This window comes from Argopecten irradians, chromosome 14 (assembly GCF_041381155.1).
Source record: "Argopecten irradians isolate NY chromosome 14, Ai_NY, whole genome shotgun sequence".
Classification (NCBI taxonomy): domain Eukaryota; kingdom Metazoa; phylum Mollusca; class Bivalvia; order Pectinida; family Pectinidae; genus Argopecten; species Argopecten irradians.
In genome coordinates this window covers 16,735,146-16,870,853 of record NC_091147.1, presented here as the reverse complement: position 1 = coordinate 16,870,853, position 135,708 = coordinate 16,735,146, and the positions used below count along the sequence as shown (strand labels likewise).

At 34.7% G+C, this 135,708-nt stretch overlaps 8 protein-coding genes and 1 pseudogene across 11 annotated transcripts; 2 read left to right on the top strand and 7 right to left on the bottom strand.

The window, feature by feature from the left end:
* Window positions 1-701: 701 nt before the first annotated feature.
* On the bottom strand, window positions 702-5,271 carry LOC138307629 (zinc finger protein 112-like). Its single transcript, XM_069248437.1, has 2 exons — window positions 4,366-5,271; window positions 702-3,118 (listed from the first exon to the last, which is right to left on the bottom strand). Exons 1-2 carry the CDS (start codon window positions 5,069-5,071, stop codon window positions 1,785-1,787), a joined length of 2,040 nt encoding a protein of 679 aa, XP_069104538.1. The 5' UTR covers window positions 5,072-5,271; the 3' UTR covers window positions 702-1,784.
* Window positions 5,272-11,617: 6,346 nt separating this feature from the next.
* Window positions 11,618-12,652, top strand: LOC138307062 (somatostatin receptor type 2-like). Its single transcript, XM_069247689.1, has one exon. It carries the CDS (start codon window positions 11,618-11,620, stop codon window positions 12,650-12,652), a length of 1,035 nt encoding a protein of 344 aa, XP_069103790.1.
* A 1,439-nt stretch (window positions 12,653-14,091) lies between these two features.
* On the bottom strand, window positions 14,092-26,192 carry LOC138307590 (glutamate receptor 1-like). 2 transcript variants are annotated; one of them, XM_069248392.1, is made up of 7 exons: window positions 25,911-26,192; window positions 21,322-21,354; window positions 19,396-19,593; window positions 18,491-18,723; window positions 18,023-18,093; window positions 15,367-16,115; window positions 14,092-14,772 (listed from the first exon to the last, which is right to left on the bottom strand). In XM_069248392.1, exons 1-7 carry the CDS (start codon window positions 25,992-25,994, stop codon window positions 14,689-14,691), a joined length of 1,452 nt encoding a protein of 483 aa, XP_069104493.1. In that variant the 5' UTR covers window positions 25,995-26,192; the 3' UTR covers window positions 14,092-14,688. The 2 variants fall into 2 exon arrangements, with proteins under 2 accessions (XP_069104493.1, XP_069104494.1); XM_069248393.1 differs by having other exon boundaries at window positions 15,367-16,112.
* A 2,636-nt stretch (window positions 26,193-28,828) lies between these two features.
* On the bottom strand, window positions 28,829-47,841 carry LOC138307673 (D-beta-hydroxybutyrate dehydrogenase-like). Of its 2 annotated transcripts, none has more exons than XM_069248493.1 (9): window positions 47,818-47,841; window positions 36,186-36,346; window positions 35,864-35,988; window positions 34,407-34,529; window positions 32,373-32,476; window positions 31,545-31,617; window positions 31,000-31,061; window positions 30,766-30,819; window positions 28,829-30,215 (listed from the first exon to the last, which is right to left on the bottom strand). In XM_069248493.1, exons 1-9 carry the CDS (start codon window positions 47,824-47,826, stop codon window positions 30,123-30,125), a joined length of 804 nt encoding a protein of 267 aa, XP_069104594.1. In that variant the 5' UTR covers window positions 47,827-47,841; the 3' UTR covers window positions 28,829-30,122. The 2 variants fall into 2 exon arrangements, with proteins under 2 accessions (XP_069104594.1, XP_069104595.1); XM_069248494.1 differs by lacking the exon at window positions 47,818-47,841 and adding an exon at window positions 36,869-36,887.
* Window positions 47,842-47,965: 124 nt separating this feature from the next.
* Window positions 47,966-83,511, top strand: LOC138307672 (protein FAM43A-like). Its single transcript, XM_069248492.1, has 2 exons — window positions 47,966-49,547; window positions 80,871-83,511. Exon 1 carries the CDS (start codon window positions 48,478-48,480, stop codon window positions 49,528-49,530), a length of 1,053 nt encoding a protein of 350 aa, XP_069104593.1. The 5' UTR covers window positions 47,966-48,477; the 3' UTR covers window positions 49,531-49,547; window positions 80,871-83,511.
* A 6,759-nt stretch (window positions 83,512-90,270) lies between these two features.
* LOC138308095 (S-adenosylmethionine-dependent methyltransferase Rv2258c-like) lies at window positions 90,271-99,211 on the bottom strand (annotated as a pseudogene).
* Window positions 99,212-102,505: 3,294 nt separating this feature from the next.
* LOC138307061 (uncharacterized) lies at window positions 102,506-102,916 on the bottom strand. The gene has a single exon (XM_069247688.1). It carries the CDS (start codon window positions 102,914-102,916, stop codon window positions 102,506-102,508), a length of 411 nt encoding a protein of 136 aa, XP_069103789.1.
* Window positions 102,917-104,039: 1,123 nt separating this feature from the next.
* Window positions 104,040-112,766, bottom strand: LOC138306819 (S-adenosylmethionine-dependent methyltransferase Rv2258c-like). The gene is made up of 4 exons (XM_069247296.1): window positions 112,531-112,766; window positions 110,506-110,693; window positions 109,404-109,520; window positions 104,040-108,346 (listed from the first exon to the last, which is right to left on the bottom strand). The coding sequence occupies exons 1-4, from the start codon at window positions 112,695-112,697 to the stop codon at window positions 107,784-107,786; spliced, it is 1,035 nt and encodes a 344-aa protein (XP_069103397.1). The 5' UTR covers window positions 112,698-112,766; the 3' UTR covers window positions 104,040-107,783.
* Window positions 112,767-124,748: 11,982 nt separating this feature from the next.
* Window positions 124,749-131,210, bottom strand: LOC138307201 (uncharacterized). 2 transcript variants are annotated; one of them, XM_069247836.1, is made up of 5 exons: window positions 131,056-131,210; window positions 128,834-128,946; window positions 126,875-126,998; window positions 125,963-126,036; window positions 124,749-125,137 (listed from the first exon to the last, which is right to left on the bottom strand). In XM_069247836.1, the coding sequence occupies exons 2-5, from the start codon at window positions 128,889-128,891 to the stop codon at window positions 125,043-125,045; spliced, it is 351 nt and encodes a 116-aa protein (XP_069103937.1). In that variant the 5' UTR covers window positions 128,892-128,946; window positions 131,056-131,210; the 3' UTR covers window positions 124,749-125,042. The 2 variants fall into 2 exon arrangements, with proteins under 2 accessions (XP_069103937.1, XP_069103936.1); XM_069247835.1 differs by lacking the exon at window positions 131,056-131,210 and adding an exon at window positions 129,281-129,509.
* Between the last annotated feature and the right edge of the window lie 4,498 nt (window positions 131,211-135,708).

Sequence of the window (135,708 nt, the reverse complement as noted above, 5' to 3'; positions counted from 1 at the left end):
AATTTTGCAAGAAGATATAAGTAAATGATATATACATGTAGTTTCACACGGACCTTCTCATGTTTTCATGTATGAAGAGTTCAAATGAACCACGACTTTGGGACGTTTAGGAGACTACTATAATGGTCCCACATTATAATTAGAACCTGTTTTTATTATTTCCCCAGAATATTGTCCCACATATTTCTCAAAAAATCTTTGCTCAGATCTGTATGACATTTTGCTCAGATATTCATCATTGTCCAGAAAGGTGCATGCATCCCTTATTTTTTTCAGCTCCGTCAATCCTTAGAATGTTAAATACGGTAGTACATGTATCACTTTTGAAAACCTTCATTAACATGGTAACGAATTAGAGGCTTTTCATTGTCGAAATTTAAATATCCTGCGATTGCAATAGAAATTGCAATTGGTGTGTAGGGATTTTGAGTCATGGGAAACACAATGACTTTTCTAAAACCTCTGTTGCCACGGTAACAAAACAATGTCAAGATCATTCATTTGAACACTCTAGCCCTTCATCCCAGAATTCCAAACAATTAAATACTTATAGGCCTCTAAGTTATTGACAAGAAGCTGTTTACAGATTTTAACCTATTTGACCCCAGTGACCTTGAATGAAGGTGAAGGCCATTCATTTCAACAAACATGCTATTCCTTCAAGTTCATACCACAGACCCAATATTAGGTATCTAGATCTCCAATTTATTGACAAGAATCGTTTAAAGATTATAAACTTTTTAACCCCTGTGACCTTGAATGACAGTCAAAGTCATTCATTTTAACTCAAGAATTATGTGTAATTATAAGTATCGCCCGTACCACATTGTTGATTTATTACATAACTATGGAATATTTAAAAACATCTGAAAGTAAAAACAAAATGAAGGAAAAATGAAATGCAGCATAATTATGTTCTACAGCATCTGAATCCCACACCCTGAAATGAATCCTGCAACAATTAGGTGTGTTGAAGTGATAATGATGACCTTTAGAAATAATCCAAGATTATTTAGGATTACACTTATCCTTTTTGAGAAAAAGAGTTAAGTATAGTTTAGCATCATCAAGTTTCACAGCCTCTGAATCCCACATCCTGAAATGAATCCCACAACAATTAGGTGTGTTGAGGTGATAAGATATCCTTTAGCTTTGTTGAAAGTTTGGTTAGAATTGGATTTATCGTTTTTGAGAAACAGAGCTAAAGGCAAAGTTTCACAGCCTCTGCATTCCGCTGCTGCCGCCGGCGCCGAAAAAGTAACACCATAGTATTGCCTTCATGAACTATCGTCGCGGGACTATATAAGTAATCCTGATATTACCGGTCAGAAGACCTTAAGAAGTAAATATTGACCTTAATAATTGCTTATCTCCATGACAACAGGACAGGCATAAATAACACTTTAACCCCCACCACCCCGTATTACAAGTGCATAAACTAATAAATATACACTTGTCAATTGTTTTTTTCAGTATTCTTTATTGTATGTAACTACACATATATTATCTCTTATACAGCTTTAATATGGAACATTATTTTTTAGGTATAATAAGTTTATACAAATGTGCTAAAATTAAAATTAAATAAAACAATACGTATAAACATAAGAAATCATAAAAAGCAAAAAGCAGCCACATGCTCAAATTAATGTTTTTAAAAATTAGTTTGAACTTTGTGGGTCAATGGTCTTTCAAGTAAATTGTTGTACCAAAAGTAACCAAATTGATTAATTTATCACACTTGATAATAACAATTAACACAGTTGTTTCCCTTGTTTCAGTTTCTAGTTACATATACTTTCACCTCCCTCTGGAGAACTTTTACATTCACTTTCTTCTGAAATGTTACTGTTACATTCACCTCCCTCTGGAGAACTTTTACATTCACTTTCTTCTGAAATGTTACTGTTACATTCACCTCCCTCCAAAAGGCTGTTACAGTCACTTTCCTCAGACAAGTCATTACCATCACCTCCCTCAGATAAACTGCTTCCCTCAGATAAGCTCTTATATTCACCTCCCTCAGACAACTCAGTACATTCATCTTCCATATGCTGTTTTAAACAATCTTCGTCTGGTAATCCTTTCTTCCTAATTTTACATTTATAATACTTCTCCTCACTCTGCATTTGATTATGTTTCTCTGAATTCTCACAGAAACTAAAAGCTTCCTGGCTGATGTCACATGTTTTGTCTTCTTTGTGTGTGCGCAGGTGCCTGACGAGATGTGTAGATTCCACGAAACCTTTCCCACATACCTTACAATGGTGAGGGCGATGGCCGGTGTGTGTGTACATATGCTTCCCCAGAGTACTTGACTGTCCGAATGCTTTGTTACATATCTTACAAGTGTATGGCTTTTCTCCTGTATGGACACGACTGTGCTTCTTCAGATCGTTTGACACTGTGAAGCATTTTCCACATACTTTACATTTGTGAGGTTTGATACCTGTGTGTATTGAAGTATGTGCTTTCAGGACACCTGGAGTAGAGAATGTCTTAGGGCATAGAGTACAATGGTATGGTCGGTCCCCGGTGTGGATCCGAGTATGAATCTTCAGCTTCTCTGCTATTCGGAAAGCTTTCTCACAAAATTCACACTTGAACGGTTTGTCACCAGTGTGTGAACGCATGTGAGTCTTGAGGTTATAAGATTGGGAGAAGGATTTCCCACAGACTCCACACTCAAATGGCTTTTCTGTGGTATGTGTGAGCATATGGCGGGATAAACTAGCCGATCGTGTGAACTCCAGTTGGCATTGATCACATTTGAAAGTCGGTTTGAGTTTTTCTTCGTGAGTCTTGATGTGGATCTGTAGACTGTTGGAGTGACTGAAGTCCCGGTCACACAGATGACACTTGAACGGCCTCTCTCCTGTGTGTACACGGTAGTGCACTTTCAGACTACTGTTGTGACCGTAAGACTTATGACAAATGTCACACTGGAATTTCCGCTTGCCCTTCTCTTGTCCTCCTATGATCTTGGTAAATATATCATCGCCACCTGAAACTTTGACACCTGATGTATTGTCAGCATTGGTTTTGGCAGGACCCCCATTCAACAAAATAGCTTGGCAAAAAGCATTGAAGTCTTCCCTTGTCATTTGTGGATTAGAAGCTGCAAAGAAAAAAGAAGCACTTTTAAATCTCATATCTAAAACATTTTGTAAGTCTAATCGCATAAACCACAAATATTACTATTCATGTTTTCATATTCACAGAAATTTGATCATGACCTGTGATAGCACAGGGACCTAAGAATTGGTAACAGTTTTATTACAAATACAGTAAACAAACTCATTTCAGCTGTGATTTCATTTCATATTTTTGTGCCTTACAATTTTTCTAAAAGGTCTTCACAAAACTGGTTTAGACTGGTGTGGATTGCTGTGATTGATGTTTTTTACTCTAGGTTCAAGCCCCAGCCTGACCGCTATATTTTCTCCACTTACAATGTTCTAGATTGATTGCTACAGGAGTCATACAAAAAAAAAAATGCTACCACTATTAATGTGGGCTGCAGGGTAGGGTTGGATACGGTACGTACTTGATACCGATATGGTATCATTACTTAAAAATACCTATTTTAACAAGTACCGTTACTCTTATTGGTATTTGAAAAAAAATACACATGATTTTCAAAGGAAATCCACATGTAAAAAGTGACTAAATGAAGGAGACAGGCAGTGATGTAAGAATATGATTTTCAAAAGTCTTGCAGTGAAAAATACATTGTTTGCACAACAACTTGTATGTTTTCTTATATAATTACAATGTTAAAGTAAATAAAATCTATATGTAGTATGTTAGACAAAACGTATAATTCTTCAAAAAGAATCAGTATCGGTATCATTAAAATACCGGGATTGTACCGTTTCGTTCTAAATGCCATCCAACCCTACTGCATGGCTGTTTTCATTTTTACAGGTTGACTTAGTGGTTCGTATTTTGAGATACCTGATTATTTTATACTGTTTTCAGGTGAGTTTTGACAAAGCTCTCAATGGCCTCTATCAAAATCTGCAGGTCTGTTAGGATTTATACCTGAAGTACACTGGTAATAACTTTTACAAACGGTCCAACCAGTCTAGCAGTATAAACGGAAAACGACATAAAAGGCATACTAGGCAGTTAATTTGATACAGCTATTCTGTCTTTGCATATTACAGAGTAATCTGCCCTTGCAGGTAAGTATTTATTTTAACATCATTGATTTATGAGTGAAATTCACATTGTTTTACATGTATTAAGAAAAATATAATGTTTAATATGTTCCAAAACACATGGCGTCATGATCAATACCTACTCACAAGGGCAGATAACACTGTAATAAGGAAATACAGAATAGCAATGTGTCATACACACCCTTAGGAGGCAGTAGTGGGAGGGACTCGGGGGAAGGGATCACTTCATCAGGAGGAAAACCAGAGTAATTCTCTGCTAAGCCTGTCTGGGTAGTATAAACTGTAGGTGGATATTCCAATCCTTCAGATATGCGTGCATTGTTTTTGTCTGTAATAGGGGAACAATAGATTGGCGGCGCGGTCAACATTGCTTTCATCACACTGCCTTTGTATTGACTGCGTGAATGGTCAGTGTTAGTGTCCAGACTGCTAGTCAATTGGTCATCCATTTGTTCAACTTTCACACTTGTCGATGGTTCGGCCAAAGGTGATGAGAGAAGGGAGGTAATTTGTGTCCTTTGTCGAGTTAATAAGTGTCTTAGATAACCATCATTAGTCGTATCGTTATTGGTATCAGATTTGTGTGTGGCCGATGTCAACAAAGGATTCGCATTACTCGTCTTCTTCCGTTGATATTCATTAGCAAGATTTGTCAACAAGTTAGCTGCAGGTTTTGTTACCATATTTTCCGAACGAGAAAACAGATTCCGTAACAAGCTGTTAGAACTGGGAGTAGAGCTAATAGTACATGTACTTTCTCTGTCGTAATCAACGGGATGCGAAATGACTGTGCCAGTGTTTGTCTGAGCGACCGGATCCAACGCTGAATTGAAAGCACCTCTATCAGCTGGCTCCTTCTTAATGGCAGTCTTGATAGACAGATCCATGCTTGGAATACACAAGGATGTTACCAACACATTAATTTCTAAATCAGTTGAGATACGAAGCGTTTCTTTAGATTTTGTGTCTGTTGATCTTCACCACATACAGTGCCGACGCCATATTGGATGAGATTGATTCCTGGTCACTAAAACGCTTAAGATAGGAAATACTAAAAACAGACCCGGCAGGATTCCGGATAGCGAAAAGAAAGCTTATCATGAAATTAACAATTTAAAGGCCCACTACCTTTCCGAAACGGCTTTTAATTTTTAAAATGGGAATGTAAAACAAGATCGATAATTTTGTAGAGTCCTAAAAATTATTAACTTACCGTTATACTACTACATTAATCATCACCTTCTGAACGATTTGATTAAAATAAATAAAATGTTTATTTTCATAACGCGGGTCGTATTATGTTTCCCGCCGTCGTCCTAAATACGCGCGCGGTAGTTGACTATTACTGGGCCAGACGGTAAAACAGCGAATTGACTCTCCACTGTTTTCATATATTACACAGGAAATCTTGCATATGTTTGGTGTCGTAACCTTATTTTAGATCATCGGTATGCATTTTCTGATGTTATTAATGTTTTTTAAGAAACCTTTATATTTTGCTCCGGAAAGGTAATGGGCCTTTAAAAACTGAAATATTACACATCATCTTTGATAATTTTGACAAAAGTTGAAAAAGAACAAGAATAAAACAAACTTAAAAGACTACTGTAAATTTGATCTTTTTAATCTTCAAATTTAGAGTCTTTTATCATGAAACAGTTTCTTTTTGCTTTTATTTTTTTGTAGAACCCCCCCCCCCCAAAAAAAAAAACATAATGAAAATTGAGTGAAAATATAATTTCCCAACATCTTTTTTATCGATACAGAATGGGCTATTGTCAGATGTTAAAGGCAATTTTATATAGGACTACGGGGCAACAGGCAATATGCCTATCCATACTGGGCTATGTCACAGTAAAAAGGCTCTATGTGCTACAACAGATGATAAGGTAGTTTGGTCTTTGATGTATACCAAAAACATCGAATAACGGTACACTATATAGCTGTGATATGGATGTTGGGTATTGATCTTTGTTACCTTTCTCTATATATTCCGTCTTTGCATATTACAAAGTTACCTCCCTTGCGGGTAGGTATCGATTGTTGTGTCGTTTTCTCCGAAAAGTATGACGTTACGTTCGCAAACACATGGCGTCACAATCGGTACATACCCGCAAGTGCAGATAACTCTGTTATATGCAAATACAGAATAAATGTAAATGAAATATTTTCGACTGTTTTCACGTTTTCAAGTTGCTTGAAAATTGTTATACATATATAAATCATTAGAAAACAGCTGTATACTGTGTCAAATGAAGACAATGTACTCCTGTGATTTGTCGGGTTTTTTTTCTCTCCAAATGCTCTTAGTTTTACAATGACTTTTTCCAGATGTAGCAGTGAAAGTTACCCCTGGATTATCAAGGGTGGCCCTTCCGTAAAGTAGGATTTATGACTGATGTCGGTATAATGTAACCTGGTTGGTTTTAATTGCTGTTCGTTTGCTACTTAAGGATGTATTCTTCTGAGGTTTTGGTCCCGTTGAAGTCTCGTTTCAACATAGACCAAAGAAGTTATGAGATTTTCAAATATAATTTATCAGTATCTGTAGCAAGTTGCCAGATGCAAATTTTGTCAAAAAATTACATTTCTATTTTTAGTAGATTTTTTTATACGGGGATTTTAAGAAATGGCCCATTTGGCGGCCATTTTGAAATTGTGTCTTTTTTTGCTTCAAGTAGAGCCACAGTTTTACCATTTTTTACTGAAATTGATTTTACTTAAATCATTACTGCGCCGGCATTTTTAGCTGTATTTAGCTAATTTTTGCTGCAAATCGTTACTAGGTTCGTAGTAATTAAAATATTGAGCATTAATATGTGAAACGATACACTTTTGTGACTTTATTTTTACATTTAATGGTAATTTGGGCACTTTTATTTTTTACTCTAAAATAATGAAAAAGAACAAAAATTCAAATGGGGCAAAAAAGTAAGCACACGGACCCCCAATTTTTCTTCCTGATTTATAAAGATCAACCGTTTCCCTATTGATATGCAAAATAATAACAAAAGTTTAATACCAGAACTTTTTTATAAAGGGTTAAATTTGGCAAAAATGGCTGAAAATGGTGCATTTGGTAGCACAAAATTAAGGGGTAGGGGTAGCATAAGTTGTTATTCTGAGAAAATATATTAGTCTAATTGATCAAAACTGGTATATTTTTAAAGAAGACTACTAGAAAATGAATTCTACAAACATTCATACATGTCAAACACCTCATTAGGAAATTATGGCTTTAATCTCTATCTTATATGGTCAAAACGGCAAAATTCCCATAAAATCCAATATTTTGTCAACTAGGTGTCTTTGAGTGACAAAAGCTCAAAAACGAGCACACGGACATATGTTTTTTCTTTCATTTTCTTTTATGGTATGAACTCCTTTTTCCAAAAATCTATATGAGAAAAAAAGTTTAATACAAGAAAATTTTGACTTCTCAGAGGTGTACATCCTTAAGCTTAATAAGTTTTACATATTGTCCGAAAAACAGCATTCTCACTATACCCATCGTCGGAGACCCACGGATGATTCCACTACACTACGCTGTGCTTCTCACCCGGGTCTCCGACAAGGACTATACATAGATGACACTATAACATGCAATGTTATAATGTCATCGGAGTAAAGTGAGAATACTGTTAATCAGACAAAATGTGTAAAATTAACGATTTTAAGTGCATTTCCACAAATCTGCATGTTTTGCTCCTCAAAACAACAGTTGAACAATTTTCATCAATGCTGGTCTAAACTTATGTAATAGGAACATTTTGTTGATTGAAATGCCTTCTTATATACAAGTATGCCATATTCTCATGATATAAGTTACAACCGCCATTTGCATGGCAAGGTAAAAACGACTCCATGTGCAGGCTTGTAAAATGGACTTTGGTGAAATAAGCGATTCTTGTACACGCTATAGACACTAGATAAGATAATGACATGGCTATTTTGTGACAGAATGTGCGGACTTGTTATACTGAAATGTATACATTTCCCACGCATTTTTGCCGAAATTTACAAGAAACACAACAATTTATGAGTTAACAGTTATACCTCCTATTGGTTTAGTTTGTCATATGTATGCTGAAAACATTAAAATTCTGGTATAATCACAATTTACGTCAAATAGCTATCTTTAATTCATAATAGCTCAAGCACACCACCATATAATTTTTATTACATTTTTAAGTTTGGTACTAATTCCTGTTTTCCCAATAGAAAACAATTTAGTCATGTCATCAGACAATTTTGGCTTTTCGCCAGTTTAACTTATACAGTAAAACACGTTTGTGATTTTTCTTATTTTCTAATGTTTAATTAGGATGTTTAACAAAAAATGATTATTGCAACTATATCTCGCGTTAAGTACAAAAGACTTCTAAAATGAAAAAAAAAAAAAAAAATGAAATAAAATAAATATATATATATATAAAACAAAAAAAAAACAACTTCGAGATGAGGCAAATACTCGACTATAACAAATTCTGGTTCAATTTGCATTTTTTTCTTGATGAGATTAATATGAAGTGCTAATCAAAATTTCAACATTCATATCATATTATTAAATGCAATTATAAAAGCGAGGTAACTCCAGCCAAAGTGGTTTTGCAATAAACATTTGTGTATTTTATTTCACTCCAATTTAACACCATAGAAATTTTCTTATTTTTTTTTCGTTTTTCTTGCATAATCATATTTACTTACATTATGTTATTATTTTTGTGGTATGGCCGCCAATTAGAATAATATAAAAACGTCATATTTCCAAGTTTGTAATTCTCAGAAAACATTCCTATATTCATTTTGAGTATCAAAGCGGTAATCACCAAAACCAGTGACCTTTAATTTTATTTCATACAATTATACAAGAAACAAGTAAAAAGTCAATCGAACTTTTGTTTTGTGTCCTGCTAGTCAAACCTTTGCCAGCGATTCAAACCCCAAGCAGCATCATTCATCAAAGTATTTTGTTCTTATTTTATTAAAACATTGCTGTTAAGTCATTCATTGTCAGCGAACGACCCAAGTGTTCTTTCTACCAACATATTGGACTTGTATCGGCTTATAACTTATACTTAATGTCAAATTATGATTCTTTCACACTGTTGTAGCATTCTCTTTTGGATGGATCCATTTTCATATGATGCATAGTCTATGGAAAGTAATGCGATTTTTAATATGGAAAATATGCATTGTCTCGTCCATGTTATAACTATTTTTTAAAAACCTTGAATATATAGAAAATGTGTCAAAAATTAGACTTCTATTGTTTGTAGATTTTTTTATATACAAATTTGAAGAAATGACCAATATGGCGACCATTTTGAAAACGTATATTTCTTACACTCTGCAAAGAGGTGAAATTTCACTCTTTTTTACTTCAATATTTTTTTTTACTTAAGTCACCTGTGCGACGACATTTTTAGCTATATCGAGTTCACTTTTTTCTCTAAATCATTTAGGTTCACAGGGCTATTAAGCATTTAAATGTTACATTAACCCTTTTTTTATTTTAAACCTTTACATTATAATAAATTGATAGTGATTTGATTTTTAGTAAGAAATGCTGAAAAATAAAAAGTTTTGTAACGGGACAAAAATCAAGCACACTGATCCCCCATTTTTATGCTGTTTGTGAAAAGAACAACCGTTTTTCTTTTAAACTGCAAAACTTTGTAAAAAGTTAGTCAGCAGAACTTTTTCTGTGAAGCGTTGAAGCGGTCAGAATTGTAAAAACCAAGGTATATTTAGCGCGTAAGGGTAACACAAATGTATATGTAACTCCTCGGTAGTTATGTATTGCATTTGTTTAACGCATGTGACATTGACTCGGGTATGAATACAGCGTACGCACTGCACCTACTGTATGATATTGCTATACGATTTGGAATTTCAACGGTTTCAAGTAAAATACAGTACTTCACAATTTTTCAATATCTTATGTTGATGTGTTTCACAAGAAATGTAGAACATTTACATTTATGCCGTATTTTTCTTGGTGGTTATGTAACAGATGAAGCCTCACTTAATAGTTCCTTTAAAGAAGTGGAGAAAAATACTTACATACCTCTGTGAATGCTATGTGTCCTTTGATCCCTTGCTGTGTATGTGATGTGTAGCTTAACTCTGTTTTAGGTTTGTGTGTGGTGTAATTTGCGGCTAATCTTAAAACATAAGACTGATTATACAGACAGCCATCTAAATTACATCACCCATGGGTTGATATCGTTTGACATTTAATGTAGTTAGCTTTATTCCAATACTATTGTATAGGTGTATCTACTTTAAAATAGTTAATAAGGGCATAACTGTTACAATTTTTAGATTTTTTTTTTATTTGAACTAAATTCCTTTTATCCAATCATGGTACACGTACGCCATGGTAAACAAAAACAACGACCTCAGAAGTTGCTCATTATTCACACAAGTAAATAACACCACAAACCATTCAGTAACAACCAACATAGATCGTACAGCGGTTATTGCCCCTTGTACGTGTCGGTGTAATGACTTGGTGATAAGCGTTGATTGGAAAGATAAAGGTACGTGCAAAACACAAATTAAAAAAGAGTTTGTAAATAACGGTGAATTGGGTTGGTAGGAAATCATATGCTTGGATGCAACGGAAGTAATCTCAACTTAGCAAATGAGCATGTCAAACTCACTTATACTGATGGCCCACAGAGGTTTACGTAGGATTATTGTACCTCAGAGAGTCTATAAAGGTGATTGATATTACAAATTGATGAATTAGGCACATAGTTAATATGCCAGACCTGTTGACGGGAAGAACCTACATGCATTTCTACAGATCAAAGGAGGTTGTTGTGTAACATTGATATATCAAACAAAATTGCTTATCGAATGAGGAAACTTTTTTGTTTAACTTTGGATTGTAAGCAAGGATACTAAATGTTATTATAACGGAAAGCAGTTGTTAGATAATTTTGAAGCAAAATAGACATGTTCAATTAACATGTAAACAGAAAGGAAAATGTTCTCAGAAGAGGAGAGAACTTTAATGGAGTACTGGTGTGTACTATAAAATGGATATGCTGATTCCTCATGACAACAAGAAGGAATAGATTCTTTTAACAGAGGAGAAACCTTTGTGAAATACGATAGTGTGAGGTAAAGCCTAGATGTACATTTCTCCTGAAAAGAGAAGGAATGGATTATTACAATAAAAAGGAAACCTTTGTGGAATTCGATAGTGTGATGTTTAGCTTAGAGATGTAAATGTCTTCAGAAAACAATGGATTATTTCAAAAGGGAAGGAAACCTTCGTGGAATATGTTGATATGATGGAAAGTTTACATCTTACTTTCTCCTGATAATTACATTAATAAAATTTGATAACATGAAGGAGAGGATTATTTTTTATTTTATAAAGTTAGATGTAAATGTCTATTGATGACAGAAAGAGCAATATGTCGTCTAATGAGGAAGAGAAGGAGACATTTTCAGCTGAAGACATGACTCAGGTGATGACAGCTGTGTACTGTGTTATATTACCATCAATATGTATCGTGGGGATATTCGGCAACGCCCTGACATTTTCTGTGTTCTATAGAGAAAAGAAGAAAACTTCGACAACAGTCTTATTGCTTGGACTAGCATTAGCAGACGAACTGTGTATGGTGGGACAGGCACTTTTCATTTTCTTACAGATACGTAACTTACATTTCAAGGAAGATCTGTCATTTTTAAACATCAATACATTTTTCCTATTACGGCTTGTTTTCTCTCTGGAATCCATTTCTAAAGCTTTGACTGTTGTTATAGTTATCGAGAGGTGCCTGGCCGTTTTTCGTCCATTTTACGTCCACAGAACATGTTCGAAACACATAGGTATTCTTCTTACAACATCTGTGTATTTCATAACATTATCTTCTTGTTCTGTGGAACTGTTCCAAATTAATCCGCGGGGAAATAGTTCTAATTCCACCTACGAAATGGCGATACTAACGACAGGAGAGGACGGGACATTCCGTGCTTGGTACGGTGTAGTCCTACATCTGGTATACGGGATCACAACAGTCCTACTGATAATGGGATTCAATACAGCTATTATAGTCGGCTTACGACAAATGGTGTCAGCTACAAGGCGGTTTAAGCATTGGAAGCGTGGTTATCGGTGGAATAAACAACAGAAAATAACCCGGATGTTGTTGACGATGAGTGTAACATATGTTGTTTGTTGTTTACCCAGTGACGTGTGCTATGTTCTGTTAATCCGTGACAAAGAGAGACTTATCGCTCATGAGGGAAATTTTAACTTCAGGGTTGCATTGTTGTTTACCTATTGTCTAGCGGTGTTGAACAATGCCGTCAATTTTCTAGTGTATGCTTTAACAGTTAACTCCATGAGACGCAAATATAGAGAAACACTGTCGTGTTGTCGTTTTGAAAATAATAATCATAGTTCTTCTGAACTATTTGCTGTTATTACAACACGTTTATAATGTTTTGTAGTTGTAAGTATGAATTTAAGACCAATCTCGAATTTTATTACTGTCCATAAGCTTACTTTGGGACCATCATAAATGCGCCAATAAAATGCGTTGACATTGATAACGATGTCGTATACGAGGTAGAGACATGTATGTGAGAGGTATCATTTATTTGCTGTTTCCTAGTATATATTTTTTTCATCTTTTATTTAATTTTTAACCTAGCATCCTGTAAAGATAGTTACTTGTTTTCGCATTTTCATTACGTTGTAATGGCCTCCCGCTATAATGCTTTTATGAGTTAAGGTTATCACAATATTGAATACTTTTTTTTTATTTTTTGTATTCGTCCATTGTTTTTCTTGTTTAAAATGCTTATACCTTATTTTTCATTTTATCCCAAAAATTCTACTGCCACAAATGAACAAAAATATCACATATAAACAGCAATAAAACAAAATGGATGGACTATTTTTGACTTTGATTTTATAAAATAGTGTTCCTTAAACTTTAACTATGTTCAATTGCGTTGTTATCGTTATTTAAACTTAAAATACATTGTTTTTTTTGCTTTAAATCTTTTGTTAAAGATATCCTTCCGTTTTATTTCTGTGGTTGTAAATTAATGATATCATCTCTAAAATATTATCAGATACGATTCAAAAATAAAAATCATATTGATATTTGATATAATATGAAAATGGTAATCTGTTTTGTTTTGTTAATAAACATCCTAAAGATGATGTCTTGTAACCAACCCATTTGAACATTTGAATTGTGTATGAAAGTCATATTTTCTACTCCTGCTTAGGCCCAGCTTTAATGGAGAGTGACGACTGGCTCGCCTGTTGTCGGTGTAATGTGACCGGGTGGGGTGTGTTGCTTGATGTCTTCGGTTGCATGCTTCAGTGATATAACACTATAAAAAGGACAAGAGTTTCACTATACAAGGAGAACCGTAGTCTCCCAAAGCACTCACCATGCTCACACCGCATACATGGAGGTCGTCCTTACATGACCCTGCCTGTTAATAGGACGTTAATTAACAAACTAACAAATATATATTGGCATCTACAGAGAGATATTTCGTTACAAAACACAAAAGACTATACTGTTACTGTGACGAAATGACTCAACCTCGATCATGTAGGTTATATTGAACATTCAACACCCACCTTTAAGTCTCTAAATATTGGAATTTGATTGGCTGATTTATACATGTATATTCCCCACAACATGGCTATCTATATGATAAAACTAGACCTTCTATGTCAAGAATCGTTGCTTTACATTGTTGTTATAAGATATGGGAAAATATATTTCTCGAACAAAATCGCAAAGTCTTGTCACAACTCTGGTGACCTTCTATGTCAAGAATCGTTGCTTTACATTGTTATTAGATATGGGAAAATATATTTCTCGAACAAAATCGCAAAGTCTTGTCACAACGCTGGTTTTCAATGGTTTAATTTCATATCAATTGTAATTGATGAGGTCTGGCTCCATGGTCATCAAATAGTCTTAGAATAGTTTTAGCTTATCCAATCAACTATGACGTAACGTTTTGTAACGTCATTTGTGATTGGTTAAGTATATAATTAAGACTGTTTTAGACTTATGTCTGTGTCATGATCTGGGCGCCTGGTTATTCTGTTCTATTAAACTGGTCTTGTAACAATCTAAATAAAACGTGTGTTATAAACACAAAAAATATGTTATTGAAAAAGTACTTCATTCATTGTCCCTTGTTTAATAAAATTCCGACTAGAGCAACCTCTTTGTCCTCATATCAAATCCGTCCAATCACATATTAGTAGCTATACTCATGAATATTCAAGCCGTATTAAGTCCCGTCGCCATGTGGATCCAAGTCAGTGCCACATGAACCACTAGGGGACGCTTGTGAATTGACGGTTGGGTTACTGCACCATTGCCATATTTGCCATTCATTTACACGTTATCAAAACTCCACAGAAGGGATGCAATCGTTTGTGGAAATATCATTTCTCTCGTAGTAAGATTTAAATAGCTGCCTTATAACCCCATGTTCATTTGATGACGTCATTTCCTGATCCGGATTCGATTTCGATACCATCAGATCTGTCATGATATTCAATCCGAAACATTCTTACCTGCAAACATAAAGATAATGTTTTAATCACAACATTTATTTTAATAAACAAAATAGAGTTTTGTGTTCATTTATTGACTAAACCTCCTATACATTAGCATTCCTAAAGCTCATATACATTAGGATCCCATAATGCCTAAACGCCTGAGTTTGGCATTATCTATTGTGATTAGTCTCGCATGATTTTATGACCGACGTATAATTAAAATGATATTAATCACGGCTCAGGTTCACCAAGATCAATTAATAATTAAATTGAATAATAATCAACTTTCAAATTAATGAGTTAATTTAATTTTTTTCATAGGAAAGCATTAATGAAGTTAAGTAAAAAAACTACTGTTATGTTTTCCTATTGCGGAAAATATTATTTCATAAATTTCCTTAAGTTAAGAAAAACATTTTTAAAAACCTAACAAAAAGTCTGTTTTAGAAGTTGATGTTTTTAAATTCAATTAACGTTTCCTCATGTTACTCTCATCGGATTCAGGAATTATGCACTTTATGTTTGATATGAATGCAATCATTGTAATATTATGGGTATACTAAGGTTACTCTAACGACTAAAATTGATACCTTTTTTCACAATACATACCTCCTTTGATTTAGGTCGATATATTTCCCATAACATTATTAATATGCTAATAACGACCCCACTATACACCAAGACCAAGGGTATGGCAAAGCTCTTCACTGTTCTCTCGTTATTTACATTTTTTATTCTGTCAGTTGTGTATTTATACGCATGTGCATAAGGAGATGACATCTCGGAATATTTCCCACAGACACCACTCAACCATTTCTCTCTTAGACGTCCTAACTCTCCCGTGGATTTCAACGTCAGCATAGCAACGTCAAGGTCACGGCATATGCTTAATCCCGGCCTACAAGCAAATGAATGAGACAGATCACCAAGCTCCTCTCCGACCACGATCAAGTCACATGGTTCTCTACTGGCTAAATAGTACGCAAAGTCAGATTCTATAATTAACGCATGTTGTTTTGTTGTACTTCCACCACGTAAATCACGAGTTGCAGTATCTATATTATTATATCTAGTATTATTACCAAGTTTCAAATTGAATTCTATTATTTTTTCCATAGGTTGCACAGAATTTTCAAAATAAGCACAAGCGAAACTTTTATTGATACAGCTGTAGTTTATATCCGGATGACTAATAAGTCCGGCGAAGGTGACGACTGGAAGGTATTGTTTGTCTGAAGTGGAGGACTGAACCAGAATACTGGTCAACTGTGCTGTGTAGACTGTCAATGACGTCACAGCGAACACCTTGGATGTTGTGGATAGAAACCATCCCGCGTTGGAAGTGCACATCTTCTTTTCTGAAAATGGAAAAATAGTGCGCAAATTAAAGTAAAACTAGATTGACTAAGAACCAACACATCTTTACGACAAAAATGCGTGTTCAATTCGCAAAAGTTAATCTCAATGAACGTGGTTTGATATTCTAAAAGCTAAAGCAAACATAGTGAGACCACCTACATACTCACCGATATACAAGTATATATTATGTTTCTTCAGGTAAGGAGAGGTAACTCTCAGAGGTTAATGTGTGGTTATAGTTAAAGCTGACAATGCAAGTTAAAAACATGCAGTTGATATTAAAAAAAAATATTAACGAAATATTTTTTTTCAAAAATTGTTTCTGAGACATCCCCTAGTTATGACAGTGTGGTATCTAAGGAAGTGGCAGCCATTTTTCTTTTGCTCTGCTTAGTAACCTTCACTGGCCAACCCCCTATATAAAGCACGGGACACTTGACACACGTGTATCATTCTAAGTATATCTTGTCTCAGATACACATGCCCCGATATTGCAAATAACAATGTCAAATTGAAAATAAACACTGCACTCACCTGACAATATTTCATTGAAGTAATAGATGAATGTGTTTGTCAGCTATATCCCAACATATGTCCAATACGAACTAATAAAACACTTCAATATACATTTAGTTTTACACGTACATGTACAACGACACGTGTGTGTCCTTGATAGTTGTCGCTCGTTCGGGTCAGGTACATAGTCACGTGTATATGGTCAGTTGAGTGCGTCGGGTACGATGATATACGTGAAGATATGTGGACGGATTATTTTTGGATTTCTATTCACTTGCGTTGGAATTTTATTTTGAGAAACATCTAAATGACAACTTAGAGGAGTTGACATGTTTTCTTGCTAAAAAATGTCCCATATAGTTTTACAGGTGAGGGTTTTGTTTACCTATTTGTAGGTGATATAACCTGTGGACTGCTAGGTGTATAGGTACATGAATGAGCGCACGTGTGTCGATTCACGCGCTTTATATAGGGGTCGGTGAGTCGTCGGAATGTAAAACAAAAATGGCTGTCCTCAACCGGGGAATGTCTCATAAACGATTCTTGGAAAAACGAGTATACTTATTTAAAAAAAAATCATGTTAATAATTTTAACTTGCATTGTCAGCTTTAAGGATTCTACATACGCTTTTTTTCGCGTTCTTGCATGACAGAAAGTCAAACGCCTGTCTCTCTCATTTATTTTGTCTGTATATGATGAATAAATCACGATCGAAAATTGTTCCAATAAGGATTAATAATTTTCATTGCAGTGATAAAATTATTAAAAAAATCATAATATCAAACATACAAGATAATTCTTATATGAAACAAAACAGATAAGTTATTAGAATGGGTGCCTGTTAATGTTGATGACCATAACGCACAAAACGCAGAGTTGTTTAGATCTTATATTGCAAGTCTTTAATTCTTGATTGGAGAATATGCAGATCAAAGATTCCACGATACCCTCTGTTAACACCAACTTATACTCAATAGCAGGCCCTAATTAACGATTAATACTTTAATACATTATAAGATATAGAATAGGATACGATATATTTTATTAAAGTGTCACATATTTAAAATACATACATACATCATCACAAACATACATATCAAACAAATTGAAATGTCCACCCTTAAAGACACCAAGCTTTGCAATAACAATTAGTATCACTATAAAAAGAATGATTTTGCTAAATCTCTATATAAAAAGATTTAATAATTAAAAATTGGCTACTTCAATTCCATTGTTATCATTATAACAATTAGATATGATAAAATCAGTATCGCCATAAACTTCAGCGATTATGCCATCTTTATCGTCTTACCATAACAAATAAGGTGATCACAGCTGTATGAATATATATCAACACAACAAAATGGCAGCCTTTTTTGACATACATACCATGTAATGCTAAGCTGCACTCATAATCGTAACTGCCCTCGTTAGTGAACGGTTTCTCTCTCGGATTAAACCTGAAATATAGACAAATTTGTTGTAAGAATTAGCAGCATCAAGATCAAACCATTCCTCATGTCAATAATATTCTGTGAGATCAACGTGTCGACCATATTTCAAAATAAAAAAATCGCCAATCTTTGATTAATATTAAACCTGATGTTATTGTGATGTCAAAAGCAACAAAGAGGAGTGTCATTGTTTCACTCAAAAATTGCTCTTTATTTCACAGAGGTTCCGTAGATAACGAAAACTGCCATCCTAAAAACATTAGATTTTGAAAACTTTAGAGAACAATAATGATTAACGTCTAGTTTATGGAAAATTTGTTATAACAAGGCTTCAGAGAAAATGATACTGTACTCAGTGAGTACTACTCACATCAGATATAAGCTTATTTAATAAGTTACGAACCTTCGATTAAGATATACTAGGATATACAACCCAGCGACAGTGACGAGGATAATGATCCAAACACCAACACTGAACGGAAGTACAAACAGCGCCACCTGGTCGCTGGAGGTCGGTGTGGCGTCTGGTCGCTTCATCAATATCCTTAGTCCCATGTTAGAGAATGGCTGGGAGAAATCTACAATACGTGCCCGGTCAGCCGTGACGGTCAAGGGTCCGGCCGCTATGTCTGATTCCTGAATAAAGCGAATGGTTTTCAATACACACAAAAATATTTCACCTTTGAAAAATATACAGGTGATTAAATTACACAGAACAGTTTGCATACAAGAGAAGCACGTTTGGAAGTTAAGGAATAAATAAGTATCAAAGCTACCTATTGTATTAAAATTGAATGATATTCAATGCTATAAATTAAAGGTATTCTCAATGAGATATTGTCTAATATGTATATATTTTTCTTGGAAACAACATTAGAATCGGTTGCCGTGGAAGTGACAGGACGGTCTATGGGCGGCATTCGAGGAGGGCCGCACAAGGATTGTCGAAAATGATTAAGCACTATCTTACTCTCGACGTTGATCAAGTATGATTGACCGTCGAATAATTTCGCCTTACGGTGATTTTGACGACATATTTTGGTGTGATTTTTTTGTGACGTCACAACAACCGGATGGTGGGATTGATCAACGGAAAATAGTACTTTACTCACGTCGAAACCCTCGTATTGTTCTGTCTGTGAATTCATTTAACACAAATGGTTAAATTGTATTAATAGATTAACTATACAACCTTCTAAATATCTTTTCATTTTTACCATAGCTGTTAATTTATAAATTTTATGCAAAAGTAATTGTGTATGTTAGTTTTCTGGGAATCAATTTTGTACTTGAGTAAGTTTAACATACGTTTCTTTGGAGTTCACCAATCATGCCCGTCCAGGACCCGTCATCACTCCTCTCGCCGAAAGCGTTATCGCCGACGTGATTTAACGAGAACTGAACGTCAAGTATTTTGGAAACTCTGTGAAGTATATCTATCAATAATCCCTGGAAATTGTTTGGTCCCTCGGATGCCCCTGGCGTCTGAAATATATACGGCGTCTCCTGCAACATTAACATATAAGCATATTAGTAAGATATTTGAGGTATAGTTACCTGCAATTCTATAAGGTTTTCTTATTTGGCATCTTCTATTACCCATACTTACAACACATTTGTAATATTGATATTAACTTTTCAAAGAAACAATGGCATTATTTGAAATATCATTTTACAAAATGATAAATGAGTAGCTGCTATCTGACATCATCACCATCCTTTCCTTCCAGCTTCACGCAAAAATCTTAATCCTGTTTGACATGCTGTATCCAGTCCAATACAGACAAGTGCTCATCATCGCTAAAGGCATGTTTGCCAATATAAAACCGGCAACATCAACCTTTATTATGTTTAAATATAACCAACAAAAATATTTTCATTGAGATATAAATGTTAACGAGCTTACTTTCCAATATAAAAGTACACAAAAACAAAAGCAATTTCAGTATTATGTAATCAGCAAAATATTGGCATTTTAGACAGAGCTTAATTATGAGGGTAACATAAACTGACATAAACCTAAAACTATACACAATCACACACAAAGAGAGAACTATCGATCGTCCACATATGGAAACTGTATTATTGTATAATCAATTTTAGCACTGTTATGACAAGTGACATGAAAAATGGCTAGTGACGTGCGTTTATGATAAATTTCCCCTTGAGTATCAATGATACAAACCTCCTAATCCTAGACACCAGGTCTATTACATCCGGACCAAGTGGAATATCTCAGGTCCAATAGTTTATAACAATATTGATTTACCCCTCTTATACAGATTCATAAAACACATAAATGTAAATCTCGAGAAAATACAACTGTTTAAATAATTTATTATAGCACAAGCAAAATTTAGCGAAAAACGAATTTTGAACTGATTTGCGCAATGCTGAATTCGCACGATCACCATGATGATATATGTAATAGTGTGCAGGATTTATGATAAATCTAATCACTTCCTCTGCCAGGGAACGAACTTCTGGATAACTAGTGTGACGCTCAACTGATAGAGATAAAGAAAAGTTCTCTCTAGTCGAGCGGTATATTGCGGCTAGTATAGACCAGAGTTATACAATATACAAAATACAATTACCGAATCATATTTCGCTAACGCCTAAATAGCGAGAAATATGTAGTGCCTAACTAACGCTCAATATGAAGCGCCTAAATAGCGATAAATATTTAGCGCCTAAATAGCACTAAATATGTTTGTTTACGGTATTTCTTTAGATCACTGGAGTTACAAACATTTTTTTGAAAATTAAATAAATATGTTAATAATAAATAGTTTTAACTTTTTCGAGTTTTGTGTTTACATAACACAACTAAATCTGATGAAAGAAATTTCGAATTCTATGAAATACTATTACAATCAGACTAATAATTATCTCGAACTAGGCTGACATGTGATAAAACTTCGAGTTATCCTAATGTTCTTTTAGTAAATTTTCTTGAGGAACTAATAAAGAGTTTGTGTATAGCTGGGACCAACAAAAAATATTTCGAATTAAATAAGACATTTGAGTTAAACCTGTCTATAAAGACCACCCAAAGAGCCAAGAAATTGTTACCTTTATATCCAATCTGCTGTATACAAATGTCCAGTTGTGTTAAAATTGACAATGTCGGACAAAGTGATCTTATTAAATAGGTGGTCTTTATACACAGGTGACGATTATACACAGGTGGTCGCTTAGACAGGTTTGCATTAAGTGATATACTCTACTCACCTCCTTCACTGTAACTCTGAAGACCTTTTTAGCCTGTAAATAGATAAAAAAAACTAAACTGTACAGAAATCTCCATGTGACAGAAAGACAAACTTCCCCTTGAGAGCAGTTCACAATCCTAAAAAGAACCTAACCGACCTGAGTAACGTCCCTCGTTATTATGTTTCAAGTTTATTGACATCCACTCCTCAGAAAAGTACTTATATAATGCTGTTATGACGATACCCAAAGGAGAATATAGCTCCTTGGTATTTGATATATATTGTATCATAGAGTTGACATTTCAGAATTGTCAAGACGCAGAGACAGCCATCGTGCCTTCTTGATTTACTAACTTCCGTGTAGCCAGTTTCTCAAAATAAAAAATCGAGATTTAAGCGAATAATCACGGATTCCAGTGTTAAAAGCTTAAACTATCAGTATGTGCATTTTACGAAATGTTTACATACCCACCTTAGTCGCTCGCGAAATTTTTATCAAAATGGTGATATTGGCGTTACCAAAGGAAAGAAATTTTGTAGACTATCATAAAACACATTAACAGCACTAAACAGTTAAACTGTGTTGCTTCAATATGACTTCAAAGGTTATTCCGCACACAGGACAAGTGTACCGTGGTCTATCTTCAACAAGATTGTTTTTTGTTTACAAAATAAATTGAAAGTACTAACAATCACTGTGCAGATAAAACATGAATATATTAATGTTGACATTAGTATTTACCTAACCATAACAACAACATCCAATAGCTTAACGCAGAAGCAAAAAAGACTATTTAAAATCAATTATAAAGAAGTAGATAGCCGAATAAATTGGTTCGAGGAATAAGCGGCCTCCCCTTCATCAGCAACCAGATCTTTAAATCTAAGTACATCTACATCTAAAACAAACTTTTATATTTAAATATGAAATTAACGATAAAGCTTAAAGAGACAATTCAGTCTAAGAGAACATTAAAATTTGTACATAGATCGGAAAAGACCCAGTTCTAATGGAAATTAGATCAGTCGGTTTTACTGTGGTATGCCAGAAAAGCCCATTATGGTGAAATGCGTGTGAAATGTTCAAACTCGCTCGCTGTCCGCCATTACACATTGTGGTCAAACATCTTGTATGCCGAACCCTGACCCTTGCTCGTAGAGTAATGCTACTTTAGTCTAGAACTGTTCAAATCGCTCTGACAGTAGAGTGTTCACCATATAAGGTAAATTGTCTTGTCTAAAAACTTATTTTATCATCTCCACAGTGGTTATGTAGTTCATTTGTTTAACGTGCGTGACTTTGGCTCGGATATGGGTACAGCATACATATTTTATGTTTTATATTTCATAAGGAATGTAGAACAATACATTTATGCCATATTTTGCTTCTTGGATATGTAAAAGAATTAGCCTGAGTGAATTGTGCCTTTAAACTAAGCCACGGAAAAGTAAACATTTGTATGAAATCGCTAATTGTCTATATTGAACGCATTGCGCGCTAAATGTGCCCTGATCGGAATAAGAATGAAAATAAATAAAACTTGAGTAAGTGGTAAAGAAATAGAAAAAAAAACCTATTTTATTGAAAATATGATTGATATATTGAAGCCGCCCAGAGAACAGAACATTTGATAACAAAGGTCGACAACAGAACAGAACATTTGATAACAAAGGTCGACAACACTTACAATGTAAATAATGGAGTACCCTGAAAAATGTTTGATATAATCTGTCATTCACTGTCTGCGAACTCAACATCGCTGAATAAGAACCTGACATATATCTAAATATATCTCCACGTGCACGTGTAACAGGATCGCACGAGACGTGCGTCATAAACAGACACAGTAATGTTAAAACCACAATGTTTGATTGTCTTTCCATTAATCTTGTCGACACTGAAGCAATTTTATGACAATTTCTATGTGAAATATCTTCAATAATAAATAATATACCGGCACTTCAGAAAACACTCTTATAATGGAGACAAAACATGAAACGTCAAAAACATATCAAGCTCAAGGATAACGGTGACAGAGAAGGAAAGGAGTTCAAATTCCACCACCGGAAAGAATCTGTGGAGCATCCATCACAGAGGGATGTTTATTGTACAGACACAGTATCAAAGGAGACATTTATCTCTGTCCCCAACGTCTATACCAATCGTCTTTGGATGAAACATCTCGTTTTTCAGTCTGATATTACATGACCTTTTATTTGTGGCCTTGTATGAACAGATTCGCGACCTTGTATGTGACAGAAGTATTTGTTTGTACATTTTATTTGATTTTGTATGAAATCTGTTAAGCTCATCCATTATACTGTAAAATGCATAAAATATTCGTTCTGTAGAAATTCGTTGTTTTCGCAGTTGCTATGGAACAAATTATGTTTAATATAGTATTGTTCTATCGGCTAACAAGGAATACCAGTAGGTCTATTCATGATATAAATTGAAGGTCCCAAACCATGAAAGAAAGTACCACACGAAATTTCATGTTATACAGTAGAGTACAATTGACAAGAGGATGCGGTATGACCATAGTTAAACTTTAAACATGTCTCAACAAAATGAAAAAAAAAATAGATAAAAACTAATATTCTCTTATGGCGATAACACACACAGGAAAACAAATTTTTCAATATATCTCAATAGAATGGGGAAAAATAAAAAACTGATATTTTTCGTAATGGCAATAGCAAGTAGGAAAACGTCTTTTTAATTTCAGGCAACTGAAAATAGCCTATCCTAAGGCCTGTATGCTGAATACAAATGTTATTTCAGAAAATAATAAAGCAGGGCGTAACTTACTCCAGTGGTAATAACGTGACACGCGGGTCACCTCCAGTTTAAATTAGGAGCATGTCGATAAGAATGGGGGTGAGGGGAAGGAATATTGTCTGAGAAAACATTTCACGAGGTGCTGTAGTGATCAGAGTACAGATAGTGTTACTATGGGTAGTTAGACATCAGGATTGGGTATAATAATTCTCACGCGTGTAGAATGGACGCTGGTCCGCCACTGATGGAGTAGATAGCAAATCACAATATTTAATATCAACCAGCCTTAGCTAGGTTTCAGTGTAATAAGGTTAAGGTTTTAGAAGTATCCACGAAAATTAATTTTACTTTAAAACAATCATTTGGTTGATCCCAGATACGTATTTTAAAACCCGTCAGTTGATTTACAATATTAGAATGAGCACGTTTAACAAACAAGGAAGTAAACAGAGACAGAGATATGTGGTTTCATTTCAATAATAGTCAATATTAGTCATTTTATTGTTTATGGACAGCTGCATAACGTGTAAACACACATGAACGGTTTTAGACCCGAGATGAGTGGACAATGATACTATCTGAGGCCGTCCATACCTGAATTATTTGTCCGTGTGTGTGAAAGGATTCACTGTCACGTCAAACAGTTAAAATTAACATACACCAAGGCCTTAATTAATACACTATTGTATATGAAACATTTAACTTAAACTGGCTAAACATTAACATAGAGAAAGCAATTAACTATTACATTTTCTGTATATGAAAATGTAAAATTATATTCATGACAATTACATACCACCATATTAAGGAATCATTTAGTCGTATATATTATATGATAAAATAAGCGATATATCATATTAGAAAGAATTAATTATGAATATTACATCCTTTCAAACAGTGTACTAAATCGGTGAACAAATAAAAGTATAATATGTAAAACTAAACAAACAACTATGTTTAAAGTAACAAGGGGCTATCTTGTAGGATTTAGATATTGATAGAGACGCGTCCACCATATTACACGTGTGCATTGCATGTTTATCAATGAAACGTGTTATTTTCCACGAGTACAATTACAGTGTATAAACAAGACTTAAAATAATTTATGGGCAACGTACCTGTTTATCAATTAAGCAGATGGTTCCTAATTAATTCACGCAAATACGAAATTACAAAGAGATATGGAAATTAAAAGATTTATTATATAATATATGAATATTAAATTTTCAAAAATGTATGAAACGTGACATTGGAATAATATCATTAAGAATTTAAGTAAAAGCTCCTTAAGGTTTGTGTCAGTGTCAGAAACCTTTGTATTATACTATTTAATGTGATAAACAACGCTGGGCATTAACTGTCACGGAATAATCAAAATAAACATGTCAGCTAGCTAGATATACCAGTACGTAACTTACGACCAAAGCATTGAAATATAACCCGAGACGGGTCTTCAATAGAACATTGAAGAAAGTCTGACTCCCTCAATGTTGACAATGTTTAAGAAGAAAAACAATGATGACACAAATTTGTCACGATTTCATTCTGTCTCAAATATAAATCATTGGTCTTAAATAGGAAATTTGTTTAAGTAAGAATCTACCATAGACGTAGTAAGTCTCACAGATCTACATCTGTTACCTTATATATAAAACTGTTGGTGTATTATGTATTGTGAAATACTTAGTATATGGTAAGTAAGAGACATGATCTACTTTATGTATTTAACTGTTGTTATGTACAGTGAAATAGACGGAAAGTAAATGACATTATCTAATTTATGAATCTAACTGTTGCTATGTTTTGTGAAATAGATAAAACGTTACCTGTTGGTGTGTAGCAGACGAGAGAAACACTCCATTCCATACTGTTAGACACAGCACCAGGCCTGGTCCTCCACACCGCGCCATCTTTAATTAATTACCGCATCCTTTGTCACACCGTTATTTTTAATTCCCCGTCTGTTCGTCCATATTTAACACAGCCTTACATCCGTATGTAAATGGCGATGAATATGATGACTTTATTGGGCCAGCTGTCAATGTGGTTAGAGCGATATGTAAATTACATCGACAGGCGCGGAGAGATGAGGTCAATAGAAGGATTCACTTTACGGGGTGATTCAGCAATATAAAACATTAACAAATTTGGGAGTTTGACCTTTCTGCAAATGAAATGTAGATTAGTTTGAAAGTTATGTGCATATGTAATATATTGCGTTCGTAGTGTGCTTTGTTCGTCATACAGGTATAGTGTAAATGCCAGTTAAATGTACGAGACAGAATTGTGATCAGTCGTATATAGATCTGGATGTTCCCCAAGAAGTGACTGTTGCTTATAATGTTTATCAAATCGTTTGTATATTTTCAAATTTGATAAGACGCCAGTAATAGCGAGTGTTTTCAAAATTTGAAAATTATCTTATTGGAGTTTAGATATCATAGATACGATAAATACGTAACTGCCATTCTTTGGGGAACGTTTTTTATTAAATAACTTTCTATCTCTATTCAGATGTGATCAGTTTCTTGTCTCCATTCACGGAAGCTAATAACCATTACATATTGAGTCATGCATATCTTTATGACATAATATATAGTGCCTAAATTGAACAATGCATAGTAATTGGGATAAATATATATTGTCATGGCAACATTACTTTTTATTGTTCTTTTAACAAATGCTGACCTCGTTACAGCGATGCCCATTAACTCGAGAAGAGTAAAATCAAAAGTAAAACATCGGTCGCATTACAGGCTTTGTCCGAGTTTTAGGGTCGCGGTGGCAGAGTGGTTAAGATGTCCCCATATATTAGCATAAGCTCTACACCTCTGGGTCCCTTGTTCGAATGACATGAGGGGCAGTTGCTAGGTACGGTACTAACCGCTGGTCTGTAGTTTTACTCTGGGTACTCCAGCTTTCCTCCACCAACAAACCTGGCACGTCATTACATGACCCTGGCTGTTAATAGGACGTAATACTAAAACAAACCAAACAAAAAATTGCCCGAGGTTGTGTTAGACTGTATACGCCACACAGTTAAATGGCAGTGTTGTTTATAAGGTTTTGGATCTTATTTTCTACTCAATAAAGCTAGGACATTTTCTGATAAACAGATCATACTTTTTTATCCAGTTTGTAATATGACTTTAATCACCTAATTTTCGCGATTTGGACTACAATGGATTTTTCAAATATATAGATTTAGCGGTTTTAAAATTTCGAGATTCGGCTATTAGGATATAATTATACGATTCAAACATTTCTTAAGATTTCGCGGATCATTTTTGCGACTATGGTAATGTCCCGTAAAATCGCGGAAAAACTTCTCCTCGAAATTAACCGGCTGTACGCGTACGGTTTCTTAGTTGCGTAAGCTGGATATCGGTGATGAAACAAAGACTGCTTACTCTTTCTGTACACCAGGGCCTTATCTTCTTATTCAGTAGTTTTCACAAGTAAATCAATGTTTCGATTTCATTTCTCGTATAAAAGGTGACTAATTTAATAACATAGTGAATTTTCATTTCTCACCTCCTGCAAAACCTGTGATTATACTAGTATCTTAAATCAATAAGTAGGCAGAGAATAGAATACTTATAACGCTTTTTAATTTTCTATAAAAAGTTCAACAGAAGTAATTTTATTTTGATTTAATTGACATTAAACTAAGATTGGTCTAACCAGCTTATGAACAACTGAGCCCGTCGATGGTTGATATGTGCTGCGGTTGCGATACAAAATCGGTCACTTATCCTGAAATGACCTAAAGGAATTGGTTCATGCCTGCTGTAGTATAAAAATGAAGATAATATTTCCCGGAGATATAAATGATGTATTATGGTTCCACGGTAACTATACCCGGCGGTAGTTTCCATTGGTCACGTCCCTGATAACAATCCCCACGGTAATCATTGACCACTATATAACCGCATACAATCCTTGATGAATATTTATATCTGAAACATTAATAAAGCGACCAACGTTTAATAGTTATGGTCAGTCCTCTATGATATTTACAGAGTCATTTTGTATAATACAGCACAACAGGTTCGCCGTGTTTCACGTTTCATGTTTTATAGTCATTGTGTACGAAAAGCCAGCTTCCGCATGGTGATATCGCCGAACACATTCTGTTTCTATGTTGTTACAACTTATAATTACTGCACCAGGGCGTGTTAACGACTTCCAGCACTATACACCATCAGTTATATAAATGTACCATTTGTATTCGATATCGCCTATTTCATTGATTATTGACGAAGCTGAATAATATCCCTAGTATCTACTCGGAGTCCCCCGCCCACGGATGGCCGCATTGTGTCCTTGTTACAGTACAGGTCTATGGAATCATTACGATTTCCCTCACAGTTTCAGTGGTGAATGTTAGTCTCCTGGCGTGTGTTATTTGTCCATAAAAGTTTTTTTACTGCAGTAAACCGAGACAAGAATCTACGTGTGCTGAAGATCTTCCATTTTGTTTGACGCCCTCTTTCGTTCAATCATTTAAAAAGCAAAGAAAATGGGAAGTAAAAACCTGTCACACACATTACCAGTATCATAAATTGAAATCGACAGACCTTCCTATTTCCTTAGTTAATAATGCAACTCATGCAATTGGCTCTGATGGACCAGAGTTTCGATTTACTTTTTGAATATGATTAGATACATGTATATAGAATACAGAACCAACATCTCCAAATGTAAGTTGTATTTTTTTGAGGAATAAGAAAGAAGAAAAAGCTGTGAACCATCATTTTCTTTTTATTGCGAGCAAATCAGTTTTTGTTTTTAGACATATAGATCGATCATGTCCCATATTCGAAACGTTGGTAGAATAGCTAGTGTTTTGTTTTCGCTTGGAGGAGTCATATTTTACGACAGTTACATCAAAACTCGTTCTCATAATTACCATACCTCCCCCTTGCATGATTTACACGTTTACATTTCAATTTTCAGTTTTAGTCTCATCCGTTACTGTAAACGTGTATATTTTCACGAGTGCTTAATTTCGCGAATCACACACACAAGACTTTTACGGTGTTGTTATTTTCGTGATAGATACACTTTCATACTTTTAATAACTAAGTTTATACATGTACATAATCTTATGCGAGAGGGTAATTTTCGCGATCAAGCGACCGTCGTGTAATTGGCGAGAATTCTCCCCTTGCATAAATTTTCACGTTAACAGTATCACACTTTAGTCCTCATCTTCTTAGAGTCCTAAAAGCGAAAATAACTTTTACCAGCGTCTGGTCCGAGATAGTTTCTAATATCTAAAGCAGTAAATCTGATCTCGATTAAGATTTGTATTACAATAAATGTATCTATAAAGCATGTGTATATCGTAATTTATATTCCATTCAGTATAACGAAGCTATTTGTTAAATGCAACAAAAAAATTACATGATTTTCAAATTAAATGAAAATTAATATACACATGTATATGTATATGTGGTACGTTGTATATTGGTACATGTAGGAATAAATAAATCGCCGCCTCATCGAGGCCATCTGTGAGCAGGCTACGAACAAAATACATGCGTTCAATATTATATTCCATCTGAACTGTTGTCAATAATTTCTTCTGTAATATTGTTACGACACTAGAATTTCCTTACACAGTCCTGTCTGCATTCTAATTACTACTTGACGAGTTTTAGTGATCGGCTGTATTGTATACAGTAGCCACATGATCGAACGACAGTGAACCATAAGCATGCACAAAAATCGTGAATGCAATATCTGTAATTGTGTAAATATCAAATGCAGTTTAATATAACAGACATTCCTGGAAATCGAACATCTACTATGGGAACATATTGCAAGTTTCCCACGCATAGTTTTGTCAGCCATAGAGCCCTATGTATACAGTCAATAACCAGTTTGTGTTATTATGCACAGGGTAAGGTGGTTGTATCGCGGTGTAGGTGTCTTCTTTAATTCCGGCATTCATATTTTCCCTCCTTTTATATCATATTTATCAATGAATCGCCCCATTCCAGTGATTTGTTAACGCGGTTATACTGCGCTAGTTACTTGGCAATAGTCCCTCCGTCCATAACCAGAGACGTTCCGGTCATGCTGTCTCCACCAGGAGAGCATAGAAACATTACGAGATCAGCTATCTACAAAACAACACAATACTTACATTAAAATGGGCTTTGATTACCCCTTTACGTTAAAATATAAAACAACATATTGATGAACATATTACGAACGCAAAATATGGCAGGCTACCAATTATTTTATTACGATAGAACTGTACCTGGCAGAGCAAAATAATGGCGGAAGATCATCTATGAGGATAATTGTTTTAGAACTATCTAGGGCTAATAAGCATACAGCCCACTGTGTTACAGAAACATAACAGTGATGCTTTCTTTGCAGAAATACAATGATAAACCATGTGTGCACAAATATGCTGAAATAATATCGAAGAGTAAACGTTTATTATCTAAGTGCATAAAAATTCATCTCCCTTGAGAGTAGATATTGGTTGTTACTTTGTGAGCAAAACCCACTTTGTTTTCTCTGAACTATATGACGTAAGATTTCTCTATGACTATATGACGTAAAACTCATGAAAATATGACGTAACAACAAATGTCTATCCACAAGGGCAGATAATTCTTTAATTTGCCAATAAATAATATCATCATGCTAACACATACTCACCTGGGAAACCTGGACTGGTTTTCCTGTTGGTTGAGAATCACAAAACAGACGCTTCTGGAACGATAATATTTTACCCTGTAAACTACTGGGAACTTGATAGATCAGGCATAAATTTGGTAGCAACCAAAATGATACTAACCGCTTCCAGGATTTTTATCAGAATACTTTAAACCGATGATATCATTATCACTTAATTCAGGTAATAGATTGAAATGATATGTATTTTGAAAATACCTTGGCGTCTTCTATGGAAATGTTTTGTTGCTTGGCAACGGATTCCACTTGTGCCTGTACGACTGGAATAAAAGTGCGAAAATAAAACAGAATCATGGGCAAAATGACATCAACATATTATACATATCCTATCAACAAGGTATTAAACTTCGCGGAAATTAATTAGTTTTCACTCGAACGGTAGAAGATGTTTTTGAATAAAGATGGAAAATGGTGCCTCCTTCGTAAAGTAAATTCCAAAGAACTATATTTGGATCAAAACCTTATCATTATATCATGGTGGTGGTCACATTTTACAACATCAGTGTCAAAGAATGTAGGTCTGTCAAGTCGACAACGATATATGAACCCAGATGTAAAATTTTGGCTAGTTAACAGCAGATTGACAACAAACATCTTACACGAGGGTTGGATATCCCTATCAACTTGTAAGATAAGTTTTCTCTTGTGCTGTGTAGCCAGTCAAACGTTGCAATGAGTTTTAACTGATTTTTTTTTCTTTTTATACAAAGATGGATGATCTCGTATGATGCGAGTGTACTTACATGGCGTATCAACCCAGCCAGGACAAATAGCGTTACATGTGATACCGTGAGGGGCTACTTCTAGTGCTACTGCCTGGACTCAGCAAAACAAGAAAATAAATAATTGTACAATGTTGAGCATTATCAACAAAGCATAATTACTGTGAAAGTACATATTTTAGTAGTAATGAAAACGTGGTACAAACATATTTGCAAATACATAAATTTGAGTTCTAGGGCTTTAGTCTATATTTTGTAATTACGCTTTTATAATTAATTTTTGTTTGTTTTCATACAAATCCAACTTTCTGATTGGCAGATGCTTTTTCTTCATATACAAAAATGTACTGTGAAGAAAAATAATCCGAGAATGGCGCGAAAACCCGACCTTATCATGACGTCACAATAGAGACGTCGATGATGCGTATTAATTCAGAAAAAATATATTCCATTGGAAATTCAATGGAATCGTAAGTTTAAAGTGTTTTATGTTATTAAGTAGTCTGAAAAATTAATCTTAAGCATTAATGTAACTATTGTTAACTTGTTATGAAATTAATTTGTTTGCAAATTTTTGTGAGAATCCGCTACGCGTATTCACACAGTTTGTAAACAAAATTGCTTTCATACCCCGATGAAATTAAAAAATAGTGACATCAATGCTTAATTACAATTATTCGAGAACTATATAAATTCGCGTTAAAGCTCTCAAGCGAAATCATGCGATAACGTGTATCTCACAGAACTACAGCGGTTTAAAGTACGACTTTATATTGTATGAACTATAAATACTGGTGTAGTGGATGTTGTCTAGTTGCGCCCAATAATTTCTATTTTTGTACTACTTACCTTAGTCATGCCGACCAGTCCGTGTTTGGTAGAACAGTACGGGGACTTGTTAGCGGACGCTACTAGCCCCATCCTAGACGATACGTTAATCAGCCGGCCCCATCCTGATGTCATCAATGTAAAAATCAATTACATAACTCTCACTTCTATGACGTCTTGATTTGATCGTTTGGTTTATTTACTACTAACAGTTAGGGTCATTTAAGGACGACCTCCCATGTATGCAATGTGTTGTACGAATGTTTGTATGTTATGGGAGGCTGCAGTACATTTGTGTTGTGTCTCTTCAATATTTTATTACTATTGGTAATTATTAATAAAATATTTCTTTACGTGAATTATGTAGCATCTTAGATCTTCGCATAAATAAATGCTGTTAAAAAGACGTCCAAAATCAGTATAAATTCAGTGACCTATTTTGGTTCCAGGAGAGCAAAATTATAACAAAGTATTGAAGGCAAATAAATATTTCAAAAATCAAAACAAAAATGTGGTTCTTTGGTGTCTCTGGAGGTATGCCTTTTTGACATAACACATTGTACATGTTGTAAAATAGACAATTGATCTATGTATCGCAAAGAGACACAACACGAAATTACCGAAACCTCCCAAACCATAAAGACATTCACACACGCAGCGCAATACATACGGGGAAGACGGCCTTTAAATTAAAAGGACGTTAAAACCAATTAGCATACCGACCAAATGTCCCACTCACCTTTCGACAATGAAAAGTAAGCTAGACTACAACAAAATGTATTGTTAAAGGGAGATAAATCTGCCTCGCTTGTACAGGCGGTTTACGCTTCTATTTAACAGACTAAGGCCGTTTTCGTTTATTCGGACAACTGTTTCGACCGTTTGTTGCAGTCATTATTTTGGGTATAAATCCTGACGGACCTGCAGTTTTTGATACATGCATATGACGGTTTTTTCAAGGCTCGTCTGAAAACGATATAAAATGAGCAAATCCGTATTTAATTCATAAACGAACAACTAGGTCCAACCAGTCAAACCGCATAATCGAAAACGGCCTCAGTAAACGGTTCGATAGGAATGGAATTCCCCATATGTATTTTTATGTAATTGAATAACATTAAATTAAAATGATCTAAAATGAGTCCGTGATTCTATATTGGACTTCAAATATAAATGAATTTATAAAGGACAATGGACTAAAGTTTAAAAATGATTCCAAACGTGTGTTTACTAGTCTGATGACGAAGTTTGGCAAATGAGGGATTCTTTTATATAAGACCAACAAACTAAATATTTCCCATAGATCACAGTATTAAAGCTTTGGAATGTATTATTACTAAAACAGTTTATTAGTTTCCTCATTATAGTTTGTTAGTTAGTTATTATGTTCTATAACTGAAGTCAAGGTTTTTATATAACTCTAAATAGAAAAAGAAAGATGGGGTTCTTCACCACAAACTTCCACCAAGGTAGCCATCTTGAAATAAGACCTGCATTTTACACTGAAAAATCTTGAAATTATAATGTTTTTACATATTTCTAAAAAACTCATATTTAGGATCTAAATTTTAATCTGGATTTCCATAATCACCTGTAAGAAAATATTTCTGTTAACTTTTGAAATTCACAATTACCCAGCCAACCAGTGGCTCGGACAAAGATTTATCCTGGGCTTAATGCACAGAGCCAATTACGAAGGTCTATTTTTCATTCAGTTGGTTGTTCCCTATAAATATTTTGCACATTTTAAACATTTAACAAAAAAAAAAAGAAAAAAAAAGGAACGGAGTTTGTTGATTTCACTCTTCCTTTTGTAAGACTAGTCGCAGCTATCGGTACAGACAAAGGCGATAATTAGAAAGTTTTACTAGGCCTATATCAAGAAATTAATGGTCACAAAGGTTACCACATTTGCCCTAGGTCGGTTGGCAATAAGAATTGGACGGTTTCTATTTTCTAAGCTGATTCAGACGAGATTTTTGGCGAATTGGAACAGATTTGGGAGTTTTTCTTCAAACTACTCATATAAACCTATTGCAGAACCAAGACACTTACCTTTCCTCTTCATGTTGGGAACAAAATGGCTGATGAGATAAAATGGCGCCGTCAGGTTGATAGCGACCACCTCATTCCACTTGGCCAAGGTACAGTGTTCTACAGGGGTGACGTGCTGCATACCTATAATACGTCAGTGATGGCTGGTGTTATTACATTGAATCGTTTCGTCGGCCATTATGTACAGTCAACTAATTTTCAATCCGACTTCATTTCGCGTTTTTATGCCTAACGACATATTTTATTTCACGATTTACATCTAAGTTCTATTATGCTTGTACATGTAAATAAATCACACGCTAAAATAACACAGTGTTCGGTATGAGACCGACTGGTCAATGTTCTACGTCCAGTTCAAAATAATAAAATGCGTTTTTGGTGTAAAACTACCAGATACAGCTGGCATGTTTTCTAGTTTTCTTTAAACATCAGTATTCCGTGATTCAGCCAATAAAAAGTAACATTATACATTGTGGCGTTACTGTAACTAACTTAATTTCGTGTGTGTTTACATTTCGCGTATATAACGAGCGACGAGATACCGCGAAAATGAAAAATATCAAAGAGGTATCAACAATAGGTTTAGTAGAACAATAAGACATTAAATCTGATGTTAGCCATGGAGACGTGAAATGAAGTCGACGTAAAAATAAGTTGGGTAACAGTATTGTTGGCGTTATGAGCTTGAAACTGAAGTTGAAAGCCAATGAGAATGTTTCTATCTACAAGCCAATGAAAATGCTTCTATCAACAAACCGATGAGAATTCCTTTTACCACAAGTCAAAGAAAATGCTTTCTAACATGATACCTACAAGACAATGCTTTTATCAAAAAGTCAATGAAAATGTTTTAACTACAAAAAAATGAAAGTGCTCTTAACTGCAAGTTAATGGAAATGCTTCTAACTACATGTTAATGGAAATGTTTTCAACAACAAATTAACAAGTTCGTTAAATGTTTTAATTACAAGTTCATTAAAATGTTTTAATTACAAGTTAATGAAAATGTTTTGACTACAAGTTCATGAAAATGTTTTTAATTACAAGGTAATGGAAATGCTTTTAATCACAAGTTAATGGAAATGTTTTTAACTACAAAACAATGAAATATTTCTAACCACAAACAATGAAAATTCTTCTACTATCTACATGGAAATTAACTGATTTTTACTATAAGCAAATTAAGTGCTTCAAAGCAAATTAACTGCTTCTTAATGTAAGCAAGACTTAATTATTCAAAGTAAAATTTAGACTAACGCTGGAATCTGCAGAATGTGTTATTACAATTTACTCGTTAACTATCGTCGGAAACTCACGAATCACTGCTCTATGATATCTATAACGGTGGCTCTACTCGTTGGTTTCCGATGATGTTCGTTAACAAGACATGTTGCTTTACTTGCGTGTATATAACAACAACAAAAACATCCTTTGTCGCCATGATATCAGTTATATACCTGCGTTATTAACCAGTATGTCGACGCCCTCCGGACATAAAGTGTCCACTTCTTTACAAAGATTGACCAGTCCATCCTCTGTCTTCAGGTCGGACCGGACGTAATGCACACTTTGGACCGCCGAACTATACAAAATAAAAAGACATACAAAATCCCGTCGAAATAACTTTATTCCCTGCGATACCTGATCATATGTTGTCGCACACATAACCTTCAATTTTGCTATGCCGACATACATTTATTCCAGGGGTGGATATTACGACAGTGATAGTAACCCCTGGAGTAAAGGTGGTCCTGGAAACTCTGTCTAAACAGTACGTACCTCTTTACTTGGTCTATGGCCTCAGATGCTTCCTCTATTGACCTTGAACCACACATGATCACGTTACAGCCATTCTGTGCCAAAGCTGTGGCTATACCAAGCCCCATCCCACTGGTTGAACCCGTTACCAAGGCAGTTTTGGTTTCCATGGTGAGTAAACTCTATTAGGAAAACGAGGATCCGATAGTAGATATGTGGATATCCATATGAAAAACAGTTGCGTTTACATTAAGAAATATTTTCATTGATAAGTCTTGTAAAAGCAAACAAATGTAACGGAAACGGGCGACAATTTTACGCTATCAGTATGTATATCTAGACACCGTTTGGATGTCATGCTTGTGTCTGTTTTTATGTTGTGTTTCAGTTGGCTAGCGCTTTGCAGGAATCTTCACCAATGCGATCGTAGTTCGTTGCATTTGCCATTTTTCGAGATTGACTACATGGAATGATGCGTACAGGACACCATAGACTTACAGATCTAGTGACTTACATTATCATGTCCTCCATATTGATTATTCAAAGTTGAGATCTGGCGTCTCAATTTCATGTCATTCACTAACAAAAGTTAATCCAATTCTGAAAGGTGCTTTGTAATAATTACGTTACCCGAATTACCAATACTGTTACCTGCACTGAAAATTACAAACCTGAAAGGAAAAATGAGGTAAACATATACTCACATTACACACTAACTGTTCGAATAATCGTCGTGGTGTAACTCTTATCTATAGTGACCTGTTATCGTGTGTATGCACATAGAGGTACCTACTTTACGTGACAATGTCTTAATAAGAAGTTATAAGACCGTTGAAATACGTGTATAATGATGACTTAGCGATCCAACAGCCCAAGTTAGATATTGAATTGTATTAGTCACTGTACTATGTGTATGGTTAAGATGTCCCGAAATATTACCACATGCCCTCCACATTTGGGTTAGTGAGTTCGAATCCCATGTGGGGCACTTGCTAGGTACTGACCGTGGGTCAGTGGTTTTTTCTCCGGAAACTCCGGCTTTCCTCCACCAACAAAACCTGGCAAGTCTTTACATGGCCTTGGCTGTTAATAGCATGTTAAACTTATAAAACTCCAAACCCTAGTGTATAATTACTCACCTATATTTTACTACTATCGGTACTAACCCACACATGTCCAAGATTATCTTCATTTAGTTCACACAAACTGAGATTACGTAACAAAAAAATAAGTAAAGAAAAGTTGCCAAATTATACCATAAGACTTCCCAGTTGAATTTTTCCTACTTTTTTTTTTTGAATTATACAAATATCCAACTAGTGGCTGATTACGGCCATCTCGTGTTGTTGTGTTGTCGCCTTGTCGTGTTGTCGCCTTGTCGAGTTGTCGCGGTCTCAAACTGCGACAACCCGAGATTTAACAGTTAAAATGTCGACTAGTCGCGTTTTCGAACCGCGACAAGTCGACAAGACGACAAGACGACAAGTCGACAAGACGACAAGTCGACATTTCAAACACGCTAACTAGCGCGTACAGAATATCGTGTTGTCGCGGTAAAATGTCGACTTGTCGTGTTGTCGAGTTGTCGACTTGTCGTGTTGTCGCCTTGTCGTGTTGTCGCCTTGTCGTGTTGTCGACTTGTCGTGTTGTCGAGTTGTCGACTTGTCGCCTTCCTGTACACATGCGCAAACAATGGATAACACTCGCCATATTGGATTGCTAATGAAAATAATTGTGTGCATGTGTTTGTACCTCGATGAAGAAATTTGATAGCAATTTCTTTACCGAGAGTTGTCAAAGTATTTTTCTCTGAACTATGAATTTCAATAATTTGTTTATTATATGATAATCGTGTAATAATGGTCTGGTCACGCCCACGCCGTCTGATTAGTACGCAGTAATCGTCATCTGTTAATTTTAAGGTCACTTGAACCGCTAAGGCCTAATAGTTCGAAGGCCCGTTCATCCGAAAATTAGAAAATATTGCAATTTTATGGTGGCATATTTCTGCCATCGATATGCCGACTTACGACTTAATAATGTCGACATTGTTAAGGCATTAAGTTGAAATCATATCGGAATATGTCGACATAAACAGAAGAATATGTCGACTTACCACATGTACATGCCCACATAATGAATCCAAGATATTTATGTAGACAGTCGGTAACTCGGCGATTAATGTGTTTATGCTCGGGTGTGACACCGACTTGTCAGTTATTGATGTCGACATCTAAACTAAAAGATGTCGACATCTGGTCTTGAAAGAAGAAATCAAAGGCCACCCTTTCATAGAGCACTGTGTATATGCAGCAAAAGCCATACAGCAGAGATCGACGTTGATTTTGTTAATTCAAGTTTTTATTCATTTGATTTCAAAAAAAAAAAAAAAAAAATGTGATCCTGCACATCCCGGCCATAAAACTGTAGCCTGCGTGTACGTACAACGAATTATTAATATATATAACCGTGGGTTGAAAATTCGTTTCAAAGCTGTGTGTGTGTTTTGTTGATTGGCATTCGTACCAAGTCCATGTAGTACATACCGTACTATACTATATTAAAAGAATGAATGAAAATAAAAATTAAAAAAAAAAAAAAAATATTTTTAATGTTGTATTTTTTTGTGAATCCCGAAAAAAAAACAGTTACGTAATTTAAAAGCCATAAAGGTCACAGTACAGGTACACAATACACGTTGGGAAACCAGCTTTACTTGTTACTGTAGCTTGGCCTACATAAATATTTACATCCCTCGATCAGAGATTTAAATGTAAATCTCTGCCTCGATACACTTATATAAAGGCACAACGAATTTTTGTTACGGTCTTAATGGTCAGATTCAAACTTTGGGCTAAAAATCCTCCAGGGACGCGGTTTTAAACTCCCAACTTGCGATACATCTGCATCTATTTTTCGTAGTAAAAACATGCGCGTTCTTTGTAGTCAAACGTAGTAAAAAAAGTCACGTGCTTATACCTCATTCATGCCATTGGCCGGAATATACAATTGTATTATGGGTAACTAGTGATCACGTGATTTTGTGTTTACTTCCAAATATGGAGATAGTTTGCTTGCCATTTCTTCGGAGAAATTGATTTATTTGAAAATATTTAGACTCCAAAATATTATTAATATTGCATGCTTATCATTTGACTTGCACATATGCACTGTTTTACTATAAATAATGAACTGAAATGAGTTGTAAAACTGCCATTTTCACGTTTTGTAAATAAATGATATAATACGAATTGACCAATTCAATAGGTCTAACCGTCTAAACTAGGATCAGCGAAGATCGGCTACTCCCGGCTAAATTCGTAGAATTCTAAATTTATATTTATATATATTATTACCTGCTTTAGGGCTCAGAACATATACATATAACACAGAGAAAATAAGGCCAATGTATGTATAAATACCAGGTCAGAGAAATCACTCTATTTGGAAGTAAACACACACTCATGTGATCACTAGTTACCCACCAATACAATTCCATATTTATTTCGGCCAATGGCATGAATGAGGTATAATCACGTGACTTGTTTTACTACGTTTTACTACAAAGAACGCGTGTTTTGTACAATTTTGGGAAAATCCTCCGCGGATCGTGGTTTCATTTCCACCATTTGAAATTGTTAGCAATACTATCATATCATAGTTTATTTTCCATATTATTTCCAAACAAATAGTTATAAGCTTCCGCATAGCCCACTTAGCTTTTTGGGAATCTAATACATATGTACACATATACTAAGAAACACGGGCTTATGTGCTTACATGGCAGGTCTCAAAGCCCTCTACCAATATTGTGAATTTCATGGCCCTGGGGTCTCGGAATTTTCCCCAGGGGATAGGGTCTTTACCATAGTTTATATAGGAGACATATTTATTTGTTTGTTTAAAAGCAAAACATTATTCATAACTGTGCATATCGGAATTCAGGTGACTGTTAGACATTCTCAACTCTCATCCATTTGTAAAAAATTCAAATTTTAACAAACTTCTTCTCCACAACACGGTTTTTCTCATTTTACAGCAAGTACAAAAACAACAACAATAAAATTACAATCATGAATATTTTGTATTGATATTATTTTTTTTGGCAAATTTTCAGCAAAACAAACATGTTTCAAATTAAATTAATACACATATTTGATTAATATATTTGATCTGCATTCATTATTGAATTTAAAAAAAAACTAAAAAAAACCCAACTTTATAACATAGCAAAGGTACATGGTTTGTCATTTTAATCAAGGGAGATAAATCCGATTTGAAGGATTTTCCACAAAGTGGAAAAGTTAAAGCCGCATAATCCGTATCTTTCAGGGTCCGTAAATCAACAAAAGAAAATTAGGGTACATATATTATAAAAAGTTATCAACTTTCCCCTAATTAAACACCCAAAAAGACCCGAGTTCAAAAGAAATAATGATTAAAAATTCGATATCCAGAGTGTTTGAATAATTCACTTTCCATGCATTATTCAACCAAACTTTAGACTGGTACATTTCCTGGTCAACATCAATTATAATTTCAACACAAATATATTAGATGATGTTTCAAGTAATTGTCGAGTATATATACATGAACTTTGACATCTGCCATGGCACAACATGTAATCTTCAATTTATCAATGTTTCACAATCAAAGTCTACTCTAAGCCTTCTGTTTCAAATGGTGGAAATGAAACCACGATCCGCGGGGGATTTTCCCAATAATGGCACAAAACACGCGTTCTTTGTAGTCAAACGTAGTAAAACAAGTCACGTGATTATACCTCATTTATGCCATTGGCCGAAATAAATATGGAATTGTATTAGTGGGTAACTAGTGGTCACATGAGTGTGTGTTTACTTCCAAATAGAGTGATTTCTCTGACCTGGTATTTATACATAATTAGGCCTTTTGAAGAAGATCTTATTTTCTCTGTGTTATATGTACATGTATATGTTCTGAAACCTAAAGCAGGTAATAATATATATAAATATAAATTTAGAATTCTACGAATTTAGCCGGGAGTAGCCGATCTTCGCTGATCCTAGATTAGACGGTTAGACCTATTGAATTGGTCAATTCGCATTATATCATTTATTTACAAAACGTGAAAATGACAGTTTTATAACTCATTTCAGATCATTATTTATAGTAAAATAATACATATGTGCAAGTCAAAATGATATGCATGCAATATTAATAACATTTTGGAGTCTAAATATTTTCAAATAAATAAATTTCTCCGAAGAAATGGCAAGCAAACTATCGCCATATTTGGAAGTAAACACAGAATCACGTGATCACTAGTTACCCATAATACAATTGTATATTCCGGCCAATGGCATGAATGAGGTATAAGCACGTGACATTTTTTACTACGTTTTTACTACAAAAAATAGATGCAGATATATCCCGAGTTTGGAGCTAAAACCGCGTCCCGCGGGAGGATTTCTAGCCCAAAGGTTGAATCTGGTCATTAAGACCGTAACAAAAATTCGTTGTGCCTTTATATCAGTGTATCGAGGGATGTTAATATGTAACAGGAGAGGAGAAAATGTAGCGGCCAGACCGGGATTCGAACCCGGGACCCTCCGAATACTAGCCGAGTGCTCTACCGACTGAGCTACCTGGTCACCGATGATCGACCCAGTCCAATCCCGCTACACTCCTCCCTCCTTTCTCGAAGTCTTCGCCCTCGAAGACACACGAGACCCTTCCAAACACCACCACCGTGGGTTATTTAGTTGGGCGCCAATTCTGTAACAGGAGAGGAGAAAATGTAGCGGCCAGACCGGGATTCGAACCCGGGACCCTCCGAATACTAGCCGAGTGCTCTACCGACTGAGCTACCTGGTCACCGATGATCGACCCAGTCCAATCCCGCTACAAATATTTATGTATATATATGGACAGGGCAAGCTAACAAGTAAAGCTGGTTTCCAAATGGGTATTGCGTATCTGTACTGTGACCTTTTTGGCTTTTAAATTACGTAACTGGTATTTTTTGTGATTCAAAAAAATGAAATCTTGAAAAAATAATTGTAATATAGTATAGTACAGTATGTACCACATGGACTTAGTACGAATGCTAATCCACAAAGCACACACACAGCTTTTAAAACGAATTTTCAACCCACGGTTATATATATTAATAAATGATTATGGCCAAGAGGATGGAAATTCGTTGTACAAAGCAGAGTCCTTTTGCACTCTAACTTCCTCAGCTCGGACTAACAGCTACAATGTGTACGTACACGCAGGCTACAGCTGCATGGCCGGGATATGCAGGATCACAATTTTTAATTTTGTAATCAAATATATAAAAACTTTTCTGAATTAACAAAATCAACGTCGAACTCTAATGTATGGCGCCTTGCTGCATATACACAGTGCCCTATGAAAGGATGGCCTTTGAATTCCACTTTCATGAACAGATGTCGACAGCATAAACACGATTAATCGCCGAGTTACCGACTTTCTACATAATTATCTTGGAATCATTATGTGGGCAGGTTCATGTGGTAAGTCGACATATTCTTCTGTTTATGTCGACATCTTCCGATATGATGTCGACTTAATGCCTTAATTATGTCGACATCATTAAGTCGTAAGTCGGCAACTCGATGGCAGAAATATGCCACCAATATGGTCTATGGTACAAGCACTGACTTCAGTTTTCTATATTCAAAGATAGTGGCTATTTCATGTGATTTGCGCATGAGTAACAGGAAGGCGACAAGTCGACAACTCGACAACACGACAAGTCGACAACACGACAACTCGACAACACGACAAGTCGACAACTCGACAACACGACAAGTCGACATTTTACCGCGACAACACGATATTCTGTACGCGCTAATTAGCGTGTTTGAAATGTCGACTTGTCGTGTTGTCGACTTGTCGTCTTGTCGTGTTGTCGACTCGTCGCGGTTCGAAAACGCGACTAGTCTGTTAAATCTCGGGTTGTCACAGATTGAGACCGCGACAACTCGACAAGGCGACAACACGACAAGGCGACAACACAACAACACGAGATGGCCGTAATCAGCCACCATAAAACTACACTACATGTATAGTCTATGCAAAAAAAAAAAAAAAAAAACGCCCGTAATTTACAAGGGTATCGCCGAATTCGTTTCGTCTCATATTATGCACATTTGAAAAAAAAGTTAGCATTTAATTGGTTCTCAGTCACTCTTTTAATGTAACAAGGGAGGCAACTCGAACATAATATTAACGCGATTTTTTTTTATGGGGAGAAAACTCTGTAAGACTTAACTGTATTTTATGACTAGGGACTTGTGCAGTGACGGCAATAAGTGGAAATTAATGTATTTTCTTAATATTCAAAAAGGCATTATCGTCTCAGAATTATTGTTCCATAATACTCGGGGTAAGAATGAACATCTGTGATATTTCATATAACTTTTATCCTGCAACTGCCGCTCATACTGGCGGATAGCTACTGCGGATAAACTTGTGCTTTATCCGTCAATACGAAATGCTTTTTCGTCAATACGATCACGTGAATTTGTTCCACATCTGATGGAACCTTTTCTAACTTGACCCCTAACTTGAACATTCCGGTGAAAGAAACGTCATTCAGTCCCGCTAAAAAGTAACATCACATTCACCAGAATGACGTCATTTTTACGATATCGAAATATTGGCTCACGGCAAAGGTAGTAATTCTTTGATGGGTAAATATTGTTTTTTTAGTATTTCCATATTGTTTCAGTGATATTACACACTGAACAGAATTACTGGTACCTGGGTACTGTTTGCGAAGGAGCTTATATAATTCTCACGGTAGTAAAAAGGAGTACATATGCTCATACATCTTAGTGAATGAATCTTTTCCTGTGCATCAAAGAATCGTCTATCTTCGAGCAAAACCAAGTAAAAAATCGACAATTTGCTTTCGTTTTGAATGTCATAAATATGGTTGCATGATAAACAGTTTACATGGTTAGTATCTTACAATAAAGGTTTATTTCGGTGTTCGGCATGGATAGCTGATCATGAGATGACTCTCGGCTTTCCTAAGTCTCGCACCAAAATAACCACAGATCTAGTACAAAACTTCCTCACAAATAAAATATTATTACAAATATAAGTTTTATGTTATATGTTATGACTCTTAGGAGAATATGTAAGACTCGAGGTATCAGTAAAAGGTTACACGGTAAAATAGACTTAGTCAATAATAGAGTTACTTCCCTTCATTTTACTCCCGTCATTCTGACGCAATGAAAAGAATGACAAAGTGAAATAAAGGGAGATAACTCTGATATATATCACAATGGCCATCGGGGACTCTAACGATCGTTATTTGTAAAGCTACCCCAGAAATGAAGAATTAGTAAAGAAATAATGTCGCAATGTGTCAGAAGCGATTGTTCAAGTATATAGAATCAAGATAACACTTGGCCATAGGCAAGACTATACCAATCGTCACTGCAATATCGAGATTCTGTGATACGTATCAGGCGAGAAGGTTAATTAGGATTGTTGTGGTGTCAGGGAAAAACCCACCTGTATACCAGATGTGTCATCTGACGTCATCCCGTGACCTTTGTATGACCTCTACATCGTCAATCTGCAATGTACATCCAGATCAACCATGGTCACCTTCCAGGCCGGGGTAAAACTTCTGCTGTTCTTACTAAGTCTGATAGAGTCAGCAGTCCGATGGCTGGTTACAATAAACATCTACATGACCGGTTATTCGTGTGCCCAGACATTGGCGATATACAATATACTTTATATACATGTACAAACAAACCTGTCTATACCGACCACTCAAAAAAAGGTAATCAAAGTCAAGTGGCCTTATATGCACAGGTCGCATTGCATTGATATCGTCAATAGGGGTCCAAAGAGAGCATTCATATACTCTATGGCATAATGCAGAATACCAGGGAAACCCCTTCAATCTAATATTAGCAAATGTTTAAAGAACCAAACGGCTGTGCTGTATGCTAAAATATGCGGATATGTCTTTAAGAAAGAAAGATTTTATCGAAACATTGGTTTAACGTCCTATTAACAGTCGGGATCATTTAAGGACGGTGCTAGGTTTAAATGGTGGAGGAAAGCCTGAGTACCCGAAGAAAAACAACGACCTACGGTTAGAACCTGGCAGCTGCCCCACATGGGATTCGAACTCGCGACCCAGAGGGACATCCCGTGTTTTATTCGGTGTTTTGTTGATTAATATACGAGTTGATTATCTCGAACACTAGGATAACTCGAACTATTACCATACTATATTCCCAGCCATCTTCGACTTAACGAGACTTGACTGTACTTGAGTAAAATGTCCTTTAATTAAAATTAGAACTTCTATGTCGCTCATAGAAGTTCTAATTTTAATTAGATTGAGGTTGCTGTGAGCTGTGATGTAAGGTAGCCGGATCTATATGTGATACTCTTCATCTAAGATACCAATCGCAACACGTTTGAGATTTTTTTTTAATATATCAATGTTATATTTCAGAAGATTCCCGGAAATTTCTGAGACATGTTGAGATTGCTCAGATACATTGTATATCATGTCGAATCATGTTGTATTTTTACCATTTTATTATACCTGTAACAGGAGAAGAGAAAATGTAGCGGCCAGACCGGGATTCGAACACCGACCCGCTCCTTTTACATACCTATCAAACCTGTATATATATGGTCTATGGACACTCTGTTGGGTCCAAACCTATTATATATAAACCTGTTATATAACTGTAACTAATTCTCGGATCCCTGTGATATACACCACACATCGCTATATGTTTTATATAACTGTAACTAATTCTCGGATCCCTGTGATATACACCACACATCGCTATATGTTTTATATAACTGTAACTATTTCTCGTATCCCTGTGGTATATACCACACATCTCTATATGTTTTATATAACTGTATTTAATTCTCGTATCCCTGTGGTATATACCACACATCGCTATATATTTTATTTAACTGTAACTATTTCTCGGACCCCTGTGATATACACCACACACTCGATATATGTTTTATATAACTGTAGCTAATTCTTAAACCCCTGTGGTATAGACCACACATCTCTATATATTTTATTTAACTGTAACTATTTCTCGGACCTCTATGGTATACACCACACATCGCTATATGTTTGATATAACTGTTATTATTTCTCGGGCCCCTGTGATATATATTACACATGGCTATATATTTTATTTAACTGTAACTAATTCTCGTATCCCTGTGGTATATACCACACATCGCTATATGTTTTATATAACTGTAACTATTTCTCGGACCTCTATGGTATATTCCACACATCGCTGTATGTTTTATTTAACTGTAACTATTTTTCGGACCCCTGTGATATACATGTTTTAAATATGTCTGTATAGGACGTTTAGATAAATGACATCAGTCGCTGTTCTTAACAAACTGTTACTATAAATGCATGCACATCTGCTATATATGTAAAGGATTGTGTGAAAATGAATGAATTACCTACATAGTGACTCACAGCTTTCTGGCAGACACACAGGATTGTCTATAGTTATCTATAACATAGAACTTCAGAGCACTGTTCTCAGCACATCCTCCAGATCTCTTCTAAGATTCAATTTTTATATATTATTTCATACTTTGTGTCCACAACTCTAATGCATTTCCTTTGAAGGGATGTGGACAGAAGTTTTGTTATTTTATTTATGAATAAATAACAAGAGAATAAAATAAAGTTTCTGGTCACAGTCGTTTGGCTCTATAGATATTTTTCTCTGAATATGTTTGGTACTGTATCGTATTACATACCTGTGTAGGTAGGCCTATTGAGAAAAAAATATCTATAGAGTCAAATACCTGAACAGAAATCGTAGGATTGGTACGTAACATGACGTTTGACGGGCTTGGTGATCAATTAATTGTAAGTTCTTACAATATTACTCGAGCTAAAACATAAGGAGAAAAAAACCACTTTGACATTATTAACAATATACATGTACAATACTATTGTTTATCTTTATTTTTTTGTAACTTGTTAAATGCTTTTGTGGAATTCCGTGTCATTCAAGTCATTCAAATCGATGCATACACAGGCAATATTTCTTCGTGAATTTCACGTGAACCGGGGTAAAAAAGATTTCACGTGAAAATTTTCAATTGAATTTCGCGTTAAATTCACGAGAACGTGAAAGACGTGATTTTTTCATGTGAATTCCATGTGAACATTTTCAAGTCAATTTCACGTGAAAGGAAATATTCACGTGAAAAACACCGGCTCATGTCATGAAATCAAAATCGCGCCGCGCAAAACTTGTTAGGGATTATCTCCCCTTTGGCATCTCTAGCGTTTTTGGCCATTGGTCATGATTATGTAGATCAAAGTGAAAAAAAATCGATGAACAATATCATCTATATCTACATTACTACATTATGTACATGTTTTTTTCACTCATAGGCTTGCTGAGCTCCATATAACAATATATTCTAAAATCAAACAATTTAAAAAAAAAACGCTTTTATTTTATCAATACCCTGCAGCGGTTAGTTGGATCGATGCGTGAAGCGCTCACCTATGCCCGGAGAGGTGTACTATAAATATTTCGTCATGGCTCACTTATTTTGTCCTTTACCAAGATATCAATACAATATATACCTTTGGCATTCTTCAAATAGCTACTCCAAACTGCTTATACAGGTAAGTGGGCCAATCAGCCAATCAGATCGTCGTATCCTAAACATGTGATATCGTCGGCACACAAACCCATTCTGTCGGTAATGTATAATTTGTCACGGATGACTGCGCAGGCATATGTATACACATAACACAAGGAAGATGGCGCCGTCCCAGGTGAGAGCTAACTCATAGAACGGAAGTTTCTTCTGACATTTGTGTTTATTCCTCGGGATTTCAATATTGTGATCTTTCAGTCATTTCTGGATTGTGGTTTAACAATGACGTTTGATTATTGTCGATCTCTCGCGCGGACAGGTACACACAGGTGAGGTAGCTAGATTGATTGGATTCTAAAATGAGGTCACCGGTGTAATACCTATATGTATGTACATAGACTCCTTACATAGGTAAGTCTACAGACCGGGTTTCTGTCACTTGGACTAACTATATAGCTGTCACTAACCAGAAATCAGTAATTTCTACAGTAATGAACGACCAAAGACAATGATTAGATTAACATTACGACAATTTCTGACAGATTCCTAAATTTGTTGACACAGCCAGGTGAAACCTACCCGAATGACAATCCTTAGCAGGTAAAAGTCTATTTATAGTTTTGTTTGTCAATCAGCATTCAGGATGAGTAGCCTGTTTTCTTGGAAGCGGAATTTGTCTATAAGTGAAAAAGAACCGACTTATAAAGTTCGGTACCTTGGAAATGTGCAGACAGCCATGATGAAAGGTGAGGGATGTGTGGACAAGCCAGCAGCTGTGATATGGAATAACTATGTAAGGAACTCCAATCCTGGACTGGAAATGAAACTCACTGTAACAAGTTATGGTTTAAAAGCATTTACCAAGGAACAAGGATTAACAGAGTACAGAGCTCATAGGATTTCGTATTGTATCGCTCATCCCAAATATCCCCGCGTGTTTGTATGGGTTTATAGACATGAGGGTAAGAAGATGAAAATGGAGCTCAGGTGTCATGCGGTGTTGTGTAAGACAGAGGCTAAGGCTAAAGCTTTAGCGGTACATCTTCACGAAAAGTTAAACTTTGCATTAAAAGAATTCATGCGTGAAAAGACCCGACGACAGAATTCTCGTCTAACACTTCAGAGGACAAATTCTCTGCCTCAATCAGGACAGTTGCTGCCAAAAAGGACACAATTTCTGAGTACCGGTCAACATTTTAAGCCTCCAATATCGAAATCAAACACGGCTCCCCGACTTGGTTCGATTGTCGAGGCTCATGAGACACTAGAGGAAAGTTTTGAGAGTGTAGAGGAGGAAGATGAATCAACAATAACGGATGATTCGTTAGATGAGGAGGAGGCGCTGAAACATGCACTTAGTGACCCCACCCTTGATTCCCCAGCTCTTCACGAGGCTAAAATGGAGGTGATCTGCCAGAGGATAATTGATTTAGAAATCGGTAATGATATTGACGAGTTAAAAAGAGACGAGGATGTGAAATTCTGTATCACAAACGGTGACTCTGATGACGAATCTTCAGAATCAGGATTCCATGAGGAACAAACGGAACCTGATCAGGAGGATATGACCTTGACCTGTGAAGGGGTCAAAGATCATGAAGGCGACATCGCTGACCTTGACCTGTTAGATGATACTGTCTGTGACAATCCGGTGGGAGATTACGTGGAGGAGAGAACCGTAGTGACAAGTTTATGATGTTCAGTTGTAGACAGGTAAGTCTATTCATTGTATTGCTCACAGTACTACACTGTATAAATGTATACACTAATTATTCATATTACTAGACCGGTGGTGACAGGTAAATAGCAGGTTATGTATTTCCTGGTCAAAATGGCCTGAATTTATAACATCATACTCATACTTGTCTTGTGATTGTAACGTTTAGTAGTATTTTCCTACTGGGGGATATTAAAGGTATAAAATGTACTTTACAGGAATGATTTATCATGTACAATAATAGGTAATCAAGAGATAAAATTTAAAAATTATCAGATATAATCTGTGTAAATACTTGTAACATAACATTTATACTTGTAGAAGGAGAAAACAGATTCTGATATCATATAAAGTTATAAAGGGTACATGCATCCTAAATATTCAAGGGTTACTGTCACTGTGTAGCCATTATATATTATAGGTAAATGTATCCTCGTTATTCCATTGGTTACTGTCACTGTGACAATCATAATGTATTTTAAGTAAGTGTATCCTCGATATTCCAGGGGTTACTATCACTGTGACAATCATAATGTATTTTAGGTAAGTGTATCCTCTATATTCCAGGGGTTCCTATCACTATGACAGTTGTTATTTATTATAGGTAAATGTATCCTGGTTATATCAGGGGTTACTGTCACTGTGGCAGTCATTATCTACCCTTTGGACCTTGTCATGGCAAAATTGAAGGCTCTATGTGTTACAACAGATGACACAGGTAGTTCGATCCTTTATGTACATCAAAAGCCTTCAGTATTGCCGAGATGTGGATATAATGATAGTGATTTTATCCCTGCCAGTATCGAGGATGAGGTATATGTAAATGACCATGATATTATGATAAAAAGGAAATGTTTAAATCGCAAGTCACATATTCTTATTGCAACTGACCTCTCAATGTTCAGTTTATTGAGGCATCAAATATTGACTTCCTACAAAGGTCAAGGTCAGTTCTGACACCCCAATAATATCCTCAATGTTTAGGGGTCAAATCAGACACCTCAGTGATTCTACCAAGTCTCAAGGTCAGTTCAGACACCCTAGTGTTATCCTCTCAATGTCAAGGACAATTCAGAGACCTCAGTAATATTCTCTGATGACAAGGTCAGTTTAGACACTCCATTTGACATTCTTCAAGTGTCAAGGTCAGATCAGACACCCCAGTAATATCATCCAATTTCAAGGTTATTTAGACACCTCATCAACATTATCCAATGTCAAGGACAGTTCATTCAAGTATCCCAGTAATATTCTCCAAGTGTCTAGAACCATCAGACTGTGAAGTGCAGTTCAAACATCCCATCCCTGCCATGGCACTAAAAAGCTCGTAATGCATTATAGAACAGAACAGCACCTGTTACATAGTTGATTTAAGTTTGTTCACTTTATCTTCTATAAAACATTTTGTGGATAAGACAACAAATGTTTTGGAATTTCAGCCAAATTAAAGTTGTATGTCAACATGTATGGTATCAGTATGGTTATAATTTGTTATCATGCAATTGTATGTGAGTACAGCTAGGCGGGAGGTCAAGGCAAATGTATGGCCAGAAGGAACTGGCTGTAGGCCATGTTTTTTCTCGTGGAACTCTTGAGTTTTCTGTATGATTGTCATATATTACATATATACTATCAATTTGACCGTCTTCTAATTAGTGTAAATAGTAATACAATTAAGCAAAGCATGACTTTATTGGTACTTGTAATTGCTAAAACCAAAATGTTGGATAATTCCATATCTAAGATGTTGGATAATTCCATATCTAAGATTACTATAGTGGGTTAACAGAACGTTTCCATTAATTTTTATCAGGTTAAGTATGACTTTGCCTTCACTTGGTGATTATAGTTTGATATTCTTATGTTCAGACATTAATTAAGAGGCCTATATATAGACAGTGTCAGTCGGTAAATTAAGGCGTCGTATGTATATGCAGTCATGTTTGTATGGTAATCAGTTAATCATATGATGGCGGCGTTCATCTGCATGGAAATGAAGCTCAAATGGTTTTAAGTTGTGCTGTTTTTGTACTCTCTATTTTTGTTTTCTTGAAATTATCAGGAAGGTTGAATTGAGAAATATACCAGTCTGAGCTATCAAGACTATGGAGATTTTTTTCTCTTTAATTTGTGCAAAAAAAAAAAAAAAAAAAAAAAAAAAAATACCCACAGATTTTTTTCTCTTTAATTTGTGCAAAAAAAAAAAAAAAAAAAATACCCACGCATTTTAGAAGTGAATTCAGTTGAATCACGCATTTATACTGTACTTGGGTATATATCAATTACACTTATAGACATAATGTAGATACATACAAATGTCAAAACTTTTTATAATGTTATGTACATTGGACTATTAAAAAAATTAAATTATGTTTGTGAAAGACCAATTTTGATGATGGTAATTTATACACATGTGTAGGAATCATACAATGACAATTCATTTTCAAAGATCCCTATATAATTAATTTTGACTACGACTATAGTCAAGGTCTTTGGGAAATAATTGAATAGTTTTATTATAGATGTGGTTAACATGTTGATGTACTGTACAGAGCATACTTCCTTGGCACCAGTTACACTTTGACTGATGGCGAGGAGCCATACATAACATTATACTGTGAATTCTCCATCATACTGGAAAATGGTCAGGTCCTATGGGCTCAATAATTAATGTACATGCAATCCAGTTATCCTTTACATCAGATCTACGCCGACATTCTTTCTGAAGGTATATTAGATTAGAAATAAGAAAATAAATTAAGCCGTATAGGAGAGAATTAGCAGACTGTGCACCTGACAGGATACCATTGATTTTCCATGGCTATTTTTGAGAAGAAGTAGAGTTATCTCCCTGTAATATGCAACATAATTTCAATAGAGAAAATGAATGGGTCTGACCACAGATCAAAGATGCTCTTCTCATTGAGCTACCTTTGTCACAAATGGTTGACCTGTTACCTGAAAAATCACTCCACATTTGAATTGTGAGTTCGAATCCAATGTGAGGCGTTTCATGTGTACTGATCGTTTGTTGGTGGTTTTTCGTAGAGTATTCTGGCTTTCCTCTGCCACTAAACCTCGCACATCCTTAAATGACACTGAATGATGTACTAAGGAATAATACCAATCAAATCAAACTATCCAGATTTGGTATTCTCCCTGCTTTAATGATAAGTTTACATGTGTAGGAAATGGCAGGGTCACTAATTTTGTAATAATTAAAAGATAAAAATAGATTAAAACATTTGAACAAATCCCTCCATACTTTAGCTATATATTTATTTAGGCTGAGCAGTTATCATATAGATTAATAGGTACTGGTCCCTAACTCATTGTCAATGAGAGCCGCTCCAGTCTGCTACAAATTAAACATTTATAAGAAAAATAAACAAAATTAACGAAATTTCTTTCAAGCGCTTTCTCCCATCTTCAGGTGTCATAACAATTATATATAGAAAGGTTTAATGACGTAAATTGTCTTTATTACATATACGTTTCTATGAAATATACAGATGATCTCTGTAAGTTTAGACAGTTATATTAGAACCACATCAGACTGCCAAGTAATTCTGACTGTGATATTTATAATTTTAAGACACAAGAAAGATATGGCCCTTAATAAAAACTTAAGTAATATTAAAGTAACTTGTATTATTTATGTAAATTTTATAAAAAAAAATACTGGCATGACGTCAGCATTGAGGAATTATGTAGCATGCACATAGACAATTATAAGTGCAATGACGTGGGTTTTCATCTGGTGACAGTTTAATTGGAATATGTTAACTGGTATAACGTCTTGATAAAGGAAACAATGAATATTTAAATGATAACTTATCATCTGTTTAATTATCAAAAGACTGTTGTAATTAAGATCAGATAAAAAGACGAACTACCCTCTCGTGTAGTGATGTATGTCTGGAGAGAGAAACGTTTGTATAATTACATAATCTATCCCGCGATAATCTGTCAGACTTCGGTGGAAGTCGATCCATCTTTATCTGTTCAGTGAGTCATGACTAAGTGTGATTCATGTGATCATAGATGCGATAGGTGTTGTGGGTAACGAGTACATTCCTTATTTTACAGTATTTATATGGTGTTGTGATAATTTTGATTCATTAATATATTCCGCCTCCAATTTAAATTGGTAGCTATTGTCATTGGTTTTACAGTTTTACAGTACTTTTTCGTCAAAATGAATACAATTTTGGACCAAAATAAGAAGAATCAAATTCCCCTTTATTTCGTCAAATTTTTCCCCTATTTTGAAAAAGGGTAGTTTCCCCAAAAACCTGGATTGATCCCTGATTTAGACCTTCAGCCATGACCTTAAGTGACCTTGACTGTGTCCATAAATGGACATTGAATAAAATAACCAAACTCTCCCTCTGTTTCCGGGTGAGGTGTTGGAGAGCTCGAGATTCACCTGTAAACAAATTTCTATGTAAACAAGACAAAACTATCCAGATTTGATCCATTACTATACACACCCTCGGGTAGTTGTTACCTATGTTGTGTCACGCCTGGCTGAATTTAAGTCACAGCTTAAGAGATACACAAATACCTTCAATAAATATATACCTATATAGATATGTAGATTCCTTGACCTTCAGTTGAACCTGGTTTTACGATGGGGAACTCAGGTGTTCGAGATAACCAATCATAATCTATAGAATTGATACCAACAGGACATCTTCCAGTTACGTTGTCTGTGGGTATTTAAGTTATGAGAACTGAGTTAACTGTCAGAAGGAGATCGTCGAGATACATATTTGTACCCTGGGGTATCAACATTGGACTAGTCACACCTCGTACGTCACAAGAGAACATGTATATATGTTACCTATAGAAAAACTGACGTAGTATATGTACGTCACCTTATATACGTCATACGGGATAGGATGTACCCGGTAGGTAGATGTACCTACATACGTATATTGTACAAAACACCAAAACTAACTTAAGTAATTATGTACATATAATTGTTCCCTGGGGTAGATATAATAATGTTGTCAATGTTTAAAGCATAATTGTCCCTAAAGATACAAATTGTAAATGTAGTCTGGATTGAATGGTACATACATATAGGTACATATTTAAAATATACCCAATACATTTTTAATTCCTACAGGTATTGGATAGCAATGGTCAATGTACATAATGCATTGGTCGAAGCCATAGCCAGCAAAGGAATGGTATCTATATGATGTACCTGGGCTTCAGGTATCAAACCAGAGAAAGTTCATTGTACTTGATTGCACTTGCGGTCGAAGCCGAAGCAAATTGGATTTTTCATAAGCAATTATTAAATATCAATATTTAGCCTGGTATGTCCTTTAAGTGACCACTCTATATGGGCTAACTGGTGATAGGGTGTAAAACAAAATATAAATATCCAGACACTGTTGAAATCGGAGAACCAAATAATGGATTTGTTGCTATATATATATATATATAGCCCTACCAGAATGTCAATATGCCCTACAGGTCAGTATTTATCTGGGCCATTTAGAGAATTTAAAGCTCTGTGATCCATAAAGATTGTAATATCTAAATTTGTTTACAAGACTTTACTCACACCAGTAATTGTATGGGTTGAATATTTTCACTGTTCACTGCATTTGTATTGGTGTCTAAGTTCGAGATAAATCTCTCGGGCTTACTCTAGATATTTATTGTATAACTACAGGTAGACAGAACTCAAATCTTTAGTTGTCTTAGATTCTGACATTGATGAATGATGTATCTGAAACAATTATCTCTGCACAAATTAAAAAAAATCTGGAGATGTGTTATAGATATAGGAATTTTAATAAAAATCTGCAGTTTTTACAGTATTATGTAAAATAATGCATAAAATGCATGCAAAACCTTGGATAATAGAATTAATTAATTACTCTTGATATAATTTGTTTCTGTGTTTAATGTTGTGTAATTTAATTCATATCAACACTATATTTATTTTTGTTAGGGACAAGTAACTTTTAGGTAATTGTAGAAAATTGAAGTTCTCAAGAGAAAATCCACCAACCAGTGGCCAATATAACTTAAACAAACAACCGGAAGAAAACACAGAATTGTAGGGTTGTGTTCTGTATCTGAGTGATTTATATCATTATGATTTGTTCATAAAACCTAAACTGAATACAAATATAATTTTAACAGGTTTATTGTTCTCTATGTACATTTGTATGTAACACCTGCATTACAAGGAAGGGTACGTGGTGTCGATGGAAATCATAGCCAGGGTGCATAACGTACAATAACATATCATCAGTTATATATTTATTCCGAATTTGCATATTACAGAGTTGTCTGCACTTGCGGGTAGGTATTGATTGTGACGTCATGTGTTTGCGAGCATAACGTCATAGTTTTGGAGAAAACTACGTGAATTGCGCTTACAAAATAATGACGTAACAATCGATACCAATCTGCAAGGGAGCTAACTCTGTAATATGCAAAGACGGAATGTCTTTGTTCGTAAATTATATAGTTAATGTGTGTCTTATTTAGCTGTTTGAGGCAGTTGAACTCTTCTGACATAATTCTGATATAAACTGAAATGAGGAATGGGGACACAGTTCCATCGAACACCTGGGGTGGTGTGTTTCAGTACTAGGTAATTAATTAGGTACAGGTGTCTATTAAACCAACCCTTTTGATTCAATATTCATGAATATTCATGAGGAGAAATTAAATACATGTATACATACGTTTAAGGTTATGGGGCTGAAATTGTATATCTGGTATATATGGTAATGACATTCATTTTAATGAAGACAATGGTAAAACGATTTGTAACCTTGGCAAATACCTTGAAAATAGACGATTTTCTGTTTTAAATTTAATACTGATATCTTATAAGTATATACCTGCTGGCAGATTTTGGTTGTGAATGAGCTTTGAGGTTGGAATTCCTGGAGAAATATGTAGCTTATATATATAGTTAAATCCAATTAAAATTTGATTTTGATTTTTAAACTCTGTATGAAGTTTACAGAGTAGATAATGAACATCAAGTCTTGATTACAGTAGATTGATATACATAGTTGTACATCATTAGTACCTGGAGATTGCTAAAAGTTGCAATCCCAATGTAGATCATGCCTCTATTGTACCATCAATGATAACGAACTAAGGTTGTTCACTTTAAGCTTGGCTATGATGAGTTACGATTTATAATACTGGATAGGTAGAATACATGTGGGTACCATATTCGACCCAATAAGCGCCCATGTTCCTATAAGCGCCCCTCCCCATTTTGAGACCTTGATTTTAATTGCCCAGGCATAAATTTTGACAAAAAACTATATAGATTTGCATTAATTTCGTCTTATTAGGACTTTTTCAATTTTTTAAACGCCCTGGGCGCTTATTGGGTCGAATACGGTATATGGAATATACAGCTCTAGTTTGTTTCTTAATAGTGCAAGTTTTGAAAATTATCACTAAAGATACATTAAATCAAAATCCAATTATAAATATTCCCTAAATATTAACACTTTAATAAGCTGTAGATATCAATACAGTATCTATTATCTATAACCGTCAAGAGAATTTTCCTCGCTTAGTGTTCATCACCTTTATCTTGATGATAATTAATTAACACTTGACCTTTAAGTACCTATGTACAAGGTTTAAGGTACAAATGCATACATAGCCAACAGATGGTTTGAATTAATATAAAGCTTAAGAGCACATAAGTTAAGATATAGCATGTCGGATGGCCTCAAAAGGTCACCTTGACATTTTAAGATGATACCTGTAAACGAGAAAAAAGTTCAATGGGTTAACTTAGACTGTAACTGATAGACATTAACAGATTATTGTCATATATACAGGTACGATTATGTCATTTTTGTGAATCTGTTTTACATGTACACACGTATACATGTAAGTATCTATTATCCAATCAAAAACCTGCCTATAAGCAGCCACCTCAGGCTCTGTATAAAGACCACCTGCTTAATAAGACCAGAATCCCAAACCTTAATGGTAAATTTCAACAAAATTTGGCTTGTGTATAAAGACCATTTTTATTGATCCATTGTGTGGTCTTTACAGATATGTATATATTTCACTATCGAGTGTAAAATTAAATTTTATTATACACTCAAACCTGTCTGTAAAGACCACCCAATGGACTAATAAAATCTTTTTTGGGGTGAGACAGGATAATCTCAACCCGAGGGATAAGATTCTAAATTTGTCAAACATTGAGGATATGCCGAGTGTTTGACAGCGTAAAAATCTTTTAATCCCGAGGGTTGAGATCTCCTGTCTCACCCCATAGATGGTTAATGATTCTTTTCTCTTACCCTTTGCACCACTTTGTGTCTTAAATAATTAATAAACGTGTCACTTATGCAAGCGAGGATCCGTCACCTCATTGAATCGTCGTCTTTGTAACCTCATTTCATTGTTGTGCTGATGTTATAATATACTATTACCGCTACGTCATGATACTGTTGTTGTGACGTCATACAATTGTTGAGCATGTGCAAGGATCTCGTGTAGCTAAATGTCTTTACCCTAGGATGACATAGAAAATTCTCACACCGGTAAAACTGGATATACCTGTCTGGGGTAAGAGAAAGAAAAATCTCACACCGATAAAACTGGATATACCTGTCTGGGGTAAGAGAAAGAAAATTCCCATACTGGTAAAACTGTGGATATCCCTGTCTGGGGTAAGAGAAAAACTTGTCTATAAAGACCATCCAAGGATCGAGTCAAATGGTCTTTTATAAGTTGAATTTGTGTTGAAATTGCCCATTTGGGTCCCCAAGAACGTGGTCTTATTAAGCAGGTGGTCTTTATACAGAGGTGGTCACTAAGGCAAGTTTTACTCTTACGTGTATACGTATATGGGCTACCGCATTGGCAAAAATGAAATTGGGTCAAATCTAGTATGGTCTCATATCATCATATCAGTTTTAGTGTTACGTCATATGTGTTTTGTCCTAGTTATTGTCCAATATCTGGTTTATATAAACATCTACCTCAAACTTCTATAGCTTAATATGATACAGCATACAAACATGATTCTCTGATTAGTTTACATTGTATTTAAATTTTATCGTAAATGTTATCATCAATAGTTGTAATATAATCTAATGACTATTTGAATACCAAGGAAATTTCTTTCGGGATGTGTTGTTTTGAATTTTAGAAATAAATGTTTCCTTATTTCAAGGGAATTACACATTTTTACAAAGATATTAACTGTTTGGCAGATTCTTAATTTGTCTCCTAAAGGTCTCATCGACGTATACTCACATTGCATATATTATTAGGTTTTTGTCTCTTTAATTCACAAAAATTCTATGAATCTATATTGTTTATATGAAGAAGTGAAAATTGGGAATAAGATAGATTAGACACTTTACAAAAGAAGACCTTGTTCATGACTTAATCCTTTATCAACTACAATAAAACAGGTTCTTAGTGGCCACCTCTGTATAAAGACCACCTGGCTAAAAAGACCACTTTGGCCTTGTCTATTGGGTGATCATTAACTCAAGTTTGGCTATATAATATGATTGCTCAGTGTGAAAGATTGGTCAAGGATGGGGTGGGCTGTATTATATTGGAAGCCACACTTCTCACTTTTCATTTACACCTGCTTTGTTAGCCCACCATCATCAGATGGTGGGCTATTCAAATCGCCTTTCGTCCGTGGTCCGTCGTCCGTCCGTCCTTCCGTCCGTCCGTCCCGTCCTTCCGTCCGTCCGTCCGTCCGTCCTTCCGTCCGTCCGTCCGTCCGTCCGTTAACAATTCTTGTTACCGCTATTTCTCTAAAAGTACTGAAGGGATCTTTCTCAAATTTCATATGTAGGTTCCCCTAGGACCCTAGTTGTGCATATTGTATTTTGGGACTGATCGGTCAACAAGATGGCCGCCAGGCAGCCATCTTGGATTTTGATAGTTAAAGTTTGTTACCGCTATTTCTCAGAAAGTACTGAAGGGAACTTTCTCAAATTTCATATGTAGGTTCCCCTAGGACCCTAGTTGTGCATATTGCATTTTGGGACTGATCGGTCAACAAGATGGCCGCCAGGCAGCCATCTTGGATTTTGATAGTTAAAGTTTGTTACCGCTATTTCTCAGAAAGTACTGAAGGGAACTTTCTCAAATTTCATATGTAGGTTCCCCTAGGACCCTAGTTGTGCATATTGTATTTTGGGACTGATCGGTCAACAAGATGGCCGCCAGGCAGCCATCTTGGATTTTGATAGTTAAAGTTTGTTACCGCTATTTCTCAGAAAGTACTGAAGGGAACTTTCTCCAAATTTCATATGTAGGTTCCCCTAGGACCCTAGTTGTGCATATTGCATTTTGGGACTGATCGGTCAACAAGATGGCCGACAAGCCGCCATCTTGGATTTTGATAGTTAAAGTTTGTTACGGCTAATTCTCAGAAAGTACTGAAGGGATCTTTCTCAAATTTCATATGTAGGTTCCCCTAGGACCCTAGTAGTGCATATTGCATTTTGGGACTGATCGGTCAACAAGATGGCCGACCAGCCGCCATCTTGGATTTTGATAGTTAAAGTTTGTTACGGCTAATTCTCAGAAAGCACTGAAGGGATCTTTCTCAAATTTCATATGTAGGTTCCCCTAGGACCCTAGTTGTGCATATTGTATTTTGGGACTGATCTGTCAACAAGAATGGCCGCCAGGCAGCCATCTTGGATTTTGATAGTTAAAGTTTGTTACCGCTATTTCTCATAAAGTATTGAAGGGATCTTTCTCAAATTTCATATGTAGGTTCCCGTAGGACCCTAGTTGTGCATATTGCATTTTGGGACTGATCGGTCAACAAGATGGCCGACCAGCCGCCATCTTGGATTTTGATAGTTAAAGTTTGTTACTGCTAATTCTCAGAAAGTACTGAAGGGATCTTTCTCAAATTTCATATGTAGGTTCCCCTAGGACCCCAGTTGTGCATATTGCATTTTGGGACTGATCAGTCAACAAGATGGCCGCCAGGTAGCCATCTTGGATTTTGATAGTTAAAGTTTGTTACCGCTATTTCTCAGAAAGCACTGAAGGGATCTTTCTCAAATTTCATATGTAGGTTCCCCTAGGACTCCAGTTGTGCATATTGCATTTTGGGACTGATCGGTCAACAAAATGGCCGACCGGTAGCCATCTTGGATTTTGATAGTTAAAGTTTGTTACCGCTATTTCTCAGAAAGTATTGAAGGGATTGTTCTCAAATATCTTATGTAGGTTCCTCTAGGACCCTAGTTCTGCCTATTGCATTTTGCGACCACCATCTTGGATTTTGATAGTTTAAAGTTTGAAAAGCAGAAAAAAGAAGTGTAAGTTTGAAAAGCTGAGAAAAGATCCCTCTTTCATTTGTCAGACATAGATCAATCTTTGGTGGGCGCCAAGATCCCTCTGGGATCTCTTGTTAATTAAGACCCAATTATGGTCTGTTATATCCCAATTACTCAATATTATCAAACAAAATTTATAGTCTAATAATTTGTAAAATGATGTTATGGCCGATTGCCTTGTAACCCTAATTAGGATAGTTTGATTAATGACCAGAGCATGTAAGTATGTCAATGAGGTCTTGTCCTGCGGCCAGGTAAACATGTGATGTATGATGATCGATAGAGGGTAAATAGTAATTATCAGGTAACAATGGACTGAGTAACAATTACAGGTAGATACAGGTATGATAGATACAGGTGTGGTAGGTGTAGGTGTGGTAGATAAAGGTGTGGTAGGTAGGAATAGGTGTGGTAGATACAGGTGTGATAATTTATCAACATGATACATACATGTACTTATTCAAAGGAGAAAATTGAAATTAGGTCAGAAAATATATCTTAATTTTATATTCTGATAATTCTATTAAATTTTTATACATAATACAATGGGAATGCATTCATAGGGGAATCAAACATATAACAATTGTTGTTTTAATATCTCGGGGGGGGGGGGGAGGGGGGGGGAGGTGTGTGAAATATTCAAGGGGATATAATTAGAGATAATTATTATGGTTATTTTGACATATTAAAATATCAGGAAAATATTCAAGGGGAAATAATTAGTTATAGAGATAATCATTATTGTTATTTTGATATATTAGATTATCAGTTGGAAACATGCAAGGGGAGATAATGAACTATTAAACTCTTGTTAGAATGTATCTATTGTCAATATAAATGCAACCTGGGTGATAATGGCGCCCGTTAGGTAATTAGCTTTAGAGATAATCATTACTGTTGTTTTAATATATTAGAAATTATCAGGGGAAAATGTTCAAGGGGAGATAATTAGCGATGGAGAATTTCTTTCCTTTTTATCTTTGCTCTGATGACACTTTCCAATTAATCAATATCAGAGTTCGGGAATGGTGCACTCTGATCTTGAGGAAGTAGGCTCTGTACGTGACAAATTACAGGTACTACCTGGATAGACAGCTGATTGATTAAGTACGGGAATCACCTGTTCAAATTACCTGTATTATATATAGTGTGTCACTCTAAATATAAATAGATCTAATTAAATGTATCGTCGGAGTATATAAAATTGTTAAAGTCAATCAAATGTGTCTGTAATACTTGCGAATAATCTATTAAAAGAAAACCCCACGTCGGGGTTTAATGTGTGCTACGATGTCGGAGGGGCTGTTTAATGACGGAGTATGACAGGTTACATTAATTCACAATTTCATCAAGAATAATGAAAATATTTTTACATGAAAAAAATCAATCACTTTTATAAAACACAATTATGATAATAAAGAAGAAACCTATTAATCTTTTTATTGGCCTCAGTTTTGATATTTGACAGGCTATCAATGTTTTAGTCCAGAAATGTCAACAAATTGATCACTCTTCATGTGACAACATGCAGAAATATTTTATTACACTAAATGTATCTATTTCTCATTAATTTTCTGCTTTTATCTTTAAATTGCCATTTATGTTTTTGATGTTAAGACTCATCAACTTTCACTTTAGCAGTAAATTGTACTGGACTGATGAGGAGTACATCATCTACAGTGGAAATAGTGATGTTACACTTACATTGTCATTCATAATTGTACATTATGTAGGCATTGTGATATATAATAAGAAAGGAGTGATGATCTATTGTTGTTTTTTAGTTTTGAATAATTAAATAAAACAGAATTTCAACTTCAATTTACTATTTTCAATGTTGACTAGCCTAGATCTGTACATCAATAGGCAGGAGAGTTATCAGTTAAGTACATGCATGACTGTTTGAGAACAAATAAGGAGTGCAGCACTGATCATGAGAAGCACTTATTACTGATAATGTTGTGATAGTACTGTGTCGTCTGTGATAAAACAGGACATCTACACTCAACTGCTTGTTTCTCTGTAGAGATAGTTTGTACTCTAACAGAACACCTGGATTACTTCACACATGAATATGACAACGTTTATCATTGTAAAGTTTAGGGGAAACACCGCAAGGTTTTTTTTTTTTTTTTTTTTTTATGGAGATAAATGTATTAGTAATCAATAAATATGGAATATATATACCTTTTCATGACCCTGACTGTTAAAAGGACGTTAATTCATCAAACAAAGTATGTACCCTAGTTCAATATCAGCTACCGATTATGTTAAATCCTTTTGTAACAGCAGGACTCTTGTCCATTTGATAGCTATAGTTCGATCTCACCGAATCGAAGCATACAACCAAAGATATCGGACAGCACACCCTACCCAGTCACATTATACTGACAAGGGACAAACTAGCCTTTTACTGCTCCCTTGATACAGAGGGTTTTTATTTATAATTTAGGATGTTTCTCACCAGACATTTCCCCCTAAAATAGGAGAGCTGCGCTGGTTAATTGTCTTTTTTTTTTTTTTGTTGTTGTGTGTATCGTTAGTATAGCAATTAATACGAATGTGCTTATTTATGACCACAATAACTTATTCAAAATCAATTTTTTGTGAAAATTATTTCCTCGAAAATGAGTACATTTACACTCACAGGAATTTCTATAATTACCAAATGTACATTGTGCGAACTTTTATTTTTAGCGGATGTGAAAAATTAAGGTCATCACCCAGGAGTGACTTGATGTTTTTAGATATTTATGATTTATCTTTATATTCTGATAAGACCCATCTGCTTCCTGTTACAGACATACAGTGTCATCGTAAGGTGAGGGAGGTGTAGTCCCTATATAAATATCCTGTCTGACAGAATGGGTGTCCTTAATAGGCGTAGGAAGTTTGAATCTGCACTTTACATCTCAATCACAAGTTTTAACTAGTAACTACATAAATATTTATAACTACATTTACTTCTTATTTAAATGATCTCATTTCAGAAGATAAAAAATTTAAAAGTCATCATTTGAATTAATTTTGTGTAGAAAAAATTGTTTAGATATTACATTTGTTTGAACATTGAAGGTGTGATGCATGTGTCAGATAGAAAACTGTCAGCGAGCGTTGATCTTCTTGTAGGTACAGTTTTAATGATGGCCATAGCTTGTCAGACATGTTGTTTGAGCAGTAGAAGTTGTGGATTACAAGGAAGCGTCGACGACTCAATCACTCACATGAAAGCTTCACTCTGTCAGTTTTTTTTTATCTATACAGGCTTAGCAAGTATTAGTTCAATCTTTATACATCCCTGTTCTTATATAGTAAATCTCCATGTTAATGTCTAACGTATAAACTTATAACATAACATGAACGGTTGGAACTCTGATCATGAGTAATATGTTTTTTTTCTATCTCAGAGATGGAGCTAGAGATTATCTTAGACTTTCGACTGAACCATAAATAATAAACACAAACAACATTTACTTCTTGTAAAAAAAATGTGTTAAGCTTTAAAATCAATATACATTTGTATAAATTGATTGGTGTAAATTGTATCATTTGTGACTTTGACTAACCATATCTTTTTTCCTGTTAAGTTTTTTTCCTAATAAATTTATGTGTTTAATCTTTCTCTTTTTCCAATTATAACATTTAAATTAATCTTACCCTGTGATTTCTGATGAATCTAATTGACTTCAATATTGAAATGTGATTTCTGATATTTTACCATAAGCTCATGATCAGAACTTTGATAATTTTTACATTGACCTCTAATTTTTGTTATATTTAACCTTGAACTGAAATTTTTGATACATTTGACATTGACCTCTGAATTCTGATATATTTGACCTTGAACTTAGACCTCTGATAAATTTGACATTGACCTATGAATTATGATATATTTGGCCTTGACATCATTCATACCTTTGATAATTAAATTTCACGTTGACTCCTTATTTTTGACATTTGACCTTGACTTTAATAAGATCTGTGATAGCCTTGACCTCTGATTTCTTGCATGTTTGACCTTGACTCCAGCTGCAGCTATATACTGAATCAATGTATCTTTCCTGCCCTATTCTACTATTGGACATAAACTATAATATTCAGTAATATGTGTATCTTTAAGCTTTTACTTTAGTTTGTCTCTATGAATAGCTCGGTGAAGTGATATATTTAGCAATTCCTTACAATTGTGGATCTGTCATGTGTAATGTCTCTGGGACAGGTGATGACCGGCCAGATAAACATTCCTACAGGTCAGTAGGTGGTGGTCAAGTAGTCTGGCCACATACATATAGCCTGTAGGGACATCTCAGCTCACCATTAGTATACTGATTAGCATACCATTGATCACTGACCTGTCCCCTTAACATGTGATGGCAAATATAAGCTAGTAGGATCAGAGAGCTCACAAGCTAAACTGCAATTCAAACTTGTAGCATTAGACAGCACACAAACTATACTGCAATGGAAGCTTGTATCAGAGAGCTCACAATTTATACTGCAAATTAAGCTGGTAGTATCAGAGAACTCACAAGCTATTATTAGTTTGTATATTTGTCATTTGGGGACATTTCTGTCGGAGGTGAGATAAACTGCAATATAAGGTTGTAGCTCATCAGAGCAATAGGAAAGCATTTTATACACAAGCTTTATACGTAGCTTGTATATGAGAACTCACAAATTTACTGCATTTATACCGCAATAGAAGCTTGTATATGAGAACTCACCAGCTATACTGCAATTGAAGCTTGTATCTAAGAGCTCACAATTTATACTGCAATGGAAGCTTGTATTTGAGAGTTCACAAGCTATACTGCAATTGAAGCTTGTATCTAAGAGCTCACAATTTATACTGCTATAGAAGCTTGTATCTGAGAGTTCACAAGCTATACTGCAATTGAAGCTTGTATCTAAGAGCTCACAATTTATACTGCAATGGAAGCTTGTATTTGAGAGTTCACAAGCCATACTGCAGTAGAAGCTTGTATCTAAGAGCTCACAATTTATACTGCTATAAAAGCTTGTATCTGAGAGCTCACAATTTATACTGCAATGGAAGCTTGTATCTGAGAGCTCACAATTTATACTGCTATAAAAGCTTGTATCTGAGAGCTCACAATTTATACTGCAATGGAAGCTTGTATCTGAGAGCTCACAATTTATACTGCAATGGAAGCTTGTATCTGAGAGCTCACAATTTATACTGCAATGGAAGCTTGTATCTGAGAGCTCACAATTTATACTGCAATGGAAGCTTGTATCTGAGAGCTCACAATTTGTATTGCAATGGAAGCTTGTATCCGAGAGCTCGCAAGCAATACTGCAATAGAAGCTTGTATCCGAGAGCTCGCAATTTATACTGCAATGGAAGCTTGTATCTGAGAGCTCACATTTAATACTGCAATGGAAGATTGTATCTGAGAGCTCACAAGCTCACAATTTATATTGCAATGGAAGCTTGTATCTGAGAGCTCACAATTTATATTGCAATGGAAGCTTGTATCTGAGAGCTTTCAAGCTATACTGCAAAAGTAGCTTGTATCCGAGAGCTCGCAATTAAGCTATACTGCAGTAGAAGCTTGTATCTGAGAGCTCGCATTTACTTTTAACAGTATCAAAGGATTTCCAAACTACTGTTATATAAATTGAATTTATCAGCAAAATGCTTGATTAAGAGAAAGAGGGCTGCTGTAATGGCTAAGGGGTTAAATGTCCCAACACGTATTCCTAAAAGCCATCCACTGTTAGATTGTGAGTTTGAATCCTATGTGATGCAGTTGCCAGTTTCAATGTACTTATTCAACTGCTGGGTGTTTTTTATCCCCTGCTTTCTCAGAAACGGGGGATATTAATTTGGGTTTGTCCATCTGTCTGTCTGTCTGTAACACTTCCTTTCCGTGCAATAACTGTAACAAATGTAAACCAATTTTCTTCAAACTTGATGGCAAGATTAGATGCCTTAAGGGCTCGGCCAAGTTCGATTGCGACTGTCGATGGAACTTATTTAGCAGAGTTATGGCCCTTTGAATTACTAAAAACATCATTTTCTGCCATTTCCGTGCAATTAATGTAACAAATGTAAACCAATTTTCTTCAAACTTAGTCACAAGGTTAAATGCCTTAAGAACTCTACCAAGTTTGATCTCAATTTTTAACGGACCTTGTTTAGCGTAGTTATAGCCCTTTAATTTACTACAAATGTCATTTTTCTGCAGTTACTGTGTAATAACTAACAAATGTTAAAACATATATTGTTAAAACTAAGTAACAAAGTGAAATGCCTTAAGGGCTTGGCCAAGATCGATTGCCTCTTTTTGAAGATCTTAATTAGCAGAGTTATGGCCCTTTGATTTAATAAAAAAGAGTCATTTTCTGCCACTTCCATACAATAACTGTAATAAATATTAACTGATTTTTCAAAATTGGTAACAAAGTTGAATGTCTTACTTCGGAATAAGACTTTAGTTTATTTTTTCATGTTTCAACCAAGGTTAAACCATTTACCTACAATATGTCCTAAAAGCGGGGGATGGAAATTCCACGAATTTGCTTGTTTTTCTTCAAGTACCCTGGGCTTTCTTCCAATAAATAAACCTTAAATGAGTTTGGATGTTTATAGGAACATAAGCTAAACAAACCAAACTAAACAAATCAAGGTTATAGAAATCTTTGTTGTCTTCCAATTACATAATGAACAAGGTCACGACCTTGACCTTTCGGCTAGCACTATTAATTGTGTGTTTATATCTTTTCTATCTAAACGGAAAGTCTTTCAGAGAATAATTCAGTCTAACATCAGTGACATCATTGATGTCTTTCTTGAGGATTTGAATTCATTTAAATGGAGTCAGCAGATTACCTGTAGGCATTATGGACACAGTGGAGATATAAGTACATAAATGTAAGTAGTATAATAACGCCTGTGGGATGAGCAGATTTTAGATACATACACAATAGTAGAGATTCTTTTACCTGTCTTTATCTGTTGTAGACAGGTAAACAGTTGTATAAAATACTATCTGGAGTGATCTCATACAGATCTAGAAAAATACATATTATCTTATGTTAATATCAGTGTTAGTAACTTTGTATAAGTATAAATATCTACATCAGAACTTGTTATATCAGAAAGGGCTGTGTCAGTGAGTCAATGTATAACAATCCGGGACAATAATTGTAAAGATGGGCCAGGTGCTGTGAAGGTCAAGGTCAAGGTCAGCAACGTCATCCCATCATATAACAGTCAAACATAGGCCTTACAAGTGGGAGTATGAAGTAGAAATCAGCTTTTGAAAAATCAATAAGTCTTTCTATTGTATGTAGAATTTTATTTTCTTTCAGTGACTCTTGAGTAAGCTTGAAAAACAGATCAATTTGAATTCATGATTGACAAGTTTTTATGACAAACAAGTTTGGGGTCTTCAAAGACAGGTACTGTGGTAAATTATATGTGATCTTCAAAGACAGACAGATTTTGGTGAATACTGGTTGACTTAAGGAAGGCTATGAATTTCCATTGAAATTGAACTAGTCTGATGCTTTTAAGTTAAATCTAAGGCCCATAATATGATAAAGAGTTTTACTTTTTGTAACACTAAGTGAACTCCTGCCCTGTTAATTCCATTTAGATAAATATATACACTCTAGATCTGCTGACTTAAAATTACAAGTATATTGATTCCGACTTTCTGAAGCACTCTAAGATACTATATTGTGTCCTTGGTAGAAGTTTCTACAGATCAATACAGTATCACTAGCTTGCAATTAGTTAAACGGTCTTTCTCTGAGAACTGCAGTCTAAACAAAACCATGAGTGTTTTAAATAAAAAGCTTATATAAAGATTTGAAAGAATGGAGCTTTTAGTTTGCAATTTGTTTGCTGAATTTTCCTTCATCTTTCAATGTCACAGATCTGTATGTAAAATGTAACATTGTCAAGCATCTCAAGGACTTAGACTCAAAAGCAATTTGAAATGGAGGCTTAAATATTTGAATTGTTTTTAAATTATAGCTGAAATTCAAGTACAATGTACATACCTAATTTGTTGTGCCCTATTCCGAATTTGCATATTACAGAGTTGTCTGCACTTGCGGGTAGGTATTGATTGTGATGTCATGTGTTTGCGAGCGTAACGTCATACTTTTCTGAGAAAACGACGGGAATTGCGCTCACAAAATAATGACGTAACAATCGATACCTACCCGCAAGGGAGCTAACTCTGTAATATGCAAAGACAGAATATTCGACAGTTTTGGTCATGATATTGCACTTATTATATAAACTGATCTATATATATTTCTGTATAAATTGATGATGGCATCTAATGTCATGCTAGACTTACTTGTATATCTAAATTTTCAAACAAATTATTGTTCTTCTATTTCTGCATTCACATCTCTAAATAGTGATCTAAATCTATTAACATATTCATGAAGATTTAAATCAAAATAATTAACCTCAATGAAAAGTTGAACGGTTAAAGGCCTCATAAAAATATATTAATTTGAATAATTCAATTGTGTGTTGATAACAAGTTGAATAGAAACATTGTCAATGAAAAAAAAAGTCAGTGTGAACATTTTCCTAGGTGAAGTTCTAGGTGCTTATAATTACCTTTGTAATTTACATTAAGATATGTTGTGTCATCTGTTTTTTCTGACCACTTAATGAATACACAGAAAAGTTAATTAACGTCCAACAGGTATGAATGGTTCTAAACAATAGGATGTTACCTGTAATTTAACACAGAACACAGGTATATAATGTCATACCGTATCCTACAGACATACATTTATAAGACCCAGTTATATCTGGAATACAACCGCTAATATTACTTCTTTGACCCATGTCATGTTGTACAGTCATAGGTAGATTCGGGGACATCGGGAATAACCACACAGATATAAATCATTTCAATATTGTCTTTTCTCCTAAAATCAGTGTCGGATGTTTTTCTAGTAAAATTTTCATCTATTTTAGCCACATATGTGGTCTGGTACAAAAAGAAAGTGTTGTTGTAATTAAGACCTCAATTATTATTTTGTTTCACATTTTTTTGTGTACAATGGGCATTGCTGCATGGTAATGACTACCATTTAACATATACAGAATAAATGATATTGTTTTACTATATGCATTCAAATTTACTATATTATTTATAAATACAAAATAGAAAGAAATTGAAAGGAAAAGAAATCACTCAAAACTTTGCATAAGTTATGGCTGACTCCATTAAAATCCTTTATTTGTAACTAAATGATACTAATATATTATTGATAGTCTAGGAGAGTGACTTTAGAGTTACTTCCCCTGCTTAAAATATATAATTCAAACTTTACTTGAGTGTAACAAGATGAGTTTTTTTCATTAGTCATTCTGTGATCAAAAGATGGTATTATTAATGTTTTAATAAATGACAGAATATCTGTCATTAATTATTTGACTGGCAGCGACTTTTTCTGAGTTGACTGCTGAAACTTTAAGTTAATTTCCTATTAATTATGTGCAATATTTTGAATAGCAATACAATTTTTAGAGAAATTTATACTGTTAATACTTCATTTATTCACTTTCTGAACAAAAATCATAAAATGTTCATTTCCATTATACAGGTTGTCTTGCATTTCTTGGCAGTGTCCTAATTACGACAGGTTATTTAAATATAATCACGTCATGTAACATTGCAGCAACACATGCACAGTAAAATGAATTTTCATTCAAGTGTCAAAGGGGCAATTCACTCCCGCTAATTCTTTTACATAACCAAGAAGCAAAATATGGCATGTATTGTTCTACATTTCTTATGAAACATATAACATAAGATATTGACAAATTCCATGTCATTGTTTAGTATTTTAATTGATATCGTTGTAATTACAAATCGTTGATCAATACGATTAAGCAGGTACATTATGTACGCTGTACCAATTCACCAATATCCGAGCCAAAGTCACGCACGTTAAACAAATGAACTACATAACCACTGTGGAGGTGATATAATGATTTTTTAGGCAAGACAATTCACCTAATAAGGTAAACACACTTCTGTCAGAGCGATTTGAGCTGTTCTAGACAAAAGAAGCATAACTCTACGAGCAAGGGACTGGGTTCGGCATACAAGATATTAAACCACAATGTGTAATGGCGGACAGCGAGTGAGTTTGAACATTTCACACGCATTTCACCACCATGGGATTTTCTGACGTATCACAGTAAAACCGACTGATCTAATTTCCATTAGAACAGGGGGTTTTCCGATATAAATACAAATTTTAATGTTCGCGTAGAATGAATTGTCCCTTTAAGACAATGTTTAAAAAGCATGTATTCTTGCATTTGTTTTAGGGTTGTTACTTCATCTTAAGTCATCAATATAGATTTCCGACTTTGTATGTGTTATCAATAAACAATAAACATTTTATTTCCAGAAATATAGTGAGAACTTAAAGATATAAGCAGCCTCTAAAATGGTGAGAATAGAAATTCAAATTGAAAATGACTTTGATCACCAATAAGTTAAGTTAAGTATGACACTTATATAGCTGTCTGGTTATGGCTGTATATATATATATCAAACAAGATTGATATTAACGCTATCTGTCGATTTAGTCTAGGCGTCATATTTCAGTCAATAAAATTGCCAAATCATACTTACTATGTATCTATATTTATATAGTAGATGTATGGAAATTCTCCTGGTTACATCAACACAGTAAATCTAACTACATTGATACCAAACAGTTGATCAATTAAAACTGTCAATATGACCCATCAAGATTCAATTAAAATTACAATCAATGAAAATGTTGAGAAAGATATGTATTAAAAAATTCTATTTTTAGGACTTTTAATATGAAAGTACCGTATTTGACCCAATAAGCGCCAAGGGAACTATAATAAAAAAAATGAGGAGGAGCTTATAATTAATTGGACCTTATTTGGACTGGTCTTTCACAAAAAATATTGCATAAAGGAAGCCATATAAGATAAAGCTGATATAAAGGAATCAGTGGTTTCATATTTCAGTTTGCAGTTCCATTTGAGGCTTTAAAAAGAGGGGTGCTTAGACTGGTGCATTTGAGTCATATTCATTGTAGAAAGTTTCAGAAAAGTAGTAAATATCCTGTAAATTTTGCACAAATTAATTACAATGATGAATTAGAGCACTCACAATTATTGCTACAGCCTTGCAAAAAAAATCAATGTTTGAGGACAGTCTTATTTCATTGGAAAGTTTCTACGTGAAATGCTAGAATCATATGTGAATATTACTAAAAATATGTATATATACCTGTAATTGATCACCAATGGTGTTGTATATATTTATCATAGAGTGAATGGCAGAAGAAATATGTCAAATGTGACAGTGTTTACGGCAGAGGTCAGGCATATAAAACTAGGTCATGATTATCATAATGTACTTGTAGTATTTTACTGAACAGACTATATCCTGATGCAAAATGGATATCAGTGCATAAAGTAAGGGGGAAAAAAAGAAAAAAAATCAATCCTGTCAAGACTTTTTGACTATATCTGAAAGCATTGGAGGACATAAAATGCGGAAGTTCCGCATCTTCATATCCTGGCTTATATCCCATTAGTTTGGTGGGTTTTTTTTTATCTAAGACTCTTGACTTCTCTAGCTCCACTTAACCTACCATGGCATGTTCTTCCTGTCGAACAGACAATACTGAATGATGCAAAATGGCTATCAGTGCATATCCTGGTTTTGAAACCCATTAGCAGGGCATTTTCAAAGTAATGACCATAACGTTTTTTTTCCCAAGACTCTTGACCCTCTAAGCTCCACCATTGACCATGGTGTACTTAAAATATTGATTACCAAATTTCCTGTTGCAAAATGGATATCAGTTCATGTATCTCATCTGAAACTCAACTCAAGTGAGGCATTTGCAACTTGTAAAGACCATAGGTTAGCATTTTGTATCCAAGAACTAATCCTCCTCAACCTGGCATGTCTTTAACTGACCAAGACTGTTATAATCTAAACTTAATTATTAGAGTATGATAATTTTGACAGAGATGTGTTTTTTATTCACTCAAGAAATTTAGCCTATCTATCGAACTGAGGAGTCCTAGCAGGGAGAAAGATTTGCATCGTCCCATCTAAATCATACACAGCTGGTCTCTTGAATGTCTTTTGTAAAACGTTTTAAGATAAAAGGTAGAAGAAACTGCTAGTGAGTTGTCCCAAAGACTTTATCATATATATAATGTACCTAATCATATCACAAGTGTAAAACTAACCTACTTTAGCCAATTATATTATTAGTTTTCATGTCACATAGTAGAAAACACATGTTTAGATTCCATGCTGATTGCGGCAAAAACTATGTCTGGGATTTCCTGTTGAATTAAGTCAAATGAAGGAAACATATTTGTATCTATATAATATACATGACTCTACATACTTCCTACAATTTCTAAAATTATCTTAAAGGAAATAAATAAACTAAAACGAAATATTTTAGACTTTTTTGAAGTTTAATTTTGTATTCTTCCATTTGTGAATTAGTTCGTAGATTGCAAATCAGTTAATGGACATTTCGTCTGCTTGATTTAAAACATGACAATTATTTATAACGAGACAGTTGTAGGGTCCTGACGGAACCATGATGTAGCAATACTGTACCTATATATCTGTCACAATGCTTTCCTGTATATGGTTACCGCTGGCCCGGTGCCAAGCTAGGAAGAGCTGAAGAATTGATGCTGTGAAATTAATGTGTTATACAAGCCTGATTAACAAAGGATTGAGTCGGCACAGATGTCACTTCATCAGCTTATCAACATACTTTTTATACCTTGTATAAGATATATTGTCCAGCATGAATCACAACTAGTTAATTAATCATTTGAAAACGCATCATGCAACACAATTAATTACAATATTTGTTTGAAAACGGAAGAACATGTAGCAGAGGGTCTTTTGTTGTATTTAAAAAAAAAAAAAAAAATAGTGTCAACATTCTGTGATACATTCCTAACTTTATTAAGCTCTTGGTTAAATATCCTTTCTCAACTTGGTACCCTAGTGCTTATATTTTAGTACATTTGTACTGTGAACCTTATTGACCCACAAGAAAGAATTTGAGCAAACATTTTCTGGTTCAAACCGCGATACACACGTTTCAAATCGTATATTTCAGAAAGTTCTAAGATTGAATTGAAGCTTTCTTTTTCAAAGAGAGTGATTTCTTAGCATAATGGCATTTTGTTCGTTAAAGCAGCTCAAAATTTCAAAATGTAGTTGTTTAAGCATCTATTCAAGACTTTTATTAGAAGGGGTAAATCGTAATCCAACATTCCAGACCTTTATTTAAAGGCTTGATTCCAATCTTCCAGACCTGCATTTGAAGGCTTTGAATCCAACCTTTCAGATCTTTATTAGAAGGCTTGATTCCAACCTTCCAGACCTTATTAGAAGGCTTTGAATCCAACCTTCCAGACCTTTATTAGAGGGTTTGATTTCAACCTTCCAGATCTTTATGAGAAGGCTTGATTCCAACATTCCAGACCTTTATTAGAAGGCTTTGATTCCAACATTCCAGACCTTTATTAGAAGGCTTTGATTCCAATCTTCCAGACCTTTATTAGAAGGCTTTGATTCCAACCTTCCAGACCTTTATTAGAAGGCTTTGATTCCAACCTTCCAGACCTGTATTAGAAGGCTTTGATTCCAACCTTCCAGACCTGTATTAGAAGGCTTTGATTCCAACCTTCCAGACCTGTATTAGAAGGCTTTGATTCCAACCTTCCAGACCTGTATTAGAAGGCTTTGATTCCAACCTTCCAGACCTGTATTAGAAGGCTTTGATTCCAACCTTCCAGACCTGTATTAGAAGGCTTTGATTCCAACCTTCCAGACCTGTATTAGAAGGCTTTGCTTTGATTCCAACCTTCCAGACCTGTATTAGAAGGCTTTGATTCCAACCTTCCAGACCTGTATTAGAAGGCTTTGATTCCAACCTTCCAGACCTGTATTAGAAGGCTTTGATTCCAACCTTCCAGACCTTTATTAGAAGGCTTTGATTCCAACCTTCCAGACCTTAATTAGAAGGCTTTGATTCTAACATTCCAGACCTTTACTAGAAGACTGGTACCAACCTTCCAGACCTTTATTAGAAGACTTGATTCTAACATTCCAGACCTTTATTAGAAGGCTTGATTCCAATCTTCCAGACCTGTATTAGAAGACTTGATTCTAACATTCCAGACCTTTATTAGAAGGCTTGATTCCAATCTTCCAGACCTGTATTAGAAGACTTGATTCTAACATTCCAGACCTTTATTAGAAGGCTTGATTCCAATCTTCCAGACCTTTATTAGAAGGCTTGATTCCAATCTTCCAGACCTTTATTAGAAGGCTTGATTCCAATCTTCCAGACCTTTATTAGAAGGCTTGATTCCAATCTTCCAGACCTTTATTAGAAGGCTTGATTCCAATCTTCCAGACCTTTATTAGAAGGCTTGATTCCAATCTTCCAGACCTTTATTAGAAGGCTTGATTCCGATCGTCCAGACCTTTATTAGAAGGCTTGATTCCAATCTTCCAGACCTTTATTAGAAGGCTTGATTCCAATCTTCCAGACCTGTATTAGAAGACTTGATTCTAACATTCCAGACCTTTATTAGAAGGCTTGATTCCAATCTGCCATACCTTTATTAGAAGGCTTTGAATCCAATCTTCCAGACCTTTATAAGAAGGCTTGATTCCAACATTCCAGACCTTTATTTGAAGGCTTTAATTCAAACCTTCCAAACCTTTATAAGAAGGCTTTGAATCCAACTAACTTTCCAGACCTATATTAGAAGGCTTGATTCCAACCTTCCAGACCTTTGTTAGAAGGCTTGATTCCAATCTTCCAGACCTGTATTAGAAGACTTGATTCTAACATTCCAGACCTTTATTAGAAGGCTTGATTCCAATCTGCCATACCTTTATTAGAAGGCTTTGAATCCAACCTTCCAGACCTTTATAAGAAGGCTTGATTCCAACATTCCAGACCTTTATTTGAAGGCTTTAATTCAAACCTTCCAGACCTTTATAAGAAGGCTTTGAATCCAACTAACTTTCCAGACCTATATTAGAAGGCTTGATTCCAACCTTCCAGACCTTTGTTAGAAGGCTTGATTCCAATCTTCCAGACCTGTATTAGAAGACTTGATTCTAACATTCCAGACCTTTATTAAAAGGCTTTGATTCCAACCTTCCAGACCATTATTAGTAGGCTTGAATCCAACTTTCAAGACCTTAATTAGAAGTCTTTGATTCCAACCTTTTACTCGTTTACTACAAGGGACTAATTTCAGCCATGGTAACCTTTAAATGAGAAAGGTCATATTACAAACGTTCCATAATTTCCTCAATATTTAAACCATCGAATTTATTGCAGCTCTCATATACGACGAAGAAATTATCTTGAAGTCACGGTTTTTTAGCCCACCATCATCAGATGGTGGGCTATTCAAATCGCTTTTTGTCCGTGGTCCGTCCGTCCTTCCGTCCGTCCGTCCGTTAACAATTCTTGTTATCGCTATTTCTCAGAAAGCACTGAAGGGATCTTTCTCAAATTTCATATGTAGGTTCCCCTAGGGCCCTAGTTGTGCATATTGCATTTTGGGACCAATCGGTTAACAAGATGGCCGCCAGGCAGCCATCTTGGATTTTGATACTTAAAGTTTGTTATCGCTATTTCTCAGAAAGTACTGAAGAGATCTTTCTCAAATTTTCATATGTAGGTTCCCCCTAGGGCCCTAGTTGTGCATATTGCATTTTGGGACCAATCGGTCAACAAGATGGCCGCAAGGCAGCCATCTTGGATTTTGATACTTTAAAGTTTGTTATCGCTATTTCTCAGAAAGTACTGAAGGGATCTTTCTCAAATTTCATATGTAGGTTCCCCTAGGGCCCTAGTTGTGCATATTGCATTTTGGGACTAATCGGTTAACAAGATGGCCGCCAGGCAGCCATCTTGGATTTTAATACTTATACTTAAAGTTTGTTATCGCTATTTCTCAGAAAGTACTGAAGGGATCTTTCTCAAATTTCATATGTAGGTTCCCCTAGGGCCCTAGTTGTGCATATTGCATTTTGGGACCAATCGGTTAACAAGATGGCCGCCAGGCAGCCATCTTGGATTTTAATACTTAAAGTTTGTTATCGCTATTTCTCAGAAAGTACTGAAGGGATCTTTCTCAAATTTCATATGTAGGTTCCCCTAGGGCCCTAGTTGTGCATAATGCGTTTTTGGATCGATCGGTCAACAAAATGGCCACCAGGCAGCCATCTTGGATTTTGATAGTTAAAGATTAATATCGCTATTTCTCACAAAGTACTGAAGGGATCTTTCTCATATTTCATATGTAGGTTTCCCTAGGGCTCTTGTTGTGCATAATGCGTTTTTGGATCGATCGGTCAACAAAATGGCCGCCAGGCTGCCATCTTGGAATTTGATAGTTAAAGTTTGTTATCGCTATTTCTCACAAAGTACTGAAGGGATCTTTCTCATATTTCATATGTAGGTTTCCCTAGGGCTCTTGTTGTGCATAATGCGTTTTTGGATCGATCGGTCAACAAAATGGCCGCCAGGCTGCCATCTTGGAATTTGATAGTTAAAGTTTGTTATCACTATTTCTCAGAAAGTATTGAATGAATCTGTCTCAAATTTCATATATAGGTTCCTCTATGGCCCTAGTTGTGCATATTTCGATTTGGGACCGATCGATTTACAAGATGGCCGCCAAGGAGCCATCTTGGATTTTGATAGTTGAAGTTTGTTACTGCTATTTCTCAGAAAGTACTGAAGCGATCTGTCTCAAATTTTATATGTAGTATGTTTGCAAAAGTTTGAAAAGCAGAGAAAAGATCCCTCTTTCCATTGTCAGACATAGATCATTCTTTGGTGGGCGCCAAGATCCCTCTGGGATCTCTTGTTTTATCTGAAACTCCTATCTTTGAGGGATCGCATCTCTATTTCATAATTTTCCTACATTAGAACAATATGGACTTATCTGTATATAAGTCTCAAACATATATAATCATTGGGTGGGGTTTATACATATAGTATAAGTCCCATTAAGCCCTACAGGCCGACGCCCATATAGGTACTTTATTTACTATCACACTTAAGGCGATTGTGACAGTAAAGAAATGATAGACAACATTGAATGTAAGCTTGTATGATCAGACTTAACTCTCCAGTAATGTATATACCACCCATAAATCAGTGAATTAATCATAAAGCCGGGTCACAAACACCTCCTTGTTAATGACACCAATAAGTCATTAGTGCTGTTATTACTACTTATATAGGATCTGTGTGTGACTGACCTTTTAGTCCTCTTCATAATAACAATACAACCCTGAATCTAGGTCAGTAGTAGGACATAAACTGCTTAACTTTTAATTAGAGAAAGGACATATTGGCTGAATGATATTCTCGCCCTCTCAATAACATTGTACTAGCGTGCACATCTATTACTTGTACATAGTATAGTCAAAGGCATATAGTTGGCGGTATTGTATTGACAAAACAGTTCATGGTCAGATAAGGATACAAGTCAAACGTTCCTGGCCTTCTTGAAGGCATATTCCACGAATCCGTCACTTGTTTTTAGTTCCCGGCCAGTTTTCTATTCTGAGTCAAGTCGATTTGTGCTCCTCTAAGGAGATAAGTCTTCCTACAGATCTTTCGGCTCATTAACAAATCGAGTGACTGGAAGTTATATTCTAAAGAAGAGGGTAAATCGATAATGCTCTAAGTATAATCTATCATGAACATAGAGAATATTGTATATACAATATAACTTATCAAAACCCTGTCTAGTCAGACTTAGTTATGCAGCATTTTCCTATTGAGTACAGTAATTAAAACTTGTATAATCCGGAAACCTGTCTATACCTGGCAAATATGATGGACCCACTTGCAATAAAATGCGGTTAAGGATGTACTCCTCTGAGAATTCAATTTTTTTTACTCATATAGATTTTTTGGAAATAGGAGTCCATACCATAAAAGAAAATGGAAGAAAAAATATTTGTCTGTGTGCTCGTTTTTGAGCTATTGTCACTCAAAGATACCTATTTGACAAAATATTGATTTTATGGGAATTTTGCCGTTTTGACCACATACACAAGAGATTAAAGCCATACTTTTCTAATTAGATATTTGATATGTATGGATGTTTGCAAAATTCATTTTCCTGTAGTATTCTTTAAAAATATACCAGTTTTGATTAATAAGACTAATATTTTTTCTCAGAATAACAACATATGCTACCCCTACCCCTTAATTTTGGGCTACAAAATGCATCATTTTCAGCCATTTTTGCCAAATCCAACCCTTTATGGAAAAAGTTCTGGTATTATACTTTTGTTAATATTTAGCTTATTAATAGGGAATGGGTAGTTCTTTCTAAATTAGGCAGAAAAATGTGTGGGGGGGGGATTTGTGATTTTTCAGTATTTTAGAGTAAAAAATAAAAGTGCTCAAACTAGCATTAGATATAAAAATAAAGTGACAAAAGCCTATCATTTCACGCATTAATGCGCATTATTTTAATTACCACGAACCTAGTAAAGATTTACAGCAAAAATTTGCTCGATACAGCTAAAATGCTGGCGCAGTAATAATTTAAGTAAAACAACTTCAGTAAAAATGTTAAAACTGTCGCTCTACTCAAAGCGAAAAAAGACACTATTTCAAAATGGCCGCCAAATGGGCCATTCCTTTAATTCCTTGTATATTTTTGTTTTACTAAAAATAGAAATGTAATTTTTTTTTACTAAATTTGCATCTGGCAACTTGCAACAGATATTGATAAATAGTATTTGAAAAACTTCAACGGGACAGAAACCCCAGAAGAATAAATCCATAAGACAAGTTCTTCTGCATTCTATATATTTCCAGTGTCCGTTGCTGGTTATGATTTATGGGTTTTCGTAAGTCTGTACACACCACTGTCTGCTGACAGGCCCTATTCCTCAGTAGGTCAGCGAGACTAAATGTGTAGTCTTCCATGTAATGGGAAGGTCATATGGTTAGTTGTGCTGAAAGAAGGAGGGGAACTAATGACAAGTTTTATCAGTGGCTACTCAACAGCCATAATTCATTTATGGATATATATAGCCTTGTGATATATACAGACTGACCCTGACCCCATTACTAAGCCCAATTATGATTTAGACTAACATTAATAGATGAATGGCGTTGACGCTAGAATAATCTTGATAGCTTTACAATTTAGCTAATTTAGCAATTTTATTCACAATTCTGTATTTTAATATTACAGAATGATATCCCTTGTGGGTTGATATTGATCTTTACGTCATGTGGTTGTGTGCATAACGTCATAATTTTTCGGAGAACACATATCATGTACACACATTGATGACGTAACAATCGATTCGTACCGGAAATAGCAGATCACTTTATAATGAACAATTGCAGAAAATTCTTTTAAAATATTCTTAGCCTCATTATACTTGTGTGTACATGTACATTATTGTAAACCAGTTTATTGTTTTGGTGACTTAATCTTTACGTTTTTTTTGTATTTTTGTTCTGGCGATTAAATTTTGGAATGTACGATTCAAAAGTATTTCCGTTATTAAAACTGTATGGAAAAGAAAGATTTTCGTGAAATCAGATCACCGTCGAAATATGGAAAAATTGAGTTGTTTTACGATAAGCATAGCTCATATATACACCAATTCTTATGTTCAGCTAATCATCTCGTGTTTTTTTCTTCATAATACTACTTTAGTATACATTATGCCATGCATTCACAACATTAGTCATATGCTACAAACAGGATTGAAAGTTGCATTTTACTGATATTTTGTATTTGTCAATGTATGATTTGTTTTCATTGAAGTATCTAAAACAGCATCATACTTTTCGATATTTTGACTGAATGCTTATTGAAGTTTTGTTCTCTCATTTTAGGACGAGTCCTCAGTAGTGACTGGAAGTTGATCAACGAAGGATGAAGCATAATACTGACCATGCAGGGAAAGAGCAAAGCAATAGGCGATCAACTAAGGATGAACTGGACACGCTATCATTGGAAGGGTAAAAAGTGCTGTAAACGTAGTGACTTGTGGTCAGGGAATTTGCATTGACAATTTGTATACCTTTAGGCCTTGAGATGTAAGATGACACATATACCGTGTAACTCCTGTGGTTATGATAAGGAAATAAATGTTCTGCATACATACCTGTGAGTTTGACCGTAAGCTATGGCCAGAGAACATTGACTTTCAGCTGTGTGCTAAAGGACATATTGAGGCAACTGACCACATAAATACAGTCATGATACTTAAGGTAGCTGATACATTGACCACAGGAAGAAACAGTGAAATAGCATGACAATAGGCTTTTGTTATCTATCTATCTGACCACAGCGGAAGGTATACGATTGACATTCACACCTCAGCATAGATGTGTTCATTATAAGCTACAATGACGTCTGTGCTTGTTCCTGGAATCTCCAATGTTGGGTACAACTGATCATTATGGTTTTTCATTAGAAGTGCCAGTGTAAATACTTTATATTTTATGGGAATATTTTCTGGATTTCAGCCAGATGGAAGCCAAAAGGCGAATTTCAGAGAGACTGTAGAAATTCATGTGGCAATTTGTGTGATGATTTCCTTGAGTAAATTACCTTATATAGATTTTATGATGTTCAAGTTGATGTGATATTTTCCCATGGTTTTTTTTCTACTTCAATGTTGATATTAATTTATATATAATGTGTCTAATTAATTGGATTACTGTAAATATGTAATGTATGTTGGACCTATCACCATATACAAATACCACAGACATTTCCACGTGAGGTTATTTTGATGACCCTGATAAGCCCGTTACCAAATACGGAGGTTTTGAGATACCAAAACGACGTGGCTAAAGTACGATTTATAGGCTAATAGTCCCACCTTCCAGTTCTTGTGACGTCACAAAAATCATGGCAAAATATGACGTCACAAAAAGATGTGACTAAACGACGGTAAATTGTACTTTACCCACGTCGTTTTTATACCTCGAAACTGAATATTGTGCGTACTATAACCAAGATGTCGCTTTTGAAATGTTTTAGGAATAAAACCAATTATATGGTAGAAAGACATGAAATTAACATATAATTTCCCTCACAGAAATGTCCATGTTCATATCGTAAGTTTTGTGATATTTTATCTGTAAAAATTGACTTTTTTCTTTAGTAAATCTTGAATTTTGAGTGACCATTTTTGGACATGTACAATGTATAGTACACGATATTTGTAATACTTCGACAAAAAACTCGTACAAGTTGAAACCAAATTATTGTAGAATCATTTTTAACATCAGTTTGTATTTTGTTTGGACGACTTTTTATTACTTCTCATGACCTCATGGCACAATGATATGACCTCATGTTTTCGCCAATAGTAAACGATTTTACATTCAATGTCATCAACCAATCAAAACGTTTTTACGTAGAATCCATGCAAAAGTGTCATTTTTTAACGAACAACAAAATGATAATTCCATGTGTAAGTAAACTGACGAAATGACCTGTGTTTTAGTGAGTTGAGTTTGTACTAATCTGGACTGACATAGGAGGGCAATTTTATTTCATTATAAATATTACACCTAAAAGTCTAACATTATCTACATCTTACTGTATAGTTGCTTTTATTCGCGTTTTTAATTTCGCTAAATTTGCGGATCATATTATATACTGTAAACCAACGTTTCGTTCGATGAGGTAATTTTGCGTTTCCATAACAAATTTATATTTTCGATTTTCTCGATTTATATCCATCATTTAAACGTTTAATGGTACTACTTCTCAGCGACTGTTTTGTTTGGCGACTTATAATGACCCACAACATTTTATCCCTCGTGAAAACCAGTTGGTTTACGGTAAAAGATATGTAATGATTTCTATGCTATAGATACGTTTTCCAATATCAACACTATCATTCATTTAAGTACACATTTTTAAAGCACATTTTTAGCTAATTTTCAAAACAACATGACAAAGGTATACATTATACGTGAAACCAGATATTGTGTTTACCTGTACGTGAGGGCTGATTGCCACGTGTATTCTGTTAGCTGATTGTCTTACCCTTTTCTTCACTACTGATCACAGCTTAGTATTTATGACGGCCTACTGTTTAAGAGCCTAACTAAAATAAGATGACAGCAAGCTACCTCTCCTTTAAATCATATGTCCTATTGTTTACGTCTGTCGTTTATATAACATATCTCCGTCTGTTTCTCAGCTGAAAAAGACGTGGTGTCATGTGAGCAAAAATAATCATAAGTCAAAAAAGCAGTTTCATGTCAACATTGTTCTTTATGAAATTCGTCACTGGAAAACTTGGCTTACATGTGAAATAGCACATTCCCATTCAACAGTTATATAAATGGTACACGATAATTCTTACACTTCACCAGTATTTTTACATCCGGGATCCTTTAGTTATTTCCTGGTGAGATTATCGGAAAGATAATTTCGTCATGTAAACATTTATATTGGAGCTATTACTCTTTCTCGAAATTAGTTCTACCCTGTCGTTTTAATGTTTAATTACTCTCTAATCTTTACCTCGATCCTTCTAGATTTGATCTATAAGGTATAATCTAGAATATTTCCTGACGAAATGATTATTATGATTTAGTGGACATAACCCGCGGGAAAACTCATGCTATTCGTTATGTATTTATTGCAGTAGTAATAAGGTTTAAACTGCATGGGTCCGAGTCTTTTGTAAAATTAGTGTTTGTCAATGTCGCATTGAAAAATAACTTTAAGAAAAAATGTGTTGAAATGTTACATTTTACACCATGACACTTAACATGTCTACTGTTTCTTTTTCCTTCGCTTGGAATACAGCCAAAAAACATAACACGCCATCCTTTTGAAGAACATCAAATGCTATCTCAAAAATCGCTGTGTTAGTATTAATTCAAATGCGGCCATGTGTTAAGTTGAAAGACGACCTTTTCGATGTTTTCAATGACTGCTTGCAAATATGCAAATGGTTTTCGCATTACCTATATAATATGAACGCTGTGAATAGCTAATGATCATGTCTATAGAAACATGGTACAGGTAGACTTCTGTAACCGTCTTTGCTTATGTAACATCTTGTGTATTGAGGCACAGAAAGTAGTTCCTCATACATAATTACGCATAGACGTGGCGTTTCTGATACTCCTTATCAGTCTAGTTCCTTTTATACATTAAACAATCTTCCTCCACTATAACAATTTGACGCCGGATGTATGCAGAAAGGACATGATTATAGGGACAACAATTTTGATAATAGGTATACAAAAATCTTTTCTTTTAAAACATTGTATGGCGTTAATGTCCAGCTAGGGTGATCGGGTGGTGTAGTGGTTACGCCACTCGCCTTTCACCTAGCCGGCCGGGGTTCAATACCCGGCACGGACGTGAAAAGGTTAGGGGTCACCTGCCCGATCACGTGGGTTTTCTCCGGGCACTCCGATTCCTCCCACACTAAAATCCCTCACGCGCTTACATCCGGGCCATCGAGAGTGATTTGCATAAGTTGTATAACTTGTTTCGTAATCGATGTAAACTATATAAAGTTTATATTTATATTATATTTAATGTCCAGCTAAGTTCACACATTTTTCGATACGTACCATTAGATTTAGCATTTTGACAGAAAACGTTCGTCCAATTAAAGCCCATTTCTTCAAACAAATCATCGGGATATTTGACTTGTTTAGTCAGATCATATTTTTTTCTTGACTGCATTAGGATATAGGATTTAGGGATTGGTACATGCTGTTGTATTATTGGACAGGTACAAATGTTCTGAGTCTGTTATCAGTTAACCCTGAGTGAACTTTAAGTATCAAGTCATCAGTATACATATTATCGTGGTGTTCATATTTTTGTTTTGTTTTGTGATACTTTAAGATGTACATTAAACTAAATATTTTCGTTTTCCTTTGCATGAATCGACTATAAGTGGTGCACAACTTAGGTTTCGATTTCGATCATAAAATAACAACGCTCAATTATGGATTTATATTTAATTTCTCTCTTCTCTTAATTCTATCATATAAAATTACATTGAGATAAATAAAATTTCAAAGATTTCGAAATATTCTCTGGTTACTATCGAAATATTTCGAAATATTCTCTGGTTACTATATACGTAGCTTATTATTTATTTACTGTTACAATAAATCTATCTGACCAATGATACGAAACGTAGGTATCTAAAATTATCTTAGAATATCTACAGCAACTTTACGATATGGCATATAGAACTGATCCATGACACTATACTTTTAACAAATTAAATATGTATATGTTGTATGATACTATGAAAGATTTACAATTATCGGTAACCGTTATATGTATCATACACTCAGAAGAACATAGACATTAAATATATATTTCCATTTTGATCGTCATACAATGAATGCATCCTAACACCAGGTATGAATGATTGAATTGTATTGTATACATTTATATTTATTTTGTTTTAAGACGTGGACAAATCCATTTTGTATATTCAAAAATTTTAACCTAATTAAGATTATTTAAAGTATATTTTGTAAAAGAATGAATACTATGTAACAGGTTATAATATGTCTGCTATCGTCTGCTCAATTTTAATGTTTGTAGATAATATAATAATACGAGAATTTAAATATTTGTCGATACGATCTCCCTTTACCATAAATATTAATACTATAGTTAATTCATCTTGGCGTACTTTATCGCAGAACCTTATTTAGACCGAAGATTTGTTCGAAACAGTGATATTTACATCGAAAACACCAGTAACTAAAATATGCATGTGCATATAATATTAAAAAAATATTACTTCGTGTTAGCGAACATTCACTTGATCTGTTACAGTGTAAACTGTCCTCAAATTAACCAATAAAGCTGTAATAGATATTTTAAGAAAACTTTGTCAATGTTCGCTACCAAGCGTTACCTGTGCCATTGTAGAATTGAGAAGATAGGAAATATTTGGGTGTATGTGGACACTCCGGATACTTTGTCGTCGGTTTACTTCCTTGTAACATTCCTTTATACTCCCAAGATGAGATAATTTAATATACAGTGAATTTAACTATTCAAAGCACCCCTTGTGTCTATATACTGTATATAAACATCTTTCAGAGCATACGCATGCACAGAACAATGGTAATAAGAGTGATTTTTTAAAGATTTTTTTAAACAGAGTTATAAAATTCAGAAACGTTATGGCTACTCTATTATGATTTAATCTTGCCTGTTGTAGACAAATTTCGGTGGGCATTCCTTCAAAAACCGAAAAAAGTTATCTAAAGTTCACATTCGCTCTGCCTGTTATAGCGTTTATGCTCATATCGAGTCTAGAAATAACTACAGCGCGTTTCCACAATCGGTTCAAGATAGGTAATGCCAAAAATAACGGACAAATTAGTTTACACAAGATACGGTGCGTCTTGGCGAGTATCCATTCAGTTACAGAGTCGTTAAAGGAAATTGCGATAAAGATACACTTACACGATTCAAACACTCGAGATAAAGGTCACTGAAACTGTTTGTATACAAAGTTCTATATATTACATTATGATGATGCATGATGGGATGTCGTTTTTTCAGCGACAACATTAATTAAGGTTTTGTTTTATATATGTAAATAACTATTTAATTACGACTTCAGATTAAAAACACGTGTTTTACCCGGTATTTGAGCACCAGAATAATTAGGATCTCCATTCTACTGTACCAGTTATAGACAGGATGTATGTATATCATGTACAGATGTAGATAATGAATTTTCTGTATTTATTTTTATGAACCATATTGTGAGTATGACCTAATTATAGCAGATAACCGTGCTTATCTCAGAAACAGTTGATTGTCTTTTGTTTTAATGATGCTCTATTGTAATAAATTGTTTGTGTACAGATATTGATATTTCGTACTGATGTACGCACGTAAATTGTGATTAAATTTCATTTTTAATTGAGTTTAAATCTGTCACAAATTGTAAACATTGTACTTAGTTAACGTTGTAGGGATCACCCTGTAATTAGATCATTATATAAACACATTTGTATATTTCTTATCAAGATAATATCATATTCAATATTTGAAACATCAGCCATCTTGTGCAATATTCTTCTGTCATGTCTGCCAATAAGATGTTACGTTATATTTTCATTATTGACCAATCAAATGGTATGTTATATTTTGTAATGTATATATTGACCAATTGTTTTGTTAATTTGCGTTAAATTTGTTGTTGGTTTATCTTGCTATATATATATGTTATATTTAATTACCATTATAAGAAAACCTATAATATAATTATTATTAATATCAACGCATCACAAATCGTCTAAGTACAATTATACAAAAATATTTCTGTGCGTGTTTGAGTTTGCAGTATCAATTAAGGGCATAGAACCAGCATTGATGTTAGACATAATGGTTTCAAAGATCTCCTGAGACGTGTCTGTCTGTAATGGAAGGAAATACCCGGTAGGATCTATGTGGTTTTAATTTCGTCTTTGCATATCACAGAGTTATCTCCCTCGCGTGTATCCGTTGTGACGTCATTATTTTGTGATAGAGACTCACGTCCTTTTTTATTTTCCCTGAAAAGTATGACGTTACACACGCAAAAACATTTTAATCAATACCTTCCCGCATGGGCAAATAACTCTGTAATTAGCAAATACAGACCAGGAATAAGACCAGCGTATTTATATGTTATTTTGTATTACATTTTGTACATAGGATGAAATAATATCCTCATGTAACATAGGATTTAAGAAAGGAGGACGTATCATTATATCATACATGCAGATTTATTTGTATTTAAGCAAGCCATACCAAGATTTGTTCTGCTATTTTTGTTGTTTTAATTGTACTGTTATCAATCAGTTTTAATGTATGTAAAGAGACATCTGGAGTTTAAATACCATTTATGTCATGACCTAAACCTCAAAATTTAAAAAAAAAACCTTTTTCTGTAGTAATTTAAAACAATAAAGGAATTTCAAATTAAAAACAATCTTCATAGGAAAGCATTACATAAGTTAAGGAAATTATTTTCTTAGCCTTTTTAACTCTTTCTTTGGGGATTGTTTGTTAAGTCATTTCAGGAAAGGAATGTTAGTGACACCGGGACCTGATTTAGACATTAAAAATACATAACAATCAACAGCTATAGAAAAGTTGTGAAAGTTTGTGACTAAGTTAAGGGGGGCATTATTCATGTTTAAGCCTATCAGCTAGCAGAACTACGTTTTATATATTTTCAATACATTCCCAGCAGACATTGGGTAAGGGTTTTTCCTAGAAGGAATAAGTTTTTGATTTTATACTTTTTCACGAATGTTTGTACTTCTCCATAAGTAAGATCATATAGATTACAGCTGTGTGACTTTTTTCATTGATTTATCTGATAATGTTTTGTAACAATGAATTTTGTCAACCCCAAGTCGTCATATTTAGGAATCTAGTATCATTGAGATGTTCAAAAGAGCTACAACGTAAGGGATTGAACCCGGATTCAAGGGAGACAATCCCGGAGGCAGTGCTATATGTTTGTGACACACACGTTTTATCTTTTGATCTGAACCAGTGGTTTTATTTCGAGCCTAGATGCACTTAAGTCCATGATTTTATGTAGATCAATGTCCAGAGCATATACTCTTTAGGTGGAAGTCACGTTACCTTTATTTTTTTTTAAATAAAAGAAAACCAGTTTCCAGCTGACCATGTGACTCCGCATGTATGAATGAGTGTTTGTCTCATTCAAAGAATTTGTTATCTTGGCTCATCGCTATATCTATTCCATTGTTTACATATTTACCTATTAAAATGACATAATCTCAACAACGGCTTTGTATGTGTTATCTATGATTGAGCCCGTCATGCTACAAAAGAGGAAACGATAGAGAGTAGTCCTACCGGTTTATACAAAGATAAAAATACACTGTAGTTACAAAAGTAGCTAAACATGAGACAATTCAGATATAAAAAAACTAAAATATTCATTTGAATTTAAGGGTTTAAATAAAATTTGTTAAGAGATATGAAAAAATCATAATGTAGCTTAAATAAACTGCAATGATGAGAGTATGCTCTTAATTTTGTGTTATATTTCCATAATAAAAATCTCAGTTATACCTTACCATACAATAATACAATGAATATTCAAATTTAGAGACTCTTTTCTCCCATATGTCTGTCGTTTTATTAGCCAATCAGATGCAACGTTATAAACGGCGACATAATTTTTAAGTTGTGATGTATAGATTTTGCTCCAATGAAACTATTGGAAAACATATAGAAAATAAGTCATTGTGTAATGCTTACTTTAAATTGTGTAGAGATGATAAAATCAGTAACTAGGGAAGAGAAAGCGTTCTTATTCGTCGACGATTCCGCCATGAAACTACGTCGAATCTAAGACCAGGCGCAAAAATAAGTGGATCCAGTTTGGTACCATTGTAACATAGGAAGATAGATAACTCTTGTTAAAATAAACCGAATGAAGCATGGACAATATTTGTCGATATGAAGATCGAATGTACAACAATTATCACTACTATTTGATGCTCTTTCACATCAATTCGAACCTTAAAGGCCTTTAGGGTTTTTGACTCCAGTATTGCCAACTCATCATATTTCCCTAGGTCGACTCTGGGTTTAGACATTTTAGGATATACATGACCCGATTGACCCATCTAAAAATCAGATAACTCACTAAAATTGTGCAAACCTAAACAGTTGAGACCCCCAGATCTCGACCAAGCTCGAAGTGAGATTTACCAATGGAATCCCGCTCATTCCATCCATCCATATGTTTTCTAAACAATCTGATAGGGCGGCAAATGCAACGTTTTACATGGCTCTATACTCACGTGGCTCAAGTAGATTTCCGTTGAATCTTATACTTTATAAATACTACATAATTTAGAGGATGACGGTGCCAAATGTCACCCCGAGGATATCACTGCAACAGCCGAGGGTGACAGTGATATTCCGAGGGGTGACACTAGGCAGTCACCCTCTAATGCAGGTAGTATTTATATATTACACAAAAAAGTCTAGAAACAAAACTAGCTTTTCAGTATTTGCAATAAATTGAAACATTTTACTTACTTTAGCAATTGTCGAAGACTCACAGTCGACAGTATAATAACATATCAGCTTCCATACTGTGGCGCTCATAAATATTGCAATGTAAAAAATATATTCACAATAAGCATTTTGTAAGATATGCTGTTGTTTTGTGTCATGCATTTGTTAAAACCACTTACATGTTTGTAAATCTCAATGAATTTTGGTTTCGTCCTGTCGTCTGTTTACAACATTAGCATCGACACGAAGACGGTCGTATTGGCATGTCTTCCTTTCACCTAAATCACCGACGCCGGGATACTAGAAGATAACATACAGACAATGAGCAAAAAGTTGTAAACTGTAAGCTTCAGACTTTATTTTTAAAAAGCTATATTGATAAACAGACTAATTTGGCAAAACTGTTAATAAATAGCTTCAAACAAGATTTGGAAGCGTCGCTTCGAAAAAAAGGTTGCGTCGAAAAAGATACGTGTGCGCATCTTGCTAGGGGGTTGCTACGAACGTATCTATTTATTGTCTGCTATTGTTCTAATGCAAACTACCGTGAAATGCCAAATTTCTCCCGGCCAATAAGAATGCAGAATTATCACTTTAGGTATAATAACATAAAATAACACATAACTCATTCCAATAACTATAAATAGTTTAAAAAAGCTGATTTCCTTAAAAAAGGAAAAACAATACGTGGGGCAAATTGGTACCCTGAAAACAGAAAGTTACCTTAGATGATAAATGTTTTTTAATCAACCCTATTTAGGAAATCTAATCCATGTGAAACAAAGTTATTTTAGTTATACATGTTTAATAGTCTTCATGTAAGTCTGTCAGGACACGATCCCATCATCTTTGTCAATGAAATTTCTATAACAATAACATGACTAAATCACATTGATTTCCTTCATATTGTGTTTGGAAGTGTATCAGATTTAAATATAGTAAATATTTTAAGTCGAGTTAGTGTATATCTTCTGTCTTTATTTTAGTAACATACTATGCTTCATTTAAGCACTGGTTGTCATATTTTGATATGCATTGGTGTGTAACATACATTGGGTGTTCTAGCATGATAGATATGCTAGAACACCCAATGTATGTTACACACCAATGTATGTCAAAAATATGACAACCAATGCTCGTATTTACATTTAAAGTGGTCATTATCATTTTTAAAAGAAAATAGATAAAAAATAATAAAGCCTGGAAATAAAACTTATACGTATGTATAGAGAAAAATATCAGTCGATGGAACAGCCTAAGATTTAGCGGGAAATACTGGGTGGCACTGGCTTCCGGTCTGTTGTCCTGAACAACGGACTTAACAATAGCAGTAGATGGAATAGTCCTATCGATAAACCAAATATACCTAGATAAATACAATACTTCAATCCATTTCAAACATTTGAATTAGAATATATTTTCGTATTGATCAATTTTAAGAATATTTAAGCATTTTTTTCAGTGATTTCCCACACTGAATAAAACCCAGTGTTTTCATGAACTCTTGAACTCTGATTGTGGTATAAGTGTGCCAGAGCCTAACTGCCAATGTTAATATTGGAAAATAACATACATTGGGCTTAGTAGCAACATATGGGTACTGTGCAGTGGCAATGTAAATATTATCTATAGGAAAAATAAGAGTATGCATCACAAAGGCGTTAGTGTTGATGTGTTTGTAAATACAGCAAAATGTATTATAATACTGTAAAGAGGAAAACCATCAATTTCAAATATTTTTTTTGTCCAAAGAACGAGGTCTGACAATTATGTTGACGACCTGATGACTTGAATCAGACATTTCTCCTGTCATAGCCAAACAGTTTTATAGTAGATATACCAGATCGACCTGTGACTTTTACAAAACCTTTTGATGAAAAATGCATTACATGTATTTTGAAATTGTGTATATAACTTGAAAAAGTATTTTTCAGGCAATATGAAAGTCGGGATAAAATTGTAAAACTCACAATTGGGTGTATAAGTATAAAGTAATGGAAAACGCTCAGTGATAAAGACCACAAAAGGTAAACAGCTTATAATGTTTATTATCATATAGTATATATACAATCAAGCTATAATTTAGCTTTACCGTCCTTTATAGTTTTTGTTATTTGATACAGCTTTTTTCAAATTCTTCTCATAATCTTGACTAAATAATTGTAAGAATTAATTTATATTATCTTCCTAAGATGTTCCACCACAGAAAGAGCATAAGCGATACACATCATGTGAACAATAGCTGATGCTTTATTGAATGTGTATATATGTGTCTGATTACAGTAACACAAAAATCATATACATAAAATGATTCATTTTGCTTTTGATGCATACACAATTACTATTTCATTCAAAACAGTGCATAGTGCTATATTTTCAGGACGCAATTATTATTTTTAAAGTTTTTATGAAGCTCAAATTTTTCGATAATGGTAATAGTATAAAATAAGTAACTTTTGTAACTGAAGGAAAATACTAATTTTTCTGCTCCTGTTTTGACAGAGAAAAATACCATTCGTCAGCGGTGGAGCATCTTTAACTATTTGCAAATCAAATATTGGATTTATATGATAATTCCATTATATACCGTGTAGATCCCATTTTCTATAAATCATTGTTAAAGATACGTCAAATGCTTATAACTAGAAAAAAGTACGTGTCCATGTAGAGTTGAATTTATAAATATAATTATAATGTTACATGATAAAACTTTGCAGTTGTATTGTTGAAAGGTAACGCTCTTAACATGACTGGCAGGCTTAACTATTAGTGTAGTTAACAAAAATATCTAGTTGACAGCAAGCTGATCCCTCTCAAGACTTTTTACCGAAAGTTCCCTGCACCAGCGCATTCGTTTAGTTATTTTTTCCAGTTAATAACTTATAGATATAATACATACTTCTTCTTATATGGTAACTTTTAAAATACATGTTACTTCTTAAATGCATAATGTAGATACATAAATGTGTATTTGGGATGAAGCTGGTGTAGGGGCCTAGTATACACCTGGCGAGATGAACTATTAGTGTAATCGACAATACCCGGCTCAAGACTTTATACCGGAAGTCCCCTACACCAGCGCATGCGTAATGTTACTTTTCCCTATAGACACAACTAATTAAAGCAGTTTCCTCACCAGTTATTCCGTATTTGCATATTACAGAGTAATCTGCCCTTGCGAGTTGGTTTTGATTGTGACGCAATGGGTTTTGCGAGCGTACCGACATAATTTTCGGAGAAAACGACGTAAATTGCGCGCACAAAATAAAGTCGTCACAATTGATACCTACAATGTACTGACAAGGGAGGTAACTCTGTAATTTGAAACGACGGAATACCAACCCCATTTACTTACATTTAGAGCAAGTTAAATTACAATTCATTCCTTGTTGGCTTTTGTCTTGGATACACCAGCCTGCCTCAGTTAAAAAGGCTTCTCTGTTCTCGTTGCCCCAGCCGATACCGTTTCCAGCGGCACCATCTGTTGACATACTACTCGGCAAACACACCACGGAACTTATGGCATATTTGATCCCGGCACCTAAAAAGTCACTCACATTGTCCTTTTGGTTACTGTGTAAGTGAGGGTCGGTTATGGACACTAATCCGTCGTCTTTCAACACACGCGCAACTTCACGCATGCATTCCTCGGGACACGGAAGGTCATGCAGCACGTCATAGATCACAACCCAATCAAATTTATTTGTCCAATCTGCTGGTAAGCTCGCTACACTTGCTTTGAGATACTTTACATTGGAGGGATGGTCCGCGTGAGCATCTGCTTTCTTGATGGCGAGCTCGTTGAAGTCGACACCAAAGACTTCAGCGTCAGGGAAACGTTTGCCCAGAGCTCGTGTCAAAAAGCCCGCACCTGATCCAAGGTCAAGGACGTTCAGCAAAGAAGATGATTCTTAAATGTATCATACTTTACAGCAGCGATAAAATATTAGAATTGACATATGCAAGTGTAAAGAATTTTTATACCATATGTAGTAATGTATCTATTGTTCAAATATCCCTCACACAGCTACCCAGCATATCCGTTTTATCTGCTTTTTCAGTCAAGTAGTTTCTATCCGACCAACAAATGACATCGATGGATACAAATGGTTTTACACTGGGAAAATGGGGGTTCATAACCAACAATAGTACAACAATATACGGATATCTACAGTAAAGCGTGTGGATTTAAAGTTATAAATACAAGTTAAACATTCATGTTGAGATATAAAAAAGAAGAAGCGGTAACTAGGTGTAAATCAACCACTAAACCTCTCTAGAGACATACACGACATATAGAGGTCATTTGCAAACCATTTAAACCGTTATTTTTTTTTTATTATTTTAGTACGAATGTTTAAACTTATATTGTTATTATTTGTACAATAAAAGAACAGGAACAGTCAGACAGACTAGCGGGATGGGTTGAAGGACCAAATTCTACAAATGAATAAAACGGGGACATTAAACAAACACAAACCAATTATTCTTTCTACTAACTTGTCCATAAACCAATAATGAGGCAAGGCTTTAACTGTATTTACACCATCAATGCAATCCAAATTAAAGATGTTTGAAGAATCTTTGGGTATGTACAACGACCATTGTTCAATCAATCCGGCTTCCATATCATAATTCAGGTTTAGATACGAATATTTGACCGACTTACCACCTTAATAAGTCATGATAGCTAGTTTTTTGAAGTAATTCCATTCATCGTTTTTCATGCTTGATCACTCATAACGTCATTTCAAACATCAGATTTGTATCATCATTTATCTCGAATGCTGAAGATCTCCTTACAAAATTGAGCGAGATTATAATTCCAGCCTTATAGTTTCCGACAAAGGTCATCGTATGGCTAAAGATAGAAGTCAACATTCCTCAAGATCATTCCATATCAAAAATTGCAATGGAGATTGCTTCCAGGAGCATGAACTACACAGGGCATCCAGTTGACCCTTGACTTTTAGCATTTTCAGAAGTCAAACCATCATATCTGAGAAATATGAAGAGTCAAATATATATCACAAATAGACATAAACTCCAAATCAAGAGTCAAAAACATACTCTCAGGGGCCTACTGGATGCTCTACTTTAACTACTACTGTTAACAAAGTCACTTTTGGGTGCAATTACAATTCACGTATATCGAGATTTATTTCAAATCATCATAAAATGTACCAAGACCACGACAGTGTAAAATAATAATGAATCTTAAAGTGAAGATTCTTGCGAAGGAAGGCTAAAGAAGGCTAAATGAAGGCCAAAGCCGGTTAAATGGTCTTAATATATCCAGTATAATGTCGTATTTATTAACTAAGCATTGATGTCACTATTTTTAACTTCATCTGGGTATAAAAGAAATTTTGTTTGCAAACTGTGTGAATCTGCGTATCCAATCAAAATCGCTCTGCATGCGAATAAATTAATTTACATAAGTATATTATAAAGACATCCTAATATTCATGGATATTACCTTTGATTTTGATGACTGGCTCTAACAGATGTTCCACCTCTCTAGTTGCACTTTCAACTCCCATCCTATTGTCGATAGCATCAACAATCTCTCTCGGCATGTCATCGAATCCATAACCTGTCATGGAGTCAAGACAGAATGATTTATCAACACTTTATTGTAAATTTTAGCGGTAACTTTATCTTAGCGCTTTTCGCACAAACGCTATGGCGCTTAAGTACAATTGTGTTAGCATTGTTTGTATAACAGTTATGGTTTATATATTGAAAATGGTCGGTGGCATTTGCTACTCCATTTTTAACCTTACCCATCATACACACACACACACACACACACACACACACACACACACACACACACACATATAAATATTACATAATTTGTTTAAACCAATCTATATATGAGGAAATATAATATTTTCAACTATTACCCGACCGTTCAATAAAACCTTGTTATATTGCACAGTTCGAAGTTATATTGCACGCTTCCATGGAACTTTATATTGCACGGTTAAAAATGTTATATTGCACGTCTTTAGGAACACCACGCCGTTGTTGTCTAGTTTTAACTTCTTAGGAATCGCGCGTAACAGTGAGTTACGTGATTATGACATTACAAAGGTTCACTTACGCGCTAGTTTTATAAACCCCGAATCAAGCACGTCATAGACGTTGCTCTCTATGATCGACAGTTGTTTTATGATCAACACGGCGAAAGCATTAGATTAAAAGGTTGCATACAAGTCCGATCACGTAAAAGAAAACAATACGACATGAAAAGTGGAGTTACAACGTGGACTAGACGTCAATCTTACGGTACAGTGTTGAAGATTTGATTTTCCTATTCATTAAACAAGAGCCCAATGTGCCTGAATCTTTCACCTGCTATATGGTAATAACGTTGCATACTTAAGACATAAAAGAGTCAATAATAATATATATATTTTGAATCAGGAAATAATAGGTGTCTAGGCCTCTTGGTTCCCGATTAGAAATTCAAGATCATTCATTTGTACAAACATTCCTCCAAGCGTGTCACAGGCCCAATATCAGGTCTATAGGCCTCTTGGTATAAGTCGTTTAAAGATTTTGGCCTATTTGACCCATGTGAAATTGAATGAAGGTAAAGGTCATTCATTTTAACAAACTCAGTAGCCCTTCATCCCAGCATGCTATAAGCCAATTTTCAGGATTTTAGGTCTCCTACGTTTGGAGAAGATGTTTTTTAATGTTAACGTTGGATGGCCGGACGACCGGACGACGGACGCTACACAACGGCATAAGATTAGTTGCCTTTTGGGCAGGTGAACTAAAATTCAATTAAAAAAACTGGCGATTCATTGATTATGTAATAAAGCAAATATTTCTTGGGTTACTGTGTTCCATGTCATATTTTCCCTTTAACTGAATTACTTATATACCAGTATCAATTTCTTTACCATCTATCATAGCTTATTTTGAATGGAAATGAATGATTGAGAGGTATTAATGAGATAAGACGAATATACAATGTATCTGTAACTAATGTGAAAGTGACGGAAGTTTGTGTTTAAAATTTCGAAATGGAAATTTGTGTGCGATTCCATCTGTGAAAGGAAAATATTGTTATTTACATGTCTATTGAATATATTTTTACTTTATTTTATATTTTTTTGGAGGTGGGAAACAACAACAAAAAAACCACCCCAAAAAGCCTATGGCTTCGTGCAATATAACATTATGAGCTAGAGCACAGTGACCAATGATATATTTGCATAACATATAACTCATGTGTTCTATTCTAGGAATTTTAAATAAGCAATTTAAACAACAAAGACGTCTTCTATAGCGTCTGATCGCAAATCATGTCAAATATGTCTTCTCGCTTTGGCATATTATAATGAAACTTGGTGAATAGGTACAATTTGCGCATGGTTTATTAAAATGGGGCCAAATGAGACATTTCACAAATTGAAATGAAGGTATATGGGCCCTTTTTCAGAAAATTATTATCATAGGGGAATTTTGAGGAAAATCTAACACAATAAAAATCGACATATCCTTTAGCCCTTTCACCGTGTGATTTAATCGCGAAATATCTAAAGTATTCGAGCTCTCTTGTAAAATTAATCGAAAATGTGTATTTCGTAAGGATTGACAGTAATAACAGTTATTGAGCTGCTCACCATTAGGTCCGTCTTTCCTGAAGCAGTCCGTGGCCTTTTTGCTCATTGCGCTCATTGTAGAATATACTCCAAGAAAACCAACGACTTCCAGTCCAGGTTTACAGTGTTCCGGGATAAAGTATTTATCATCACCATCAAGGGAGACAACTTTACTGGCCACCATACAACCCAACCATTCTCTGACATATCTACCAAGGTAAGAAAATGTATTTCGTTTTTATTTGGCATATTAGATTAACGTCCTATGAACAGCCAGAGTCAATTTTAAAACGGCAAGCCATGTTTATTAGTGGAAGAAAGCGAGAGTACCCCACCCGGTCACATTATAGTGACAAAGTGCAAAACAGTCGTCCCACTCGTTCAAACACTACTTTCATAGAATATGATGGTGCGTCGCTTCCAAGGTACACAACCCATGGGCAAACGCTCAACTACATGCTAAACGTAGTGTCAATGGAAATGTTGGAAAGAAGAGAGTAACTTAGGGAGAAAGAAAGGATAAGACCCCCAAATTAAGAGCATTATTGAGGGCCGGCAGGCATAATGCTTACGCCCAATCTGCAGAAAAATGTAAGTGTTGAAAATGACAATTACTTGGTGTATGATAATGTAGATCGAAAACCGAAGTGCACTTTGATAGTACAAAAGAAAACAATATCTTACAATGTCGATGGATATCTTACTGGCAGGTTTGTGATCGAGTCTACAGAAGGGTGAGATTTGCATGTAAGACATTCGTCTTTGTTTAGTTATTATGTTTTTTTTTTATTATTTTAACTTACACACTAACCTTTTAAATAGATATCCTATGTATGATAAATATAATTGGTGAATATAACAATGATACAACTGTACCAATCAAGCACGAACAAAGTACCAATGCATACATATCAAGTTCAAATAATAAGTGCATATAATATCATTAATATTAATTAACCAAACCATTATCCATTAATTAAGTTTTGCGACAATTAATTATGCTGAATAATTTTTTGGCTGTCCACGCTATGCCGAGTATTCAATAGTACGAGTTAAGTCCCCTGGCGTTGTACGTGACTTAATTAATTACAAATAACAATGGCGTATAAACTACTACATCATAAATCATTGAACATATATATATATATATACTACTGTTTATGTCTAATGGAGATTCATACCTTTCCTTCAGATTACACAGGTCGGCGAGATGCTGACATGCTCACTGGTGTAGTCAGCTTGATCAGGGTGTCGATGAGGCCCACCTCCTTCCCTATACTGAGAGCCGTGGTGACAAACCCTCCGGCCACGATGTTGAAAACATTAGCACTGTGCTGGCCTAGATCCATGTTGTTGGGTCGCTGTTCACAGGAACAGAAGATATAGTCCAAGAGTTGAGGAAGACTCGGTGTACCAAATCATGGGTACAGAAACAATGCTGTTTGATTTTGGAGACTCTAAATCGATAGCTGGAGAATATTTAAACTCCGGATTGGCAACCCCTGAGAGAATTAGATCATATGACACGTTGCATCTATTTTTGGTAACCAACCAAGTGTTAGTAGGTCAAATATTTATTTTTTAAGCAATGTATACCAATGCTCGGTGAACCATTTTTTAACAAAGCAATAGTAAGAAAATAAATGAAAGGGACGGCCGTGCGATTAAAGTTATCTAAATCTAATACAAATATCAACAAATGAGATGGTTTTAGACAGTAAACAGAAAATTCCATTAAAAATCAAGAGATAATCGAAAAGAATTTCGCCTTTTCACATGCCGACGGCCGCTTTCGATAATTCAAAAAGCATACACTAAATATTGACCTGCAGTGATAAAACGGAATTTTTGAAACTGATTCTTTTACTCACACATTTATGATTGTAATAGTGATAGTGTCATTTTGTATGATGAGATTCCTTTTTGCTTTTTCTTCGACTTTTTTTTCTCAAATTGTACATCTAAAATGACACGGATTGTTCGATGTTACCGTCTACTTTGAGATAATATCGTACGTCCCAAAATGAAACTTTCCATCGATTGGAAGAAGAAAACAACCGATAAAAAGAAATAAAAATGATTATGGGAACAAGTTATGATAATTTTCAAAACTATGCGGGAAAATATGCTAGGTGACCAAGCAGTGGTAGTTACCGAGCATTGGTAGTTACCGATCGCGATCAGTAGTTACCGAGCAGTGGTAGGACGGTAGGTAGGAGTAAAACTGTTCACTTGAAAAGGTCAATCTATATAGGTCATCTGAGTTCGACTACACATGGATAGACACAGCTGTACACTATAAAAACGATGAATATACAGGTCGCTGTATACATTGAAGCTCTCACAAAGGAACCATATATGATAATGAGTTATTTGGATACCACAACTAACTGCACATATACTTTTCCCTTTCATTACCAACCAGGATTACATGACCATGAAACGGGCTGGAGTTGTGTGCAATAGACTGTGGTAACAGATGCTATAATAAAGGAGAGATAATCATTATGCTCCCTTTTCTTTCATACCAACACATGTTGTACTGGCTGATCTAGGGCAATACACTCATACCGCCTGAGGCTGTATTGCATGGTTACCTGTATGTATGCAATAAAGCTTCGTGACGTTATAGCGTCAACAAAATTTCTATTTCCTCTGTAAAATTTTAACACTTTTTCCCCCCAAACTTGACTGGTGTTCTATAAAAGATGCAAACAACGGAATTTTTGTCGAAAATATCATGTAATTTTTCATGTATGAAAATTTGACTTTCAGTCGTGAATTTCTCCGAATTTATTTCAAAATGGCGGGGTATTATAGTTGTAAAATTGCAATAAAACATCGATTTATGAAAGAAAAATACTCTTTCATAAGTGGATATGAAGGATAGGGATATTCTACCCTCGGGATCACAAAATGTTGCAAAACCCTCGGCAAGCCTCGGGTTTTACTACATTTTGTGACCCTCGGGTAGAATATCCTTATCCTTCATATCCACATATGAAAGAGTCTTATATAATTATGCTCCCTTATATTGCATTGGTCACGTCCATCGTAGACTTCTTTGACGAATGGAAGTTACTGTAATAGGTATAATTATGTGTATTTAACACGTTTGAAAGCTTAACCAATAATTGTTTACCTAGGTGTTGTATGATAAGAGCTTAAAAGTAAAATGATGATGCGACTAAAATATCAATGAAGATTTATATCGCCAAATTATACTTTAATTGATTATCACGTGTTGCAGGATTCTCTTTTTATTTGATAATTTCATAATTAAATGCAATAATTACTCAGATATTAGAAACCGTTTTATCAAAAAATATTATCATAATAAACCTAGCATGGTCAAATTTATTCAACTTCTTGAAACAAGGAATAATAAAGAATTATCTAATTTAGGAAAATTTATAGTTTTGGCCATGAAAAAAAGAATAAATACTGTTTGAAACAAATGTAGAAACACCCTCTACACTAGCGTAGTGGTCGTGCACGTGTTGGGTGTATCTGTACTATGTATGTGTGTCTGTGTGTTAAATATCTATGTGATTGTATATTGTTGCATTGTATATATTAATGCACTTTTTCTGATGAACCGTAAGGATCAAGGAATAAAAAATTGATTTGAAGTCTTAACTACCACAATCATTACTTTTCATTACATATAGGTAGTTGTGTGCTGCACAGGGTTATAGCTGATTTTATCATACCGTTTAAGAGATGTTTCACCTCGTACAATACAAAAGTAAGATAAAGCATTTGTACATTATGATAAATTCCTGGCGATAAGCTTTTCACCGCGCATTTTGCAATGTCCTACGTCTATGGTACGTTTTGGGTTAGTATTGGACGTATAACATATATGTAAGGATCAATCACCCAATTACTTATTCACAAACTATAGTGCTAGTGTTTTAGTGTATATAATTAAAACACCCGAATTAAATAAGTTTTGATATTATGAATAAAGTTTCAGGTCATATATTACAATTTATAGAAGTCGGGAGTTATTCAGCTCTAACTTTTTCTATGGTAGCCATTTTGAAATTGGATCATTTTCGCAGAAAAATCTGAACCACTTTGTATTCACTATATTTCGCGTCTTCGTTATTTTCACCTTACGCTTATTCAATTATTTGGATGAGACTTACGCGAAAATTTGAATCTCGCGAAAATCAACAAGTTTACAGTATTAATTTCTATGACCTTCGTCCTATAATTTAGATAGAAAGCTACACTAGACTTACCAAATTGATATCAACATTATTTATCAGACTACAAATCTATTTTGAAACATCCTCCTGTCGTGCCATTTTGTTTTGTTTTTCTTTCTACCAGTATTCCGACTTATTATACGTGTGTGTGGTTTGCGCTGTATAAAGGGGTCGGCAAATGTGTCGGTTCCAAGCAGAGTAAAACAGAAATGGCGAAAGCATTCCTTAGAAACGCTAAGGATTGTCTCAAAAACGAATTTTGAAAACAAAAATACGTTATTAGTGTTTTTTTTAAATCCCAAATGCATACTTTTAACCTGCATTATTAGCTTTAATCTCTCTATGGAAAAACCAAACAATAGCAACATAGACTATTGAAATAATCCGTGTGTAGAAAATACTATCCCTGATTGGCGTATATACAATGAAGTTCAAAAATAAATATGCATCAAATAAGTAATTATCCATTACCTACATAATGTAAATACAGCTGTGATGGTATACTGCAGCACCGCCGACGTCCTCAGCCGATGCCATCCCTCATTGCGTTTCGACCCCTTACTCGGTACACTCTCAGGATGGGGGGTCCACAGTGATGATCAGTCACTGCGCGTCGGTGGTGGGTGTCCAGCTACTGGTGTCCTTCTTCATCCACACCCAGCATGAAGATCGTTCTGCTGCCTTAGCCATCCTCTGCACTGCTGTCCTTCTGGTCCTGCCCGACAACCCTAATGCAGATAGCATTCTCCACACAGACTGTGCGGGGAAGCCTCTACATCCAACCTCAACAGGGTAGTTCCATGTATGCCAGCCCTGCTCCCTGCATTCCGTCAGCAGTGCCTCGTACTTCGCCGTATTCTTTTCATGTGCTTCACTGCACCTTTCCTCCCATGGGACTGTTAGTTCGATAATGATGACTTTCTTTGTTCCTGGTGACCATAGAACCATATCCGGTCTGAGGTTGATGGGAACAATATCCACACTTGCTTGTGGTAGTATTGATTGTGGTGTCATGTATTTACGAGCATAACGTCATAAGTTTAGGAGAGATTACGCTCACAAAAATAATAACGTCACTATGTATACCTACCCGCAAGGAAGCTTACTCCGTAATATGCAAAGATGAAATAGCAATTAGGGAATTATAATTTGCCCTAAAACGTCCTTTATTATTTCTTGAATCTCGATGACGACATCTGGGTGTATGTAGCCCTTGTCAGTACAGTTAAATTCTGTTTCTCTCAAAGCTTAAAATCTGGGTAAAATATTTTGGGACAAACATGATTTGTTTATAAAGTAACTTAGATATGTACTCCACCGACGTATGGAAATGTTTATCTTCTAAAAACAGGAGAAGATTAATAAGTATTTTTTCAAGTCAATTAGAAAAAATTACGTTACAGCGACGCCATTTTTCCAATATGGGCTAATAAAGTAAATTTTAAAGCCAATGGAAATGCCCGTAACAAAGGAAATTGATGTATTAGCCAATAGGATACATACGGCGACGTCACTATTACGTTGTGATATATAATTTTTGTTCTAATGAAACTTTTGCCATATGTATAGAAAATAGAAAATAAGCCACTGTGTAGATCTTACTTTAAATGATGTAGAGATGACAGAATCAGTAACTCAGGAAGAAAAAGCGTTCTTATTCCACGCCATCCCGCCATAAAAAAACGTCGAATATGGGACAAGGCGCAAAAATAAGTGGATCCATTTTGGTACCTAGTGCAACATAACAGGATGGATAACTTTTGTTAAATTAGACCGAATGTATCATGAACTGTACATCAATGAAAGCGTTTTCACATCAACACGGGCCATACAATTTTCGTTACTAAGTAGATGCCTTTAAAATTTTTGACTCCAGTTTTGTAAACTCATCCAACGTTCCCCGATTGGCCCGGGTTTTAGATATTATAGGTTACATAAACCGACTGACCCGTCAGGTCATCCTATACGTCATGAAATAGTAGAAGCCTAAGCAGTTGAGATCCCGCGGTTTAAAACGTGATCTCAACATGCTCGAGATTTACCAATGGAGCCTTGCCTATTCCATCCATCCATAACTACATGTTTCAAAACAACCTGATGGGACGGCAAATGTAACGTTCTTACAAGAGTACAGCGGTCAGATATTGAACCTGATTTATTTTTAATTTTATTTTACAGTTAAATAACAATGCATGTGCATGATCATCCTTTTTTCTCTTACATATCTCTCATTCTACATACATGTATATCCTTATTTACATGGTACCATACTCATATACCTTTCACGACGTGGCTCAAATACATTTCAATTGTATCTTATTACATAAAATAGTTTGTAATCATGGTCATCATTCTGTCACGTACGCATCTTCAATTTTTCACATATTCCTTCTTATATTTCAATTATAACTTACCACTTAACCTATTCCGATAACGATAAATAGTTAAAAATATTTTACATTTTTTTTCTTTTCTTACACACATACACATACATACATACTCCTTTTGTATGGTTCTTCCCTAATTTTTTAATTATATGTTATGACATAAACCATTCTCTTTTATTTTACATCATTTTACATTTTCACTTATTTCTCTAATTACATTAAACGTTTTAAATCATATACATAATAGTTTACTCTAATACTATAATTAGAGGTTATTATATGACAATTTTGATATCGCACCCTTTATCAGCCCGAGACCGCCATATCAGCCCAAGGGCCGCAGGCCCGAGGGCTGATATCAGGTCAAGGGCTGATAAAGGGTGCGATATCAAAATTGACATATCATAACCTTTTTATCACACATTTTGAAAAAAAAAGAGAAAATTTTTTTAACAATTTAAAAACATGTATTAAAATGTATTGATCGACCGATATTCCACTGGTCATAATAGGCCAATTTAATATTGAAACAGTGGAAAAACTTCATTACATGTACATGTGTATGTTTTTAACAAATACATAATCCCCGGTTAAATGAACGAAGTGAAACATATATTTTAAGCAAAATTAACAAGATCCTATTGAAGGCTAACTATCACTTAAAAAATGATAATGTTCAACAAATTCCGGCAAAGCGGGTTCATTTCAGAATTATCAGTTTTACAACGGACATGAATTATGAATTCGACGGGAAAATTAAACTACACGTATTAAACTGTCTAATTTATTCCTGTGTCTCTTCTTGTTGACAAACGCATGTCGTTGATTTCATTTATACCGAATACATTCTTTTCGTGTTATAATTATGTGAATTGCGATGCTTAGTTTTCGGCACTGTGGACAAAACTCATTTCAACCTGATCTTACTTAAGACAATATCTCCAGTAAAATCATCATGAAACAGACTATTTCTGATTTCTGATATCTTTCTCAATACGTTTATCCGAGAGCTATTTTGAAATTGAAAATTGTATCCGTTATTCAACTTATCGTCTGTAGGAAACTGAATCAAAGCGGCAACTCTAAAATCCGGAGTGAAAACCATAATGTGATATCAGCCCGGGCGCTGATATGACGGCACGGACAACACTAATATCGCATGGGCAAAACGTTCATTATCAAAGACAAAAGTGTGATAATGCCTTCTAATATTGGACTCGAAATTTTGTTTGGCCCGTCCAACAGCTTATAATCAAGTTTTTATGGCGTAGAGAAGAAAATAATTTTCTATCTTAATATTGGTCTATGTCTTCCGACTCCCTAGTGACAGAAAACCTACGATTTTTACAAAATGGAATCTTCCTCAACAAAGAATGTTGTAGACTGATAACATATTTTTCATTTCCTAAGTACAAGATCTTTAAAAGAATTTGATATAGTTCTGGTATAGGGTCTCATCTCGCTAAACAGCAATACTATAGACAAAATCGTTTAGCATGAAACACAAATCAATTCGCCGCAAAAATATTTTTTTACAACTAGAATGAAACCCTTATCAATTGCATTTTAAAGTATTAATGCCAAATATGGCTTCAATACGATTTTTAGAAAACAATACAGGTATCTTCTGGATTCATTTGTGATATCAATTCTTTGAAATCAGTTAAGGATCTGCTCTGGTAAAAATTCAAAACTTTCTGAGGAGTAACTTTTTTTCTAACATAGGTTTTTGAAAATAGGAATTCAAACCAAAGTTAAAAATGTAATAAAAATAATATGGCGATGTGTTTGAGCTATTGAGAATCAGAGAAAGCGATTTGACGTAAATTGTGATTTTACCGGAATTTCACTATTTTGAGCATACTTAAATCAATCTGGAGCAATATTTTGCAAATTAGTAGTCTAATAAGTATACATATTCGTAAAATTGACAAAAGTAATGTTTTCTTTAAGAAAATAATAATATCACCCAGTCAACCCATTTTTTTTTGCTCAGACAGTTGTGTTAGTCTCCCCTTTCCCATAAAAATACATGTGTACCTCGGTTTTTGTTTTTTTCCCCTTCAATTTTTGTCAAATTAAACTGTAGATTCACAGAAAAAAAATCTGATGAATAATTTTTTCTTAAATTTTGTAGTTCAAAAGGAAAATAAATTTCTGTTTCAAAAACCATTATAAAAATAGGTGGTCATGGTCCATGATTCTTTGTCCCGATATAAAATTTGTTATTTTTCAGCATTTCTTGCTAAAAATGAAATTAAAATTATCTTCACTAAAATAGAAAATAAATATAAGCCAATAAGTTATGATTCTAATCTTAAATGGTTATCGATTTTATTTCAGTAAACTTAAAAAAAGATTTACAGCATCGATTAACTTGATATAGCTTGTTATTTTTCGCACCAGCGAGTCAAGTAAAAATATTTAAGTAAAAAAGGTAAAATTGCATCTCTCTACAAACCGTAAGATATGCGCCTTTTCAAAATTGTCGCCAAATTGACCAATTCCTTAATTTTGGATAAAAAAATCTGCAAGTAATAAAAGTCTAATTTGATATGGTAATATGCTAGAAATTAAGAAAATTAGTTTTTGTTTTAAGTCACAAAAAAACTTAATGTTGAAACGAAACTTGTCCTACAGGTAGGGCGTTAGAATTTTAACCTGTTGCCCCTATTGTATGATCGTAAAAGGCGACCAAGGTTAGGATCTTATCTTTTCTCTTCATCCTAACTGTCTTTCTTCTTCCTAACGTCTCCCTTGACACCGCCTCACTTTTAGCCTTCTGTTGAGTGCTCGCCCCTGTGAGGCAGGCTCTGGGTTCTGTCCCATGTCCAAGCACACCATAGTCTATAAAAGTGGTAGTTTCTGCTCCTGTTTAGCGCTCAACATTAATAGAGCGGAACGACTGGTTAGCCCGTTATCAATATAATGTGACCGAGTGGGTCGTGCTGCTAAGTGTCTTCGGCGGGATGCTTCTGTGATATAGCACTTTAAAAAGGGCAAGAGTTCCACTATACAAGAAGACACAACACGAATATACCGTAGTCTCCCAAAACACGCACCACGCATTTCATTCACGCTACACACCTCATACATGGGAGGCCGTCCTTACATGACTGTCAAAAGGACGTTTATTAATCAAACAACAACTAATGACATGAAACTCCAACGTGACTGAAACCTTACCAGAGCAGATCCTTAAAAGAATATTAAGGAAAAACATAGTACATTATAAAACGTATCACGTGACAATAAATTTGGATGACCATCATATATAATACGAATAATGTCAATTTTTGGTGTTGTACCAATGGAATATATTTAAAAAAAACATATATTAGCTTCACCTTGGATAATTCATGAATACTTGATTAAACCTTATTTAAAACTGGGTCTTTATATGGAAGTTTATCTGTATAAATGCATAGCGTGTAAATTATTTCCTCCGATCACTTAAAAAGAAATATGTTGCGGTGCATGTTCACCAACCACATCTATTTACATTTAGAGCAAGTGAAATTGGAATTGGTTCCCTGTATGCGTTTGTCTTCGATACACCAGCCTGCCTTAGTTAAAAAGGTTTCCCTGTTCTCGGTGCCCCAGCCGATACCGTGTCCTGCAGCGCCATCTGCCGACATACTACTCGGCAAACAAACCACGGAGCTTATGGCATATCTGATCCCTGCACCCGCCAAGTCATCCACATTGTCCCTATGGTTACTGTGTACGTGAGGATCGGTAATTGACACTAATCCGTCATCTTTTAACACACGCGCAACTTCGCGCATGCATTCCTCGGGACACGGAAGGTCATGCAACACGTCATAGATCACAACCCAATCAAATTTATTTGTCCAATCTGCTGGTAAGCTCGCTACACTTGCTTTGAGATACTTTACATTTGAGGGATTGTCCGTGTGAGCATCTGCTTTCTTAATGGCCAGCTCGTTGAAGTCGACACCAAAGACTTCGGCGTCAGGAAAACGTTTGCTGAGTGCTCGTGTCAAAACACCCGCACCTGATCCAAGGTCAAGAACATTCAGCAAAGAAGATAGCTCTGAAATTTATCATACATTGTACCAGATATTAAACATATTTCTGTTTTAGGAATAAGGGGTATTCGACGAATAGCTGTTCGAGCTATCTGGGGTTTTGTTACATAGATTATATAGCTTTAGACACGGTCGGGACCGTACGACCAGTTCGACGAATGGGGGTATTCGAGGAATCCGGGTTCGAGTTTGAGGGGTTATACTGTAATTCCACTTGTAGTTTGGCGTGCTTGAACATTCATAACGTCATTACAAATATCGGATTTATTATCATCATATCTCAAATGCGGAAGATCGTCCTACAGCATTTAGCGCTATATCTCCGTAATTTTGATTGAGTGGCGTTCCAAATTTCAGAAAACAAATGGATATTTGACATTGATAACAATAGTTTTTTCAAATACATTTTAGCGTTTTACTAACTTAAAAGCTAGGATACATTTCATAATATAGTAATGTAAAATAAAGCCTACCAAATAAGAAAATATCAAATGCAATACCCAGGTTTCCAGCCTTTTAGTTTCCGACAAAGGTCATTGTATGGCTAAAGATAGAAGGTAACTTTTCTCAAGACAATTGCCAATACATTACCATATTACAATGGCGATTGTTACCAAAACCATGTACTACTACTACTACTAATGTAACAATTAACGTATTTATATTCGCGATTATGAATCACGTATTTCACCATTAATTTCAAATCACCATCAAAATGTATCAGGACAGTGTAAAACATTGGGAAATATTCACGAACCACGTGATCCCCAATAACGTTTGTGCGGGACTATTGTTTCTATTGGTGATATAATGACGTCAAAAGATGATATCCCGCGCTAACGTCATTTCTGCAGAAAGACTGCAAATTAATATGTTCCATCACCATTGGAGATACTAGTACCGCACAAATGTTATCGGGTATCAAGTGGTAAATGAATTATTTCAATAGGAGTGTTATTCGCGAAATCAAATCGACACCAATTCGTCGTTATGTATGAAAACGCTGAACAACTTAGCCGCGAAACTAAGATGGTTTATAGTACATTAATATGAAAAGTTTACCTTTGATTTTGTTGATAGGTTCTAGCAGAAGTTCCACCTCTCTAGCAGCACTTTCATCTCCCATTCTGTTGTCTACTGCATCAACAATCTCTCTCGGCATATCATCGAATCCATATCCTGTCAGAGAGTCAAGAAAGCCTGATTTATCAACATATTACTGTAAACTTTAGCGGTAATCTTTATTATATATATATTTCCATTTGCTCGGGACTGGCACTATATAACCTTACCAAACAAAAAGGGAATTTATGAGATCATTATTCTCCTATAACTCCCGTTGGTGTAGTGATATATTAAACATGTATTGTGACGTCGTTCTGAACGACGTCATGACGTAATGACGCAATGCGCATTTTTTTGTACGTACTTGCATGCTACTTGAATGAAAAAACCCAATTGTTCTATATTATTTGCAAGAGCATTTGTAGTTATGATTATAAAAAATTGAATGTCCTAAAGATTGATCATATTCATTATAATGTTGGAAGTGTACTGATGATTTTATGTTTATTTCCATGGACTTGTTTTACCGCGAATGACGTCGGGGTTTTTTATGACGTCAAAGGTACTTATAACGTCACAAGAAGAGGCTCCACTGACGGGAGTAGCGGGAAATTTGAATTGATAATAGCGATAACAGTGTACATTACAAATTGGCTTAATATTAACATAAAACGGAAATACAAGCATTAAATTGCCGTCTTGAGGAATTTATGGTCATATAATTCTCCCAGGATTGCAGACAAATTAATCATAATGCGCTAACACGCGTTATCAATTTGTCTGCAATATCTCCCAGAGAGCGCTGGATATAACGTCAGTGATGGTTACCCCTGGAGTAACGATGATAACATGGAGAGACTCAGAATCATTTTTGTAATTGTTACGTTAGGATTTTTTATATTTTTTAAATGAATGAAAAAAACGTTGGTCATTTTCTGACCCCATATCCAAGTCTTGTCTCATAAGTTTTAATTATACATACGTTTATTACAATTAATCGCGAAATATTTAAATTTGTGATCAAGCTCGTGAAATTATGCCAAAATTTGCATTTCGCGAAAATAAAGTGATTTCCAGTAATAACATTTATTGAGCTCACCACTAGGTCCGTCTTTCCTGAAGCATTCCGTGGCCTTTTTGCTCATAGCGCTCACTGTAGAGTATATTCCAAGTATACCAGCGACTCCCAGGCCAGGTTTACAATGCTCTGGGATGAAATATTTATCTTCATCATTAAGGGAGACAACTCTACTGGCCACCATACAACCCAACCATTCTCTGACGTATCTACAAAGATAAGTGTTAGTTTGGTTCCTTGGATTAACGTCCTATTAACACCCAGTGTCATTTTAGGGCGGTCCGTCATGTGTACCATGTGTTACGGTGTGTGGATGTATGTTTTGGGAGGCTGTGGAATATTCGTGTTGTGTCTCCTCGTAAAAGAGGAATTGTTACTCTTTTTATAGTGCCATTGACTCCGAACACACACATCGTATCCGGTAACATCATACTGACAACGGACAAAATAGTCGTCCTACTCTCTTTACGTTGAACACTAAGCAGGGGCAGAAACTACTACTTTAATAGACTTGGTGTGTCTTGGCTAGGGGAAAGGAGCCGGAGCCTTCATCACAGGGATGAACGTTCATCTCTAGGCGAAATACATCAATTACCCACGTTAACCAGCCTACCCTCGGAAACTGCTCTTCCGAGTGTGGGCCAAATGTGGTGTCATGGGAGACGTTAGGAAGAAGGAGGTAAGTTAAGAAGAAGGAAAAGATTAGATCCTTAATTTAGTGCATTCAATCGGCCAACCTACAGGACAGGAAAATGAAAGGATTGAACGTGATAATTATTGGTATTTGTATCAATGTGTATATCGCAAACCGAAGTGCACTTTGATCATACGAAAGAAATTAGTTTCTAACACTAATTTGACGAATGTCTTACTGGCAGCTTTATGATCCAGTACACAGGAGGGCGAGAACTGCAAATAAGACATTCGTCATTGTTTTGGGTTTTTGTTTTCACTTCACTTGTACACTAACTTTAGATATAATATATATCATATAAATAATATGTATAATAAGTAAATATAACAATCATACAACTGTACAAGTCTAGCATGAGTCATTATAAAAAAATAATGTAAGCATTATCTAGTTCAAAGTTGTATGGTCTGTGACTTGCTGTATTTTTCGCATAGAAAAAGTATTCAAAGTGTTCTATATATTTTTCTTTCTTTAAAACTTTCTATATGTACCGACTTTTGTAAAGTTCGTATTCGCGATGTTATTTCACAATTAAATTTAAATATTGATTTTTAACGTGTACGGTTTTTCAAAACTTGTGATATTTCATCGATATTTACCAATATATCAATAGCATATTGATGCTTTTATGGCAAGCATCATATATAAGCATCCATATTCACACATCGTATGTTTTATAACTGTTTGTGATGGTGTGAATTACAAGAAATAAAATATTAACTAAAATTTGCCACAGTAATTATGCTGAATACGTTTTAAGATATCCAAGCTAGGCTCGGTTGTAATCTTAACAAGGACTGTATACCCAATAAACAATACTTCAAATAGTAAATAGATATATATCCAAAAGCGTTTATAGTACGAGTTGTGTCCCCTGGCGTTGTACATGACTTAGCATGATTTTCATTAACAATGGCGTTTAAAAACTATTACATCATTAAAGTGAACAGTCGGGCAAGGATGGCTAAAGTCGGTAAAAATGGTGTGAATGTATCCAGTATAACTTCTTATGAAATAGAAAAATAAAATCTCTCGCCAAAATCTGTCTGCGTAAGAAAAAATTAATTTAAAGTATAGGAATCCTAAAACGTCCTCCCGGCTGACTATGTCCGTGGTTACATTTACACGCAGCCTCGCTTTCAATGCTTTTAACTTTCCTTTACTTTAATGGTCAGAACTGGGAAACGTAAGCAGAACTTGGCAGTCGTATTAATATGTGAGAACTTTTGGAAGGCCAATGAACGCATTTAGACTGGTTTTCTTTGCCTGACTATTCACTTTAATCATTGTTAATATAAGCTACTGTTTATGTTCTTGACGGATGGAAGTCGATGTCTAATGGAGATTCATACCTTTCCTTCAGATTACACAGGTCGGCGAGATGCTGACATGTCACTGGTGTAGTTAGCTTTATCAGGGTGTCGATGAGGCCCACCTCCTTCCCTATACTGAGAGCCGTGGTGACAAACCCTCCGGCCACGAGGTTGTAAACATTAGCACTGTACTGGTCTAGATCCATGTTGTTTGTGCGTTGTTCACGGGATCAGAATATTTAGTCCAAGTGTTGTGGTGATACTTACGGGTGTTCTGACACGCACATGAAAAGGTAAATATATAGGACGTCTGATCTCAAACACGGCTACACACTAATATAACAAAGCCGAAACCTCTGATAAGGGAAATATAAATGGACAATGAATTACCTGGTACCACGATAAGCTGCACACACATTCCCCATTCATTATCAATCAGGATTCAGGTGGTAGTCTAACATCCCCAAAATTTTCCCGCAGTTCAATATTTAAAAAAATTGTTTTATGAAGTAAATATGTTGATATGCATCTTCAGTTTCGAAGAAATTGAACCATTCTTTTTTTTCTCAATCAATATTCAAATTTGTCATTTTTGAGTAGTTTCTACACATTAAAAAACAGCATTAGTCTGCACAAAATCCGCCAGGTAAATAAAATTCTTTAACAAAATGTGCTATGATATATGTTTTGTTTAATTGATGTGACATATATCGTTGCTTTTTCAAGAAAAAATGCTTTACTTCTCGTCATATTTAATTTTTAGTGATAATTTTTGGTGGAAATTAGGTAAAAAATGCATGTAAATTACCTAAAACATTCTCACAAAAATGAAAAAAGATCGAAATTGTGAAGTTCAATTTTTATAGAATAATAATAGACTAAAAAGTGACCTAGTTAATTTTGTTAAGCCAATTTTCAAGAAAATTGAACCACAGTTTTTCAAGATAGAGCATGTTTCATTGAAAAGGACGTTAATCATAATAGAGTTATCTTCCCTATTACTTTTTACGAATTTACTATAGGTTCTCCTGTTACAAAACAGCCCAGATGTCAATACTTTTAATTTTCAAACAAATAACAATATTTGATTAAGATATATTAACCATTAAAAATCAATATAAGGCTGATGAGATAATAAATGTTGTTATTTTTTTTTAAATTAATAAAATAATTTATTCATAAAAGTCAAATCTCGGTCATTCCAATGCTTGAAGAGCTGGTGACGTATCACTTGGTACCACAGTCAACTGCACACATACTACCCTTGCATTACCTATCAGGGTTGCATGACCATAAAAAGGGGCTGGTGACGTATCACTTGGTACCACAGTCAACTGCATACATACTACCCTTGCATTACCTATCAGGGTTGCATGACCATAAAAAAGGGGCTGGTGACGTATCACTTGGTACCACAGTCAACTGCACACAAACTACCCTTGCATTACCTATCAGGGTTGCATGACCATAAAAAAGGGGCTGGTGACGTATCACTTGGTACCACAGTCAACTGCACACATACTACCCTTGCATTACCTATCAGGGTTGCATGACCATAAAAAGGGGCTGGTGACGTATCACTTGGTACCACAGTCAACTGCATACATACTACCCTTGCATTACCTATCAGGGTTGCATGACCATAAAAAAGGGGCTGGTGACGTATCACTTGGTACCACAGTCAACTGCACACAAACTACCCTTGCATTACCTATCAGGGTTGCATGGCCATAAAAGGGGCGGGTGATGTATCACTTGGTACCACAGTCAACTGCACATATACTTCCCTTGCATTACCTATCAGGGTTGCATGGTCATAAAAGGGGCTGGATAAGTATTACTTACTATCTCGATCAACTTCAAAAATAATTCCCTTTCACTACCAATCATGATTACATGGCCATAAAGGAGCTTGAAACGTATCATACTCCCCTTTATTATCAATTAGGATGTCATGTCCACGAATGGGGTAGGGATGTGTGAAATCGACGTAAGAGCTGCTGTAATAAAATGGGAGCCAATCATTATAGGCTACCTGGTGTTGAAGACTTCTTTGACAAATGGAAGACGACATTGCAAAAGGTATATTGTATTAATTTAAAACGCTTGAAAGCACCATTAATCTTTTATGGTTTAAGAATTGTACAATAAGAAATTAAAAATAAAATGATGATGCGGTTAAAATATTGATAAAGATTATACTTCGATGGGATATTACCTGTGTTACCAGATTCTATCTTGATTACTTCTATCATTAGTTTTCGTTGTATGTAGGTATGTATATCATACCGTTGAAGAGGTTATTTCACTGTGTGTAATAAATAATTAAGATAAAGCATTTGTACGTTCAATCCTGACGATAAGGTTTTCACCGCGCGTTTAGCAATGCTGATGTTGCTATGTTTTGGGTAAGTGTTGGTTTATGATCAATCACCCAATTGCTGTACTCCAGACCATAGTACTACTGTTTTAGTGTTTATCATTAAAACACTAAGATTAAATTAGTTAGGAAAGTATGAATAAAGTTTAAGGTTATCCCTGCTGGTAGGGCGTTAGAATTGTACATATTGCATGATCGTAAAAAGTCGACTAAATTTAGGATTTTTCCATGACACCACCTCAGTTTTGGCCTTGAGTTGAGCGCTCACCCCTGTGAGGTAGTCGCTTGGTTTTGCCCCCTGTTACCGAGACACACTATAGTCTATAAAAGTGGTAGTTTCTACTCCTGTTTAGTGCTCAGTATTAATGATTTGGGACGACTGGTTAGCCCATGGTCAGTATAATGTGACCGGGTGTTTGGTGTCTTCGATTGCATGCTTCAGTGACATAACACTATAAAAAGGGCAAGAGTTCCACTATACAAGAAGACACAACATGAATATACCGCAGTGTCCCAAAACACGCACCACGCACGACATACACCCAATAGACCGCATACATGGAGGCTGTTCAAACTTTTTTTATGGTAGCCATATTGAAATTGGATCATTTTAGCAGGAAACATCTTCAAAAATACTGAAATGTCACCTATTATGAATCACTAATTATAGTTCGCGTCTTAGTTATTTTCAATATAGATTTATAAATTATTCATGTGACATTTGACCTCTCTCGCGAAAATAATGTAGTTTACTGTATCAATTTCTATGACCTTTCATTTGTACGAAAAGTTCAACTACATTTATCAAATTGATATCATCATTATCTATCAAAATTTGTCTATCAGACTGTATATCTACTTTGAAACTTCATTACATATTGGCGAATCACTGAATGAATGGTCAGCCAAACATTCATCTGAGGCTCAATCTTCTATACACAGGGGGTATATACTATAAGACTCTTTCATATGTGGATATGAAGAATAGGGATATTGTATCCGAGGGTCACAAAATGTTGTTAAACCCGAGGCTTGTGATCCCGAGGATTGAATATCCCTATCCTTCATATCCACGTATGAGTATTTTCTCTCATACCTCGACGTTTTATTACGATTTTCTACTACGATTTTCCGCCTTTTTGAAATAAATTAATAAAAAAGAAACCGCGCCTGCAAGACAATTATCCATTCATAAAAATTGCGTGATATTTTAACGGAAATTCTGTTGTTTGTATCATTAAAGTAAACCCAGCATAGTTTCTGACACAGGAATGGTTAAAATTGTACCGAGAAAATATTAGATTTGTTGGCAGAAATGCAATACAGCTTCAGGCGACATGATTGTATTGCCCTAGACCAGCCAGTATTACACGTGTAGGTATGAGAGAATATATATACACTATACACAGGGGATATTTCAAAGGTCTATTTGCAATTGGTTGATTGTTCAGTGTTAACTGAGCTCAAAGATGAATGTTACTCGGAATACAGTTTGATATTATTAGTTTTTATTCGTAGATGATATACAACATATCCGACAGTAATGGTGTTGAATTTCAAACCATTAGAGCTTGTTTCTTCTTCTCATTTATATCGTTTCTGGTCTGGCCTAAAAACACAGGTAAATAATATATTTCATAACAATAATAACAGAATAGCAATTTTTCTTACAAAAATTCTGTTAGATACTATTAATGAACGCGGTAAATATTGGTGATTATTAAAATCCAACTTGATAAGACTACTGTGGCATCGACTATACAAAAATGTAGCAGAAAAATTTCAAATAAACCGCGAAGCGAATTATGTTGAGAGTACGCTCTGACGTTAAAGCCCAGAAACAGCCAATGAATGTATATTTTCAGCAAGAATGTATCACTACGCCGTTGTTTCAACCAATCAAATGCTCTAGTCAGCCGAAATATCACAGTAATATTTATAATAGGACCCAAATCTATTCATTTTTGTCAGGATACGAATGAAAAAAGCAGTCTTTTATTTCCATTCATGTTTAATTTACCTTTTGATATCGTTGTTTTGAATCACCCGTAGTAAGTGGCCCGCTCACTAGCAGTTTTTCGTCTACAATAACACTGTAAAGGGAGCATGTTTGCACGGGCAGGAGCCGGGGGAAAGGATCTACAAAAGTCGTTTACTCATAAATGAACGGTATATGTATAACAAAAAATTATTTAGCAGAAATGGATTTGCAAAGTTATGCAACTTTTCGAAGTCTCGTGGATTATGAACCTTATATATCCAAACAACTGTCAAGTTCTGCTTACATTTTGTAGTTTTAACCATTGAAATTTTGGAAAAGCCCCGTGTTAATTTAACACAGTTCTAAAAATAAACTTGCTCAACTCTTTAAAATCGAGGCTGCGTGGAAATGTCAACATGGTCATAGCCAGCCGGGAGGAATCCTATAATAGAAATCAATTGAAATTGATTTCTTTCCATGCAGAGCGATTTTGACATTTTATTTTTCTATCGCATAAAAAATTATACTGGATATAACAAACACCATTTTGACTAACTTAATCCCGACTATTCACTTAATAACACCTTCTATAATCCTGCTGTTTCCCTAATTTTCTTGCGTCCAATAATTATTATACATATGAGCTTTGGAAATAGGTACTCAATATGAAAATATTTAGATATTTAATTATGTTATGAATTTTCTTTTTGTACAAATATAAATGTTTCAATTCAAAATGTAATTAGTTTAACAAATTTTCCTCATCTATGAATGAATTTGGCGTTACATATTTCCAGGTAAATATATTTCCTTGAATTACCTGCCGCCATTGGGGCGTTGAATGCAGTACCCGGTACAATGGTTTGTACCGTAGCGGATAATACCGCTACCGTCAGCAGCAGAACCACAACTCTCAGATTTATCATATTTACTATATACGTCAGTAGAGAAAGGAAAATCTAATCAAGAGTAATACAAAGTACACGTAATGATAACACCTCCCTCAGATACGTTAGCAATACATAATCATATACACCACAGGTAAAACAATACCTTGATATATTCATATTAAAACAACACGCTAAAAATGTGAATATTCTTTTCTTTTAAACGAAGTTCTGATAGCGCGACAAATAACATTTAAAGTTATTAAATTAAACAAGTTTGCAATATATGAATAGCATATTACTGTACAACACAACCCCGGCTTAATTCGGTTCCATAATTATCACATTTTCACTTTTTTTGGTGATCAAGCTAAGGAAAGAAGATATGGATATGAAATAAATTTGTTGGAGGTAAAATAGATAGTTATCAGCTATGTATAAGTAGTACTTCTGCTATGGTCTACAAAACCATGTTATAAAAAACAGCATATATAAAAAGTCATGTTCTGAAGTGTTATCATGTAATACTCACCTATCGGGAGTGTTTTCTGTAACTGGTACCACACACGTTCTCTCCTTTCTTTAAATACCTCAAATACACAATTAAACCTGATTAAGACACGTGTATATGGATGATTTATTGTTAATTATACTTTAGTCTTGTCTGAAATTGTGATATTTTGGCTGCTTTGATAATTTAACAGAAAAAATAACGCATCATCCAGCGAACGTTTCATTTAATCTGCATCGGCAATTAATCACGGGCATTTTATAGTATTTAATTATTTAGATGCTGAGTCGCGTAAATACGTGTATAATTAGAATAAAAAAATATATAAATTAGAATTTGTTTTACTTTTTTTGTCTGCACAATCAGTACCTTATTCCAAATATGGCATATTGCCATGGATTTTCTCCGGGATACAATTATTTGAAATATATTCATATCTGAAGAAAATAAGATGCTCAAGCTATTGACGGTATTAGTTTAGAATTGTCTTGTTTTGTTAACAAATAAAAATACTTATTCGTCTACAACAGTTAATATTACCATTCGTCGTCGGTGCAACGTCTTTAACAAAGCGCAATTTGTTCTGTGCAGATAGTCTTAAAACTAACGTATAAATTGATATCATAAATGATCAATCACAACTTAAATAATATATTTACAGAACATCCTTTATAATCATTTTATCATCACAACGACATGTGCAGCTAAAAATTGAAATGCTAATTTATCCTATGTGATCATGTCAAGAACATAAGTTCAGACTTTGCTAATTTCTAAATGATGTAAAAAGAACATACTGTGTAAAGAAGGTTGTTCCAATCATCTAATAAATTTTAAAAACTATTTTTGATTTTTCAATTTTTCCAGATATGTGGAAGATGGATTTTCTTCCAAGAGACAGATCGATGCGAGTTTGCGCCATACCATTGTCGTAACGGTAAACATTGTGTCATGCACTTACTTAAAATGTAGTCTATCAAAAATGTTGAAACATGCGTTTGTAAACACACTCTAAAAAAACACTTTATTTTTGTTTAAATGGCGCTTTTAACAGAAACAGTGTATATCAGCCATTAACGGTATATAACTTGTGCATCATCTGCATTGTCTAAACGATCAGACAAACTGTTAACAACGAAACAACCGTTAATAAAAAAAACGTATGTAGTATCTGTCCAAAATACCGAAAGTTGGTGGGACATACTATTATTTAAATGATGAACGTGTGTAATAGAAGTGGATCATCAGCGACTGAAACAAATAAGTTTATAATTAACACTTTCACAATTAATAGGATTATTTATCATGCGACTGAAACAAATAAGTTTATAATTAACACTTTCACAATTAATAGGATTATTTATCATCTTCTTCAGATTGAAGACATTAAGAACCTCAAATGTATCACTTGACGAAATAAAACATTACATTATAAGTTTTCCTGAATTGCCAATGCAGATTCTAATAAAATTTTCGCTGAAGCATAGACTATATCTGATACATTATCATACATCAAAGTTGCCAAGAAATAATTTTTTTCAGATAAAATATGATTGCTTACCAAAGTCTAATCAACAATAAATCACCCATATGCATGTATCTTATTCAGGTTTTATCAAGGTATTTTAACGAAGTAAAGAACGTACTATGTGGTGCCAGATGCAGAAAACAATTTAGGTATGTGAGTACATGTAGTGTATGATGACATTTCAAAACACGACTGTTTATATCTACTTAATGTGTTATAACATCATATTGTAGAACATAGCAAAACAAATGCTAGTTATATAAAGCTGATCTGTACGCATTTTACCCCAGTCAATTATATTTCTTATCGATGTTCTTTGTCAAGTGTTTGTGAAACGTTTCATATCTCTTAATATCAATAATAATGAAACTAGAATGTCTGTATAAGGTTTAGCATTTTACAAACTTGTCTAATATAACAAATGAATTGGGTAACTAAGCATACCTATATACAATGACTATGCACAAGAATGTTTCTGTTAAACAGCACATCAAACTTTACCTAATTAAAGTGTTGTTTTAAAAATGTTATGATAGCACTTCTTGTTAATATGACTTTAGCTGTGGTTTATAATTCCTCAGAGGGACAATCATATATTTCCAATTTATCCATGGGAGAGTTATCCTTATGCGTACCTTTCCGCCATTATAAGTTCTGGTTCATGGTTCTGCTGCTGACAGTTGCAGTATTATCCGCTACGATAAAAACCATTGTACCGGGTACTGCATTTAACGTCCCAATGGCGGCAGGTAATTCAAGGGAATATATTTAACTAATACACTGTGATAGAGTTACATCTCTATTACATAGACCTCCAGGAAATTTAGAACTTTACTGAGAAACATTAAAGTATGAAGAATGACTGAAATTTGTTGTTTCTGTATTGAGCAAAAATGTTAACATCAGATTGTTCACTCATCGGATTATTTAGAATATTTGTGTTATAGTTCCATATCATGATTATTGTATTCATTATTAATTAACACCAATATAATTACTGTTTTACTAGTTGGGCGACACCTGAAGGAGTGTCGCGGATGAAATGAAGAGAAGAGAAATTGGAGGTAACTCTTGATGTTATTCTTTAACGGGACCAATTTCATTAGGTTATGGAAAATATTTTTTATATCTTAAATAGTTTGAATTCATATCAGGATTTTAGTCTATTTGACCCGTATGACCTTGAATAAAGGTCAAGGTTATTTATTTTTAAAAAAACCTTGTAATTACTGTTTTATAAACATATGTATAGTATGTTTAGAATTCAACATTTCAGCCATTACTATTCCGTTATAAACTTGGCATCTACATGTATTTAATATGTTAACGCTGCGAAGATGTGTTAATTACCTAGTCCGCTAAACCTGCCTATATTATTAGGCTTTTTTCCCCTAATATATAGTCAGCTCGCGATACCTCTTAAAAATGTGAACATTTTTAAGAGGTACCGCGAGCTGACTATCAATTAGGCAAAAAAATTAATTAAAAAAGCCTAATAATACAGGCAGGTTTAGCGGACTATTAATTACCGTGTTTGTTTCAGGCCCAAAAACAACATACGAGCTATATTCGGTGAAGAAAAAAGCACTCTAATCGTTTGAAAAACATCGTTTCTGTCGGAAATGTTGTATATCACCTTTGAATGAAAACTATCAAACTGTATTCTATAACAATTGTATGTTTTACTTTCTATTTTCTCTTTTATAACTCTATCATGTTGATCATACGTCTATCATCTCATCTCAGTTAACACTGAATATCTTGAGGGATCAACCTACATTGTGTACCAATAGCGAAATAGACTATTGAAAAGTCCCCTATGTATAGACGATTGAGCTCTGGATGTAGTTGCAATGAAGTTCCAAAATAGATATATGGTCTGATACATTTAGATAGATAATGTTGATATAGTTTGATAAATCTGGTCGAGATTTACATCTAAATTAACGTCATAGAGATGTTTTCATGCAATAATTCATTTTTCACATTCATTCCCAGCCATCGTAGTTCGAAAAGGTACAATGAAAATAGATCACTTAAAAATAATATGTCAAAATAATTTTGCAGTTTTTCTTGTCAGAAACATGTTAATTTATGTTTTTGTACTAATTTTTCTATTATAAATGTGCTTGAACAATGTCATTAGCTTGTATATACGTTTATATTACTCGAACAAAACCACAAAGCTTTTTTGTGTTATAGCTCCATAAAATAAAAAAATAGATTTAAAATAACCCGTATTATTCATTATGACATTCAAATTTTTACATTACACCATTGTTTCAAATGTAATGTTAGAATCGACAACGGCATTTTCTACGTTATAGATTATATCAAACATAAATATTTAAGCCAATGAAAATGCTCGTTACAAGCAAACTGTTTCGTAAGAAGTTGGTGATAGGTTTGACTTACTCGTACTATCGCTTCTCCTTAATATGTTACAGTCAAACCTGTCATATATGACCCTCCAAGGGAAGCAATAGCATGTCAAATATGACAGATGGTCTCTTAATCCAGGTTTAATGAAAACATCATGACACTTATTAAACTCTTGTTAGTTTACTTGTAAACGTACACTGTATGGTTTCAATATTTCAGTATAATTTGGTCTTTAACAAATAGTTATCCCATTTCTGTTTTATGGTATTTTGATTTTATTAACTATTAATCCATTTTATGAAGTATTTTTATTGAATATTTATACAAATTAATATTTTTTTCTTTTATTATCTTTATTGATTTTTTTTTTGATTTTTTTTTTCTCAGAATTGTTATATCTTTATTTTGCCAACAATCACGTTATTAGTTGTTCATAAATAAATATGTATGATGGTGGGCTATTTCTTCCAGAGTTCATTGCCATAAATGCATGAACCACAATGAACCCTGGCAGAGATTGGGTGATTGTTTGTATGATTGTGCCAATCAGGAGTTTTTATAAACCCGGTATTTAGTGATTTGTCAACCGTAATTTTAGTTAATCCAGCACGTGCAGGATTTACGTAGTTAATACGATGAAGGTATATCATCATATACTTACCAAAACTTACCAGGTAAAACGCATTCATCAACTCATTCATACATCTATTGAATTGACAAAAACAAAACTTGTCTAAATTAAGGTAAATGATAATCATTCTAATATTTACTAATTAAGTTATATTGCTGATGCGGAATCACTGAGGAGCGCCGAGTATTGTATATTAAACATGTCGCTGTAAGAATTGTATACAATATATTTTTAAAGTAAAGTGACCTCGCACAGGAGGAAATCCATTCAACTTTCAACCACTTTATTCATTCACACATCAGGATATAACTTTATTTCATATGAAAAATTCGCATTTAAATATAATTAGGAATAGACACTAACAGTTTTTCTCACATAGCTAGCCATGTAAGATAGAGTTGTCCCATGAAAGACAGCTATGTAAGATAAATCTATCTTACATAGCTGTGACGTCACAATTGCCGAACAATCAGATGACGTCATATCAGCCAAAGTTGACGTCATTTTTCTTCTATTTCGATTGATTTGCCGGATTTATTTACCATTTCATTTGTTTAATTTGCATTTCAAACCGTTTTACCTAAGATTTCTTGTTTATGTTTATAAATATAAACCAAACTTTGATGAGCTCTTTCGAATGGCGTTCTTATTTTTAAAATCGATCAATTATTTAAGAAGTTAAGATTTTGTAACAAAATGGCTGCCTCACCTTTCGTGCAAGTAACTCGACAAGCAATGTGAGAAAATAACTCTTTCATATGTAAATTATGTAGGATAGAACTATTCCACCCTCGGGTACAGAATTTTGGGTCAGAAACCTCGGCAAGCCTCGGTTCTGACCCAAAATTCTGTACCCTCGGGTGGAATAGTTCTATCCTACATATGTACATATGAAAGAGTCATATAATCTCTCAATTGCAGTATAAATTTCAGACAAGATAATCGTGGTTGGTGATTTTCCCTCGCCAATGTGAAATGTCATGTCCATGTAAATAATATATGCAGACTCACGTCACTGTAAATATATCCGTAATTGAAACTAAAAGATCTGCTTATTTTTTGCAGTCGTACGTGTTTGGTGTTTTGGGGAATATGCTGTTATAAATTCATTGTTCCATATCGGATTTGTTTTGAGATACTTTTACCCTAGTAAACAGCTCGATTATTTGAGCGTTCAACTAGTAATTCAAAGGTTCTGAGTGAATGCTGCGATTTAACGGATTATATAAAGTATTCGTTTGTTTAAATGACCCACTAGAGATGTGCCCTAATAAACCACTTGGGATTCGATGGCAACATTTTTCATGGAAAATGTATATAACCCTTGTAGGTACTATCCGCAATATAATATATAAATGTACATCAGTGTGTACCTCCCGGCAGAAAAGATGTTTGCTTTACCTGCATCAGTTGATCTAGAGGTCCTGGGTTTGATCCATAGCAGACGTAGTGATTGTAAAAATCGTGCGCTCTGCACATAGATTCTCAACACTACTTCCTCATGTTTTATACTAAAGAATTAAATTTGATTTAATAAAAGGAATCATAATTTTTATAGCAACTTTGTATCAGTAAAATATAATCATAGTTTGTAGGACACAATTATTATGCATATTGCTTTAAAATAGAATGACATGTTGTGAAATCGTCCCCTTTAGATAGTTGTTCTCGTCAGCAATTTTCCCGGTGTTTGCTAAACTGTAATATACAACACCTTATCTGTCATTTCATAGTACACATTATTGAAAATAGATCGGTTGGTTAATTGATAAAATTAAAGTCCTTTTTAAAACAGAGTCTTTTAAGGACGGCATCACGTGTATGCAAGGCATTGCGTGTGTGAAACGCGTGCGTGTTGTGTCTCTTTGTAAAAGTGGAGTTGTTGCCCTTTTGCAGCGTTATCTCATTGAATCATACCACCGGAGACACGAACAAAAATAACTTTTTTCAAACTTAATCAGCACTTAGTTTAATATTTAATTACATATACATTCCAATATATTACAACTAGATGAACCGATACATGTGTTTCCATTCACGGACATTAAAGAACATAAGTTATGTCTTATAATGTGTTTACTACGGGTAGGTGATACACCTTCCGATCTGTCATAGTTGCTTCCCTTCTGACGGAGTGAAATTGATCGCGAAGGACAGAATTGCACTCTAAATGATACAATAGGATACAATGTCATTATGTCACTTGTTTTAAAGCGAATTTCGGTAGTAAAACGAAAGTATCCTCCAAAATTCAATAATGTTCACTGAAGACGTCTTCAGGGTCTCTGAGTTTCTCTTCTGAGTTTTCCTTCAATCTACTAGTCAGGTCAATTTTTTTCTTTTTACCTACAATACAAAAACGCGCATCACATTTCACAAAAAACATTTACTGGCTTAAAGGCCCACTATCTTTCCGGAGCAAAATTTAAAGGTTTCGTAAAAACCTTTATAACATAAGAAAATATATATTGATGGCCTAAGATTAACTAACAACACCAAATATATGCAAGATTTCCTGAGTGATGTATGATAACTGTAGAGATTCATTTCACTGTTTTGCCGTCTGGCATCAGCATAACCCCTAGTCAAATCGATTAAAATGAAAGAAACAAAATAAATATTGACTGGTTAAAAGAAACAAGAGGGATAGCAAAGGTCTCCGCTTAACTATTCTCATAATACTATATACATGTACATGTTTGTTTTTTTTTAATTTTTGGAACTTATACTAGCAGGGCGAAAATAACTACGGCAGGCAACCCAGTCTACAAGAAGAATTGAATCTGATGTACCGAAAGGAATAATTTCCACCCGATCTTTAGTATCTTCACGTCGCCAGAAAAAGGCCAAAATTTTCAACGAAGACACAAAATTTGAACATTTCTGATCTACCAGAGTCACTTCCTAACGTTTCAGTCCGTTAGTCACTCCATCAGTACTGACGGACTGAAACGGAGGGAACTGACTCTGGTTAATAGGAATAACCGAACAAAGAGAGCTACAGAGCAAAGCCTTATGACAATCTTAACATATTTATTGGATTTTTAATTTCTGTGTTAAGGAAATAAAACAGTTATGTTTTATATCCATTATTACTAACGTTAAACAGAATATGAGATACAAGTGTTTAACATAATAATAACAAAAGTTTTATACTTATTGTTTACTTACGTAACTGATGAAGACAGACAAACAATCCAACACATATAGATATCACACCTATTCCAATAGGTACGTACAGGCCCCTGGGGAATACAATAAAACAATTTATTATACCTCTACTTTGTTTACACTATATAAAAGTTATTTATCCGCCTCGAGAAATAGACTCGGGAAACCAAAAACTTGCTATATCCCTTAACCCCATACTTTAACTGTATAATATCACAGTTACGTACAGAGCCTGGGAAATACTATAAAACAACATATCACAATAGGTACATACAGGCCCCTTGGAACTAAATAAATATTATAGGCATTGGTATCAGATCGAAAAATGAGGTACATGCACCTGAGAAACATAATAAAACAATAGGCAATGGTATTAGGTCAAAATACGATTACAGACCGCATGAGAAAACAATAAGACAACGGACATAGTACCAGGTCATCATAAGACATATGGATAATACACTACTACACAAGCAATATATCGTCCGGTCAATTTAACCTGAAATAAATCTTGACCTGAAATTGACCTGAAATTGAGATCAATTTCACATATAGAAAGAAAACTTCAAGTCAATTTCAGATCTGTTTCGGGTGAAATTTACCTGAAAAATCTTAATCTGAAATTCAGTTCAATTTCAGGTCAAGGTTTTGACCTGTAATTGACCTGAAAAAATCTTCATGTAAAATTGGCCTCAATTTCAGGTGAATTTTAGGTCAATATCAGGTCAAGATTTGTTCAGGTCAAATTGACCTGAAGACATATTGCCTGTGTATGTCTGTGTATAAGACGCTTTCATAAGGGGATATGAATGATAGGTGTGCTGTAAAACGCCGAAAGTCCAGTTAATTTTACTTCAATATGTATACATACCTGTTATTGAAGTAGAGATATATGTGTGACTAGCTACTTACTTGAGGTAGATACATCTGTTGTCCCCACATATAAAATCGTCTGAGCAGCACCAGCCATTGTCACAGCAGTGCCAGCCATCGTAACAGTAACCGGGCAACGAGGCATTGTTACACGGCACGAATGCTAGCATGAACAGAAAGTGACTCATGTAAAACACTGAGATTTCAGTTTACCATGATGGTCATTCAGGCCCCGACTTCTCGAAACAAAAGTGCAGACTTAAAAGTCAAAACTTACTCATTATGTAATTCAATTATCTGAAAATATGTGACTTAAGTTAGTTTTTGAGTTTGTTTCGAGAAATCGAGGCCAGAACACATGTAGAACAATACATGGTACAATATTCAGTATTAGAAGCTCGCATTGGAGATACTGGAACCCTTTAGTAAATCACTTTTTATATTGTAAATTTCTCACTGACTGCTGATCCCAGACACACACAATACTAGCTAACAAGCGTGATAAATGAAGTTTCTAACTGAGCCTCAAACATCTACTTCCATAGGCCTATCTAGACACACCAGTCTAAACTTACCTTGCCCTGCCAGTCATTTAAACTTCAAAACTGAGATAAAAGTCTCTAAAGCTACTAAGCATTCTTTACTACTCTAGGAGAACTCTTATTCTTAACCTTACTATTTTCTGTCGAATCTGCATAGTAGTTCACAAACATCCTGTAGTAGTCAGGAATTCACTGACCAAAGGCTTTCCTCATCTCTTTTACAAACTGACATAACTTCCAGGATTAAAGAACTTATATTTTTCCTTTATCTGTACTTTAACCGTGTTTATTGATAATATGACCCAAATGAACTCTTCGTTTGAAAGATAAAATCACATTTAAGGATTTAAGATGAAACCCATAAATTCCCCATCTTCAAACACCCCTCATAGCCTTTCCAAGTGCTCGTTAAAGGTTTTCGGGGAAAAAATCAAAATATCTTACAAAAATGAATTATTCAATCATACAGTAATCCCCCAAAACATTTCCATGTTTCCCCGTTGTAAAGTCCAAACGATAAGCGAAAAAACTGAGAGAAACCAAGTCGTTCAACCAGTTTTCTCTCTCTGTCACTTTCCTCGACTTCAACATGATAGTAACTTGAAAAATAATTTTTGTTCTTACAGGCATTCAGATATTCATTCAGACACAAAATAGTGGTCTTTTGACATCTCACAAATCTAAGATAGCCAATTTTTTCTTCCATGGATATAAAGTAGTAACCTTTGGGATATTGAGGGTACAATGCAATCGCTCCATATGTAATTCCATTTCCAATGCCCCTTCAAACCTTTTATTACCAAACTAACTTGCACCTTCGTCTGAATTCCAGTTTGAAAGATTGTTGCTTCATTTAAAGAACAAGTAGTCGATGATAATATGACCTTAACCAGGTGACATGTAATACTAGTCTCTAACAAGGATTCTAGAAGTCCTTCCACAACCTTAACCAATGACTGACAAACCATCTCACCTTCTGACGTAGCCCTACAAACTTCAGCAATAATATTCTGATCTACTAGAGTTATATTCCGTGAAAAGAAGGGAAGCATCTCCAATTGATTAGAATGCAGGGCCCAGTTTCATAAATTTAAGGAATCACGTAACTTGAAATTCTCCATTGGAAAGCATAACGGATTTTATGACAGACTCCTTAACTTATAATTTTCCTAAACTTCTGCAGTGCTGTACTATGGAGAATTTTAAGTTAAAGTAATTCCTTACAGTTATGGAATGTTCATGAATCTAGGCTCAGATTTTATGTAGCTAGAGCAAATATGTCCTTGGTAAACAACTAAACTTGAATCTGACATAATATCGACCTTAAAAAACGCACAATGATATTGTCTACCAATCAATTGATATAGTAACTGTTCCTTGTACTTACCATATGAAAAAATTCTTGTACAAGTTTTTTGTTTATTTTTATAAAAACACACGTGATTTTGACACTTACATGACACATGAGGAAGACAGCAACTCAAGCAGATGTAAATAGTCCAAGATGATGTCATCTTTACCTCCGCCGGAAGTACTAGAGTCCCACGTCCTTACTCCCAATCATTGTGTCTTCAATAGATTTAGGAAGATATACATATTTATTACCATGATTTTATAATTTTATTTTAAAACTAAATAAATATGTGTTCAAATTATCTAATTGGATTTATTTACAATAATTTAAAGAAGTCTCACCTGCCATCCATATATGATTTTCTTATCATTTTCTTTAACTTTGTATGTAAATATGTATACAATGTATCGCTTGAGTGAAAGCAGATACAAACCAATTTTGAAACACTTCATTATATTGTCATAAGTAATTTTAATCTTTGTTTTAAAGAAATATGTCTGCTTTTTGAAATAATAGTTTCTCTTTTTCTTCAGCGTGTGAAATACTTACGTATATCCTACGGGCTAGCGTTAGTCCACTGGGGTTAAGCCCCTACTAAGATGTATTTAATATCACGTCTGACACCATCCTACCCCTGGATGTGATAATATCCGTTTGTATTCTGCACACTAAAATTTATATTCCTACCAACCTCTACGACTTTAAAGCGTACTCGTGCTTTTACTGTACAAATAGTATCACGTGATTTAAAGTTAAAAGACGCGGACCGACGTTATATGTAAAACTATCGACAGTAAAACTGACTCATAAATATATAGCCTATATGCGAGTGAAAGGGGAAACAGTTCAAGTTCAAACACTTACACTGTCAAGCCAGTATATAAACAAATAATCTCTTATAGCTATGGTATTGGTGATATTATATGTCAGTTTTTGTCTTTAGTTTAAGTCAAAGATTACTTTAATCTGATACTTTTTGTTGCAAAGATGTCATTTATTTAGTTGATTGATCTGTAAATATGACCCTATATTTTCCCAACATATTTAAAACAATGTCAATGAATACATACCAGAAATCATTTATCGATATATGAACGCAATGGATTACAGGCATATTTTACGTGTATAGCGCAGACGTACAGCGCGTCTGTATCCCGTTGTGTTCGTACCATTGTAAAAGCACTGTTCAATACTTATATAAATGTAAGGATGTATGGAATCAAATGTCATGTTTGTAAGACATCGTGTAAGTGAGAAAATATTAAAGAAACATTTTGAAGAAAATAAAATTCTTTCGGGTTACTTTTCGTGAATGCATACTGTCCCGTGGGACTGTTTTATAATTAGGGACCAAAACCATCACCCTGGTGTATGCCTTTGACGTTGTTTAAAAAGTCCTATTCGTATTTAACCTTTGACCCCGAAGATTATAATGCCATTGTGTATTTTCTTCCATTTGTGTCTATATGTATGAGGCTTGTCTGAACTGACGCTGTTGTTTGTTCCATTATTCATTTGTTTTTACTTTGTTCCTACTTATTATGAATTGGTCGTCACGTACACATCATGGCGAAAATGTTAGTCAATGTATTCATCACATGGTACCTGAATCAAGTCCATGCTCGTGTGAATCCAGTACAATCTTTTTAAATAGGATTGCATAATGCCCAGTCAACCAATTAACATATTTTATTTCATATTTATCGTATTTCTATTTATAATACTATGCGTTATTGGCACTGGATAAATCAAGATAAGTTTTTGATATATTATCCATCACCAAAAGTTACCAATATTTTGAGAACAACAGTACTTTGAATTCATGGGTTTTAATTGTACGAGTACAAATAAAAGGTGAAAATGATTTGAGGCAGTACTGTCAAATACCATTACACTTGTGAAAGGAGTACATATATATACGGTCAGACCATGAAGCCAAATTGTTGTCTAAAATTTCATTTCATATTTTCACAGTGTAATTAAATTTGTATTTGTAAAGTGATTTCTGCATGTATGTTTCCATCTGAACAGACAGAAGGCATACAAAACAAAACAAAATTCAATGCATTAGTTCTGTGTTGAAACCAAAGGCATCATACATGTTTTCTGTCCATTTGAATGATTTCCACAGCCTTATTAATCGAATCATATGGTATTCAATACATTGCTGAAGAAAAAATAACATGTCAAATTTTTCGCCCATTTACGGTACATATAACTTAAACAAAATCATTCTGGCTACTTATATTTTAATGAAACAGTGTGTGTACTTTATAATTAACGTGTGTTAATCTTAAAAGAAAGAAAAGGAACAAAAAACTTACCTTTACTCCCGATATCTCCAATATGGTTTGTTTAGTTTGTACATGTGCTCGCTATCCAGGTAAACTGATTAACTATTGTCTAGGTCTCTGTACAGTCGCTGTACCCAATATAGATGGCCATTGGGCTTACCTCGGGGAGAGTCTCGGGTAAACCCAATTAGGCCAAGCCAAATTCATATACGGTTTTCGTAATCTCGACCACGTGTATAGTTACGTAAGAATTATTGGTAGAGTCTATAGTGCCTAAAAGGGGCACTCTTAGACGTTTAAATGTGTAACCCAACACCCCAAAAGACCAAAAAACAATCTACATATATTATATAGACACCGGGATGAATTATAACTAATTTCCAAGACCCTGCGATTATTTTGTTTGATTAGCATTTATCATTCACCTTTTTTGTTAAGTTTTTTTCTTCGCTTTTTCGCCTTGTTTTTAGATACATTTCGTTGTCTCTATATTAATTTCCATTTTACCTTTACCTGCTGCATGTATATATGTTTCCTTGTCATCCCTATAGCCTAAATAGACAAGCGTTGTCGAGGAAAATTAAAAGAAACCTTATAAGAACTGTTTTTATTTGTAAATATTATCATGTAAAGATGTGTGCACACCTGAGAACTGTAGTCAATTTACGTCAGCTAATTAAATAACCCCTAAACTCTGTACATAATGTATGGGGTTATATTACTGACCCGTGTCACTCGTATACATAATGTATGTGTGTATCTATATACGGTAGGGTTAGTGGTCAGCAGATCAATAATACTATAAACTGACCAACTACTACTGTATTACCATAGGTCTGATGGACAAAGGTCAATTTCTTAAATATATCGATGGGGTGAATCTAGTCCGCTAAATCTGCTTATATCATAACATTTATTATTAAAAAATCCTGGGCCAAGTTTCACAAACATTCCTTAAGTTTAAGAAATACCTTAACCTAAAATTCTCTGTAGGAAAGCATTACCTTTTTTAAGGAATGCTCCTTAACTTAAGATGTTTTCCTTAACTTTTGTAATGCTTTTCTATGGAGAAATTTAAGTTAAGGATTTTTTAATGTCAAGGAATGTTTATGAAACTGGGCCCAGATAATGTAGGGAGGTTTAGCGGACTAGAGTGGATTATATGATCCCTTGCACTTATTTCTTCCCCTTTTGGTTTTCAAGACCTCTATAAGTTAGCAAGGCCAACAATCACACACAGGGTGGTAGACAAAATATTAATATTCCCAGATTATCAAAGCTTTGGAAGCATCAAATTTGTATGTTGTTAAGTTATTTTTCTCTAAAAATATATTATTCCATTACAGTCGACCGAAGTCCCATATGAAAAGCTCGGTTTATCGAGAGAACGCCATAGCTGTCTCATATGGTTCAAATATACTACAGTGTATATGGATGTGTGTTTTCATTATATTATACGGATTTATCATTGTATGATTTGAACCATCAATATTATACCATTTCATTAATATTTCATTTGATTTTACCAATATATCATTTGCTGCTTCCATTAGGGTTTTTTTTTCAATTCCCATGTTATTATATTCTTTTATTTTTATATGATTTGGTGACATATATATTTGATTTACATCTATCATGGTTTTATTTGGTGTTAATTATAATTACATAATTTTCATTAATCGTTATATTATTTGATTTTATCTTTATTTTGTCTTATTTTATCGTTGTTTTTTCTCTCTTTTACCAATGTATGATTCTACTTTACATCATTCACAAACAGCATAACCACTCGGTCACGCAGCCCCTTATTAAAAACAAAAATTCATATAGTATATTTGAACCATACGAGACAGCTATATAGCGTTCCACAGAGAAAGCTTTTCATTCCAGATAACTATCATGATTGTGGAGTCACTATTATTATGTGAACTTCTAATCAATCGCATTCCAAGCTCATTGCTGTACCAAAATTATGTATATCATTCACCTGTTGCTGATGTCAGAAGATCTAAAACCACGTGGTCTTGTAAGGCAAAATGACGTCACCTGAACCGACACGGAAAGCAGAGGTACGCCGAGCACCATGCATCCTCGATACTCCAGGGCTTCCGATCACTTACGATCTCTACACCCCTGGACTATCTCATAGTGAAATTGAAGGCAGCTCAGCGGAAAACATTTGACCAATCACAGGCTAGCAAAGATTTCCTTTGAAGACTACAGAGAGAGCGACGTCTAACATCAAAGTCACACAGTCAACCACGGTGTACCGTTATACGGCTCTTTTGATGTACATCAAATGGCTAAATTACCTGTTCTATTCTGTTGCCTCCAGTTTTACTATGAGATAGTCCAGGGGTGTAGAGATCGTAAGTGATCGGAAGCCCTGGAGTATCGAGGATGAGCACCATGCAGCACGGTCTTTGTTTAGTCCGCCAAACCTGCCTATATCATTAGACTTTTCTAAAAAAATATTTTTGTCTAATATATGTACATGTATTATGTATTAGGCAAACAAAAAAAAAACAAACAAAAAAAAAACAAACAAGAAAAGCTTAATAATAAAGGCAGGTTTAGCGGACTAGGTCTTTGTTCACCAACACCCCTCGCTGCAATATTGTAGCTCAAAAGACTTTTAGACAGATTATGGTGTCGTCTTTAGAGCTACAATTGGTGCATATTACTGCTAATGGAGCAAAGTAATGATCGTGCAAATCATTATTAAAACGTCTGTATGCATTTATCGTACTTGTTTTATATCACTTACCTAAAAGGCAATAAAACTGAACCGTATAAAATATCAAATTCACAGCGAGACATTAACTTTTTACATATAAACAATGTAACTATGATGGTCTTTGCGAAGGAAAATTATACGGCAAGTCTACAAATCATGAATTTGACCTCTTGTGAGCTGTACGGTAGATATTAAGAATGGTCGTTATGATTTTTTTGGACAAAAGTATATTACAAATACCTATAAAGTATTTAACCTTTCAGTTGATTCACAGAATTAAGAGTCAATTAAGAAATTAATGTGAGACATTCTGTTGAGATAATGTAAGAGGGCATAAAGAGGTACAACTTGGGAGTGAGAGGGTAACTATTCGTGAAAAAGATGTGGCTGAGGTAGTATGAGAGGACTGTAGAAGTTGTGAGTAATTGGATCATTATTGTTATAATTATATAAATATATATGTTGTTAATAATTATTGTACTAAATAAATGAATCTAAACAACAGATATACATATGTTGCTCCGTTTGTTATGACTACCAGGGGCGTAGGAAGCGGATGGGGGGGGGGGGGCAATTGCCCCAGCCCCACCGTTCCCAAGGACGGGGGGGGCAAACATGTCTTTTTGCCCCTCCTCCCCCCCCATTTTCACCGAGTGAAATGTTCTAACACTGCACATTTGAAATAAAAAAAGGGTATTCATGCACTTTTTTGTACTTCATTTTAGATGTTTTCCGCTGCGCGGCGCGTTTCCTAAAACGTTCAAGCATGTAATATTCAAACCTTTAATAATGAAAATTCAATACACACGAACTAGACTAAAAATGTCCATCAAGGAATTATACTATTCAAAAAAATGCTTCTGAAAAGATTAATTTGTTTATGTCTTCAATTCATTATTATTTTGAGTTACACAGCAATGTGCCGATGGTGTGAATCCGGTATGTTCAAATCGAGCTGGGTTGCATAATGGTATGACGAACTCACATTTATCATTTCTAAATGCAGGTAACTTTAAATCGAAAAATTACCGTGTTCAGATCGGTACTCACAAATTCATCAAATACATCATAAAACTCATCTAAGCCCTTCTAAATCTTAATTTCTTTCCCCGGGGGAGACCCCCGAACTTCCCAAACACCAAAATCTCGCGCCTTTGGCGCTCGCAAAATCATCAAATTCCATCGTAAAACTCATCTCAGTCATACTTTATCATAATATTTTCCAGGGGTTATCATTTATTTGCGTCTTCATTAATTTCCGGTTAGCGACGCCACTGTCTATAGAAGTGTACGAGGATTATATGTAATGATATCTGAAAAAAGTTTATCAATTACTTCCCATTACGTTTCATCTTCCTACGCCACTGACTACCATTCATTTAATAGCTAGTTAAACTTTCTAGACTTCACCGGAAACTTGTACATCATGTATTACTATAGTTGTGTTGGGTTTTAGTTTTTGATGGCATGCTACTTATACGTGCATGTGGTAGCCCATTAAATGCAAAAAGTAAATTAAGTACATGCAATATATATATATAAAGCATGTAACATACATCTGTATCGTTCATCAATTAAAAAATGAAGTATTATACAACTAACTTCAATGATGACGTCGTCAAAAATGACGTTAAACAGCGGAGGTAAAACAACGTCATGAAAAACGTCAACGTCATTTTACAAACCAAATGTTACATGCATTCAATGTAAAATTGTCAAATGTTGACGCACTGAAAATGTTTTTACACCATTTTAATCTTTATAACCTCTAGATTGTGAATCAACAAAAAAACTCAAAATCGATTTTTTATGATTTAGGTAAGTAATATAAAACAAGTATGATAAAATGCAAACAAACGTTTTAATAATGATTTGCATAATCATTACTTTGCTCCACTAGCAGTAAAAGGCACCAATTGTAGCTCTAAAGAGGACACCATTATCTG

Coding starts and splice junctions, on each gene's coding strand:
- LOC138306819 (XM_069247296.1), bottom strand. CDS start 112,697: ATGGATCTAGACCAGTACAGTGCTAATGTTTACAACCTCGTGGCCGGA. Junction 109,521..110,505: donor CAGGAAAGACGGACCTAGTG/GTGAGCTCAATA, acceptor ACTCTCTGACAG/GATATGGATTCGATGATATG. Junction 108,347..109,403: donor ACCTATCAACAAAATCAAAG/GTAAACTTTTCA, acceptor GATAAATTTCAG/AGCTATCTTCTTTGCTGAAT.
- LOC138307201 (XM_069247836.1), bottom strand. CDS start 128,891: ATGACATCATCTTGGACTATTTACATCTGCTTGAGTTGCTGTCTTCCT. Junction 126,999..128,833: donor CTGTCTTCCTCATGTGTCAT/GTAAGTGTCAAA, acceptor TGTTCATGCTAG/CATTCGTGCCGTGTAACAAT. Junction 125,138..125,962: donor TGTCTGTCTTCATCAGTTAC/GTAAGTAAACAA, acceptor TTTGTATTGTAG/GTAAAAAGAAAAAAATTGAC.
- LOC138307673 (XM_069248493.1), bottom strand. Junction 31,618..32,372: donor GACTGGTCGGCATGACTAAG/GTAAGTAGTACA, acceptor TGCTGAGTCCAG/GCAGTAGCACTAGAAGTAGC. Junction 31,062..31,544: donor TGGCTGGGTTGATACGCCAT/GTAAGTACACTC, acceptor CTTTTATTCCAG/TCGTACAGGCACAAGTGGAA.
- LOC138307062 (XM_069247689.1), top strand. CDS start 11,618: ATGTCGTCTAATGAGGAAGAGAAGGAGACATTTTCAGCTGAAGACATG.
- LOC138307629 (XM_069248437.1), bottom strand. CDS start 5,071: ATGGATCTGTCTATCAAGACTGCCATTAAGAAGGAGCCAGCTGATAGA. Junction 3,119..4,365: donor CCCACTACTGCCTCCTAAGG/GTGTGTATGACA, acceptor TTTTCTTTGCAG/CTTCTAATCCACAAATGACA.
- LOC138307061 (XM_069247688.1), bottom strand. CDS start 102,916: ATGACACCACAATCAATACTACCACAAGCAAGTGTGGATATTGTTCCC.
- LOC138307590 (XM_069248392.1), bottom strand. CDS start 25,994: ATGGCGCGGTGTGGAGGACCAGGCCTGGTGCTGTGTCTAACAGTATGG. Junction 19,594..21,321: donor TCAGAGTTACAGTGAAGGAG/GTGAGTAGAGTA, acceptor TTAATGTTGCAG/GAGACGCCGTATATATTTCA. Junction 18,724..19,395: donor TTGGTGAACTCCAAAGAAAC/GTATGTTAAACT, acceptor CGCTTTATTCAG/GAATCAGACATAGCGGCCGG.
- LOC138307672 (XM_069248492.1), top strand. CDS start 48,478: ATGAGTAGCCTGTTTTCTTGGAAGCGGAATTTGTCTATAAGTGAAAAA.